Source organism: Pinus tabuliformis, chromosome 1_2, assembly GCF_031772625.1.
Source record: "Pinus tabuliformis cultivar Carrire ecotype Pingquan chromosome 1_2, CPIR1, whole genome shotgun sequence".
Taxonomy (NCBI): domain Eukaryota; kingdom Viridiplantae; phylum Streptophyta; class Pinopsida; order Pinales; family Pinaceae; genus Pinus; species Pinus tabuliformis.
Genome location: NC_142298.1, coordinates 439,624,965 through 439,769,143, shown reverse-complemented (window position 1 = coordinate 439,769,143; position 144,179 = coordinate 439,624,965). Strand labels below are relative to the sequence as shown.

General features: G+C 39.2%; 1 protein-coding gene across 2 annotated transcripts; it reads right to left on the bottom strand.

Moving 5' to 3' along the window:
* Positions 1-29,646: 29,646 nt before the first annotated feature.
* On the bottom strand, positions 29,647-108,012 carry LOC149206240 (protein decapping 5-like). Of its 2 annotated transcripts, XM_089395360.1 has the most exons (8): positions 107,628-108,009; positions 83,998-84,098; positions 79,285-79,362; positions 78,229-79,140; positions 50,286-50,351; positions 30,669-30,863; positions 30,433-30,537; positions 29,647-30,268 (listed from the first exon to the last, which is right to left on the bottom strand). In XM_089395360.1, the coding sequence occupies exons 1-8, from the start codon at positions 107,803-107,805 to the stop codon at positions 30,125-30,127; spliced, it is 1,779 nt and encodes a 592-aa protein (XP_089251486.1). In that variant the 5' UTR covers positions 107,806-108,009; the 3' UTR covers positions 29,647-30,124. The 2 variants fall into 2 exon arrangements, with proteins under 2 accessions (XP_089251486.1, XP_089251487.1); XM_089395361.1 differs by lacking the exon at positions 50,286-50,351 and having other exon boundaries at positions 107,628-108,012.
* Positions 108,013-144,179: the final 36,167 nt, after the last annotated feature.

Sequence of the window (144,179 nt, the reverse complement as noted above, 5' to 3'; positions counted from 1 at the left end):
GCTCTTTGAAGCTAGGTAGACGAGGAAGCAAGTGGCGAAGACCTATCAAAAAGGAGAGGAATCGAGCAAGGAACCAAGCACGAGACAGAGGTTGGTCTCTTTATTCCCCTCTTATCTATTTCTCATAAAGGAAAACGAAAGTAGTTTTTAGTTTGTTTGTTTCTAAGGTAGCTACCAGCCTTAGTGGGACTAGCAGCTCTGCATAGACACTAGTTTTCCCGATAACACATCCCATATCTCTATTCATGCAAAATCCTGAAGTGATAACCATAAATTATGTTGAACCTCCCTTCACAGGTGATATATTTCATTATCTAGTAGCTGACTTCACTCCATGGAGGAGGTAAGCTTGTCCTTTTGACCCCATTTTTATCCTCTACAGGATGCTCCTCAAGCTGAAAAAATGTCTTCTTAGCAACCTATCCCAATGTTTTTTCCTCCTTGCTCCAAGGGAGCCCAAGTGGAAGACTTGTGATTCTACTGATAAAATCAGGTGTAAGCTCTAGGGTCAGACCCCTAAAACTGACTGTAGCATGTGTTTTCGAATGGGGTCTTAAGGACATAAAAAATTCTTCAGTCACCTCCTCATCATGTCCATGAATTCTCTCAAAGAAGGGCATCCATTTTTCCCTGGTGAAGAGGGCCACCACCTCGGGGTGCTCATGCAATTTGTTGGAGTTCAAAGGTTCTTTTCTCATGAAACCTCCTGGCATGGTGTTTAGTGACCTCTGAAAATGCTCAGGTGAGAAAGAAGGCAAAACCGAGAACAGAGGGATAGTTGAATTTTTTCTTTTTCTAAAACCAGAGAGGGAATTTTCCCGTGTGTTTTCTCCTTACAACATCAAATGGCAATATTTCCCTTGTTTCAAACTAATTTTAGCCTGAATTTGATTCTCGACTTTTGGAAAAAAAAAAAAAATACAGGACAGGGAATAGATAACACAGGGTTTTTCAGAGAGTACACAAACTTGCAAATTCGGTTTTTTTCTTCACAGGCTAGTTTCTACGGTTGCATGTGTTTTCTTTATAGTAGAATGTGAGAAAGAAGAAGACAGACTTTGAATGCAGAGAAGAAAACAGAGAACTGTGTAGAACTCAGAGAAAATATGCAGGCAGACTTTTAAGCTTCACTTTCCTTTCTTTCAACCCAATGTTGTGTTTTTAATCCACCACCTTATACAAATAGGTCATATGCAGAGAGGTTTCCTGAGCCTACCTCGTTTCAAGCTCGAATTTTGACAAAAATCTCGAGTTTTCCTTCTACAGAGCTGCTCTCTGCCCTTCCTATAGAAATCTTCCGGCTCCTATAGAATGCAGCAGTGCTCCTGTAGAGCCCGATAGGTGGAGGGTTTTTTTTTTTAAACTGGCAGAAAACTGGTGAAAAATGACTGGTTCGCTACTCTGAAGGTGGTAGGTGAGTACTGCAGTCGAGAACGTCATGAATGAAGAATGAAACAAAGGGTGGCGAAGGCTTAGACCGCATTGTCCTTTAACTGTTGGTGTAATCCGTGGTGAGGAGGTGAGGTGGCCGGATGGTACGTTATCCCCATCCAGACCGTTGGTCCTATGTCACGGTCATAATGGTTCTGCATGCCGCCTGACCGCCATCACCTCCCTTACTCCCATTACACGCCGCCACCACTACCAGTGCTGAATGTTTTCTCCCCGAGTTGACATGCCACATGTGCTAACTGCATATCTGATCGGCAGTTTAAACTTGACGATGCTCATTTGAATTCCTCGAGGGGGTGTGAACTGAAAGAAGGTGGCCAGTTAGCTGGCCACTGATTCCATTTGATCGTGACCATCCCATAGTTCATGCAGTTTTGAAATAATATTCATGCAATCGAGGAATAGGTTTAGGCACTTACGTGCGTAGTCGTTGTTGTGTTATGCATGCTTCGGACTTTGGCACTTCATTTCCTTGTTGTTGTTGTTGTTGGTGCTCTGCATGCTCAGCCTTTGGCTTATGCTAATGATAGTTCGCTCAGGCTCTACTCCTTGTATGTTGCATGCATCCTCGCTGCTGACCCTGTCTCTGGAGTATGTTTTTCAAAGGGATTAGCTGCTACAGGAATCCTGTAGGATTTCCTGTAGCTGCTTCTCCTTTTGAAATTTAGGCTAATACTTGAGTAGGGCTGAAAAACTGTTGAAGAAGGTCTCAACTGAAAAGAAATAGCAGCTGGAAGGTATCAGGTAGGAATGAGTAAGAACGTTGTTGCTTTTATTTGTCATCATTTTTTGGGTTTACAGAATGAAAGAAACAGAATTTCTGTATGTGGTTGTGCAGGGACAAAAAACAAGTGGAAATGTGGGTGTACAGGGATGGAATGGTGAAATAGGAAGATGGATGGTGGCAGGGAGGTTCACAAGCCTCATAGACAAATTTCCAACCCTTGGGTCCTTCTCTGAGATTGATTTTGGCCTTTCTGTAGTTTCTACAGGATCCTCCTATAGAATACACAGAGTTTCTTGTAGGATGCGAAATTTTCAAAAAAAATGAGACCAAGACTTGGGAAAGGATAACGGTGATGGAGGGATGGACTGTGAAGGGTGCATGCAGCCTGGCCATGTCTTTTTCCTCTTGTGCGACCCTCCTGCAACCTGCAATTTATTCAAAAGAAGTTAGGTTTTTCTTTTTTCTCTCTTTTTTTTTTTTGAGATAGTTGGGGTGCCTCTAGGAGTTTTTCACCCTAACTGCCTACCCTGGGTGCCTCCAAGAGGTTTTCACCCAGAGATCTTTTATTCCATTTTTTGTTTTTCTATTTTTTTTGTTCTTTTCTTCTTCTTTTTTCTTTTCTTTTTTTTTGTTTACTCAACGTGTGGGTGGAGTGGAGACAGGGACCTGCTCCACTACCAACACTGATTTACCCAGATTCTCAATGAACTCCTGCTTGGAAAGGGGCTTCCTGTAGATCTTCAATCTATGCCCATTGACGAGCATGGGGATGGCTTCTTCATCAATGGTCCGGATAAGGACTGAACCATTGTCATTGCATTTTTCTACTGCATATGGTCCCAGCCATCTTGTCCTCAATTTGCCCTTGAAATCTTTGTATCTCGAATCATACAGCAGCGCCCAATCTCCTTGCTGGAATTGTTTTTCTTTGAGGTGTCTGTCATGCCATATTTTTCTTTGAATTTGGACTACCTCTAAGTGGAGAAGGGCCTGCATTCCCTGTTCATCCAATCCATTTAGCTAAAGCAGTCTTTCCTTTTGTGCATGGCTGAGATCTAGGTCTAGATGAGATGCCATCCTTAATGTGTTATATTCAAATTCTATGGATAGCAAAGCCTTCTTCCCATAGACCAGCTCATAGGTGTGAAACTTGTGGTGGTTTTCCAAGTAGTATTATAGGCCCAGATGGCCTCAACCAATTGATCTACCCAATATTTTCTGCTACTGCTCACCACCTTAGTCAAAATCCCTTCCAAAGCTCTGTTAGTGACTTCCACCTGTCCATTTGCTTGTGGATGATAAGGGGTGGAATTTCTGTGCTTAATCTTGTGATGGGTGAGCAGGTCTTCAATCAGATTGGAGGTAAACTAACTTCCTTGATCTGTGACTAATTCTCTTGGATAGACAAACTTGTAGAAGATATTTTCCCTCAAAAACTCAGCTACTTTTTCTTTTGTCGCTGCTTTGATTGCCTTTGTTTCTGCCCACTTTTTCAAGTAATCCATGCACACAATGATGTAAGACCTCTGTTTTGAAGGAGGGTTGATAGGACCCACAAATTCCATGCCCCACTTCTCGAATGGCTCGAAAGTCACTTGAGGCTGCAGGGGCATCTCATCCTTTGGAGTAGGTTTCCCCATCTTTTGACATCAATCACATTGGCTGATGTATCTCCTGACATCTTGATGAAGAGTGGGCCAATAGTAACCTGCCTGAAAATTTTTGAAGCCAGTTCTCTTTGCTGCAAAGTGGCCCCCATAGGGCCCATCATGACAGGTTAGGAGGATGTCAAAAACTTCCTCCTCCCTGACACATCGCCTCAAAATCTGATCTAGGCCAAGTTTAAAAAGATTGCCCCCAATCCAAGTGAATGGGGCACTTTTCCTCACGATCTTGCTTTTTTCTTTTGAGGAAAGGTGTGGCGGAAACTGTGCTGAAACTAAATAATTTGCTATATCAGCAAACCATGGAGAGAGTACTAAAATCGCAAATAGGTGTTCATCTGGAATTTGATCATCCACCATTCCTTCTTCACCTGCAGGCAGATCTAGTCTAGACAGAAAATCAGCAACAACATTTTCCTTACCTGGCTTATCAACAATGGTCAAATCAAATTGCTGCAATAAAAGTAACCATCTAATGATATGAGCATATACATTCAGTTTATTCATCAAATACCAAATTGCAGCATGATCAGTGTGTACGAATGTTTGATAGCCAGTGATGTAGTGTCTGAACTTGTTTAGGGAATGGACTACAACCAGGAGCTCTTTTTCGGTTACAGTGTAGTTTAATTCTGCCTTGGACAGGTTTTTACTGACAAAATATATGGCATACGGTAGCTTCTCTTCAACTTGTCCTAAGGCTGCTCCTATAGCTTTGTTCGAGGCATCTGTGTGAATGTGGAAAGGTAGGGCCCAGTTTGGACCTCTCAAGATTGGGGCAGTTATCAGCTTACCTTTCAAGGCATCCAGAGCCTCTTGACAGTTATTAGTCCATATGAACTCAGCATCTTTTCCCAAAATACCAAACAATGGAGAGGCTAGCTTACTAAAATCCTTAATGAATATTCTATAATACCCTGCTAAGCCTAGAAAACTCTAAACATCTCTTACCTTTTGGGGAGGTGGAACCCTTTGGATGATAGAAATCTTGTTTGGATCCACCTGTAATCCTTGCTGAGAAATTGTATGACCTAGCACGGTCCCTTCAGTCATCATGAATTCACATTTATCAGGACTAAGGGACAGGTTCATTTCAATACACTTAGCTAAAACTTTCCTCATGTTAGTCAAAGCTTCTTGGAAGTTAGAACCATAAGGGATAAAGTCATCCATATAGATTTCCACCGAATCATGAACCAGTTCAGCAAATATGCTCAGTACTACTCTCTGGAAAGTGGCAGGAGCATTGCACAACACAAAGGGAAGGACCTGATAGGCAAAGGTACCCCATGGACAAGTGAAAGTGGTCTTATCTTGGTCTTCCGGGCTTATTTGGATCTGGTTGTACCCGCTAAACCCATCTAGGAAGGAAAAGAACTTCTTCCCTACCAGGCCATCTAACACTTGATCTATGAATGGCAAAGGGAAATGGTCCTTCTTGGTGGCCTTGTTGAGTTCTCGATAATCTATGCAGATTCTCCACTTCCTATTTTTCTTTGGCACGAGCACCAAAGGAGAAACCCATTCGCTATCAGAGATGGGGTAGATGAATCCTGCATCCAGCAACTTTTGCAGTTCTTCTTTGACAATGTCCTTAAGGTCTGGATTCATCCTCCTTTGAGGTTGCCTGACTAGTTTACAATATTCTTTAATGTAAATGTGATGAGTATATACTGAAGGGTGGACTCCCTTTATCTCCTTATATCTCCAAGCAAAAGAATCCAAATGGTTGTTCAATAAGCTACACATTTCTTTCTCCTGAGAGGTGGATAGGGATGAGTTGATCTTCAAGGTTCTTTCTGGGCCAAATTCCACATTCTTAACTCGGAGAGAGGTTGGATCAGCCACACAGAGATCAACTAAAGCATTGGCTTGGGTTTCTTCCACCAACTCTTCTAATGGCAACACACTAGGGGGTGGATTTTGAATCAAATTCTCAATAAGATCATCCTCGGTTTGAGGACCCCCCTTGGTAGCTTCCACTATGCACAATGGTGTGGAGTAGACTTCATCCTCATCTTCCTCCTCCAACCAGAGAGGTAAGTCATGTTCTAGCAGAGGTTTGGCAGGAGGATATAGGACTAGCTGTTTGGACATATGGCCATTCTTGATGGTCATGCTCCCAGCTCGACAACTGATGTAAGCATCTGCAATAGCTAACCAAGGTCTTCCCAGGATGAGAGGATACCCAGTGAGCTTTGCCTTTGGCTGAAGAACCAAGAATTCAACAGGGTACTCCCAGGAATCAATGGAGACCATGACATCTTCCACAATCCCCTCAAGGGTCATGGTGGAGCGGTCTGCCAACTGCAGTATTGTTGTAGTCTTTCTTAGGGAACCCTGAAGATTAAGTTTGAGCATAGTGTCCCTGGTCATTACATTAATGGTAGCCCCAAGATCAATCAAGGTGTGGGGGATTATGGTGCCATTGATGTGGACATCGACTACAAGACTCCTAGGGTCCAAATATTTCGGACAGATTACCTACCCCAACATCAGGTCGGACAGTTGTCCTATGACATTGATAGTTGGGGCATCCCTCTTGCACCTACCTGGGTTCCTGAAGCACTTCTCTTTAATCAACTTTTTGTAGATTAGTACATCTTTTATGGCTTGGAGAAGTGGTATTTTTACACATAACTATTTTAGTTCTCCCAGAAGTTCAATTTCTTCTGGGGTTGGTTGTGTGGTTCCAGTTAGTCTCTTAGGAAAGGGTGGAATGGTTTTTGGTTCACTTTCTTGTTTCTCTTCCTCATCCTCTTTAGCAAGAGGTTGGCTATCTGGGAGCACCTTCCCAGATCGTAGGTTGATCTCCTGAATCTCCACAGCATAGGTAGGACATGTTGTTTCTCCAGTATATACTTGTTGGGCCTGTCTGTTATTAGGGTTCGGGTTCGGTTGAGCAGGTATTTGGGGTTGTCTTGGAGGAGCAGGAGGTAATGGTTGTGGTTGAGCAGGTGGTGGAGGCAAAAGAGTGGGAGGAGAGTTGTATTGGGGCCTCCACCCCTGATGAGGTGCATTCCACTGAGGTTGTGGCTGGGCGTGAGAATGAAACGAATGAGCAACTGGTTGAGTATGGTATTGAGATGGATACGACCAAAGAGGGGGTGTGGACAAGGAAGGATGAGCAGGGGGACCCCAAGAAGGCATGGAAGTGGCTTGATTGGGGTTGTAATAAGTTTGGGATGTCCCTTTCATTCCCTACTGGTAAGGTTTGGGTCCATGTGGCCTCCTTTGGTTCATGAAATAGAGTGGTTCAGTGGCTCCTTCAGCCCCTTGGTACATAGCTTTAAATCTGGGTAAGGAAGGGCACTGATTTGTAGGATGGTCTTCTTCACAGACAAAACACACTTCTACAGAGTGCAATGGACATTCATTCCTAGGATGCTTTCTAGTGCACCTGGGACAAAAGATGGCCAAAGCCCTCTCGGCTTCCTCTTGCTTCTTTTGGATTCACAAGGTATCCATTTGCATGGCAATAGTCTGTCTCATCTCACTTTTGAAATCTTCCATCTGATTTGCAAATTCATTTTTAAGGAATGAACTGGATAAGGGGGTACTAGCTAAAGGTTGACTTCCCCTACCTCTCTTTCTGGCTGCCCTAGAATGGTTTCTAAACACAGTCTTTATGTCATCATAAGGTAGCTGGTAGATGTCTCCCCCAGCCAGCAAATGGAGGGTATCTAGAAGGTCTTCAGAGACTCCTCTGAGCAGAACCAACTTCATAGATTCGGGATCAAGAGTGCACCTGGCCCTTTTATAACTGAGTTGAAACCTCTCTTCATAGTCTTCTAAAGATTCGTCACTTCCCATGGTCATTCGGAAGATTTCTTCCTTGGTGTCCTTTGACCTACAGTAGTCCCGGTACTTGTTGTTAAAGGCTTGTTGCATCTGAGCCCAAGTTGTGATACTATTTCCAAGTAACCCCATGAACCAGCGTAATGCTGCATCCTTGAGGGTAGAGGGAAAGAGTTTCAACTTCTGCTCATCTTCTGCATAGTCATAGGTTCGACAGAGAACAACAAACTCAAACAAGAAGGTATCAGGGTCTTCGGTAGTCAATCCATGGAAGTGAGGTAAGGCTGAGGGACTTATGTTTTTCATCTTTGTGTCTCCATTGGTCTCTCGGATAGGAAAGGCACCTTCTATTCTCTCCCCATTTCCTCTAACGTTTCTGTTTTCAGCCATGGTCTCAGGAGGAATGGTTTCTTGTTCTTCTTCTGTTATAGGGTCTTTGTATATCTCTGGAGGTTCACCTATAGGTTCTTCTGAATCACTACCACCAAAGAAGAGAGAAGGGTGACTTAGTGATGTGGTGGGGGTGTTGGGTAGGAATTTTCCTGAATTGTCTCTGTTCCTACGAGGCATGAAAGGAAATCTCTCTTCTTCTTTTTTTGGGTGATTTTTTTGTTTCTTTTTCTGCTTGTACCTGCAAAAACTGAAATGGATTAAACAGCAAATTGCAACTAACTAAAATAAACCTTGTTGAAATGAAAATTGCAGAATTGAAAGGAATGCATGAAATGACTAATCTATTTTGCTGAAATGAAATTACAGAATTGAAATGAAAGCAAGAAATGACTAAGTTATTTTGTTGAAATGAAATTGCAGAATTGAAATGAAAGAAGGAAATATCTAATTTACGCTTGTTGAAATGAAATTGCAGAATGGAAATGAAAGCAGAAAATATATAATTTACGCTTGTTGAAATGAAGTTGTAGAATTGAAATAAAACAACTACTCTACTCTTGCTGAAATAAACTACTTAGCAGAATGTTGCAGTGGAAAAAATAGAAGAAAAGCAGTAATCACAAAATACTCTGATGCTTCCGTGGCAACGGCACCAAAAAAATGGTGACCTACAGTATTGCAGCAATAATGCTGCAACTCTTGGGGCTCCCTACTTTACTTTCATCAACCCAGTAGTTCGTAACAAACTTGGAAGCGACGGTGCTATATGCACAAGTACTAGCTCTTACTGTAGGCTGTCGCTTGATCAGCTGACACAAGTTCACTAGGAGCTTAAGCCAACTTCTATGAGTTCTCAGAAGAAGCTTTTAACTGTGATAGAAGAAAGCTAACTCAAAAGAGGCTATTCTACTTGCAGAAAGAAGATGAAAACTGAAAGGAAACGCAAACCCTAGTAAACCCTAATTTTACCCACTAACCCTACTTTTGCAAGAAAAGAGATTGAAACTATTGAAATGGATGCCATTGACTACTGAAAAGGTAAAATGCATGTATTCAAGCTACTTTTGAAGGAAAATTTGAAAAAATCATCTTTTTGTACTTTTGAGCATTTTCATGTAGAATTATTATGCTTGTGTTTTAACTAGTTGTGATTGTGTAGAGGTTTGGTGGTGAAGGGAGATGGAGTTGGCTTTTACAGAAGGTGGGGAAGGTGTGGAGAGGTCCTAAGAATTCCCTAGTACCCTTCTGGAGACTTCCATTGCGATCAAACTTCGAAAAATCACTCGCATGAACTTCTACAAGAGGCTGCAGGGGATCTACAGGATGTTCTACAGGAGGATCGACAAGAGGAGGCCGAAAGTGGCTTTGGGAGGTTTGAAGGTGGAAAAACAGTGAGAGAAGGGAAATGAAGGCTGAATGGAGATGTTAACGGGTCTAGGACTTTGTAAATGAAGATCAGGAATGAAGGAGAAGGTTGGATTTGTTCAAAGGTCAAGAAAGCAATTTTGCACAAAAACGCATAAATTAGGGCAGTTTGGGAAAGTATGGTGAATGAGCGGGGGAAAGCTTGAAATATGGACTGGAGCAGGTTTTGTGATGGGAGAATGATAAGCTGGAGTGTTCTACAAGTGATCTACACACTTACTTTTCAAAATTGTCCCAAGCAAGAGCTAAAAAACAGAGTTTTACCTATTTTAACCTAATTCTGACCTAAAAACCAGAAAAGTGCTTAACATAACTTTATGGATGGGAAGTTATGCAAGAAATCCATAGAAATTGAACAAGAAAGGATCTAATCATGTGAGTCCAACTGATATCAACTTCTCCAACTTGAAATCTCACACTAGCAATTGCATTGGAAAGCAAAAACAGTGTTTTTGGTGGCAGCAATAGTGCCTTGATCTCAAATCATGGTCCCAAGGAGGAAGAAAGGAGATCAAGGCCTGCTTGGTAGCCTTTTTGGATATTTTTCTGTTATTGCAGCAAACTATCTAATCAACCTGAAGCAAGAACAATTATTCTAACCATCAAAAGCAACCTAAGTAACAAAGCAATATTTAACCTAAACCACAGAAATTATTTCATGAATGCAAGAAAAATCATATAAATACACAAAGGAGGTGTTGGGCACTTTGGTTGGGCCCAAACCCAAGAGCTACAGCCCCCTAGGAAAGATCAGTGCTGGTTCAAAGCTGGATTCATCTTCATTGATCAAAAAAATAATAGTTACATCACAAAACTGTCTGCATAAAGAGCTCAAAAATGCGTTGAGTACAGGGCTGCACTAAAGTGCGAAAATAGACTATCAAATGGCTAACCTAATGAGGCTTGAAGCCTTCTTATTTATACAAGTGAGGACTCCCAACAGTTCTCCTAAACTTTAGGAACTCAGCTGCCTAAAACTACTAATAACAACAACTTCACTAGACCTGCTCGGCTGCCCCTTGGAATCATCATTTGTGGGCTTTTGTACTACGAGCTATTGATGGAGAACTCGAGGAAGGGGTCATTAATGAAGGAGACACACCTCCTATAAGTCCTCAGCCCTGTTTCCTCGAGTTTGGCTGCCAATCTTCTCATAAATGCCTGGTATTTGTCCAAAAATCTACAATAAACACTCATTAGACTATGTGGCAAAGTGACTATCCCCATTCACTCTATTGACATAAATATATTCAAAAACATGCACAAAACTATGGAGAATGTTGGATTAAATGAAAATAATAGGCAAAATGAGCCCATATAGTTACCCATTTCTGGGGTTCATTAGCATGTGAAGCTTATAAGCTGGTGATGAGTTGTGGGAGTTCCTCATAGTTTTGGATCTGACTCCGGATGTGTGCCTTCAACTCCATTGCCTTTGGCTTCATCATATTTGGAAATTACAATGGGTCTCCCTTGTACCTCATTTTCCATATCTGCATGTGATCAATAGCAGTGTGTATGTCTGACAAGATGTGTGCTCTCCTAGCACAGCACTGCTCCCAACTGTTAAGATGGACAATTGACCTATGCATGGTGACAAACCTGAAGTACATCCTCCACATGATTGTCTCTAGAGACGATACTTCATCAAGTATCGCTTTCTTCAACTTTGCTCTAGCAGATGTTGTAGCTTGCTCTTCTCCCTACTTGGCCACTTATAGCTCCTTAGCCATGCGCTTGTTCTCAACTATCAAGAATATCACACTTGAGCTGGTGGCTTTGACATATGACTTGGTATCATCAGCCAATGCAATTGGATGTCTGTGCACATCAGACATGATCACTCATTCTTCAAAATTCACAGGAGATACATGGACATTCGAAGTGGGCACTCTACATGACTGCATAACTCTATTTCGTGACTTTTCAAAGGATATGTGGTGCACATATACTTCCAGATTGTCCTCAAGGGTTTTCGTGTATCCTTGATCGCTTGGGACTTGCTCTACTTCAAGATCTAGTGAAGCTGGTGGGGTGACCTCTTGTTTCTTATGCATGAGGTCAATGTCCCAATGTAGCTTGGGCTGAACCACGTCTTTGTCCATCTGTTCAATCTCCTGAGAAAATTACTACTCTTGCGACTGCTCACCCTTTTTGTTATCTGCCAGCTGTTCGGATGAATCAGTAACATGTATGGGTGCAGTTTCATCGACATGTGCATTTGTTCATATTCCTATTGGGCTTCCTTCTCTGTTTTGCATAGCTCTTGTTCTTCCCTTAGTTTTTGCTTCAACTCCTGCAACTCTTTTTCTGCTTCTCCCTCTGTCTTTGTGCAATCCTTTTGTCGCCTCTTTGCCTCAATTTCCAAAGTTGCTTTTAACACAAGTGGATCTACTTTGAACTTGCATCTTTGCTCCACCTTTGCACTGTTGGAAACCTTCCTCTTGCCTTTTTCAAGCACAGTTCTGCTTCCCTCTACTGGTGTTGATGTTGTTTCTCTCTAAGATGTCGTTTTCTATTGCGCTGCTAACCACTCTACATCCATTCTAACCGGTTCATTGAGCCTTGAGAAGTTATAGAAATATCTCCATGGGTCTTCCTCAGGCCAATGACACGCCCCATGGATCCAAGGATGATACACTCTCGTATAGTGGTCTTCTACTAAGCGATGCAGGTCATATGGATTGAAACTTCTAGTGTCAAAGGTGAATCTCTTGAATTCCTCCATCTCGGCCTCAGCATGCCTAAGATTCTAGATCTCATACAACATGATCTGTAAAGGAAGAGCGAGCCAAGGTTCCTTCTTCTTCCTGTGCAGTCTTGTTAACAACTATGTCGAGATGTGGTATGCAACCTCTTGCATGACCATCTTGTCCATGGAAAACTTCGGTAAAACATGTGGAGCCTTCTCTGCATTATACATTCAGACGAAGGTGCCAAGGGGTGAGGCATACCAATCTTCTATGTTTACCAATGCCTCCATCACTACCTGTGACATGAACGGAGGATCCTGCTCAAAGATCATCCTGTACACCGGGTGACGAAGTGATCTAATAATTGTATTATAACTCCATGGAAGTTTCATTCGGAGAACAACCTATAATAGGTGTGCATAGAGGTTTCTGAAGGTGTCCATGCCCAACCCAAGCTAGGGAGTTGTTGATAGGCACAGTTTACATCAATTATGTAAGCAGACATGAATAGCTTTTCTTGCTAACCCTTGGGTGGATGTCGAGCATCTGTTACTTGTCCCTTTAGCTAGAGAGCCAACATGTCGGACCAATTGAAATGTATTCCTTTGTTCACCAGCTGATCCAACACAATCACCCAACTCTACGGGAAGGTCTTTATGCTCTCTTGGACATATTAGTGAAATGTGAAGATGACCAAGAGTTGATAAGCCTTCCGCGGTATCCTTGTCTTGTAAACTTGGTTGGGTGTTTTCCTGAACTTAGATGGCTCTTTCACCTAGCTCTTCAAGATGTCTCTTGAGTTTACACTGTTGTTGGGCCTGGTGAAGGGTGCATCCATTGTGATCACCAGCTACGGCAAGTGATACATCGCCTGAAAGTCCTTTTCCCTGAAGGTAGAAAGTTTTGTTCCACTGACACTGCTCAACACCATTGTCTCTGGATCAGTATGCGAGACAATCTAGTGGATCATGTCCATGCATGGAAATGCGAGATACTTGCATGCAATCCAGTATAAGCGAGACTTTTGTATGTTAACATAGACTCTGCGGTCCTCCAGATTCTCCTCAAATGTGCCTAAAAAGATTTCATTGATGCCCTACCATTTTATCATGATATCTTTGTCTATGAATAGCTTAGTGTCTTCATAGATGGGCAAGCTCATAGACATTTGCTCGACCACATCTCCAGTTGCACTCTCAATGGTGTCCTTTGACCCTGCTCTCTTGGAAGCCATTGTACCTGTATTGTTGAGAGACTATTGAACACCTATGATACCTGGAGACAGAGAAACACTCATGGCAAGAACACTGTTAGTTGAAAACCAAAATAAACTTGAGGACTGACATGCAACACACCTGGGTGACTAACTGGAAGATTTGCGCAATTTTCACTGGGAGGCTGGGAGACTGACTGTCAAAACTATGCAGAACATGGTTCAGACTATCAGTGAGTTGACTAACTACTGAAATTGTGCAGGACACAGTCCATCTTGACTTTCTGAGGACTGACACTACGCAATGCAACCCGGGAAAACTACATTGCACAATTCCGAGGCCAACTGAGGCACTGCCTCTCAAAATTGCACAGAGCATACTTTGGGAGGCCAGTGTGAGGCAAGCTCTATGAAATTTATGGTAGCAAGGCAAGGCCTTCCATCCCAAAAATGCGTAGTGCAAGATGGGCAAGACAAGGTTCGGGCCAAGGTAGCTCAGACCCGTCGACAGGTGACTGAAAATAGTAAAGACTGAATGCATGTGTGAAATTGGGTGCAGACATTAGTGAATGAAAATGCATGCAATCAGTGAGTGCAAGATTCAATAAAACAGGAAAAACAACTAAATGTGTGAAGTGAGTCACCGCAACGGTGACCATCAGTGCATAAACAGTGTCACGCATGCGACAGCAAGGAGACGCAGTGGAAAACTTGAAACAGTGCTTCTACAATCTAACATGCATTAAAACGAAAGCAAACATTCAATGAAACCAAGAGAACAACACTCACACAAGCTGAAATACAAAAAAGCAATAGAAAAGCAGCAAAAGACATGAAAAGTGGACTTACCCGGAAAAAAACTTAGATGAGTGTGTTGAAGGTTCCAAGATGTGATGGGGAATGCCAGATCTCAAATATCAAAGTGAAGAATGAGCTCTGAAGCGTCGAATAAATATTTTTGACAAGATCGAGACTTATGACCCACATGCCACAATTCTAGGAAAAAGTGACATTTAGCGGGAGGTTTCTAAAAAGGCTTTTGCATGTAACTCCCAGCTGCTAAAATAGATCCCTAAAATCTAGGTATGCTTTTTTTCTTTTTGATTTTTTCTTTTTTGGGAAAAAAATTGCCCATGCATGTAAGAAAAGATTGCTTAGTCCTGGAGGGAACCAGCCAACTTGGGAGCACATGCAACAGACATCGAGCCTCTAGATGACTTTTGCGTAGTTTCTAGGTTGAATGGCTTTGGCTGTCGCTCAAGCTCTGCGCAATTTTTGGACTGAAGCCAAGGCTACCAGCCACAACTGTGTAAATTCTAAGAGCAAGCCCAGTGATGGGCTACTCTGCGCAATTTTCAAGGTGAAGGCAATCTGCTTGCTCTGCGCATTTCTAGAGAGCAACGGGTTGCCTTGATGCTCTGTGAAATTCTGGAGAGTAAGTTTGGTTTCCCTCCAGTTCTTTGCAATTCCCCAAGTAAGCACAAGAGTCAGTTGAAGACCAAGTCGCAGGATGTTAGCTTGCGGGTGAAAGGAAAACAAGTTAGCAAACACAAGTTTATAATCCAAGAACTCAACTGAAAGCATATGTGCTTGGGCAGTGCAAGGCATGCTGCTAAGGATGGTTGGTAGGGAGGCTCCAAAACGAAGCTAAGGCAAAATTTTGGAGGATTGTTGTAGCCGCTACAACATTGGTGATACACTGGTAGAACTCCATCTCTCTAAATGGACCTTATTTCGTGAAAATAAATTCTAACTCCTCCGAAAGTATTGTTCGATTCTGTGATCATCATGGTTTCCACACTAGCTTGAGTGAAAGATGTAGCACCTGCCCTGCTCTTGATCGGTCAACACACATTCCAAGCCAAGTCAACTTAGTTTTTTCAATTGGGGCTGAGGGGTATATTGGTGCACAAGTAATATGACTTTCAGAGTTTAAGTTTCATCTCTGGTGTTGCTTTGTTGCCAGCAGGCCTAGACAATACCTCGGTAGAGTCACGCAAGAACACAAGCATCGCTCTACTGCCAGCGAGCTTGATCAGTACCCCGACAGATTTACTTTCATCACCTCTTTGCGTAGGAAGCCTTTCTCTTCTTTCGCCTTATTCATTTTTTCAAAAAATTTCATTTTGTCAAAAAATTTCATTTTGTCAAAAAATTTCATTTTTTCATGTTTTCAAAGAACTGTGCATAGGCACTTATTTATTTCAGAGACGAAAGAGGGATCCCGAATTATTGAGAGCAGAAGAGGTTGCTCCTTCAGATAAGTATGTTATATATACCTCTAGCATACTTGTTAAGGTTTTCCCCCTTACCTTACTCTACTTGACTGACCTGACAAGGATTAACCCAAAATGACTAACTAGAGTAGGTGGTACTAGTTAGAGCGCAAGTGTTGTGTTTTCGCCAACATTCACTTCGAACCGAACATATTTTCCATTGGTGTATCATTGACTGAAGACAACAAGTTATGCATAAAGAGAGAGGACAACAGATAACCAAGTGTTGATATTTGTACAATTCCTCTTGTACTTACCCTGCTTGTCTTTAATAGTCGCACACGGTTTCATGCGAAACTAACCCATGGACATAAATAAGCAAACAAAACAATAAAGCAAAGGGCATAAGTAAATGCGAAAGAAAAACAAGTAAGAAAAGCAGGCAAGCAAACAAACAAACAAACAAAGCAAGAAATCGAACATGCATGCAAGCAAACAATACATAAAGCAAACACTACTCCTACTCCTAAGTTAACAATGCATGGGTTTTCTCACGTGAAGTGATATTTTCAATGCAGCCATCGGCGCATTAGTTGATCCATGTTGGTGAAGGCATGGTTCACGAAAAGCACAGTCAAGCGAACCAGCAAACATGAAAGATATAATGATGAAGACCAACACACTCTGAGTTTAAACGCATCCACATAAAAGAAAAGAGTGAAAGCACAAGACAAGCATTTTATGGACTTGACATGGTGTTATGACACACTGCGTGCAGATGATAAGCATATGCACTCGCTTGACTGTGACGGAAAAGAAAACATGTCTTGCAAGTGTGCTTGTTGTGTATGATTCCTCCAATGCATGAGCGATGGGATCATGTGATTCAGGTGGAGGAAGCGAAATTTGTGTGTTGGATTGATCTTCAATGTATACAGATGAGTGATGAGGAGCCTTGGGTAGTTCAACAATTTCCTGATCAAAAATGAAACTAACCTCAGGACAGCGAGGGCCTGACATAACCATCAACTCAGGCTAAATTGCATTGACAGCCTGTGGGGTTTCAACTTCATCGACATATATATCATCATAAACAAGTGGCTTTCAAAGATCAACAACAATAGAATCAACATGATGATCGACTATAGGAGTAAAGATATCACGACAGCTACGATCAGAAAAGTCAATGAGTTCATCGGCATCCTCATGGTCTGATGAATCATACAGAGGGGTAGATGAGAAGCAAGAATGTTCACCCTCTGCGTTTCCAGAAAAATTAGATGAAAAATCTAGTGGATTTTCAATGAAAGATTTTTCCTCTTCATTGTCGAATGATGGACTAACATCGAGTGTGTTCTGTGAATGATCAAAATTAGATGCATCCGTGGATGGATTTACACAGGGAAAATTAGAGATAGAAGAATCACCAAAGATGTCAAGAAAAAGCGGAGGAGGCGCGAACAGAAGGAGGTCATCCTTCACCGCGAATTCATTCGCGGATTCCTAGTCATACTCATCGTAAATGACAGTGCAGGTTGTTTTTCCAACATCAAATCCGTCGATGGCTTGATCCTCGTTCAAAACAAGTGTAGAGTCAGGAACTAAAGAACACAAGAGAGTACAATCTAGAGGATCAGCAGAACGCGAGGACGGAGGTTGAGGTAAAAAGTGCATATGACAACCAACGGGCATCCCAACCAAATCTGCACAAAAATTAAGAGTAGTGGGGGTGGGAGAATGTACCAGTTGAATAGTCTTGTGTGCACGCTCTCCCACATCACCTTGTGAGGGTAGAGTTGTTTGATGAGGGGAAGGCGAACAGTGACTTGTGACAGCAATTGTGTCCGCTTATGATATCACAACTCCATCACCGAAGTATGTTGAGTGGGGTTTGATATTTTTCTTCACTTTGGGACAGAGTGATTTGTGACAGACATATTCATATATGTCCATAAGATATTGGAATTTCATCTGACTTTTCGGAGCTTCAAGAAAGAGTAGACGGAAGTACTTCCAAAAATCCATAAGTGATTCATGCGGGGCCTTCCGTTGTTTTAACATTTTTTAATCAAGTGCTTCAAGATCAAATGATGAAAAACGGATTCTATTAGATCACGGAACTGCTTGAATGAGTGCACGCAAATGAGAGGCAGTTCGCGGCACCATAGTGATGGGAATTCACGAAGTGTGTGTGCAAGCAACATACTGACCTCTACTTCATCAAAACCTTCCACATTCTCCATGAATGCAAGGAATTCATGCAAGTGCTTAGTCCATGCCACTTTGCCTTCACCATCATACGTGAGTTCAAAAAGTGATCGAAGAAATCCCTCATGACTTCAAAGGGATGTCTGTTGGAAAAACATTGCAAAGGATTAACTATAACAATATCCATGATAGGTGTGTGAATATTCAAAACAGGATGTGAGGACTCAGCTTGTCATCTGGCCTTCCTTATAGCGCCAGAAATGTTGACAGTGATGGACCCGCAAACATGTCATGGGATCTCCCCAGTAGGAAGTCCCAACTAGACCTCACACCGTTTGGAGTAAGAGTCCTAACAGTGGGTAGTATGGTATCACCTTGACTACGGTTGCGTGCAGAGGTAAGTAAGATGTCCTTGTTGGAATCAAGGGTGTGACCTTGCAGCAATTCAAGGAAGGTGCATGAAAGGATCTAACACACGGAAGGGGAGAGAAGTGCGCCCCTTAGAAGCCTATGATAGGATGCATCTTGAAAGGGAACACACGAGCTGAAAGACATTACAAGATGGAAAGCAGGATAGCTGACGATCTGAGGTGATTAGTTATACCAACAACATGCTTCAATAAGATTCATACAAACACATGCGGAATAGTCCATACATGCATGCGTAAATTACAGCTACATACATCATTAGAGTAACTAGGCTAGTCGAACTACAATAACAATATATGCATGAAACATGTTGGATATGTTATATTAAAAGAGTGAAAGATCCATTCATACATACAACCATGACAACCACTATCCTCGACAACAGAATATTACAATCATTGTCGCCTGCTCCTCCAAAGAGATGTACTAGCTCTGCACTATGGGGAAGCCAAGGCTTGTTACAATACACTCCAAGCTTTCTCTAAGTTATACCTATCGGAATCTTGGCTCCCAAAATCCTATATAATGAGTTATGAGGTTCTATATATAGCAAAGGATGGGGTGGCCCTTGACATTCCCCTTTGTGACTCTTCAACTACCCTCATGACTCTTGAATTTACACATGACTGTTCACATTCTACTATTGACACTTGTTCTTTCACTTTACAATATGTTTACATACAATCTACACATATGCCCATGTGAGACAAAAATGGGCTTGAGTAAGCCATACAAGACATCACTAGGACTTGGACAACTATGGGAAGACTAACTCGTCGACATCCTCTTGGTGATCGATGCTAGTGAACTGATGCCAAGCTTGGTAGTTTGTTATGGTGTCCGTGTACTACATAGTGACATCCTTCTGAAAGCAAACTCTTGCCTCTGTTGCATCCGGGTACACTGATTTGGCACCTCTCTCCAACTCGTCAAATAGCATGTGCATCATGGTCTTGAGTACAACCAGACCAGCGACATACTAGTGCATATTGTCTGTGTTCATCTATAAGTTTATGTTGGTGGCTACGTGCATCAACTGCTTGAAGTACATGTCCAGCTCCAGTCTAACTTGGTTCTTTTCTTTTTCCTCGATGAGTGTGCCAATGGATGGGATCGCATGCACGCGCACAATGACATCCATGCTCCTTAACACTCGTGCATGTGAAGCATGTAAGATGGAGATGAGTTGTGGGAGTTCCCCATAGTTCCAGATCTGACTCCAGATGCATGCCTTCAACTCCACTACCTTTGGCTTCATCTTCTTTGGCAAGTACAATGGGGATCCCTTGTACCTCATTGTCCATATCTCAATGTGATCGAAAGCATTGTGTATGTCTGACAAGATGTGTGCTCTCCTAGCATAGCGTTGCTGCCAACCATTAAGATGGACAACTGACTTGGCAGGAGATTTCTAAAAAGGAATTTTACATGTAACCCCCAGCTGCTAAAAATAAATCCCTAAAATCTAAGGATGCTTTTTTCTTTTTGCTTTTTGGGGAAAAATTTCCCATGCATGCAACATAAGATTGCTCAGTCCTGGAGGGAACCAGTCAACTTGGGAGCACATGTAACAGATAGCAAGCTCTGGATGACTTCTGCGCAGTTTCTGGGCTAAGTGGCTCTGGCTGCCCCTCAAGCTCTACGCAATTTCTAGACTAAAGCCAAGGCTGCCAGCCAGAACTGCGCAAATTCTTAGAGCAAGCCTAGTGATGGGTTGCTCTGTGCAATTTTCAAGCGAAAGGCAGTCTCCTTGCTCTGCACATTTCTGGAGAGCAGAAGGCTACCTTGATGCTATGCACAATTCTGGAGATAAAATTTGGTTTCCCTCCAGTTCTGCGCAATTCCTCAAGTGAGCACAAGAGCCAATTGAAGACCAAGTCGCAGGATGTCAACTTGCGGGTGAAAGGCAAACAAGTTAGCAAACACAAGTTGATAAGACAAGAACTCAACTAAAAGCATATGTGCCTGGGCAGTGCAAGACATGCTACTAAGGATGGTTGTAGGGAGGCTCCAAAATGAAGCTAAGAAAAAAATTTGGAGGATTTTTGTAGCCGCTACAACACAAAGTCATAACCCAACATCCTTGTGACCCATTATTTTTTCTCTTCTGAAGATAGTATTTACTCCAAGAAGTACTTCAGACTATCATGATATGTTTTGAATTTGAAGGGTCTTCCTAGGGCATGGACGCAATTTGTTAACTATTTGTAGTATGGCCAACATTTATTTTTCATAGATGGGTCTGAGTAATTTTTTTCCTTTAAGTTTGCTACTTTCAAAAGCAATTTCCCTTCCTTCTTACATCAAAACTACACCAATGACCATGGCTTGAGGCATCACACTCCATAATGAATATTTTTGTGAAGTGAGGTGTCACCAATATGGGAGTTATACACATAGCCTCTTCAAGTTTTTCAAATGCTTTGGTTTCTTCTTTAGACCAAAAAAATGCTTCCTTGTTCAATAATTGTGTTAGAGGTATTTTAATTTGACCATAATTCTTGAAAAAAAATTGTAATATCCTGGCAATATTAAGAATCATATGAGTTTCTTTAAGCTATTTGGGATTTTATATTCCCTCGTAGCTTTGATTTTGTTAGGATCCACCTCGACACCATCAAGTGATACAATATGACTCAAATATTCCACTTAAACTCCAAAGGCACACTTGGAAGGCTTTGCATACAATTGTTTCTCTTCCAATAATGTCAAGACCCTGTCAACATGTTGTACATGCTTTTCCCAAGATTTATTGTAAATTAGTATGTCATCAAAAAATACTAGCACAAATTTTCTAAGGAAGGGTTTAAAAATAGAATTCATCAATATTTGAAATGTTGAAGGTGCATTTGTGACTCGAAATGGAATAACCAAACACTCATATTGACCTCCATGTATTCTAAAGGTTTTTTGGGAATGTCACGTTTCCTCATTTTGATTTGATGGTATCCAGAACAAAGATCCAACTTATTAAAGAAAATTGCTCTATGCAATTCAACTAACAATTCATCAATCACAGAAATTTGAAACTTATATTTGATTTTCATCTTGTTGAGTTGTCTATAGTCTGGACACATACACCACAAACCATCCTTTTTTACAACCATCACCATTGGTGAAGAGAAACCACTATGGCTAGGTTGAATGATATATGCCTCTAACATGTATTGAACCATACAGTCAATCTCACTCCTTTGTGCATGTGGATATATGTAAGGCCTAATGTTAGGTGGTACACTTCCAGGTTGCAAATGAATAGCATGGTCATGATCTTGGATAAGTGGAAGACCCTTAGGCATTTCTCGAAATGCGTTAGTATGATTGTTGATAACTTTTTGAAGATCCACTAGAACAGAGGATATAGATTTTTGAACATCTAATGAACACAATTCTCCAACTACACCTTGTTCCTTTTTTAGCAATTGTCATGTTATTAGAGCTTATCACTTTACAGGTTTTCCCTTGGTATAAGCTCAATTTCTTTTACTTTTGAAAAAATCCTTATGAAAATATCTTGGAAATTAAGGGCCATTATTCTAAATGATTGTAACTATTGGACCCATAATACAACATCAACACCACCCATTTAGATTGAAATCATGGGATTAACCATTAAATACTCCCCCATATTTAGTTTAATATTATTTCACTTCCCTGAACAATTTATGGGACCTCCATCTGCAATAATCACTTGAAATTTTGGTGTTGGATATACAAAGAAATTAAGAAGTTTTGCCAATTTGTAATTGATGAAGTTATGGGTACTACCTGAATCAATCATTACTGATACCCTTTGACTTTTGATATATCCTTATATCTTAAGGGTTTTTGGAGTACCGCTGTTAGCCAATGCATGACAAAAGATTGTTGGAATAGTCTCTTATGTCTCTAGATATTGTGAGATTTCCACTTCTTCATCTTATTCATCTTCACAGACTATGTACAATAATTTCTTATCAATACATTGATGCCCTTTACTATACTTGTTGTCATAGTTGAAACATATTCCCTTTTCTCTTGTTTCATCCATTTGTTGAGGAGTCAGCCTTAACAATTTACAAAATGGAGCATCATTTTCTATATAGTTATTGGTGACAAATTTTATGGTGGCCATATTTTTGCTTTCAAATTTCCTTTCCAGACTGAAAACATGCTCTAGATATCTGGGTTCAAAGGGACACACCTCATGTCTAACAAGGTCTAACAAGTTATCCTCTGTAATATTCTTTACTCTAAGACTCAACGTTTGGAATTGTTGAATGTGCTTTGTAATTGGACTTTTTTGCCGAAGATTTACCAATTGACTAAAGAATATGTTGCTCTTAATATCCCCATAATGTGCTATCAATTCCTTTGTAAAAGTAGACTGAGATATAACAAAATCCTTTTTTAACTCACAAATTCATTAATACAATACATGTTGGTCTTGTTCTAAAAACATGGATGAAATATTTACCTTTTGTAACGATGCCACTTGGTGTACATCAAAGTATATCTTCATCTAAAATATCCATGTTACAAGATCATTAGCATCAAATTTATCCATATCAATCTTCAGAATCTAGTAGTTCCTTGGTGTTGACTTGAAGCCTTAATGATGTGGATCTTGGATTGAAAATTCATGATTATGGTTCTGCAATTGAAAATTTGTGCTCTCCAACAATTTCTCAACAACATGCTTCTCCTTATGTTCACAGTTTCCTTAAATCTCCACATTCCTTTTAGGAAGCCTCTCCAAGAGAAGATTTTCCATGACAATCATGGATTTTTGTATTTCTTCCTTATTTTCATTCATCTTCATTTCTATTCCTTCCTTATTTTCATTCATCTTATTTTCCATTTCTCTTTTAATTTTTTCTTGAGAACCTAAGAAATCCACCTTTTTCAACATACTACCATCCATTTCATTAACTTTCTTCTCTAATTGAGATAACCTAAATTCTAAGTCTTCACTTTCTTCATGAGTCTAGGATGGGTCTTCAGTAGATTTACTTGGTATAGTACCTTACTTTGTAGGCATGTTGGAAAATTATAATAGCCCACATCTTTATTACAACCAAAAAAGGGGATCTTCTAATGAATAGTTAGGTCACTAGTAAGTTATGTACCTTAATTTGGAGAATATCATAATGGTTGAAGCTTTATTGATATATCTATGATATTTGAGGCCTTTTGCATCTAAAAAATTGTTATGCAATACTTTGAATGTAATTTTTGAATTCCACACGTGTGAACTGAATCTAATATGGAAACTAAAAGTTATATTAACATTCCCAAAACTTATTTATTTTTTTCTTCTTCCCACGAGCAAAAGTGTATAGCATGCCATGTTTCCAATTCTGGAAATATAATTCTAGAAATTGTATCTGAGGTACTTTTGTATGTCTCCTAAAATGCCTATTTGACACTGGTTTATGGAGCGTAAATAAACCCTAACTTCCTTGGAGCATATCTCCAAACATATAGTGAACCAATATTTGTAACTTGGACCATATGTTCAACACAATTTAGCCTCAGCGTGGTCCAATTTTCATGATCTGGAGCCTTACAAAAAAAAATTATAGTGAGAATGTTGAACTAACCTAAATTGCTTAATAAATAAGCAATATTTGAGTCTCATAAAGTAACATAAATTGATTTCAAATATGGAGTTCTCAAATTCAGCAACAATTTTATCAAGAAAGGATATATTTGAGTATGTTTTATGCATGTAGGTGCTTAATATATTCACAGTTAAAATGGATATGTCCTTATTAAATATGAAGGCATGAGGGATCCAATGTCAATGAAGCCCAAGTCAAAAGAAATTTATGGATCCATGCTTTTAGCCACTAGATAATAAAAATATAACACATTCATTGTGAGTGGCTTGTTTTTCATGTATTTCGTGTAGCAAAATATTAACTAAAATTATAGTGTTTGTTGACCCATTAAGTTCATTTTATAGCATTAGGCTTTTTATGCATTAGCATAGAATTTGGCATGTATATGGATTTACAATATTTGTATAATCACTTATTAACACAACGTTAATTTATATTACCCTTCTCATCTTCCTAAATATGCCATTGAATTCATATTATTTACTATACAAATCTAATGACAATGTTCGTAAATCATAATGTATGCTTTAAACTCTTTATACATGAGAGAAAAGAAAAAACTCACAAGAATGTATAAACTCACGATCGTAATTTGCCATAGCAATGTCATGATCCACCTGAAATATGGGATGTATGTACTCTATCAACCAAATGAAAATCGATAGGTTCTTGCTACAAACTTAAGTAGACCCGAGGTTTCACTCAATCTGCACCAAAATACTTGAAATGAACTAAATTGTTCTCCTCCATCCCTAGTTACCTTTACATGTCCTATGAACAGTGGTTGTTGAATGCCCCTTCTGTGCATATACTTACAAGAGCTATTAGGGGGTATTTGACATTTTTAGGGTTTAAGATCATAATGTGATCATTGATTAGCAATGGCAACTTGGGGCAAGTGAGTCAAGAAGCACAAAGGCATTATATGTCAATAATGGGGTATCACAATGATCGTGAAAAGGTGATGATGCCATGGAATATGGGAGGATGAATGTGATAGAATGTGGCATACAAGAGTGAGGATAAATGGCATGGCATACTGTAGATGAGTCCTTGTCCAAGAACAAAGAGTGTTTTTTTAAGACACTGCAGTTTGGTTCATATTGATCATTATCAACATAATCAACCTAAGTGTATCTTTTTCATTGTAAAGAGAAAGGAAAACACTGAAAATAGGATAAGAAACATAGGAAATCACATAATTGGAATAAAAGTAATTTGATTCTACAGAAAAATTGAACATTTTAAAAAAATTTCATGAAGAAACCCTCAAAATCCAGAGTATAATGGTTAAAAAAAATAAGTCTCAAAACCCTTACTTTATTCGAGAGGGAAAAAAGCACGAGATGATAAAAAGGACTTCTTATTTGTGGTCGCACAAACAAGCAATTATCACATCAATGATAATTGGTAATTAGATTTGGGAGCAACCATACATACCATTGGGTGTAGAAAATTGTTACACTTAGAGCAAGGACCCTAACACCTATACATTAACAAACTCGTCTTAAATGTGAGTTGTCAAGTACGATCCCTCATGTACAGAGTTTCGCCAAAGGTACGTCAAGGTTTCATATCCAATGCTCGTTCTGATGGAACCTTGGCGTACCTTTGGCAGACCCATAAACAATGGAACCGCACACTAACAACTCGCATTTAAGGTGAGTCTGTATAATGGATAGGTGTTTCCTTATGTCAATTGTTAATGAAGCGAAGAAAAAATAAAGGGAAAAGAGAATCAATTTGAAAATGTCAAATGGCCAAATCAAAAATATAAAAGATGTTATTGTGAATGTGGCATTAAAAAAATGATATTTGTACATGATATTACCAAACAAACTTTCCTAGTAATCTTTGATGATAAGAAAGATAAAAAATATGAACCAAACCTAAAATGATGTTGTGGGAAAAGGAGTAGAAGAATATATTTTGTATAGATTGGATGCAATCCCATTCATTGGAGAGATTTTAGTGGAAATTGAGAAACAAACAAACATCAAATACATAATAGCATGAAAGTTATGAGCACTGCATATCTTCAATGGTTGCATAAGATGCAAATCTTTAAGGGCTATCATGGATTAAGCTAAACAATGCAGTCTATGAAGGATGATGTCTTGCATCAAAACAATGCAAAGACCATTGCACAAGACAAGCATGGGGAGAAACAAGGTTGTTGGGCCTTATCCTTGATGACTTTTGGGCGTCAATGCCAATATAAGTAATTAGTGTCCACAAATTTTATTACAATCATTGATGCTTTTTCTAGAGCAACTCAATTTACTTCTCAAAGAATAAATCAAAAGCATTTTCATGTTTCAAGGAGATAAACAATGAAGTCAATTAGGGAAAAAAGTGTCATAAGAATCAACAGAATTGGTAAACCTGGTCTTAGTTTTTCCACATTTTGTGAAGAACATGGCAGAAAATACAGTGAATCTCACAACAAAATGAAGTGGTTGAGCAGGAAATCACATTGTAGTTAAACCAGTAAGTGTATGCCTTGAGGCACAAGAACTGTAATAATGTTTGGGTTGAAATTGTCAATGCAATTGTCTATGTATTAAAGAAATCCCGTAAAAGCCCTTGAGGAGATGTGGTTAGGTGAAAATATGATCTCCAATGCTTGAGTGTTTGGGTTAATGTATTTATTTACATTACAGAGAAAAGAAAAAAGGGAACAAGTTAAATATCTACAATTAATCATGTATATTTATCGATGGTTGCAAGAAGAAAAAGAATAAAGTAACATTTAATGCCAAGATCACCCAAAGTTAAAAGATCCAAAGCAAGGTTGAATCTACTTTTGACAACTTTATTTCAAATATGGAAGTTGAGAGCAAGACTCCAAATTTGTATTGTTATGTCATGTTTTTGTCTAGTAATTTTTTCAAATTGTAGTCTACAACAAATCTCCAACACTAGATTCCAATATCAAGTAAAGGTTATATAGATAATTTGTTACATTACAATGTCTAACCATTTTCAGATTTAATAATAGGATTGGAAGTAACTATGTATTGTCTAGAGTGATAGCAATGTGGTGGATTTCATAATGCAGTGGAAGCTCCCTTTTAGAGAGCAATATTACATATAAAATTATTTTCTTACAAAAAGCAATGCCCACCTTACCCATTTAACTTATTGACCAATGTGCATCCTACTAATTTTATCTCAGATAAATCTTACTTATGATCTAATACACACATTTGAAGGAATTAAAAACGTGCATCCTAATACTACCATGGTCATAAGGGTACACGCTAACAACCACAACTCCAACACAAAACCCTTCTCAAAATCACACTCAAATAAGAAATGGAGACAAATTGTTGATGCATACCACTCCACAATCAAAATGAATAATAATAATAATAATAGATATGTATTGATCCATGTAAATCTATTAGGCGAGAAGTGATCATTTATGAATGCAACAGCATAAGCATAAAAGTGGTTTTCTCTAAATTTAGATAAAATAGTGAAACCATAGGATAGCTTATTATATTCACCTCCAAAGCAATGACAGGAATGAGTATGACATGGAGTATAATATGATAAAGGAGCCTTTGTATTTTGGAAATTACAAGATAGCCTTACCTCATTTTCTATGAGCACATTTTTCCTCTATAATTTTTTAACTCTACATCATTTGTATCATTTATTAACACTAACATTAATTCTAACCACATCTATTAAGCGTCAAAATGAATGAAATGCCTTCAGATGCAAACATTTTTAACAATGTAAAAGGGGTAGTAAGATTTTCAACAAAATTTCTTTCTCAAGTGTTTGTTAAACCAAAATTTAATGTTTGCCCTCTATAATTTTTGAACTCTACATCATTTGTATCATTTATTAACACTAACATTAATTCTAACCACATCTAAACATTAATTCTAACCACATCAAACATTTTTAACAATGTATAAAGGGTAGTAAGATTTTCAACAAAATTTCTTTCTCAAGGATTTGTTAAACCAAAATTTAATATGAATATAAGTCAGTCCAATAACATTAAAACATTAAATTTTTATATAACTACTTTCCTCAATATTGCATGCATTTGTGTATATGATTATTTTAAAATATAAAAGTGATTGTAATGTCTATTTATGATGATAAACCAATTTTCTATATATATATATAATCACATTTTAATGGTGATATGAATTTTATTCTTATTTTATATATATTATTACATTTTATTGCTCATATGAATTTTTTATTTTTATTCTTATTTTTATCGCATCATAAAAAGATAAATGAACCTAAATTACAATCATCACTAATAAACCTTAAAATACTTCTCAAATACAAAATAAATAAAATAAAAATATCATATAATTTTCTTTACATGAAAAAAAATATCTACATATATAAATCATATAGAGAAATTTAGATACATATATCAAATATAGTTATTTGTACCTAAATAAATTTAGATACATATAGAGAAATTTAGATACATATATCAAATATAGTTATTTGTACCTAAATAAATTTAGATACATATAGCAATTGCAGTTATTTGTACCTAAATAAATTTAGATACATATAGCAATTGCAGTTATTTGTATGTATTCAATGTCCTACTTATTTACACATGTTAGCTCTTTTGCAAAACTAGGATCCCTCTAAACTCACTGTGTCGATACTGTAGCTAAAAACTAGCCCTGAACAACAATATGAAACATACTCAAGTTCGGCAATCTTAGATTAGTCCACAAGTGTTTTGGTTTTCACTAAACTATTAAACAATTTTTCTTTTAAGTCTCACTGATCACCTAGCATCAGAGTCGCAATATATATACATATAAAATTATTTTCTGAGAAAAAAATGTGTCCGCAAGTATATTGATTTGATTTATCGTCCAGGTTATCAAATGCAAATCAATTATGGGATTTGGCAGAGACAGCAGTTTTAACTCTTTTTATATGCTAATCTATACTTCAGGACACCCGAATGTCAAGTCAGCCTTACGAAACACAACCCGCTTAATAAGCCCACAAAAATTCATAAATGCCGTCAAATAACTCAAATCACAAAACTATTGTGAAGATTCACAAGACAAAATCAAAACAAATGCTCAATATCAAAAATCAAAATGACCTAGATGGTTCGAGACGAGCAATAACCCATCAAGTCAAGTCCCATATAATAGGTAGATCTTTGTACAAACAGACAAAACCATAATAGCAACAATAACTGCCCAAATTAAGCTCTCTCACAAAAATTCATGGCAAATCAGAGAACACATCAAAAATAAGAGCTTCGTAATGGACACATCGCAGTATATTACCTACTAACTGTTACTATTTCTAAAAGCTCGCTGATAGCAATTCTTCAATTTACAAGAGAATTTGCAAAAGCTTAGTAAGAATATCAATTACACATCTTGAATCATATCACATTCTTTTTATGTGTAGACAGGCGATGCGTCATCCTCAAAGAAAGCATCAACAAAACATTCAATTATTTTTTAAGTTCGTCCCAGACTAAAATGTCTGATCCACTATTCAGAGTTTATTTTTTAAGTTCATCCCAGACTAAAATGTCTGATCCACTATTCAGAGGCCCAAACTATCTAACAGGGATAGAGGCCCAAACTATCTGAGATGTATAGCCAAAATCAAAAGCCTCAGATACGGGAAAGTACAGAGATTATTGATGCACGGAATAGGGATTAATCCATTTTGCCAAGACTTACTTTTTACAGCTACAAAGCTGACACAAATCAAGCTTGAAATCCATGTGGGTCAGCACCACTTCATAGTTTTGTCAAGGAAACCAATCGTATGAAGTTGCCCTTTTTAATTCAGACTCTATTGCATTGAGCATTCACCAGGAGGGGCCAACGGATCTCATTGTGAGCTAATTAAAACGTAGCAGATGGATAGGAGAATCCCTCCATTACGTGGCCATAATAGACTTCAAGTGCCAATCTATTCCCATTATCTACATATATATGGCAAGAAAGACTCAATAAAAAAACAGAGCCTCTGCCATCAACAATAGCACTGAAATACGCTTTGCAACAAAGCTGCCAGAAAGTGTTACCAGATATTGATCAGGATTCTGTGATTAGAAAAATGGAAAGCTTTCTGGCCATGCTCAGTCTGCTACTGAAGTTAATTGGATAATAAAGGTTGCCAATATATTCACGGGAAATTCATCTTTTCTTCAACGAAATCAAAAGTCCAAAATACTCCAAGAAAATTTAATAACACGTTTAATGCACCCACTTATCAGCACAAAACAACTAATATGTAAACTATCAAGCTTCCAGAATGTGCACTGATCTACAAGAACGTCCGTCCTCCCCCACGGCCTCTACCAATGTAGCCATTTCCTCTTCCACCATAATATGATCCTCTGAAATTTCCCCTATAACCACTGCCTCGACCACCTCGTCCTGATCGAGACCTCGGCAAACTGCCAAATGTCTACACAACCAAAAAATTACATTAGAACGTTCATACTACACATTCACATCTAGTAGCAATAATAAAACAGTGGAGCTTTTTCCTGAAATTGAAGCGCTAGATATTTCAAATTCGCCAACTGTGGTTTTCAAAAAATTCAAATTAATGGGAGAAAACTGATGGACCTCTGTGTCAATTTTACGTTGCTCTGAAAACCTCCTATCATTTCGAGATCGATCCAGAGCATCACAAGAAAGGGAATCAAAAAAGTCATCTTTCACATAGACAGGCTGCAGAAAGAACAACGGACAGCCATTTCAGTACAATTGAGATTTTAATAAGGAGAAAAAAATCTGAACCATCAAACTTCAGAAGCAAATTATTTGAAAATTGTGGATTGAGGATCACTGCTGTTCCTTACCTTAGCGTTAGAAGACTGTCTCGAGTTCTCTTCATCGTCACTATTTCTCTCTGTTTTCTCATCCTCCTCTCCCTCCTCAACCTTATCCTTTAATTCACTTTTTCCAAGATGGCCCCATACTTCATCCTTTTTAAACTTCTCATTCATGGCTGTAAAATCAAAATCTTCTGTAAATTTTGTTGATGCATGCGGAGCCTGCACAAATAAATAAAACTAGTGTATAACAAAACAGCAATCAAGAGTCCGAGAATAAGTTCATTAGAATTAAAATGTGTAACAATACTACTGAAATAATTTCAAATAATAACAAATGTCATCTAATAAGTTTCAACCCAAAAGCTTTTTCATTTTGGATTACCAAAACAAAATTCATATACAAAAGATAGCACAGTTCAAATTACTAAAACATGAAAAATTAAAAATAACACATTATAAATCCACCTATAGGGACTGAACATTAAAAATCGTTTTTGGAGCTCCCCTATTTGCAAGAATAGACACAATTTAGATTTTTTTTCATCTTAAGCCTATTCCAGGTAAAGTATACAAAATGGCTACAGTAATATTTGGTAGTATATATGATGATGATGACGACGACGACAATGACAAAAGCGTTACCATCCATTGCAACCAACATTAATCTATCAGACCTTAACAAAGAAAAGTTTATTATTTTGACTTATTATGTTGCTTCTATGATCAAAAAGCTTGGAAAAAAAATTACAAAGTTCACTTTGGTTTTCATGGGTTAACACATTACAAATATCAATGGTTTTATAGATGTGTTGAAAATGAGATCTAACATTCATGTAGGATGTACATTCTAAGAGAATTATTTTCATCTTCTACTTCGTTAGAATTGGAAACTCTACAAATTCTTTCTTCCCAGGTTATTTTATGTTTTGTCCATTTCCCAGTTTCACTATGAAATTCATTGGAGTTTGCTCTTATTTTTGCAATATTTATTTTATTCTTGACATGGCCAACAGTAAAGACATAATTTTAATCTTCTAATTTGGGATTAATTAGCCTCTTTGTTATAAACCAACTATTTCTTATTATCAATCTCCTTGTAACACCACAGTTTTTCTTTAAAGTTAGTGACAATCATAGTTTTAAAAACTGGACAGTATGAACTGTAACTGGTCAAACTGGTTAGTTTGGTACCTAACCGATACAAACCAGCACGAACCAGCTAGTCACATTTCACATGTGTAAGGGGTTGTCCAAGACCCACAGCAGTGGTTTTGGAGAAAATCAGGGGCTGTTTCCCTCCCAAAACAGCCCCCTCGGCTATAAAACCAACCCCCCCTCCTAAACCTAAACAAAAAAAACCTAACTCAACCCTAGCAATGCTGGCAATCAATGGTAATATTAAGTTCTTAATAAAAAAGATGACATTCCTCATCTTTTTTTTATCCTTTCACTTTTAAGTAAAAGTTGATGTTTCCTATCAACCTTTTCATAGGAAACGTCAACTTTTACTTAAAAGTTAAAAGTATAAAAAGGAAAGACGACAAATGTCAACTTTTTTACTTAAATTTTTTACATTGCTAATAATTGTTTCAGGATGTTTGAGAGTGGTTCCAACCTTATTGGACATCGTATAGAGAAACTAGAATTTCATATCCCACTCAAAAATTAGTAGACTTAACAGCTTTCAAGATTTTAGGTTTTGGTAGGATTGCAACATTTTCATTGAATTCTATCATGTATGAGAGTATGGGATTGGCTTTTAATCAAGATTGAGCCTCGTTGATTATGTATTTTGTTGGTGATATGTATTGCACTCAATGCCATTTTGATATATTCACCCTTACATGGTATATGGTTTGGCAGTATATATGATGATGACGACGATAATGACAATGGCATTACCATCCATTGCAACCAACATTGATCTATCAGACATTAATAAAGAAAAGTTTATTATTTTGATTTATTATGTTGCTTCTAAGATCAAATAGCTTGGAAATAAGATTGCCAAGTTCACTTTGGTTTTCATGGGTTAACACATTACAAATTGAAATATCAATGGTTTTACAAATGTGAAGAAAATGAGATATAATCTTCATGTAGTCTGTACATTCTAAGAGAATTATTTTCATCTTCTACTTTGTCAGAATTGCAAACTCTACAAATTCCTGCTTCCCAGGTTATTTTATGTTTTGTCCATTTCCCAGTTTCACAATGAAATTCATGGGAGTTTGCTATTATTTTTGCAATATTAATTATATTCTTGACATGGTCAACAGTAAAGATGTAATTTTGATCTTCCAAATTTGGATTAAATGGCCTCTTTGTCGTAAACCAACTTTTTCTTATTCTCAATCTCCTGTAGCACTGTAGTTTTTCTTTACAGTTAGTGGCAATCATAGTTTTGAAAACCGGCTAGTCTGAACCATAACTGGTCAAACTGGCCCATTGGTACGTAACCAATACAAACCAGCCCGAATGGCCAGTCAGATCTCACATGTGAAGGGGGAGCCCAAGACCTACAACAGCAGTTTTTCAGGTGGTTTTCGAGAAAACCAGGGCCTGTTTCCCTCCCAAAACAGCCCCTTGGCTATAAAATCAACCCTCTGCTCCTAAACCTAACTCAACCCTAGCAATGTTGGCAATCAACGGTAATGTTAAATTATTTAAAGTTCACATTTCCTATATTTCCTTTTTATTCTTTTACTTTAACCGAAAAGATAAAAAGTAAAGATAGGATATGTCAACATTTTTACTTAAATTTTTAGCATTACCATTAATTGTTTCAGGATGTTTGATAGTGGTTCCAACCTTATTGGACTTCGCATGGAGAAAGTAGAATTTCATATCCCACTCAAAAATCAGTAGACTTTACAGCTTTCAGGATATTAGGATTTGGTAGGATTGTGTAATATACCCCTTAAGAAAATTAACCTTAGGGTATAATTCTAATCTAGGGTTTTCAATGAATTGTGTTTTGTAACAGCATTACAACACAGCGGTGCTCAAAATTGGATACACGGTAATATAATGAAGAATTCAGGCAATCAACTGATTCCACAAACTAGGGCTGATTCAATACAATTACAGGCTTACAAGTTCCATAGATTACAGGATATTAGGATTTGGTAGGATTGTGTAATATACCCCTTAAGAAAATTAACCTTAGGGCACAATTCTAATCTAGGGTTTTCAATGAATTGTGTTTCGTAACAGCATTACAACACTCATTAAGCTATGAAACAGCAGTGCTCAAAATTGGATACACGGTAATATAATGAAGAATTCAGGCAATCAACTGATTCCACAAACTAGGGCTGATTCAATACAATTACAGGCTTACAAGTTCCATAGATAACATTATAAGCTTAGCTAACTAAACTGTAACTAACCCTCACAGATTTAGAGTCCAACTCAACTATGCTGTCACAAATCACATTAACAGCCCTCACTGGTTTATCCGCACTATTTATTTCCCTGGCTGCCTCAGACACCAATCAGCCAGCACCCCCTTAAACTCTTGCAACCCCCTGTTTGTGCTTTTAACTACAATCCGCAGCCTCAGAAATAACCCTTTCATCTTCCGCAGGTACAGGGAATTGGTTCCCAGCTGTCTTCTACCCCAGAGTGGTCTGTATGGGCCTCCTGCTGCCATAGATATAACCTCCACAGTAGTCTCCAACCTCGATGCCACAGAAGATGGGGTTTCACCCTTCTTGCTGCCTAAAAACAAAATCTGCTGACTCTCAAGGTTGGTTCCAACCTCGCTGCCTCTGGAAATAACCTTCATGTGCCTCAGAATTAACTCGCTGCCACAGATGATGCCTCAGAGATGGTCCGCTGCCACAGATAATGCCTTGGAGACAATTCGCTGCCACAGATAACACCTCCGTGATAGCTCACTGCCACAGAACGCTGCTCAGAAGCCCTCGCTGCCACAAAATATGCTGCCTCAGAAAACCTCACTGCCACAGAATGGACAATTGCTGCCTCAGAAATTTATGCTAAGCAGAGTTCATACCTGTAGTAAGAGGGAAAAGAGAATTGGATAGGGTGGAATATTTTACCACCGAAACCAATCAAAGAAAAAGGGGTCTTAAAACCCTCCAAGAGCCTCAGCCCAAAATCAAGAAGATCAACAATCCATGATGCTCACAATGAATCTCCTCTCTCCATTTTATAGATTCCCTTTGGGGTTTCCTTCCTAATTTTAATTTTGAGTGGCTAGCAAGTTTCCTGCCCTTTGACCCAAATTTGACTTCTATTGCAAGTTTCCTTCCATTTGCCCCAAATTATCTAATGTTACCTAAGTAACATCAAATAATGCCCTCCTCCTCCTCCCCCCCTACAAATGACTATAGCCTATGGGGTTAAATAGGCTACTACATCCTCCCTTGGGTGATTTAATAAGAAAAGGACATTACATATTGCAACATTTTCATTGGATTCTATCATGTATAAGGGTATGCGACTGCCTTTCAATCAAGATTGAGCCTCATTGATTATGTATTTTGTTACTGATATGTATTGCACTCAGTGCCATTTTGATATATTCACCCTTACATGGCATATATATGAGCAAACTTTGCATATTTAGAATCATAAAAGAATTATTTTCTTCAAAAATTGATTGTTTTATGTACTTTTCAAAAACTAGTTCAATGAATCCAGTTCGATCTGGTTCCAGTTCAAAACCTTGTTAGATCGGTGGTTGGTTCAATGACCAGTTAAATTTTGAAGTTAAGATAGGAAGCCTCTTTTTCTTCATGTTAGCCAACTTGTACTTGTACAAAAATTTCCTTAGTATAGCCTTATTCTTCAGAGTTCGCAGGTGGGGCACCAGCTTCTAAAATAGCGATAGATAGATAGGGTGGGGTGTATTGCCTTTAATTCTGACAATGTTTATTATAAAAAGCTTCTAGATTTGTTCAATTTTCCTCCAAGTTTCCCCAGAAATATTCCAACCCCAGACTTCACAACATTACGGAATCACTGGGATAACCAGCATGTCAAAGAGGAAAAAAATGAGACAATTTCCTGGGTTACCAGATCTGTCAGGCCTAGGGGCTGGATATCCGGATGGAATATGGCAATGTTGCGAACATCGGCATCGGAATAAAACTGGCGAGGGTCCAGAAAACAAAAAAAAATCGTAAAAATTGGGAAAATATCGGTAAAAATCAGCAAACATCGACAAAATTAAGATACCATAAAAATATCTTTAAAAATCGGCAAACATTGGCTAGGCCAAAAAATCGTGATTTCGAGATAAAATCAGGATGTTATCGAGACGTTTGCAACACTGGAATATGGATCTGGATCCAGCAGGATCTGCCCAGGATTCATCCATGACAATGTCAAAACATTAATGTCAGCACCTTATGATCCAAAATGTCAAGAACAGGAAAATTGATCAAAAGTGATAATGGATTTTCTCAGGTTACTGATAATAAATGGATTGCTCAGCCAGCAAGTATTAATGGTTAACATCAACTTTAATGCATATGCTCTGAAATATATTGAAGGTAAAGTTTATGAACAAGGACCATTTACATATTCTAATTAAAAGTAATGTTTATAAGCATTTTATAAATACTTATAAATAATACATTGTGTGCGTGTACTCCCCGGTAAAAAAAAATACATTGTGTGTGAATTTTATTTTTAAAAATTATAAATATTAATTTATATTGTTCTTTGTCCTTTCCTTGCTGCATATCGATCCTGGCATTCCATATCCGGATACTAATCATGAAAGCCTCTTAAAAAAAGGCAATGGAAGATAAATATGGTTAAATAGTAAATAGGAAATTGTAAACCTAGCTAAACAGTGAATATTATTAATTAGTTAAAGTTTACGTAATATTTCATCGAATTAAATAAATTGTTTTTCCAAAGTAATATAGAAATTTTCTTAGTATTTTTCTTTCTCCACATTTTAAGGATGTTACTTATGGTCATAGTATTCAAAACCAGAACCAGTGACTAAACCAGTCCACCTATCAAACCGGAACCGGTCAAACCGTGACTGGTCAGACCTCAATGAACTAGTCTTCAAAAAGATACATGAAATAATTAATTTTTAATGAAAAAAATATGTTTTTAAGATTTCAAACCATGGTTCCAAACCAATAGAAACAAAATATGCAAAGTGTGTTCATCTATATACCATGTAAAGGTGAATATATCAAAATGGCACCGAGTGCAATACATATCAACAACAAACTACATAATCAATGAGGCTCTAGATGGCTTCTAGAGTCCAAAAACAGTGCTACAAGCTATGGGGCCACTGACCTACTACAAATCTACATATCAGTAATCAACATGATCACTCCTCATCATGTTCAAACTCATCACCACTAGTGGACATGGGATCATCAACATGAGCTGCATAAATAATCTGGCTTAGAGTTTGAGGACTCCTAAACTCCTCTGCAACCTCAGTAGTAGTAGTATTAGTAGCAGCAGCAAAACTAGACATCAAAACTACAAATCACTGATTAAAGATCACTCATGAAAGTCATCATTGATTCAACGCTACTAGAAATGGTATCATCATCAACAAGAGATACATAAACATCATCTAGCTCAAAGTCTTCAAACTTGGATTGCTCAACCATATAATATGATCGAAATTGAAAAAGTTTAACATGCCTAACCAGTGATTTTGGTTTGAGTGAAGGGTTCATCTCCTCAAAGGCTCAACCTTATAATGTGGTAGAAAAAGCTTCGCATGCCTAATCAGTTATTTTCCTTTGAGTGAAAGGTACATTTTTGTTAAGGCCATGGTAGATGAGTTCAACAATCAACACCACCAACATCAACAAAGTATCAACAATCAATGCCACCAACATCAAGGTTCTTAAAGGGCTTCATGCTCTTGATCAATTGTCAATTTAATACCCCCACGCATGATAGAATCAAATGGAAACATTGCAGGACTCCAAACCATGAACTCCTGAAAACCATTAACTCTGCTGAATTTTGAGTGAAATCTAAAATTCTAGTTTTTCTATATGACATACAATGAGGTTGAAACCACTCTCAAACATCCCGAGTCATTTCATGGTAATGTTAAAAATTTTGGTAAAAGGATGAAAATGAAAAATAAAGGAAATGTCACTTTTACTTTAAACATTACCATTGATTACCAACGTTGCTAGGGTTGAGAAACGAGATGTGTGAGGAAAATGAAAGGGGAGACATGCTTTTCTTGGAGGGGCTGTTTTTGGGGGAAACAGGCCCAAGTTTCCCTCAAAACCACTTTCTGTCAGGTCCGTGGCTGGCCTGGTAGTGAACCGGCCAGTTTATGCCCGGTTTGACCAAAAAACAGGTGAGGAGGGCAGTCTAACAGGGTTTTTCTACCGGTCCAGTGGAGTTTGCTAATGAACCGGCTAGTTTGACCAGTTTCCGGTTAAAACTTGCCAGTTTTGAATATTGTGCTTATGGTAAACTAGATTCTTCAAAACAAAAAGCCAGGTCACAGATGCTCAAAATATTTTCCAATTAGTTCAAGGAAAATCAGATTTATTTTATAGAAGCTAGGATTTATTTTATAAAAGTTAGAACTAAGCATTAAAATTAATATTCAAGATGACATGGAATGTAATTAAAGAAAATGAACCCTCAAATAAAATTTAATTCATCAATCAACCAAACATAAAAGTTAACAGGAAATAAATCAATTGTGAAAAGGTAGGATCATGAATAAAATAATGGTATGATCTCTATGCCGCTCAAAGTTAAATGATTTGGCAACAATACAGCTAGCTAAAATGTGAGTCAGCTCAATACTCAACAATACTTGACATACCAAACGTATATGTGCTCATATGTAATGATCCCAATAAATGTGATGATGCATCTCAATCATAGTCGAAAAACTCAGCTTGGTGAACAACTAGATTATGCTAAAGTGTAAGAGCTCGACTTGGCTAGACAAAACATAGGTAAAACTTCGTATAGACTCGGAGAAAAAATTGTTCAATATGAGGGGTTTTATTTTAATACATCAAATTTATAAATGGTTGCTGCAGGTCTGGCAGTGTGAGTACTGGTGCAGAGCAAAGGCAGCGCTTCAACTAAACGAACGCCTTCTATTGGGACTCAGACCAAGAAAAAATTTCTTTCGCCCCACCCTTAGTAATCTTACTCAAAGGCCAAATAATATGGTTGAATCCCAACACGAACCTTCGATAAAAATTTGCAAGGCCCAAAAAGTTGCGAAGCTACGTTAGAGTGGTCGGGGCTGGGAAATCCCGAATGACTTGGATCTTGGTCGGGTCCACAGCACGCCACACTCATCTATGATCCCAAGTATTGGACCTAGCTCATGCAAAAGGTGCATTTCTCCAAGTTGGCACACAGTTTGTGTTGCCAAAGGGTTTGAAAGACTTGCTGAATGTGTTGCAAGTGTTCTTCCCAACTCTTGCTTAAGATGAGGATGTCGTCCAAATAAACCACCACAAACGAGTTGGTGAAGGGATGCAAGATGTCATCCATTAGACTCATAAAAGTAGTAGGGGCATTTGTCAACCCGAAGGGCATAACCAACCATTCAAAAAGGCCTTCCTTGGATTTAAAGGCAGACTTCCATACATCTATGGGCTCTATTGGAACCTGGTGATAACCAGACTTCAGATCGATCTTGTTGAAATACTTGGCCCCCTTGAGTTGATCCAGGAGGTCATCAATCCGTGGGATTGGATACCTGTTCTTGACAGTGATTTTGTTTAATCCCCAATAATTAATGCAGAGCCTCTAGGTTTCGTCCTTCTTCTGTACCAATACAATTGGGCTCCCACAAGGCAAGGAACTTAGTCGGATGTGCCCTTTTTGCATCAACTCCAGTATTTGCTGCTTGATCTCTTCATTTTCCAAAATGGAGCGGTAATATAACGGCTTGTTGGGCAGAGGTGCTCCGGGAGTCAAAACGATTGAATGCTTGACCTAACAATGCAAGGGTACCCATGTGGGTGAGGAGAAGGTGTCTTTGTATTCTTCCACTGCCGCATCCACCTGCTTCTACTGCTTGCAGGAACCCTTCCCGACGGCCATGGACGTGGCTACGACCTTCCCCTTACTTTGAGAGCGAATCAGAAAGAAAACAAATTTCCCAGTCTGGGAGATGACCTTACTACATTGCTTAGCAAATATCAAAGATATGGCGATAGGTGGGGCTACCTCTGGTATCCTGTATAACATGGTACCCAAAGAAATAATAACAAAGCGAGGGCTAAACTCATATACAGCATGTTGCTTCCATAAGTATGGTTGTCCTAATAATACATCACAAACTTCAAGAGGAGCAACATCACACAATACCTCATCCGTGAAGGGCTTGATGTTGTAGGGAAGGTGGCATTGCTGGCTGACACAGAGATCTCATCCTTGGTGAAGCCACCCGATGGTGTACGGTTGCGGATGTGTTGTAGTCGGTAGGCCCAACCGCTTCACGACCTCTGTTGAAATGAGGTTCTTTTGGCTCCCGTTGTCGACAATGAACTGCAGCGGAGAACCCTTCACCCACATCTGTGAGTGGAATAGGCACTCCCCCTCTTCTGGATCTTCAGGCTCAATCTTCTGGATCTTGGTGGTGGCCACAGTGGCACTGGGCTCCGTGTCAATGATCTGCTTCCCTTTGTCATTCCCCTTGTCGGGTTCTGACTCAAAGTCGGAACATGCGTCGGACTCAGAAGCCTTCAACTCGGCCACCAATGACTGCTTGGCCCGACACTCACTTGTGTTGTGAGTGGAGCTCTTATGGAACTCACACCACTTTCCCGTGTCCTTCTTTGTCTTCGTGGTGTTTTTTTGCTTGCAGCTTCGGCGGGTTGTCCTAGGTCACCTGCCTTGGCTTTGCCCCTTGCTCTGCGGTTTGGGGGCGCCTTTCCCTTGCTTCGGATTCACAGATCCAAAGTCCCGGCTTTTCTGTTTAAGCTTCTGCTCAATCCTGACAGCATATCGGTAGGTCGTGCCAAGCGAGGAGATGTCTAGGAACTCCATCTCATCCTGGATGTCCCAATGTGGGCATTCACGGTACTTAAGTACTAAATGTTTCTCAGAATCCTTGATACCCAACTTCGTACGAAGGGTATGAAAAACATTGGTAAACTCCGGCACGTCTTGGTCCCTTCCCTATCGTAGTGTGGTCCACTTTATGTATTTATCCTCATAGCTTCCGACAGGGTAGTATTACTCCTTGATGGCATGCCGAAACAAATCCCAAGTGGGTACAGCTGAAAATAGTGAGGGCGTACTTTCATCATTATGCTCGCAGTAGGTTTCACACCAATCCTTGACGTAGGGGGTGGCTTTGAGAAGAGCAAAAGTAATCTTTTCCCGCCTTGAAAAATCATTAACAGCAAAATATCTTTCTAACAAATTTAACCATTTATCTACGGCGTCCGCATCTATCTAACCCTCAAATATGGGAATGCCAAAGTTAACTTGCACCTTAAAGGGTGTGGCACTTCCAGAGTAGGTGTTGGAAGTAGATGCGTCGCCCCTGGGTAGCCGCTGAAGGATCTAGGCAAAGTTGTCCATCATCGCATTCCTTTGTCACTCAAGGGCTTCTTCGGGCAAGATTTTGATAGGATCTCCTGCCCCCTCGTCTTTCTTTTCTTTCGCCATGGGAGGCCATCATGATTTGCAAGGTTTGTCTTGCAAAGGTTTGACCAGTTCAAGCCCTAACTCCTTATATCCCAACCTCGTTGGGGACATGCAAAGAAAAACAGAGAAAGAGCAAATCGCTCCGATACCACTGATCCGAATTTAAGCAGGGACGCAACAAATTACAGATATAACCATAACCACAAAGATGCAGCAGAAATAACACTTCGTTTCATTAATATCAAATACTGAAATATGCTTACAAGCAGAATGGAAATAAAACTAGCTCAAGTGATTGTAGCATATCTCTGAGGAGAAAGGTGGAGGCTACATACCTCTGAACTGTGTTACAATGAGGCTCAAGGGCCTATTTATTACTGAAAAACATGAGAAAACACTAAACAACCAAAACCCTAACCCCAGGAAATGAAATGCCAAGAGTTTATGGGCCCCGTTGGGGTTAGTTGGGCAACCAACTTCCCGTGGTCGTAACTTGGTCATATTATCTCTGTTTGGCGCGCACGATATCTTATTGGAAAGGTCTCTCCGAGTACTACAGGTTTTGCCGCAGGCCTGCCTACAGCTATGAACCTATAGCAAACCTCAAAAAAATGTCGTTTAGGGGTCAAACCTACTCCGAAAGTTCAGGACCCGAAAAACTGCTAGAAATAGTAAACGCAGAAATAAACAAGGAAAGAATTGAAACCAACTAGAGGTCTAGGTGGAATAGGTGGGTGGCCACCAATATCCACCTGGATCAGAACCTTTCAAATATATATTTATAGACATGAAGATCGTATACTAACTACTATTTTTTTCTATTTATTGGCTTAAGTAAAAATAATTCCAAGTTATTGTAGCATAATAAAAGTAGCACTGGATCAATATTGAAATTTATTAAAAATGGCAAACAATTTCAACTAACAATAAAACAATCTTACAACAGAGTACACTTGACAATGAAGGGCAATGATGAGCAAGAAGATATGAAAAGACAGAGTAGTGTCAGCATCTAGCATCCCAACGTTTATGCAAGTTCATGTTCAGAGTAATGGGAAAGGACTGAGGCTTCAGAAGACATCAATGTTTGGAATGGAGGATTACAGGACACTTCAATGAAAATAGGGAGCTTATGACTATTACCTGTTCCTGAGGCACAAGCTAAGGATGAAAATCCTGATGAGGATTACGCAAATTTGGAAAGGCAGAAGTATTTTGTGAAGCCATGACCAGCTCCAAGGAAGCTTTGTTGGGACAGATTCTTCTTTGTTGTCAAGAGGATATGCTCACTTTCCTTGCAGAAGAGGCCAAGAGAATCCCTAGCCAAGCTGCCCCACAGAGCTGCCTGGAAAAACGTCTTCAAACTGAAAAATCCAAGCAGATATGTTGCAGAATGCAACATTCCTGGTTACATTGCATTTGAGGAGTTTCATCTGCAAGTTTAAAATTATTTAAGCCTACGAACACACCTAAACAGTTGGATTCAGGCAAACTGGCAACCCCAGGGAGGTTTCTCAGCGTCACTATTAGTGCAAGGGTATTTTCTGGTCAGTTTGGAGTCAGAAAGAAAGCATGAGCATTTTTGTTTATCTGGGGCCTGGGCCCTTGGTTACTGAACTGGGCTGCTTTGTTCATGAGGGTTTTGGTCAAGCAGATTTGAACTGCCTCTGGAGACTCACATTGTTACCCAGCTGTGGGTAAGACTAACTTTCTTGCTTCTGGTATACTGAAACAAATTCAGATTCAAGCTAATCAGAGATGAATTGGGCTCCTACATCAAATCATCAAAGATGACTCAAGAGGGAAAGATGGCTACATATGCCCAAATTTGTGTTAGCTTGGATCTCAGTAAACCCATTCACATGCAGGTAACAATTAAGCTTGGAGAGAGTTCTCACTGCCAATCCCTGGATTACAAGGTGATCCTGTTTAAGTGTCAGACCTGTTATGAGTATGATCACCAGGAAAGCAATTGCCCATCGAGACCTCTGAAGAAGGTTGCACACTTAGATGGTTTCTGAACTCAGAAAGGTCTGAAGCATCACATTGATGACCAGCAAGTGGGAGCTCCAAACAGGCAAAAGAAAGCCTCCCAGTCTTGTACATTCCAGTCATTTGGTTGCCCTTGATCAAGATCCTGTAATGAATCTTGGGAGGATAATATGGGGTAATTAGGGAGGTATCCAAGAGGAATAATGAATATAATGTGGTAGTAATCGTGGAATAATCCACTTAGAATTCGATGAGTAATATATAGGAAATGAATATAATAATAAAGAGTAGTTGCCATAGACCCTGAGGTATACTCATGAGAAGGTATATATACAGAAGTATCATTGTATTGGATATGTGAAGTATTGTATTGTAGCCAGAATGGCTTGTGGAGTGAATCTTCCATGAGGAGTATTTGATAGTTTTACCATACCTTAAGGGTTCTCTCTGTATTATTGTGTTCTCCAATGCATGGATGTACTTTATCATTTCTGAAAGGGTTATGATGTTATCTTTTATCTATTAAGGTTCAACACAGATCCTTTGGATTGGCAAGGGGCGTTCACAAGGAAGCTATGCTACCAAAGGCTCCTCCCCAAGGACCAAAGTATCTACAAAAGAATCGAGCCCTGAAGATCCTCAGAGAGCTTGAAGCCATTGAATTTGGTTATGAAACATTAAATGGTAAAAACAATCTCAAATACTACTGGATCCAATATTGCTAGGCGTAGATCTGAAGGACCAGTGTATGCTCCTCAATCTGAAGGCTCAGAGATGAATCCAAGAGGACTCTCCACACTGTTGTCAAACAAGTCCTGCCCAGATCTAGAAGCACCAGACCTACAGCAAAGTTGGATTTTGGTCAAGGAATGCTTTGGGTGTAAGAGTCACAAAAAGAAAAGAGATGACAGCACTGATTAATATAGCGAATGAAACCCAAAAAATGATCAAGGATTTTGTGATCAAGCCAAAATCCTAATTTGACTTGGGATCCCACCAAAAGAGATGACAAAGCACACAGATTAATTTAGCAAATGAGACCCACAAGATGGTCAAGAATTTTGTGATCAAGACAAAATCCTAATTTAAATAGGGATCCAATCTGGATCCATAATCTGTGTATAATCTCATTTAAGGGGAACTCCTTTTTCTTGGTTTTGATATGAAATTCCTCTATTGGAGTATAAGGGGTATGGGACCAGATGCCAAGCAAAGGACCTTCAGGCAGATGATTTCTCTTTAGCAACCCGATCTAGTTTTTGTTCAAGAAACAAAATCAACCCGAACTGATATGGAAGACCTTAGAAAGGTGATCTGGCCTCAGGCACCTGGATTTTCCACCACTCCAGTTAGCAACAGTGAGGGGATTACAGACTGGTACAATTCTGATGTGCTTTAAGAATAAGAGGTGGTCCCTAACATATTCTGGACAACACTGAAGGTGAAAGAACAACTTTGGGATCTCTCCTTCTCAGGAATGTTAATGGCCCTCTCTTAGCCTTTCTGAAGCCGTCTTGTTGGAACCAACTTTTTCGAGAAAGAGAACTCCTCTGATATTTCAATAATTATTGGGGGGTATCAACCTTATTAGAAATTCCCATGAAAAAAAGGAGGTTTTTAGGGTCATTGGAGCTCCATCCTCTCAGACTTTATTCAGGAATACAAGCTAATTGACATGGAGCAAGGGAAATGGAGCTTCACTTGGTATAATAAGATAAAAGATAATTTTATTAACGTCCAACAAATGATTATAAAATTCAATGGGACTGAAGAGTATTGCCAGCATGCACATAATGTGGGGGTGCTAACGCAACTCCTAGAAAATGCCAAAATATAAAGAGAGAAGCCTACATAAGTATAACATCAGAATTGCTTGTAGTTTTGTAATGGAATGTTGGGACAGATTTTTGGTTAGTATGGGTAGGAGGGACCTTGGTTTCCTTTCAGAATCCTTCAGCCTTAAGGGTGCCTCCTCTGATCATTGGCTGATTACCCTGAAGGTTACAAGAGAAGGAAAGCACCAAACCATTCCCCTTAGACTTGAAATGATGTGGATTCACATCCAGATTTCCTGGCTCACATCAATGAATGGTGGAGAGAGTACAGGGTGGCTGGTTCCAAATTATTTATCTTTCCCAAAAAATTGCAATATCTAAAAGCAAAGCTGAGGGAGTGGAATAAAGAATTGTTTGGTAACATTTTTCAAGGAGAAAGAGGATCTGGAACAGTAGATGGAAGCCATTCAATCAGCTAATGAGGTTGAAAGCCTTACTGAAGAATTGTTGAGTGAAGAATCTAACCCCATAGAGAGGGAAGACGCTGATTAGAAAAGGAAGACATTTTGGTATCACGAATCAAGGATACAATGGCTCAAAGATGGTGATAAAAATACGAAATTTTTTCACAAGGTGTGCTCAAGTATGAGATCCACAATTCATATCACAAAAATCATAGATTACATTTTGGCATCAGAAATCAAGGAAACAATGGCCCAAATATGTTAATATAACTACAAAAACAATTCACAAGGTGTGCTTACGTATGAGATCCACAAATCACATCACAAAAATCATAGATTAGTCAGGGATTTTATTAGAAGGGCACAAAAATTTGTGTTGAAGCTGTAAATTATTTTGGCAAGCTTCTCTCTGATCCAGAGGGCCACTCCTTGTCTTCAGATGGTAATGAAGGACTGATAGCTCCATAAGAATTGTATCTCTGAAGAAAGAGACAGCACCTGAACCTGGTGGCTTCCCTCTTGATTTCTTTCAAGTGGCTTAGGAGGTCATTAAATGTAACGAATAAAATATATAAATAATATAAATATAATGTAAATGATAATAATCATAAATAATAATTAGTTAAGTGGTAATTAGGTTGAAGAGGCATGTCTAAATGAGACATGACTCTTCATGAAGAGATGCTTGATATATAAGCAAGCCTCTCATTCTCATTTATAAATCATTCATTCTTATTCAGACATAATAATATATAATATTTGTATCCTTATGGATATCTTGAAATTCCAAGTCTTTTGAGTAATTAATTTATAGAAGGAACTTTATTTGCTTCAATGAGACATGACTCTTCATGAAGAGATGCTTGATATATAAGCAAGCCTCTCATTCTCATTTATAAATCATTCATTCTTATTCAGACATAATAATATATAATATTTGTATCCTTATGGATATCTTGAAATTCCAAGTCTTTTGAGTAATTAATTTATAGAAGGAACTTTATTTGCTTCATTTGGTATCAGAGCCAGGTTTGGCTGATCACCAGGCCTTTGGCTACCTATCATCAACCTTGTTGCTTTCATAATTGAAGCGTTTTGCCACACATTGCAGAATCTCCATTTTTTAGGTCTTTGGCCATTTGCTACTATTGAAAAAAATAATAATAATAAAGAATAAAGAAGGATATATAAAAAAAATAGAGGAAAGGAAATAATATATTCGGAACAAACAAAAAAAAGTAAAATATATATATATATAAAAAGGTTTTACATTATTGATAAAAAGTGCATAATAAAGTATATTTAAAAAATTTTACGTGGAGAAGCCCATGATTTTAGAAACCAATGGTAATTGCCCGTGGTTTTAGAAACCAGTGGTAAGTTTTACATCTTACATAGAGAACATTAACCGAGGTTTTAGAAACAACCCATGGTAATTGTCCATGGTATTTTAAAAAGTTAAAGGAAAAAAAGAACAAAAACAAAAAACAAAAGGAATACGTTTTACTTTTTACGTGGAGAACATTTTAACGGAGGTTTTAAAAACAACCCATGGTAATAGCCCATGGTATTTTAAAAGTTAAAGAAAAAACAAGGATACAAAAGCTCTTACGTGAAAGGTAAATATTACTTTTTACAAGAGGTTTTAAAAACAACCCATGGTAATAGCCCATGGTATTTTAAAAGTAAAAGATATTTTGATAACATTGGAGAAAAAGGGTATGATCTAGATAATTTTAATCATTCAAATCTAAAGATTGTGACCGTACCAAGAGTCATGTCTCATTCTCATCCAAATTAATTTTTTGAGAAAAAGAAATATTATTATAATTATATTATAATTATAAAAAGGGATACTATATAAGCCTTATATAGTTACATATAAAAGGAAAAGTGGGTCTCAAAAAAATTATATATAAATTTTGTATAATTATAATTTTATAATATATATAAATTAAAATTATATAATATATATAATTTATAATTATATATATTAAAAAAATTTATTATTATATAAAAAATTTATAAAAAGAGATTAAAAAAGAAGAGAGAAATTATATAATAAAAAATAAATAAATAAAGAGGAGAGAAATTATATAAAAAGAGAGTTAAAAAAAAAAAACAGAATTAGCAAAAGATATAAGTAAGGGATAAAGGAATATAAAGTTTAGGGTTCAATTTTATTTAACAAAAAGTGAGAGAGATTATTTAAAAAAAAAAAGGCGCATAAACGATAAGTTTTGAAGGAGTAACAAAGCTTTAAAGGTATTTAAACAAAAAAAAAGAGAGAGAAGTAAATTTAAAAAAAAAAAAAATATGGAATCCCTAGTTGGGAACAAAAACAATCAATCGTAAGAGATATAGAACAATTAATTACAAGAATGGAGCGACACACTGAGGAGAGAAAGAGAATGAATTCCTTCTTCGATTCTCTATAGGAGAGAGAGAATGAATTCCTTCTTCGATTCTCTATATCCATCATCATTTCCACAGAATGATGTTATCCAGTGTACTAATTACAAGAATGGAGCGACACGCTGAGGAGAGAAAGAGAATGAATTCCTTCTTCGATTCTCTATAGGAGAGAGAGAATGAATTCCTTCTTCAATTCTCTATATCCATCATCATTTCCACAGAATGATGTTATCCAGTGTACCGAGAAAATCATTTCCACAGAATGATGTTATCCAGTGTACCGAGAAAGTGCAGCTAAAAGATCAAGAGAATGACAAAATAGCCAAGATTCAACAAAGCAAAGAAGTGTTAAAATGCGAACATAAAAATCTTATGGATATACATTACAAAGAAATAATGGAAAAGGACGAAGAAATTTCTCATCTCAAGGACCACGTCGAAAAATTACTGGCACAAGTAAAGAAGACTAATGTCTCAAAGAAAGAACTCAAGCAGCATTTATGAGGAAAATTTGCGTTAAAAGAACCTTAATAAAAATTTATTAGAACAAATCAGAGATCTAAAAGATGAAAAACTTAAAATTCAAAACACTGAAAATAAGGTTGATGAATCAAAAACCAAAGAAATTTTACATCTGAGAAACCATAATCAAAGTCTATTCAATCAAACTAAGAAACTTAAGGAGGATATGAAAGCATTAAAAGATAAGTTGGAACAAGTCACTCAAGTAGAAGTATCAGAATCTCCAGTCGCAACCGTTCAAGTTGAAAATAAGGGAACGAATACCGATCTCGTGAATATGACAACTCAAGAAGACAAGTCAGTTGAAGAAACGAAACGCTTAGATGTTGCAGTTCAGACAATGGACATCCCAAGTGAATGTTCCATAACCAATTCAACAACATCTTCACCAAAAGAAAATCTAAAAACTTTATATCGGCATCCGAATCATGAGAGTAGACAAATCAACCAAGATACGTATCAGGACCATTCAAACCAAAGACAACAAATTAATGTTTCAGAGAATAATGACGTAACATCCATCCAGTCTTACGCTAACAAGTCGTTACAAAATTCCAGTGATCAGAATACTATACAGAAAATTAATCTGGGATGGTCTGATCCCTTCTCAGTGCGACAATTTTGTTTGTCACTAAGAAGATCATATCAGCTTGTATCGACAAAGATGACTGTTCCAAGAAGAGAAAGACTTTCAAAACCGAAAAAGAGATCAAGCCTTTTCATCAACAAGCTTTGAGGACAAAGCTTTATGAGGAAGAAGGCAATGTAACGAATAAAATATATAAATAATATAAATATAATGTAAATGATAATAATCATAAATAATAATTAGTTAAGTAGTAATTAGGTTGAAGAGGCATGTCTAAATGAGACATGACTCTTCATGAAGAGACACTTGCTTGATATATAAGCAAGCCTCTCGTTCTCATTTGTAAATCATTCATTCTTATTCAAACATAATAATATATAATATTTGAATTTTGTATCCTTATGGATATCTTGAAATTCCAAGTCTTTTGGAGTAATTAATTTATAGAAGGAACTTTGTTCGCTTCATCAAATCAGATTTACACAAAGCAGTGGAAAAAATCTCAAGTATTGAGTTAAAAGCTCTAAAATTCTACATTTCTTACCCTCATTCAAAAGAAAGGAAATGCAATTTCATTCATAGTTTCGCCCTATCTGTCTTTTTAATACTGTATAAAATTATAACTAAAATCATGTGTTCCAGGCTGAAACAATTAATACAGGAGCTCATCTCTGAATAACAAGGCAGTTTTGTGGTTGGTTGTCAGATTTTGGATTGTTTGGTAACTGTTAAGGAGGTAACTCATTCTCTAAAATCTCAAAAGCACTGCATGTTACAGAAACTGGACTTGGGCAAAGAATATGACTGTTCTGGGACTTTCTTCGAGAGTGCTATTCAAATTTTTCATGTTTCAAAATCATATGATTGCATTATCCAAGGAAATGTTATTACACTATAGTGTCAGTCATCTTAGATTGCTCTTGGGCCATGGCTCAGTTCTTGAGAGAGATGCTTTCTAACAAAGAGAAAATGTGTGCACATATATACTTCAGATGTTTGCCTCTTGCATATGAAAAACAATGTGCGCTAACCCCTATCATGGTTCTTAGGATGCATGGATATTTTTACAGCTATTTTTCAATAATTTTTAGAATTTGCAGTATATGTATTATGAATTTTGCATACCATTGTGAAAAATTAAAAACCCTATAGTTCCATAATTATAATAAAAAAGAAGAATAAAAACCATAAGTAAAATGTTAGCAAGGTATATAAAGGATAGATGTCCTGTCAATCTTCCTCATAATGAATCAAGAACCTAGGTCATTACCATGCGCCCCCTGCCTCTTCCACGGCCCCTGTGATTGTTACCAGAATGCCCAAAGGCGACATTAACCTGAACACATGATAAATGCCACATTTAGGAAATTGGTACGGAACCCACAGATCATATGAGTGAATATTAGAAGCCTAACGCTTGGCACAATTGGATGGATGAACCTTGAGAATCATCGAAACACATCTAGACATATCGTCATCCTGATCAAGTTCTTTCATTTTAATCAAATATTTTGACTGAATGCTTTACATTTTTAAGCCATTAAAACCATAAAGGAAACATTAATTTGAACAAGATGGTTTGCAAATATACAGATATTACAAGTAAAAAATATAATAAATATGTAGGTCACAACAAAAATAATTATTGACTACATTCCATTCTTCTTAGAAATATAATGAATGTGTGAATAGAGAAGCTACATCTACAAAATTTATGCCGAGATTTCTGTTCCATAACAGCTGAAATGTATTATTTGATTATATTTACTACTAACTTTTATAGACGACAAATCAGAAAGCAGTCTCTTTGCAAGACTAATCAACAACCTACAACCTAGTTGCAAGTCCTATGACTTCTTGGTAAGTTGCACCTAATTTGATGCGTACCTGGTCAACCTACTCAGCTCAAAGAGCATTCCTTAAAAGCATCCACCCACAAAGGAAAGAATTAAGCAAAGTATTAAGAACTGATACATAATATTCAACAAGCACAGTCCCAATTTTGGCTTGCCTTCGATTAAATCCACAATAAGTTCTTCTATGATAAAACCGATGTTATTGGTTTATCTCATGGTTCGCACACCCCAGATCGAAAAATTCCAACCATGTCTCTACTGTTCTCGGAAATTGCCGACTTCAGACAAACCTACTCATAAAAAAATTTGTCGGTAATCTTAGGCTTCCACGTTCATCCCAACCAGCAATGTATTTATTGATATTTTGTACAGACTTTCCTTATTAAGCCGTAAACTGGGTTGATTAAGGAGATTGATAATGTTATTCAAGATGTTATAGATTATGTATATTTAATGATAACAAGGCTTATGCACGCCATAATGTTTCCATCCTAGTTAGTTAACTTTTGTATATTCCACCCTAAATCAGTAGTTTTATCATGCAATTTATTAACTGTCATACAAGCACTCCCTTTTATAAGTTAGGAGCACCTATGGTCCCTACAGAACCTTCAATATAATAATTACAACAATACAAACTTTGATCGAGATCTATAAACTGCCATGGATAAAATAAACTGAAATCTATTCAGTGCGGGTTAAATTCCTTTAGATTCCAGATTTGTTAAGTATTTTCTGCTTATGCATGAAATAAATAAAATGTGGAAAATAGGGAACAAATACAATCATGAACCATCTACAGTTAACACAAGGAATTGCTCGGAAAAACCCTTATAGGAGAGAACCTAGCAGGAAGGTAATGCTTCTGTGCTGTACAAAGAAGAAGGCACTCACTATGGAGTTACCTGAGACTTGTGGCCTGTTAGGCTACAATAGAACACTAACCCCTTCTGTTATGCTCTCTAACTCCTTCAACTCCCAAATAGAGTTATACATTGACCATTCTAGAATCTTCTTCAGAGTCCACACATGGCTAGCCCCTTTTCCATGAGTAACGGTGGCTGACATGGCATCCTCTCAAACCATAGTGATCAATCACAATAGGTCAACTTGCGAGAGGCATATTTTTGGAAAGGTCTCTAAGCGTAGAATAGTGTGCCGAAATCCAACGCTTAAGCAATAGAGTTTTTATCTCAAAACAAAACGTCATTCAATGCCTCAAAATGGCCCCAGAAGGTTTCGAACCCCAATTCTCTAAATTGGGACCTGTCGATAAAAATGATGCCACAAGCTAATTCCTCCTATTATTTTTACTTTGAAAGAATCGATATGGATGAAAAATAATGTAATGATCCAATCCGAATCAGATCACACAAATTTTCATGCACATATTCTCAAAACCAACGCTAATGCAAGCTATGTTCTATGAAGGCAGATATATAGGAGCTTTCAACATTTTAGTGCCAATTCTATTATATGTTCAAAGCCAAATACTCGCAATTTCTTATGGAAAGGACAATGCCACCCTCAAAATGTAAGAGCAAGTCTTACAAAGGTGTTCTAGTGGCTGCAACACCCTCCAAAATTTTGGCCTACACCCAATTTCAGAGCCTTCCTTGTTTTTTCTTTGATGTTTGCAAACACTCGGACTCATCCCATGAGCTCATGTCGAGTCTTTGCACCCTCCTCGCTGGACCGTTCCCCGGACATCTTTTAGCATGTTGGTCGCAATGTCATGCATTCGGTCATGTTCTGGCTATGTTGAAGGTCTATCTTCGTGTGTACAAGTTGTGTTCGCTATGTAAGAATCTGTCGCACTCACACACGAAGTTGTATACAATGTCGCGCAAGTGTCGTCGCGGTCGTTCAACCATCTATCTCAGTGTTGCACTTGTCGCTCACACCCGTTGGTCAGTGACACTGAACATGGTGTCTTGTTGGTTCGAGGTGTCTTATCGTCGAGTCGTGTTGAGTGTGTATTCGCAAGGTCATTAATGCACAAGTTCACTCGCTCACACAATTAGCCATTTTGTTGAAACTCTATTGATCGGGCCACCCTCCCACAGTCGGACCTCCGCCAAGATGCATTGTGCAGTCTCAGCCCTCAGTGATCATGTACTGCTACCCAGAATTGCGCAGAGCTTGAGGTTGCCTCCCAAGCAATCTGCATTGCGCAATCATGGAATCAACTCGACTTACTGTCACCCAAAACAGTGCAAAAGTTGCTTAGCAAGCCATCTCAATCTGTGTTGCCCACATGCAAATCTATCAAGCTTCTCGTTGGTCAACCAGAGAGTTTTACTGTGCAGTGACCCCGGGCTTCACTCCTCCAACAAACTGCACAGAAGCTGCCAGCATGCTCGCCTCCGCTGACTGAAGAAATTGCGCAAACATGAAGGACATGCACCCACTGCCTATCACTGCAATGTCCCCGAAATTTGCGCAATTCTGTCAGCCGACCTGCTGCTCCTCCTGAAAACTGCGCAGTTTTCTTGGGTTGTCCTCCAGCTGCCTGAAACCCTACTCAACTCAAAAACTACATAGAAATGTCCTGCAGGCCAACCTCCCAATTCTGCGCAGTTTTGGCAACCAAGCTCCCGCTGCCAACCTCCCCAGAGAATCTGCACACTTTTCACTACCAGTGTCCTACCTGTTGCTTGCACTGCCTCCCTAGAAAATTTGTGCAATTCTTCCCTCCAGCCAAGCCAGATCCGGCAGATGGTCATTGATGTTCCAGACTTCTCATCTCAACCTCCCAGTGACCTCTGCGCAATTTTCCTTGACAGCGCCCCGAAGCCTGCATCACGACCTGAAATGTGCTCTATGCAGTTTCAGAGCCTTGTCCTCTCTCCCGGTCACCTACACCTGAAAATGAAAGATGATGCACCATGGTGGACTAGGAGATTTTTAGATTTGATGTCGTCTTGTCATGAGTGATTGCAAACATAGGTACATGGATGAGACATGGCGGGACAATGAACGGGATGAACAAGAAGCACATGCTAAGAGACTTGTTCACAAACAGATGAACACATGAAGCATGCCAAGTGCCAGCGAAGGGGATACATGCACGTGCAACATCAAGCAAACACCAATACCATCGAAGACTCCGCACACCTTGCCATGCGGAGGTGAAGCTGTGATACACCAAGAGCACACTCATCACTCAACAACACTGCAACTCGACATGGACACCACCATCAGCATGAACATACCAACATTGTCGTGTCGAGTCATGTCATGAGTCATCTTGGCCACATCACTACTATGGACCATATTGTTGTAATCAATGTAATGTATCGTGGAAATTCAAGGTACCCACATGTAAAGTTGAAGAGTCATGTAAGTCAAACAGTGATGAGGGAAGTCAAGCAGTCACAAGGGTCAGTTTCACCCTTGCTTATATATACCCCTCATTTGTACATGCATAGGACTTTTCACCTTGGCTCCTCCGACATAGCGTTTAGAGTTTGTAGTATTTTCTTTGAGGAGCGAGCAGCGGCTCCAACACCCCGCTATCGGGGTTAGTGATGTATGGTGTACCAATGTGTCTTGGAACTTTCACTTAATCCAGAAGCCTGTTAACAGGGCAGCACGTTTTCACACATATATTGTATTCGTTTGTAAGACTATTCTTTGGATGCTTGTAATGCATGTTGCTTTAACCTGTATTAAGACAGTTGAACTATTTCGGTTGTTTTAGTACATATGTTATTGGAAATGTGTTGTATCAGTTGTTAACATTGTCTCGCCCGTGTGGACTATTCCACCAGACACTCAACAGACTCATTTTCGTAAACTTGTTATAACGACCGTCACACTCGTGTGGACTATTTCGTTGGGTGTTGTACGTGATATTTGCTCACCTTGTGTTTGTGATTGTTGCATCCATGTGGACTACTCTGCCGGAAGCTGCACATGTCTTGTTGTGTTGTGTGTCTCTAATAGGGTTGGGACTATTCCCTTTCGACTTGAGACTCACTCTCACCCTCTCCCTCTGCAGTGAAAGAACCTTGACACAAGTGACACTAAACACTCAACAGGCACGCGAACCTCGTTGTTCAAAGACAAAGCAAACCACTCTCATGTGCTGACAAGCAAGAGCTAAGGAAAATCTTTAAGATAATAGAAACTGGGCCATCATATTGGATGGGACTCCTACACCAAACGATGTGAGATCTAGTTGTGACTTTATATCGAGGAGATCCCCTGAATGTTGGCGGATCCAACACCGTCAACAAAAGGGTACACCTGTTGAGAAACAAGCACATTATAGTTAAATTTCAGTGATTACATTCAGCCTTCCACCCAAGGTTCTGCCAGATTTTGTGGACATAGGGATGTAGAGGCATGGACTCTAAGTGAAACTACTCTGCCCAAGTCAAATTATTTTGGGTTAAACTACTATGTAGTGCCAAGGCCTTATAGCCAAAAACTTGTAGAAACCATATTTAGTGATCGAATAGGTCTCCATCCTATGTTGAGATCAAGATCTCTTCCATAGGAATAAATTTGATAAGACCTTGTTGAATGTTGATTTCCAAACCTTGCTTCTCACTAGTCATATTGTGAAATTGCAAGCGATTGAGCCAGACATAATACCATGTTAATTTGTGAAAATAATAGAAGAACCCATCCAATCTACGGTCCTCACCATCAAAATCAGCCATCACTCAAAGCACTGCTATCAACTTTTCCAAAGAAAAGACCTAGTTGCAAGTCCTACAATTTTCCTCCAACAACCAAGTCAACAGTACATCCAAACCTCTTTGAATGGTCACATCACATTCCTTAGTTTACTCATGAGATTGAAAAAAAGTATGTAGCGATAATAATCCACTTTCAATCTCTTCTTGGATAGCCACTCAACTTGTAGTTGTTTTGAGAGTAGCAACTCTTTCACCAACCTCCTTAATGACCAATACCTTGAAGAATGCTTCAGTTGGTTCATCTTTTGCCCTCAAAGAGTGCAAGCACACTTAGATCCAAGACCCTTTGGCATGATGAGCTTCATCAGATCCAAAACTTTGGCATGATGAGCTTCATCAACTACGAGGAAATGGCAAGTTTGGCTAACACAAACATGCTTTTTGATGTTATGAGGATAACTTTGGCAAAGTTGAGAACCATATCCAAGCTCTTCCTCAATAATTTTTTTCATTTTCAATGGACCTCTACAATTTAATTCTATGTATTTACTAAAATTCATTAAGGTCACGAAGCCCTATTCTAGCTTTGAGAGAAAACCACGTTTCCTCATCTTTGGGCAGAGCTTGCACTAATAATATGCCTTCAATACCTTTGTAATTCACAACCATATTAAAGTAACCACAAATAATGTAGGCCTTCCTGTAATTCATCAACAATGCATATCCAAAAGGATTCTCTTTCCTCTAAACCATTGGAAGCATAAATGTTGGCCAAACCAAATAGCCAACCATCTAAATTAAGGAAATGTACAAACAAGCCTCTAACTAAGATTTGTCCCCCACACCACAACTATAAAGCTAATTAAGGAGAGATGAAAGTAGCCATCTAAATTAAGCAAAAGTCCAAACCAACCTCTGAGTTTTTTGCCCCCACCCAACAACTACAAAAGCTAACTACTGAGAGATCAAAGTAGCAATACTTCCTCTACCTTCACTATGACTACAATGATCACAAACATTGTCACTCATAAAAAAACACGCAATTTTTAAATTCTTAAAACCACATAATATCAAGTTCACAATCAATGTTCAAATTTGTCGATCTCAATGCCTTTTGCCAAAGTTAATCAAACCTGAAATATTCCACAAGCAACTTTCATTTAGAAATGACAAAATGCCTTCTATTTCCTCCTCATAGGCATCAAGCTCATCTCGCACTTCGTAAGAGTTTAAAGTTTTTAGAATATCATAGAATAAAAATCACTAGTCTAAAGTCGTGGCTCTCGACCACTTAGAAAGAACATCAATCATATCATCCATTAAGGTATTGGGTGGCCCAAAATGGATCATTATATTGTTTGTCATGTAAGTCACCTGACACGAGGACATGGGACACGAAGGACACAGGGATTTGAGTGTCGGACACAGACACGTTGACCCCCCAGAACAGGACACATTAGGACACGTTATATATTATTTTATTAAAATATATATATATATATATATAGAGAGAGAGAGAGAGATAGAGAGAGAGAGAGAGATTAAAAATTAGATATTTCTTACACAAATTCTCATTCATGATACAAATTCATTGATTCAAACATAGATCTTCATCTAGATGTAAGTTTTACAAAGTAACATTATGCATACAAATACAATTGTGACATAAATGATAAATCATAATACATATTCATCAATGATCCAATAGGAGAAAGACAAGATACTGTAGTTTTCTCATTAAGTCATCAAAATCAAAATGTGTACAGTGTTACATAGGTAGTAGCAATGCCAATGGCAAATAGAAATAGCAAATACAAAACAACTACAAGCCTGAAGGCAATAGGTAGCTCATGAGTCATCAATCCTCATAATCAAAATCAGCATCATTGTACTCATCATCATGGTCACCATTGCTCTCCTCTGCTGCATCCTCCTCCTCTATATCCAATGTCATCTCTGCATATGTTGGTGTGGAGGATGACCCCTCTACAATATCACCATCATCAAAAGTGACAGGCTCTAACACTGGCTCATTAAGATCCATGTTGGCCAATGCCAACTCAACACTGTTGTCCAAACCCATATCATCAGAAAAGACATCCCACATCTTTGTCTTTCCCTTCAACCACTCATCCCTTTGCCCGTAAATAAGGCGAAGGTTGATGTGCACATAAACCATTGTCTCTGCCCTGGACTGCTCAAGTCTGCTCTTTTTGACACTACAAATTCCCATATGTGCTCCAATTCCTCTCGCAACAAGAGGATGAAGTCACCTAAGAAAGGAGCCTCATGGCTAACTATTGTAGAGGAGGGCTTGTTGCCCCATGAGTTGCCCCCCAAGAATAGAGCTTCTTAGCCCCCCTGTCTATAATCACATCATATCCTACAAATCGACCAATGTCAGTGGAAAACTTTACAAAGGCATCCTCCACCTCATCAAGGGATGCTCTATCCTGAAAAATCCGCCTCGATGCAACTTTCCTACCCTGTGAAATTTCCCCATCCACGTGAGGAGGGAATCTGCGGGAAGGTCCACCATTCAGCCACGCATGGCTGTAGTATTTTGGGTTCAATGAGTGAGCCAAACAATGTAAAGGTGTGCAATTCTTATCTCATCTGCTGACAAGAATATCATGTATGACGGTGAAGAAGGCCTCTAATGATGCCTCAGACTCAGGGCACTCACTCTGTAAAATAATGTTTTTCACAGGCTCAATCATGGAATCCCATCCCTCATAAACCTCTCTTAGGATGGGTTGGTCTGTATCTACAAATCGAAGCAAAGAAATGATAGGGTCCATGATCTGAATAAGTAGATCTATTCTCTCCCACCAAGCATCATCTAACTTTGTATCTTTCACTCTTTTTAAGGCTACTTGATCAGTGTTTCTCCAAAAAGACCAAAACTTTAAAATAACCATGGCCCCTAGAGCGGTCGTGACCTCCCTCAACCTCTTCAACATGATGAATGAAGCGGCAAACCGTGTATCCGTAATCTTCAACAATAATAGATTGGTGTACTCCTTGTAGATAGTGAGGGCATTTGTATGATTTTGTACAAAATTGCGGATATGTCATGCATCCTCAATAATGCTTCCAATCCAAAGCACATCAAAAGCAATAGATTTAAGTACTAAATTCAAAGAATGGACAATGCAAGGTGTCCAAAATACTTGTGGATATTTAGCTTCCACAATCATGCCAGCAGCCTTGCAAACAGGTGCATTATTTGTAATGATTTGCACACAAGAATCAACACCTACATCTTCAATAACTTTAATAAACAACTCACCAATATATTGTGCATCCTTGTATTGTCCAAGTGCATCCACTAATTTCAAGAAAACTGGACCATTCAAGGAAGACACCATGAAGTTGATGAGTGGGTGTCGTGTTGGATATGTCCATCCATCCGAAACAATGCTAACCCCAAATGTTGGCCATGCTTATTTAATAGGCTCAAACATTTTGTCCACCTATTTCTTTGCTTTCATCAACAATGTAATTCTAACTTCTCTGACCCAAGAAGCATATACCCTGATGGAGCCCCTTGAGTTAGAGCTCGACACATCTCAATAAATAAAGGTGAGCATGCAACATTAAAGGATATGAAGTTCTGATATAGATAAAAATAAAATAAAATTAAAACAAACAAACAAAAGGCAATGGTCTATTTCTGACCAAGGTCCATTGGACCAAGCACCATTACCTTTCTTTTTGCTACTTGTCCCCCACCAGAACTCTCAAATGGAAATTTGTTGTTGCTTTTCCTCAAGAATGGAAGGGGGTCTTCCTTCTTGTTTTTTTTAGATGTTGCAGCCACCTTTGCCATACCAACGTTGGCCTCTTTTTCCATTTCCTTCCTCTTAGCTAAAGACACCTATGTACATGTTGCAATTCCACAACTTAGTAAAGCCAACATATGAGCTTTCACACGGAAATATGTGCTTATGAAATGAGTTTTGTAATAGTTGCATTTCCAAGCAACATTCCCTCCTACCTTCATCTTGTTGCCTGGCCCTTACTCTCTTGTGGCATATTTCCACAAGGGATATTTGTTATCTTGAGGCTATTGTCTTCACTCAACATTTGAAGTTGTTGTTGCAGCCCCACTTGTAGACCCTGATGAAATTGGAAGAGGAGGGACATTTCCAATGGGGACATTCTTCCCCTTCCTTTGCCCCTTCCCATCTGCCCTTGATTGAGCCATGAGTGTTGTAAAAAAATAAAGAAAAAATGCACAAATTTGTAAAACAAATGCACATGCAAACTGTCGTGATAAAAATGCAAAAAAATAGAAAGCAAATGCACTTACCTATTGCTTGAATCGCCTCCAAAATGCTCCCGCACCCTTTGCTCTTAGCTCTCACACCCACAACAAAAGAGAATGACTTTGGTGAAGTTAGAATGGGCCAAATCACACTTTTATAGCTACGCAGAGGGCAAAAGATTTGTGACATGTATCATGGAATCAGGACAACATTATGTCCCATCGAGACACGATCCAGAGGACACGTGTCCCACCGAATCGTGTCTAATTCGGCCGATTCAGGACACGTGGGGCCAAGGGAATGAATCCGGTTTCTTAGTTTGTCATCCATCTCAATGCTTTCAAAGTGGAAAAAGTGGAGGAATCAGCGCACAAGACCATTTTTATCGACGTGGCCCAGTTTGGAAAATTTGCGTATGAAAACTTTCAAGAGCATTTTGAGGCATCAAACAATGTTTTTGGGGGTAAAACTTTGCCTCTTTAGTGTTACACCTTTTTTCCCTATTCTACACACAAATACATTTCCAACGACATAAGAATCGTCTCAATCAAAGTTTGTATGCAAAAGTTATGCCACTCAAAAGTTGTATTCCTATTTTCACCACTATAATTCAAGATGATGTCACACCAACCCCCAAACTCATGGAAAAGGGGCTAGCCACGTGATTATGATGAAGTGGACTCTAGAAGAGTCCATCTTGTAATTCTTGTTAGGAATTGATGGAATCAAACCTAACCACCAGTAGACTATCGAGTTGTTTATAACCGGGCCACCAGGAGGAAACAGGGTTCCATTCTTTTCAAGTGCATTTGTCCCATAGCGAGCACAGTAGCCGAGAGGGATAGGGAGAGAGTACACAGAGAGGATTTGTGCATTGCAGTAGCTAGCAGGCCATGGGCCTTACTTCTTTGTACTCGTAGCCATTTTCTATTCAGAGAAAGAAAGCAAAGCAATCTCACCTTCTAGCTGGATTTTCTCTCGAAAGGTTTTCTCAGGTTTATGAATTTTTATTTTTTTGTTCACTATTTTTTGCATAATTATAATTTGCATGCATACACAAAACAAAAATTTACAGCTCCAAAATCTAAAGAAAAATAAACCCTCATAGCGTAGATTTCAAATATTTAAGCATAATTTATCAAATATGTTGTGACAAACTATTCAGTCGAATATCCAAGGTCATTTATGGATCATATTGGTGTCAAAGTAGGTTTCTTTGGGTATGCTGTGGAGATTTGCAGGAAATCTAGATCCGCGAAGCCAAAAATCAAAAAACCCTAGTCATGGCCAACAAATCTGTGAATATGTAATATCTCGAAAAATACTTTCACTAAAACTTCAAGAACTTTACTTCAAAAAAATACACCATAAATTTATTTTCCCAAAACCTAATCAAATTGCACAATTTGCACCATTAAAATATCGATACAACAAATAAATTTTGCAATTTAAAAGCCCAATACTGCAACTTGACTTACAGGAGAAAAAGTAGCAAAAAATCAGCATTATTTGTATTAATATGAAACATAAAATTACATGCCAATACTTCAACGTCAGAACCTGGAACAAATCTGTAAATGTCCCCTGCTACATGGCATGCTTGGCCGGATAATAAGTTGATGCTATGGCCTCCAAAGCTGAATGCAACAACACAATACTTAGCCTCCTAAATTCTGCTTCTCTAGACGTTATGCACCTCTGAGAGATCCGACTAATCTTCTCTTGTGATCTCCACGTTAAACCCCAATGAGTGGATCTAATTTGATCCCTCTTCTTTGAGTGGCTAAGGTATATGATCTCAATACCTAAACCCCCTTGATTGGATCAACTAGGGTGGATTACTTACCACCGAAACTAATCCTTTACATAATGTGGGCTCTCACGCAAAGAATCTCCAAGAGCTTAACTCAACAACAAAAAATCAATAATCCAAATGCATGCCTAAGGAGCAAGCTCTCATTCCCTTTAATAGTCATGGACTATTGGAATAGCACATGTATATGCCATGGGTCTTTTTCTTCTTTTATTAAAGTGACTTATAATATTATTTTTCCTTAGTCGCTTTTTAATTAATTAATTCCTAGATATTACATCATTACTTTTTAATATATAGCCTATGGGAATGGCTAGGCAACTGAGTTAGTCTCTATTCCCAATGCTCAGAAAAAAGAGACATTATAATCCTCCCTTCCCGAAATTGATTGACCCCAAGCAATTCTAACCTCAATACCAAGATCCCAAATGAATCTGAAGAATTCATATTGCATTAGTGAAATGGAATCCAAATTTTGTATGCCAGGACCAATTCACAAATCCCAAGTGAATCTACGGAAGACTCTGCTAAACCCCCATTGCAACAATAGGATACTATCAATTCTTGTGCCTCTTTCCTTCTAGTTATGTTGCCCTACTTGGTCAAGCCTTTCCATATGAGAGGATAATCCACCTGGATCCCACTGTGAAATAGGGAATATGTCATCATCCCCAATGCATGAACACTCCCACTGCGATGTACCCCTAGCTAGAAAGTATTCTCCCATAGACTTTCCATTTGATAGGGAACCAAATCATAATCTCCCTCCAATCTAACTACTAGGGACCTCTATCATAGTAGATGTCAACTACCACCATAACACATCTAGAGTCCATGACATCCCAGAGAGTGTCTCTCCCACCAATCATTAGCATTCCTTGAAACAAACCACCATATAGACTTTGTGCTACTTTGATCATATATGAGATGCCATTATGTTGTAGTTTTGAGCATGGGCATATCATCTACCATTAAGGTAGTCACCTATCAACAAGCTCCCATCATCTACCCACCTTTATGGGCCTAGGAAACCCCCATCTAGGGAAGTCTACCTGACCAAGGCTTTCGTACATGGAGTAATCCTTACAGTCTTATGGCCAAGTACCAGTCTGGTGTGATCCACTGCCCTACTCATGGAGTCTTATTGTCAAGGTATTTGTTATGACTTGCTCCAATGAGATAAACAAAGTGCCACAAGGCCGTAATGCCATCGAGGCAGTCTTCTTTCCAGAGCTCCATGCTCCATCATTTAACTTGTGTCACAACATTTATTTTCCATGAGAAGTACTCAAAAATTTCAGCCCAAAAAATTTAATTGCCCAACTTTGCTTCATTTAGAAGTTAGATCTCATAAGCATAAAAAATTTAGTCATGTTGTTGGGCTCCTTTGCAGGTGTTGTTAATTTGTCATGGTGGATTTGATCTCACACCCTATTCCAACACTTTACCTGCAATTTGATCTTTCAATCAACCAACACTTGTCGGTGCTTATATCAATGCAATCTCCTTATTGCAAAAATTCACAACAACCTAAAGTGACCTCAGAAATATTATACTCATAATAATAATAATAATCCAATTTTAAAGTCACGGCCAAGCCAAACACCAAAAAGGTGTATGAGACCCCCTTGTCATTAGACAAGTGACCCACCTCCACACAGTGAATTGATTGTTAAAATCTACAGAGGCATACATACTCTACCCCCCTCTAGCTTTGAACCTGTGACCACTTAGGAGGAAACCAGTGTTCCAAGGGGACTCCCCCCCCCCAAGGGGTCGAGTTTCCTAGCTCCCCCACGCTCTAGGGACTTCGGGACGAGAGGAGGTCATTTCCCCACGCTCCCAAAAAACAGGGTACAGGGGGACGTGCCAAGGGGTCGTTTCCAAAAAAGGGGTCGTTGGGGGTCGTTTCCCTTTGACCAAGTCTGATTTTTGTAAATGAAATTTTTTTATCATAAATTTAATTTTTGTTTATCGAGCAAGGATTTCGTTTAACTTTTAAGTGTGTTTGGCATTTGCTGCCCTCCCTCCCTCACTTCATTCGCAACACTCGGACGCCATCATGCTGTCGAGCCCGATACCATTGTTGCAGCACTCCTCTGACACCATCACTCGCCCGTCGTCATCCCATCGCCATCATTGCTAGAAGGCTGAAGCCAGGCTGCACCTGAAGGCTAAAACTTCAAACACCGTGGACATCGTCCCCTGAACGTTGAAGCATCGTGGAGTCTGGACATCGTCACCCAAAGCTTCAAGCATCGTGCTGACTGCTGCCCAACCACCGCACCATGTTCACTACTACTGCTACCTGACCAGTGACCACCGCACTGTGCTACTGTTGCCTCTCCATCCCCCATCGACAATCCTGAGTCAAGTTGTAACAGCAAGTACCCACAGTCCACTGTTGTTTTTAAAATTTTCCCATTTTTTTGTAATTCTCAGTCATGTAGGCTGCTTTTTTTTTTCATTTTCTTTTAAACTTGACTGTGTTTTAAAAAAAAAAATGAAACTTGACTGTTTTTTTCATTTTTTTTGTAAATTTTAATTTTTTTTAATTTTTTAGAAATTAGTTTTGACTGTGTATTAATTTTAGGCTGCATTTTTTTTTCATTTTTTTCCAAACTTTACTATGTTAAAACAAAGAAAAAAATTGAAATTTTAACTGTTTTTTTCATTTTTTTTTTGTAAATTTTAACTTTTTTTTTAATTTTTTAGTTTTGACTGTGTATTAATTTTTATTTTTTTCTTGTAAATTTAAGAAACAACCAACACAAAAAAAAAAACGGTGTTCAATGTGTGTGTTGTACCCTGTTAGTATTAGTCAGCCTGTGTAATGTTTTTAAATTTTTTTATTTTCATTACAGGCTGCAACCTACATTTTGATTTGTCATTCAACTTACAAAGTTACAACTATGAGTCAGAGTCAGACTTCTTCTGGGAACAGTGAGAACAGTGACAACAGCTACAGTGGTAGTGAGCCACAAGATGCACAAGAAGAAGTTGAAAGCAGTCACAAGGGGGCAAGAAACCAGAATAGGCATGGTGTAGATTCTGGAGGCCCACCAAGAGAGCTGGAAAAATTTGCAAAGGGGACATTTAATCCTCTAAAACCACTTCTAATTTATGCAACCAGACTACTGAAAAAAAAATCCAAGAGTTGGTGGTGACTCACGTGATTGGGTCTGCAATATTTGTGGGCATCACTTTGTTGGCAGCGATACCAGGGTGAAGCAACACATTTTGGCTATTACAAGTAAAGGAGTCAATATGTGTCCCTCAAAGAACCTAAATTCAGCTCAAAGAGAGCAACTTTAGAGGCTAGAAAGGGCAGCCACTACCAAAGTATTGTTTTCTAGCAGACATGTTGATCCATCCACAGATATTCCTCCATCCAATGTTTCATCAAAAAAGACAAAGGTTTCTATTGGTGCATCTCGTTTTTGTGCAATGGGTGGTACAATGTCTGGGATGTACAACATTCTAGATCAAGATGACACAGATGATGCAATTGGCAAATTTCTTTTTGCCAATGGAATTCCCTTCCGTGTTGTTCATTCTCCTTATTACAAGGAAATGGTCCAAGCAATTGCAAGAATAGGGCCTTCATATGTACCACCCGGAGAACATAAACTACGAACAACAATTTTAGATAGACAAGTGTCCAAAATTAATGTGCAAAAAGAGAGAATGAGACAAACATGGTTGAGGTTTGGTTGCTCTATTGTTATGTATGGACGGACTGACATCCGAAAACGCCCACTAATCAACATCATAGTGACGTCTTCAGAAGGTCCATTCTTTCTTAATGTTGTTAACTGTTCTGGAAAGCGCAAGGATGCATCTTTCCAATTTGAGCTTCTTCGAGAAGCTATAGAGGATGTTGGGTCTGATAATGTGGTGCAAGTTGTGACAGATGCAGCAGCGGTTTGTAGATCAACTGGGTTATTTATTCAAAACAGGTATCAACATATTTTTTGGACTCCTTGTGTGCATGCACTCAATAATGCACTAAAGGACATTGGCAAGATTCAGTGGATATCAGAATTGGTGACAGCGGCAAGAGATGTGCAGATGTTTATCTGCAACCACCACACCTCCTTGGCTATGTACAGAGCTCACATGGGGAAAGAATAACTCAAGCCCACTGATACTAGATATACCAGCTATTTTCTCTTATTGGAGAGGATGCTAGAGGTACAAGCACCTCTACAATCCTTGGTTGTGAGTTTAGAGTGGGGAAGGTGGTCAGAATCAAAGACAAACACGGGAAGAAGGTCCGGCTTCAGGTGTTGGACAATGATTGGTGGGCAATTGTTCTTATTTGGTGTCATTCTTGGGGACTATTGTGGAGGTCATTCGTTACACTGATTCAGATGCTCCTAGTCTTAAAGAAATCTATGAGACCTTTGATAGCATGTTAGGACGTGGGAAGGTAGCCATTTAGCAGAGGAAGCCCTCATTAGAGTTCTATACATCCCAAATTCGACCCATCATTCAGCGTAGGTGGGATCGCATGAACACACCTTTGCACATGGCATCATATGCACTAAACCCAAAATGGTATGTTGAGTGACCAGGTGGTCAGAATCAAAGACAGACACGAGGAAGAAAGTCAGACTTCAGGGGTTGGACAATGATTGGTGGGCAGATTGTTCTTTATTTGGTGTCATTCTTGAGGCCTATTGTGGAGGTCATTTGTTACACTGATTCAGATGCTCCTAGTCTTGGAGAAATCTATGAGACCTTTGATAGCATGTTGGGTCGTGTGAAGGTAGCCATTCAGCAGAGGGAGCCCTCATTAGAGTTATATACATTCCAGATTCGACCCATCATTCAACGTAGGTGGGATCACATTAACACACCTTTGCACATGGCAGCATATGCATTAAACCCAAAATGGTATGTTGAGAGACCTGGGAGGGTGCCTCCTATTGATGATCCTAAGGTAAAGAATGGCTTCCTAGATGCAATTGCAAAGATGTACAATGACAAGGAGAGGGCAAGATTTCGAAGACAGTTTGTTTAGTTTGCATCTCTCAGTGGCCCCTTCAACACACGTGGTGCTCAAGCAGATTGCATAGATCAAACCCAAGATGACCTGATTGGTTGGTGGAGAATGCATGGAGATGGTGCTCCAGAGCTCAAAGATCTAGCTACGTGTTTGTTGTCTCAGATTGCTAGTTCCTCTGCAGCAAAGAGGAATTGGTCCACATATAGCTTCATCCACTCTATCAAGAGGAACAAGCTTACCTCTAAAAGAACGGAGAAGTTAGTTGTTGTGTACATTGCCCTACGTCTTGAGCATAGGAAGACACCTGAGTATTTGAAGGGACTAGCAACACGATGGGATGTTGATCCAGAGGATGATGCACAGGTAGATATGGAGGAGTGACTTGATGAGAGACAGATGGGGTTGGTTGGTGTGCCACTTAGCATGTTTGAGAATGCTAGTGATTCAGATTCAGATTCAGATGGTGATATGGTGGATCCTGATTTATTCATGCAGCAGCTGGATGCAGAGACTAACGGGGCATTACCTTGAGGCTTGAGCAAAATTATGCTCGTTTATCTTTTGATATGTTGATGTTCTTATGTTATTCTGACTCTCTAAAATTTTAACTCTTGATGTACCAAAATTGACTTTTATAATTCTATAAAACTTTGACTCTTGATGTATCAGACTTGACTTTTATAATTTTATGTCAATATTCACTGTTCAGTATTCAATGTTCATAGTAGGAAGTGGAACATCAATATGGTTTAATCATAATGTATGATGTATGATTATAAATTAGAATTTTAAATTTATATGATAATGATATTCATATCAATGATCATGCTTTGCAGCTTTTCAAACCCAATTGTCATAGTGGACTCAATTTATAAATTATATTTTATATTTATAAGTTTTTAAGACCCTAGCGTCCCCCCACGTTTCCTAAAAATTGGTGGGGAGCTTTTGCATAGGCCGCTCCCACGTATCCTCGCTCCCTCGCCCGGAACCTTGGTGGAACATTGGAGGAAACACATGCTCTTAACTATTAGGCCCACTCATGATTTTATCACTCCAAAATTAAATTGAAATGACAATGCCATTGCACTGTACATGTGCATCACATTTATTCAAAGCATTTCTTGATGCAATTAAACATTTATTCCAACAAACCAATCAGTCAAAAATGAGAAATACATATCTTTAAATTCATTAACATTTTAGTTATTCATTTCATTCAGCTTGCTTTAAAAAAGTCGTTGCAATTTTTTCAGGTTGAAAGCTTCTTGCCTTAACCATACCATTTCTTGGTATCTGTGCAAAACATACCTTAATTTGAAACAATAGTTTTCAAACTCAACTGAAGGAATTATTACCCAATACCTTTCCTTTACCCTTTTTACCTTGGCTTATTGTTTGCCTTATTTACTTGGTTATTACCGCTAGCACTTTCAGCTGAAGCATTTTTAAGGGGTTCAGTTGCTTGATAGAATACCTGCTATTGCATATTCAACAGTTCCCGAAATGGTCTCAGCCTCACACGTTAGTCATAATTTATCAATTTGGCTATTTATAGATTTCAAAGAAAACTTCATAAAGGCATTTTCATTTGTATCCAATAGAAGCATGTGTTCATCCATGCTCTCAAGCATGTGCACATTCATTTGAGAAGCATGTCACACATACAGACATTCCATGTTATGCATACAATGTCAATTTCCAGTGTTTATTGTTTTCATTCATGCACATAACAAAGGTCAAAAGCATAAGCACATTAATAATGGTATTATACAACAATAGGTCATGCTTGCACACTTGCCCAATGGTTCCTCCACTTGACATGGAATCCATTAAATAACCTCATTATGTTACTCAAGACATGGCAAGTACAAATTTTATTTACATATCACTTGCACAGTCATAATATTTTTAAACATTAATCATTTATCTTACTACTATGATGGTTCTCAACAAATGACCTTTCAAACTAAATAACGTCATTATACCTTTATTTCATTTTCTCATCCTTCTCATATTCATAAAATATAGAACATATATCAACCATGAACAGTTTTTGGTTAAGGAAACTTCCTTCTTGTGCTATTTTCATAGTTATCACATCTTTGTTCATTTGTTTAAGTGGACCCAGCCAAGTCCTCTTAGCTGATATATTATATCCTTCTGCCTTCTACTGCCATTTATGTTATACACATGGTTTAGCTAGGGTCTTGCACTTTTGGTTGGATTTTATTTAGCTCTTCTAGCTCCTTTCCTTTCATTTCCCACACCCAATAAACTATTTAAGACCAGACCACAAAAAGCAAGAAGAAAGAATGAAAAACAGAGAAAGACCACAATAGAAACACACAACAAAATATAAAGCAGCATGACCATGTTCAAAGTCAACAAACAAAAGCAACAACATTCCCTCTACACATCATTCATTAGTCCACAAAAAACTCAATCCCTTGAGTTTTGGTGTTCAGTGTGTCCATCACCAACATATGCACAAAATTTTAGTCAGAGTCCTTCCCAAGGTTTATAGCAACCTCAAAATTCCAATATCCCTCTAAATAATTCAAGAAGGAACTTTTCAGTATTTCAGAGAGCTTGAGGGGATGCTCCCTCATCTCTCTTCCTACATGAGTCACTTCCTTCAGTGTTGTCGGTTGTTGTTTCATCTGCCTGGAGTTCACATGAATTATTCTTCTTTTCACTGTTTGTTAAGGAAATCTCCCTTTAGATGTTCCTCTCCACAGCTCCAACATGTCAATGATTTTATTTTCTCTCCAACCTCATGAGGTTTCTTTCTAGTCTTGTCAGTATGGCACTCTTCTATATCTCCCGAGGTTGATGCATGTTGTAGCAACCCTTGCATGTATTGCAGGCTCTGTAGCAGCATTGTGTTCAATTATTTTTGTTCTTCTTATCTTCTAATGAGCCTTTTAGTCTTTGCTTTGCAACTCTTCAACTCAACTTTCAAGCTCCTGAAGGTTTTTGTTCTATTAAGGAAATTTCTCACTTCTTGCTCGTGGTGGACTTGGTCCATGTTGTGTTGTACCATACTGCTTCGCATCCCTTTACTGCTCGTTGTAATTATGTCTTCTTATGTATTGTCACACACACATAGTTGTTAGTTATATCAAGCATAAATAGATTGACTTATTACCTTGTTATGGCCATACTATACATGCTGGTCTGAAACATGTTGCCTATTGTTGTTCACATATCTAAAACCCATGTCAGTGACATATATAAAAAAAGGACACATCAGCATGTTTATAACTAAGTTGCAGGAAATGTTGGAGAAGGGTCCGTTTCCAACCGGAAACGAAATGGAAACGAGGAAACTCGTACCGTACGGCCTGGAAACTTGTTTCCGGCCATACTGGCCCATTTCTCGAGGAGGAAACGTGGCCAGTACGGCCGGAAACGCGTTTCCAGGCCATACAGTGGAGTTTCCTCTTCTAACTTGACTTTTTCTTGTATTTTTTTTTAATTTTGCTTCTAATTTTTTATTGGGCGACTAAGATATCTTCTAGATGCTTGTAGATGCCTCTCAAGTTATAAAAAAGAGGATTTTTTGGGTGGGGCAGAATAATGTTCAAGCCTATGGCCCTAGTGTTGATATGTAGTTCATGGTAATGTTGACATTCTCCTTTATTTTTCACTTTCATCCTTTTACTTAAATTTTTAACATTACCATGAAATGACTCAGGATGTTTGAGAGTAGTTTCGCCCTCATTGGATTTCATATGGAGAAAGTAGAATTTTAAATCTCACTCAAAATCCAGCAAACTTATCTGTTTTTCAGGATTTCAGGATTGCAATGTTTCCATTGGATTTTGTCATGTACTAGGGTATGGAACTTGTTTTTAATCAAGAGAACCAAGCCCTCTATGCAGGGGAGACTCCCAATAATCAAGAGCACTAAGGTCGTTCGACTATGTAGGAGGAGACTCTGAATCAAGCACGAGACAAGAAATTAGAAATTTCAAGTGGCTGATTTTGGATATTGCTATTTTCATTATGTGATCATTCATGAGTAAATGTGATGTAAATTTAAAAATTTATAGTTTATGCATTGACAATTGACAATTTAATCATAATGTAATAACTAATAAATTAGAATGTATCATATATGCTTTATGAATGCACATATTTCTTAAATGTCCTAATATATATATATATATTGTGTTTCCCCGTTTCCAAAATTTGGGGGGGTCACGTTTCATACCCGTGCCCGTTTCGGAAACTCTTACCCATTTCTCCGTTTCATGCAACTTAGGTTTATAACCATATCATCACTAGTTTTAAAATCAACATTTTACCAAGTTTAGCAGCCATGACATATGCAAGTTTAAAGGTGAGCATATACATATATATAGCAAACAACTTATCAAACTAAATTTTAATCATCTATGTGCAAGCCTCTTCAAGTCTAGTGTTGAAACTTAACTTTTCATTTCATCTATTCTTGAGCTCATACAATCCAAGTGTTGAACCACGCTTTGATTTTAACTCTCTCTTTCATGGCCCATTCAGTTTGAGTGTCAAACCTAGGTGCTCTAATACCACTATGTAATGCTCACCTCTGCCCCCGTGTACTATCTCGAGTTGTGGAAGGTGTTACATAGAACTTAACCCAACCTCCATGGTCTCAATATGAAGATGGGGTTACAAAAATTCTTCTTTTCTAAAGCTTGCAAAATTAATTTTGGACAACTTCATCGCACTTAACTTGTCAAGAGCTTTCCAACGATATAAACTTTACCTCAATCTGACCCCTGAATTGAAAGACAAGCTCGTTCAATGTTCAACCAATCACATGGTGCCACATTAGCATCGCACCACCACGTGGCATCCACGCGGACTCAAAGCCATAGGTCCCATCAAACCCAACCCCACAGTGCTTTGCACAACTATACGTTATATCCGTCCTCAAAGGTAAATATGGTGTGCATAATATGTCCCACAATGTATTATTTCTTTACCCCCAGATCGCTTGGACACCAAATCTCCACCTTCGTGAAACCCACTGTGGAGCCCACAATACTTGCAAATAGTCACCACAACTAGCATGGTATCCTCCACCTCATCTCTCCTTGTAGGTCCCATAACCCCCACGACCTATATGTTTTACATTGTTTCCACACTATATCCGATTGTGGGGAAATCTGAGTGCACCAAAATTTGCACTATGGCATACCCCCTAGACTCCAATATCACTTGTATGCTCCAACGATCATTCGGCTTCGCCCTTGAGCGGCCTCACACTGTATATGCCACACCTCGCTATAGTATTCGGCTCCGTGGAATTATTCCACCACGACAAACCCAACCTAGACACTATACAAAATTTGGCACCATCGAGCTCTGCACAATTATTCCACCTTGTGCAAACCCCTGAATACATCTGCCAAGCTCAAAGTGCATCCGGCCCAGATACATGGCCCTGCCAAAAATACGTCTAGACTCGGATACAAATCTGATGTCCTCAACACTTAGAGATTCTAAGGACTTCAAGGGACTTTACCCATTTTACAAAGATAAAACCCTTATTCTGATGATGGATCCACTTATGGACCCAAAACATAGACATTCCTACAAAATTACTATGGTTAATCCGAACTTCAAAACTACGAATTCTGCTCATTATATTCAGCCACCATACAATCCATGGATCTATCAACATGCCTACTACCAGGCATCAAAACAAGCTAAGCCATAGCTAATACTACTTGATAAACTCAAACACAATAGCATCATGTTAAACCATAGGAATGGATCCCAAACAACACTATCAAATCCATTGATATATCATATGTTGCATCATTCTCAGTGCTTTACTAGGAAGGACAATCAACAGCCTTCAGAAGTCAAAGATCCATGATATTCACAACACATCAGAGAATGGAATTTCAGACACTGCAATAGTCTAGCTAAGCAAATTAAACAGTGATACATGAATATGGATATAGTTTTGCATTTGATGATCATATTAGCAAACACAGAGGCCTCCAAGCCCCTATCAACAACCACAGGTCCTTCAAGCCCCTCGTAACCATGAAGACAGTCCCACACAACATTTCACTATAGACAAACAAAAATACCACATTCCTGCATTAGCAATGCATATCAGGTAAGTTGAAGCATATCAAGCACCCATGCATATTCATGTAAATAGCTCTATAAATCATGGGGATATCAACAAACACATAGATCCATATAAGTTAAATCACGACTACGAAGGTATCTAAAGCAAAGCATTCGCCATGATCATATAGAGACCTTAACAACGTTCCTAAGGTAGAGTTATTCCATATACATAGCACATAAATTGAACTCCGAATAAGATAAGCCACCATCATGGATATGGTAGTGAGTTGCCCGAACTTATGAATATATAAAGGCATTGAAACTTATGCAATCTCAGATTAGTCCCTAGTGATTTTAGATCACCAGTCATGGACATACCAAACAACCTGCAAATGACTAAGAAGGTCGCAACCAAAAAACTCAAACAACTCATAATCACCATAGATATATAAGTTAAATGGTCAACCATGATTAGATAGTGAACCAGGCATTCCTACATAAATGACACACGATTAATCATTAGTCATAAGCACAATAAGGCATACAATAACTTGTAGTCTAACATGCATAACCAAGAAAATTTATCTGTGTATATGGATTTAATTGGCAACTGAAAGAGGGACTTCCACTCTCCACCCAACCATAGGCCAACCACACTGCAACCTTTCTTGCAGTTAACCATCCCCGAGTCGAATCCAAGGTCTGGGGAAATGCTTGCACAGGGAAAGGGTTCACACCATTGGTTTGAACACAATTTCAAGAGATGGAATACATAGTTCCAATGCTTCAGCAAATCAACAGCAAGCACATAGTGGTCCATTCACTCACTGAAATTCACATTGGCCACCCCAGCTTAGAAAAGTACTCAATGGTTATAAAACATAGCCATACAGATGATCACCCAAGTCACAGAGTGTAGGCGATCAATCAATGGCAAAAACATCAGAAAATTGGGGAATACAAACCATCTAAGGCTGACCACCTCTAATTGCCTCGCATCCAATGCACCTTCTTCTCTTTTTCCTATGGCTACTAGAGCTCGACTTGACTCTTCAGTTCATCCTCTCCTCCATCTACAAGAGAGAACCCCCTGAATGGGCACCACCTGCCCCTTTGTACCACTCAATCCAATTGCATCCCCTCATTTGTCAAGAGGTAGTTCGATCTGTTGCGCCACCTCCTCACTCTTCAAGCGAGGGTGTAGTTTCCACTTCTTCACTTTATAATGCTCGCCAATGAGCTCTACCAACTTCAGAGCAGACTCCATCACATCGCATAACACCTATCACACAACTGACTCATCGAGTATACAAAGCAACTTCGACATTTATTCAACTAGTGTGGATCGTGGTTTTTCCAGCGAGATAAGTGGGCAAGCAAGCTTTAGGCATTAAAGCGACTTCACGTAAAATAGATGAGCAAGCAAGTTTCCCTCAAGCCAAGGATCTGTAAGGTAGTCAACCTTCAATTGTGTTAATTAATTAACTAGTTTTTGAATGACAATTAGCATATGTTTAATTAGAGGTCCAGCCAATCATGGTCCTTCCACATTGGTGATTCAATCACAATCATCATTACAATAAGCAGGGGTAGAACTGGGGGTCGTTACACATTCTTTTCGAGTGCATTTATTCCATAGTCAAGCAAAGTAGCCAAGAGGGATAGGGAGAGCACAAAGAGAGGATTTGTGCACTATAGTAGCCGACATGCCACAGGCCTTACTTCTTTGTACTCGCAACCATTTTCTATTCAGAGAAAGAGAGCAAAGCGATCTCACCTTCCAGCCAAGTTTTCTCCTGAAAGGGTTTCCCAAGTTATATGTTATGTCAAATCATGGTTTGTTAGTTTTTATTTTGTTGTTCTCTATTTTCTGCATATTTATAATTTGCATGCATATGCAGTAAACAATAATTTGCAGATCCGTGAATCTAGAGAGAAATAAACCTTCATAGCCTAGATTTCGAATTTTTAAGTATGATTTATTGGATCTGTTGTGACGAACTCTCCAGTGGAATATCCACGGTCATTTAGGGACCGTTAGGCAACGGAGTGGAGAGCAAAGATTATAGCTACCACCTTGCAATAAAGGTGTTGGGGTAGGGTTGACCACAACTCTTTCAATAAGGAGTTTAAAGTTTGCTAGAATCAACTACCATAGTGTCCATTTTGACAAGAGCTTTTGAACCTCCACTTGACTTGTTATTCTAAATATTACTACAAACCTCTTTGGTCCACCCACCATCATTGTCAACATTGGCATATGAACCATTTTGTACTTGACCAGCCTCAATAGTCAAGGCTACTTAGGGTTCAAATTGGGCAATCAACAAACATTCATATATTTTATGATTCAAGCCTTGGAAACAAAAGCAATTGTTTTGTAACTCTTTAGCCAAGATGACTATGAGACCACCTCCTAGAATGTAGCAAGGGGTCATGGCAAATAAATCCACTCCTAAGTACAAAAATGTGCTCAAGGAAAGGGCAAGGAACTCTAACCATAACAAACAAGATAATAGGGTTGTCTAGTCTATCGAGTAATAATACTATTGATTTTGTTGAACCTATGTTAATAATTGACTTGAAACATCTACATGATGCATCCATAGGGGGGACGGGATATTTTCTTCCTTCATTGCAATTATGTGCATAATCAATGACAACTTAAACATTTTCTACATGTCTTTAATTACTTCCAAGTTGTTGCAATGGTAGTAGAGGAGGGGAAATGCAACATTCTTCCACTTTTGACTTGGTCAAATGAACATGTAAACGATGGACCACATTCAATCCTTAAACCAACATTCCTACACTTCCATAAATTCTTAGATGGATATGATTGTGCTTGTGTTTAAAACTTAACCAAAACTTTTTGAACACTCAAATTATCATTGCATCTTCAAAGGGGGGGAGATCCAGATCGCCAACTTGTATAGATATTTGAGGGTTCAATGCTCAAGGTCTCATTTCAATTAAGTCATACCCTTCAACCCTATGTCAACAAGGGCTACAAACCCTTAGTCCTACACAAGATATAGTGCTTCCAACATCATTTCCAAGACATCTCGCCCAAGATGCCTATCATGGATTCCATTAACTAGCCCATAAATTATTATAATTCATATGTTTAGGCATCTCATTTGTAAGAATCTTACTAATAATAATAATAATATCTATTTTTAAGGTCGCAGCCAAGCCAGACACCAAATTGGTGTATGAGACCCCCTTGTTTGTGGGACAAGGGACCCACCTCCGCGCAGCGATTTGACTGCTAAGTCTACGAAGACATACATACTCTACCCCCCTCTGGTTTTGAACCTGTGACCTCTTAGGAGGAAACACATGCTCTTAACCACTAGGCCGCGACTGAGAGGGTGTAAACCCTTCTCCTTTGATACTTAATCAAATGCGTGCAAACAATCTCCGCGACCATCTCACCCAAGGTGTCTATCATGGATTCCATTATCTAGCCCATAAATTATTATAATTCAGAGGTTTAGGCATCTCATTTGTAAGAATCTTACTAGGCCATGACCGAGAGGGTGTAAACCCTTCTCCTTTGATACTTAATCAAATGCATGCAAACAATTTCCACGACCCTCATCCTTTCTGACTTTAGTGCAAAGAAATTTTCAGTGGGATAAAAGAATGCTTGATTAAGATGAGCCTCTTAGGTAAGTGGCTTCTTCCAAGGTATCACCGACGTTGGCAACAAATGTTATGTATACAATACTAGTTCTTCACCCAAACTTTAAACATCACAAAGTTTGATGGACCAATCTTAGGCCCTTCCAATCAAGACTAACAATAGAGTTAGCGTAGTTTAATAATCATATCATTATGGTTATTGGTTGATTAGATAACAAAGGAACCCTAGGCATAATCTAATTAAAACATGTCATAAACAAGATTGAGACCTGTAGACATTATTTAGCTTTTAACTTACATCCTAACATGATGATGTTTGTCCAAGTGGTTGCGTCTCTCATGAGACATCATTGTTTACGTATCACATTGACTAAATCTCAAGAGAGAGAGAGAGAGAAAGAGGGGGTGAGAGAAAGACATGAAGATGATACAACTTAGATACAAACAACTAAGAACCAATTCTATAGGCTCCAACAATAGTTTGGATGTTAGAGGTCACACATAGTTTGGTTGTATACCACTATTGATGCTTTGGTCTTCAACTTAATTTGATTAAATATATTATTGTTATCACTTTCTTTTGTTGCACACATTGATCTAGATTTCAAAATAGTTCATTCTCTTAAAAACCTTGTCTCATAAATTTATTGGTCCCATTGAAACCGAATAAAAATTAACTCTCTCTCCCCCTCTGCAATTTTTTTTATTTTTTGTAACTAGGCTGAGCCTAGATCAGGGCCAGCCCATCTAATGGACGAAAGAAAGATATACCCACAGTGGGATGCTATCACCAGGATAGTGTGAAGCTCGGTCAAATCTTGGACGCCCCTTGGGATAGTTTAATTCCCCCACAGTAGCTTCCATCCTCAAACCCTCACAGTGGGATACTATCACTAGAATTGTGTGAAGCTCGGTCAAGCTTGTACGCCCCTTGAGATAGTTTAATTCCCCCAAAGTGGCTTCCAACCTCAACCCCTCCCATGCCATTTAACCCTGAGACCTGGAGGGGACTAAACCCCACTCAAACCAACTCCACAATTGTGTGAAGCTCGGTCAATCTTGGACACCCCATGGGATAGTTTAATTCCCCCAACATGGCTTCCATCCTCAACCCCTCACAGTTGGATGCTATCAGTAGGATTGTGCGAAGCTCGGTCAAGCTTGGACAGCCCCTGGGATAGTTTAATTCTCCCAAAGTGGCTTCCATCCTCAACCCCCGCCCATGAGGTTTGAACCTGAGACCTGGTGGGAATTAAACCCCACTCAAACCAACTGGTCTACACCTCATGGGTTCTCTCTGCAACTTTATACCTTATATGTGCATAAATTAATAAGTAAGGCATGTCACTTTTAAGTGCTGAAGGAAAACCCATGAAAACAAGGATGTCTTTTAAAGAGTGACTGTCAGCTATTTGAACCCTCTCCCTTCTATTTTTCCATGTTTTTGCTGCCATTTTTACTTTTTGATCACCAACATTACTTATTTCTAGAGATGTTGTATATTTTTTATCCCGTAAAATTTTGGGGTGCCTCTCCAGTCATCCCCGAAATTCATCCCATCGCCCAATCCTATAAACCATGTGAAATATAGGTTTTCATGTACACCTTCAAGCTTGTCAAAAAGACATCTCAAATTTTCAGTTGAAATTTTACTCAACACAATAATAATTTTCAAAGCCAAAAATAGAACTTTTTGTTGCTTAGGAATGAGAAGAACAGAGTGAAATGACCATCAATGCACTAGTATTTGGCATTTGCCTTTGAATTAACACGGTATGAGATCATACGAACAGAAGGATAAAGTATGTGGTACTGAGAATTAAGTGATGCAAGTGCTACAAATTGTAACTGTCATACAAAACTACAAACTATAAAACTTCAAACCTGTTGAGATGTTCTTAGTTGACTCGACGTTGTTGGAAGTGGCAACAATGGCTGAGTTGACACTCTCTGAGGCTGTGAATCGGGTGCTGCTGGAATCACAGGTTGAGATAGCAAATTTGAATTTTCTGTGACTTTAGGTTCCTGCGTTGACGATTGGCTTTTCAATGAAGACACAGACCCTCCAGGTTGCAGTAGTTGTCCTGGAGTCACTAGAGTAGGTGGTGCTGAAGTTGACAGACTTAATGGAGTAGACACTGAAACAGTTTGAGATATAGACTGGAGGGAAGAAGTTGATCCTGTCACAGATCGAGGTTTACTGGTTGCTGCTGTTACAATAGCACTAACATCATGATCTGAGGAAACAATTGGTGCCAACGTTTCGCTAAGTGGTAAAGACATAGGCATAGCATTGGACAGAGTTCCAGCTGCAATTGTTGATGAAATTGAAACCACGGGAATTGGAGCTGCCGCAGTAGACAATTCACTAAAATGCAGTGCCGAAGCAGGCGTCTGTTGCAAAGAATTGATGAACTCTGAAGTAGTTGACAGCCCTGTAGGCAATGATGAAAGAACTGCGGATTGCTGCAAATGTTGCTGTACAGTAGGTGGAATTGGCATTCCAGGGGGTGGCTGAAAATGCAAAGGTTGCTGCTGCACATGAGGAAGCCCAGTTGCAGGCCCATAATATCCCTGCCAGTACATTGGCATTGCAAGACCTGTTCCATTTGCACCTGGGGGAACAGGTGAGGAACCCCATGATCCTAAGTTCCTTGTAGCTTGGAACAATGGAGCGCCACCTCGAAATGGTGATGAGGGTACACCAGAATGTGCACCATGAGAACCAAGATCTGGTAAGGACCCACTTGCAGCACCAAATGCATTAGATGCTTGAGATGGCTGGGAGTACTGTGACTGTTCAGAAAAAAAAAAATCCAAAAACCAACTTAAATTTATAATCAATTTAAAACCCAGCAGAAGTTAAACAAAGCATCAATCACTTCTTTACTATAAAGCCAGAAACAGCATCCTCCTATCCAAAGGATATAAAAAGCATACCTGAAGGGAGATTATTGCTGGGTCACTGTGTATCTGAGAAGTTGTTTGAGCTGGTGGAGAGGATTTCACTTGCAAGTCCTAAAAGCAAAAAAGACAGTCATGTCAATTTGTGCTCTCTCTCTCTCTCTCTCTCACACACACACAGATGCAAGACACGCACATTAACACATCTAGTACATCACAAAAAAAGATTTGCAACAACAAAACCATATAGATCTGTTTTTTTTCTGCTGTTGAAATGATGGTGCATAAGTTAAGATACATTGGAGGCATATCAAACAGCTAAACAAACAGCAGTAAACAAATAAAAGTTACAGATATTTATTCACCTCACAAATTATTAGTTGTGAGATCCTACCCAACCAATCTTTTCATTGCAGGCACATCCACCTATTTAAATTAACAGCAGTAAACATATAAAATTTACATAAATTTATCCAGCTCAGAAATTTCATTTCTTACAGCCTACTCAACTAGCCTTTTCATTGATAATGTAGTCTCATATCACTAACAGAGCAAACAATATAATATTTTATCATAATTCATGACATTTATATTTGGAAATGCAACTTTTAGACTGCTTTGCAAACATGCTATCACTCAATTTTACGACACCTAATCCTTTTAAAATTGTCTGGTACTATTTTCATTTAAGCAAAGGAAGCTATTGATTGGATCCACATCATGCTCTACTCAATTTCCTTCACAGCTTTCCAAGCCTCTGTGATTCCATGATACTTTCACAATAAACCATGGTCCAGAATCAGCCTCAACCCTTCAGTTCTTTCCAAGCCTCAAATAACTTGATACCATCTCCCCTGATAATGTCTCATATCAACCCATAATATGAAGCTTAATTTGCATACCCACGTGTTGTTGAATTCCACTGTTGACTAAAAACTTCTTGCCATTATTTTACAAGTGAAGCCTTCAAAAAGGAATACTTCAATATTTTCTTTCCATAATAAATTTCTCGTTTTCATTTCACTCCAGATACTAACTGACCTGTCTCTGATTGTTGAAAAGCATCGAAAGCCAGGTTCTTCTAAATATTTGCTTGGCATTTGAAATTATACTCATTTTTTACAGTGCACATTTTTTCCCTTCTGCATTCTTCTCTACAATCATGGGTTCAGGGAAAAATTTTCAATATGGCCGTAGACATTCAAACTTCCAAATCTTAAATGAACCCCAAGCTGGAAGTTTCACTTTTTAAAAACCGTTATTATATTTTGTAATGAAAATCACATAAGAAGAAAAATAATTCCGGTCCTCAGGAAAGAACACAATATTTGTAGTCATCCTTTAATGTTTAGCTACACCAAAGTATGGCATCATCCTTTTAGCATACTTGGCGAAGGAGATGAGATAAGATAATTTCATTAACATCCAATAAGTGGCCATAAACAAAGAAACTGCTACATACATTGGTAAGGGAGTGCAAATGCTGCTCCTACAAAAGCACATATATCCCCTAAGGTCAAAGACCTAGAGTTTAAAAGTTATTGTCAAAGAAACAAAATGATACAAAGCTGGGGATCCCAGAGAAGAGAAGATCGCTCTCAAGAAGCAGAGAAAAATGTATTGACTGGGGGCACTTGGAGAATGTGCTAAAGCCCTAGAGAAGCCATCATCTGATAATGAGGAGGGGGAAAAGCTGCTAACCTCCGAACCTATATTAATTAGGTAGATCTCTCCTACCATTCAAGGCCAAAGTAAAGAAACACTTAAAGGAGGACTAACCTAATGAACTGGAGAGCTAGAAGTGCTAGAAGATCTGGATACAACATGCTGCCTGGAAGAGGCTACTCTCTGCTGAGATCTAGATGAGTGGGAAGAAGGTTGTCTGCTGTGAATGGAAGAACTATCTCAAACTCAGACTGACTGTCACAAAAGTCTCATGGGTGGACTCTGGAAGTCGAGAGTATCCCCAAGGTCTCATGGATCTAGAAACTAAGGTGGTGGAAATTCTGTTTGTTGCCTCTTGATGCCTCTATTTGTGAGCATCGGTAAGAAGAAGATGATAACCCAAAAGCCACCCTTGTGCATAAATTTACACAGCTGGTCTAGATATCAGAAGAAGATGAAGAGAGAGTTATGGAACTCCATGAAAAGGCAATGCCATCTACATTGGATCTCGTAATAGTTGAGGCGTCAGAAAATGAAATGCTCCTCTATATCAATCTCTTGTAGATGGCAGAGTCAACAAGCCCTACCTACTCATGAAATTTGGTGATAAGCTTCCACCCAAAGCTGAAGAGAACACCTTGGAATTGGCTGAAAAAAAGGCATGCACATGTACACCAAAGCAAATGAAATTTATATTAATGTCCACAAAAAACCAAATAGGTCAACAGGACTAGGAAAACAGGTTTTGGTACAAATAAGAACAAACTCACAAAGATTAAGGTATCAAACACATAAATCAGTCCATGAATTTGCACCAAAAACAGTGTTGTTGAGCCATTTTATTATAAAATTAAGAGAGTACAATATGGTGCTGGAATAAGCCCAAGTGAATAATAAGAAGTCCCTCTCACATCTGCTGCTGCTCTCTCCTGGCTCTGCGATGAACTACCCAGAAAATACGCTGTTCGCTGTGAGGAACTGCTGCTAAGGCCTCCTCCAGTAGTCAGAAAATTCAAAGAAATTAACCCCAAGCTCTCCACCAAATACCCATAATAACCCACGAAAGATTTGGCCTATGGTAGACCTTGGAATTTCAACCCTCTTTTCCCTCTAGGGCTCTGCTGCTGGGTAATTCGACCCACCTGTCAATTCTGCTGCAAAAAGTCCTCCAAATAGCTGCAATCTCCAAGCAAACACTCTCTCGGGCTCCTCCTCGAACCTCAAGCCCAAATTCCCTTCACTCCTCAACCCCGAAGTGCGCCTCCTCCAAGCACTGCACAGTCCCTACGCTGCTGCTAGTGAATCCTCCCCACAAACTCGCACTCCCACTGCTGGAACAAACTGAAATGGATGGAACTCCCTCCTTGGGCTGGCACTCGAAGTCCACCGAAGCAAGGGTTGAGATTTCCACTCGGAAACACTCGTGTGCTAAACAGCGCTTGCAGACTTGGCTTCAGCGCAAGCGTGCTATGTCAAAGATGAATGAATGACAAAATGAGTGTCATTCCTTCCTTTTGTCAAAATGCCTCCAACATGCTCATGTGGGCCCAGCTCGATTTCCTCCCACCGAATTTCCTCCAATGCATGCATACTTCCCATGTGGGCTGCAATTCTCCATGGGTGACCCCCACGCTCCACTAGAGGCTCGATATTTCCCTTCCATCTCTAATGTCTGGGGACTTGCTTTAATCAAAAATCAATGTGGGGCCTCTAAACCCACATTTCCTAAGTGCAAACATGAATTAAGACAAAATTGGCCAAAATTGATATTTCACTTAGCAATAATGCTAAGTGGGAATATCACAAGAGGTGGACAGCAATTGGGAGACGGCACTACAAGAGGGCCATGCATAACTTAGAAGACACGGCCAAGAGAACCTCAAGGACGAGTAGTCCCGACTCCAAACCTTCTTAGTATAGTCCCTCCCGTCCACAATGGCATTTCTGAAATAGTTACACATTTCTCATTTTAGTTAACATCGCCATTAGGTGCTTTATTGTCAAAAGCCAAAGTGACCCTAAGTGACTTTGATGGATAAATTATTAAATATTCCTCGCTTGTAGATTCTTAAGCCAAATGACCAGATTCTAACGCATAATGTGCAACAAAGTTCTAAAGTCCATATTGAGGTCTGGTCATTTCCAGTTTTAAAACTCAAAATGAACAAAAGCAGCACAAATTATAAAACATCCATGTTGTACAACTTGCAAATTGCACTCTTACATAACAAAAGAATGCTTCAATCAGACAAAACACATAACTATGAATAAGGGTAGACAGGTATTCCTTTGCAGAATTTACACAAAATCCAAAAGAAGGCACTGCCAGTTTTAAAAGAGTCTTGCCCTCTTTAACTATTACAAAAACACAAAATTGAGTCTTTGCGGTACACAATGACAGATATCCTGCTTCACATGAAAAGGATAGATGCACGAGAACCTCCAACCCTGCTGCACGGATACAATTTTACAAAGAAATTTTGTGATAAACAGGTGCAACAATAGAGACTCCTCATCACAAATCCTCTGAAAAACAGTAAAATGTAGCTGTGCAAATTTTGGGCAAAAGCCACAGAGCAGTTGAAAAGATGTTGGGAAAGAACTGGAGCTGGACATAGTTTATTGAATAGCATACCCAAATTAAACATCATGCAAATGAAAACACATACAATGTCTTTATGAGAAACAATTTTATTAACAAAAGAACCTTACATGAATATACTCAAATGTTACAAAGAGGTAAACTTTACAAAGATATATTACCTCCTTGTATGTAACATGCATAAAAGAAGGAAAATGAAGGGAGGATGATTGAAGTTTGGACAGATTGCCACATAGATTAAAACCCATCAAGCTAGAACACTGGCCAAAGCTGACCATCAGATATATTTCATTATAATTCAAGATTTTATTTGCATTTCAACTTTTACCCATAATATTGGAATTAATTTCACTGGCATTTATTGAATTAGAAAAAAGCAACAACAAAAATGATAACACTGCTTGGGCTGTCTCTAATATCTATATGCTTTCTATGTGAGAACAAAAGAAAGAATGAACGATGATGAGATGCATTCTGGTTACCTTTATATCACTTCCACGAAAAATGATATAATCATAAACTTTGTCACTAGGAGGAATTTGTGGACCATCTTTCTTTCGTCCTTCTGTCCCAAAGGATCGCACTGTAACAAGTATAAACAGACCAATAAGAACAGGTAAGTACTATAAAGTATTACTGAAGATGCTTTTCTAAAAAAACTTCTTTGCATTAGAAATAACTGCCTACAGTGTCCAAAATTCACAAGATGATAATCACAAACTCTCAGAAATTGAAAATAGGAAGATAGTGCTTAAGCTTGTAAAATGTCATATAAATTGTTTATTATAGAAAAATTGTCCGTTGTGTCAAAGTGTTGAAGAATGACAACTATTCAATTGAGTTTTAAATAGCAATTTTATTTTCACACACATCCCAACCAAAATACATATCCAACGGATATCCAATGTGTATAAATAAACTGTCAAATTGGTCAATGGTATTGTGGTTCAGTGGTGAAGATAGTCAAGATGGCAGCAGCATGTCAAGCCATCCAACAAGGTCCAATTCCTGCATATGAATAAGCAATTGGGCCAGGTGCACCGTCCAAGTACTGGATGAGTTTGACAGCTAGTACACCCATGCAATGACAGCTTAACCAAACAAACATGCTTGTGATCTATGGTTCACCCCACGAGGGTGGTTTCACCTGCACAAGAAGGCCTTCCTTTGCTGCCTGACTTCTTTGGGCCAGTTGTAGTGCTACTGTTGAGTTTAATTTAAACTAAGCACTCTCAAACAAAACTGCCAAATTGCATACTCACTCTAACAGGATCACCAAATCATAGAAAACAGAGTTCTTGCATTCTCGCAATTGATTATAAATGAATAGTTGTACAAACTACAGCCTCCCTAAGCAGCATTGACAGATAAAGTTGAAATCAAGCTCATGTTGACGTTTTGTAGCATCGGAAGGTATTCTTGCACATGCCATTGGTGTCGGGCATGTGAGAATAAACTTGAGACACTCACATTGTGACTTTGCCTTGCAAATCCAATGTGGATGATGTGTGGGGAAAGTGGGCTGAGTGATGGGGCTTTGCACCCACAAAGTATTCTAATTTAATGCTGAGATTGCTTAGGGGCTTCCTATGAGAAGTTAGGGGGCTTCTAAGGCACCCTTTGAAGTTGTATAAGTACATGAGCAATGTGAGAGGTTTAAAAAAAAAATTTGAGAGTTTCATTATTGTTTTGGTGGCAAGAGAACGTCATGTGGAGCTAGGCCGAGTAGGGCTGTTAAAATTGGAAACTAGGGCCAAATTCCACCTTGGGACAGCTCATTTGATGGAAATGATGATTGCATTGGATTCATCTTTTCGAGAGGTCCAAGATTGATATAAAGATCATCTCATTCGGAAAAGCAGAAGTGTGATTTTGAATTTATGACCACACATGCAAATTGTTCAGGTCAGCCTCAGCTAAATGTAGGCTCAAGAAACCCAATGGATGTGTCTCTTCACCCACAACAGTGTATAAGTAGAAGAGACCTCTCACCTCGTTTGGACATCCATCACTCACACATTTTCCCCTCTCTTCATCAGATTGGTTCATACAGCTCTTCGGAAGCCTCTTTCTCCCACACATGTGGCTAGGAGGACAGATTTTCTGGGGGAATTACAGGTTGAATTTCAAACTTCAGGAACAAGTTTGACCAGCGTTGACCACGGTGCATTTTCACTGAGTTTGACTTTGGTTTTTGGGTCAAAGATTCGATTTTCTCAGGCCGCATTGCTAGGCACAAAAATCAACGAATTCTGGGCTGGTTGGCCTGCATTGACTTCAGGTTTGACTGCTGTTTGACCGCAGAAAATTACAGCAGTCTTCTCTCTCCTGACCAAGGAAGACCAGGCTGCTTCAAGGAAGAATTGCTGCTGTTTTGACCAGCGTTGACTTTCTGGTTAGGCCTGAAGTTTGACTGCAGAATTTGACAAGGTTGATTTGACTTTGGATTGGGCTAAACAATTTGACTTTTGTACTCTCTCTCTCTCTCTCTGCTGAACTATTGAATAGTAATAAGAAAATTTGATCAAAGGGTTTTCCCCACATTGGGGTTTTTCCCTGGCATCCGCCAAATCCGGTGCTCTCGTCTTGGCTTGCCCTCTGCAAATTTTTATGTTCTATCTGCATTTACTATCAATGCGATTAATGGTTAATGTGATTGCTACTGAAAATAATTGGAAATTGTTATTGGGCTGCTAAAGGAACATTGAAGTAAATTGTGCTAAGCATAGAACATACCATTGTTATCTAAAATTAACATGGTATCGGAGCCCAGGTGAAGACAAAGCCCAAGCAAGAGTGAGAAAAGCAATCACTAAAAAAAGTTGTTAGACAAGAATTTTGAACTAGCTTCAATGACGACTACATCATACTTCAAATCCGAGGACAAGCTCAAGGACAAATCTGACTATCATGCATGGAAGATGTCTTTGGATTTGACTTTGGAAGATAATGATGCTATGGACTATGTCAAAAGAAAAGTGGTGGAGCCTCCTTCAAATGCACCCGCTGCTGCAAAAACAAAGTACAAAAAAGGTGAGGTCAAAGCGAAGAAAATTATTGTAGATTCCATTCACAAGCCTTTGGTTGCCTATAATTTTGATTTGGAAACATCTAAGAAGATGTATGACAAGCTGGTTGGGATGTTCAAAGTAAACAATGCAAATCAAGTCCTCTTTCTCAAGAGCAAGTTGAAAGACATCAAGATGGATAGAGGAAAGTCCATTCAATCCTACTTCATGAGGAATACCGAAACCAAGAATGATTTCCTATCTATTGGAGAAGTTGTTGGTGACAGGGAGCTCACTCTTTTTGCACTTGGAGATCTTACAAGAGAATGGGATGTGTTTAACACCACCATCCTCGACAATGACAAGATTCCGGGTTTTGATGAATTATTGGCTAGATGCACTCAAGAAGAAATAAGGATGATGGAAAGAGATAAGCCCTCAAATGGAAATAATCCTACCGCTTTCTCTGCTCATGCTAAAAGGAAGAACAATGTTGGTCCAAGAAGACAAGGTCAAGGATTTAAGTCGGGATTCAAAGAAGGAAGAAAAGGAAGATGTTACAATTGCAACAGGTTTGGCCACTACACTAGAGAGTGTCCTCACAAAAAGGATACTCCAAGGGATGATGACAACAACAACCACAACAACTACAAAGGCAATGGCAATCAAAGGAACAACAAGTTCAACAACAAAGGAAAGAGGAATGCTCTCGTTGCTCGATATGGAAATGGTCGTCCTCCCAAAAGGTCGAGAAACTCCAAGTATGAGGAAACTAATGTTGTAGATAAGCAAAAAGAATTTTATCTTATTTCTGCCCTCACCACTGCCTCTCCTCCGAACACATTGGATCATTGGTTGATTGATAGTGGTGCCTCAAGTCACTTCACTAGGTACAAGGAGACCCTATCAAATTTGGAGATCATACTTGGGGGCAATGCCACCTACCCCGTGAAAGGGATTGAGACTGTTACTCTTCACATGAATCAAGGTCAAATCCTTCATCTACAAGAAGTATTGTATGTTCCTTATTTGAAAAAGAACGTGGTATATATTTTTGCGATGGAAGATAAAGGCCTCAAGGTAACATTCGTTGATGGAAAGGTACATGTTTGTTAAAGGAACCCGAAAGATGCATTTACACTTGGATTTAGGGTTGAAGGTCCCTATCAGGGTGGAGGAAGTCCTTTGGGAGCTACGACTTGCGATACTTCTCTTCAATCCGAATTATGGCACCAAAGATTTGCTCACCTTCATTACAAAACCTTACCTGAATAAGGAAGATGGTCACAAGTATGCCTGAATTCAACGTAGATCATAAGGGGTTTTTCAGGGTTGTGCAACTGGAAAACATATAAGGGTAACATTCCCTTCAAGCGAAAGTCAAACTACCGACATTCTTCAATTGGTTCATTATGATCTATCAAGTATGTTTGCCCGTAACATCTTTGGGAGGATACTTGTACTATGCAATTTTTATGGATGACTTCTTTCGCAAAACATGGATCTATTTCTTGAACTAAAAGGACGAAGTGTTCAAATGGTTCCGCTCTTTCAAAGCCTTGGTTGAAAATCAAACAAGGAAGAAGATCAAAATATTGACGACCAATAATGGAACTGAATATGAGTCATGACTATTGTAGAGAAGCTGACATTAAGAGAGAGACCACTACTGCATATACTCCTGAGCAACATGAAGTTGTCAAGAGGAAGAATCGAACAAACATAGAAGCTACCTGTTGACCACTGGAGTGGCACCTGATGATTATATGAAGACTCCATGCCCAAGGATGATCCAAAGGAGACTTGTACCATCAGATATCACACCTACTTCTATCTTTTATCTTCTCATCATCTTTCTTGTACCCAGATTCCACACCTTGCGGGGAATTGTAATAAGTGATACTAGTAATGATGAGTTTTTGAGTTTGTAAGAGACCTAGAATGTTGGGACTCGATCAGCAAACGAGTACACCTTGGAGTGTTTTTTTATCCAGTTAATTATCCCTTCTCTTTCAGAGGCGGATAATTTTCCTGGTTTGTTCACTCAATTTTTACCCCAAAGTCGGGGTGACGGTTTAAAGGTTGAGCCCCTAATACATCTTAATGTCTAGAGTCGGTGTATATTACTATACTAGATCACACAAAAAAATTCGTGGAATTTGGCTAGGTCTAAGTAGGATTTTTTAATAATTAAAAATTTCCCGCAAAACGGGATTTTATAATTATTTTCCTTGTAATGGTGTAAATAAGTGGCCTTAGGAAATGTCTGGGGCATGTGACTACTCGAAATTCATCCTCAGAGACCCAACATTATCCTAGGACCCACTTTGACTATCGAAAAATGACTTATTGTCCCTCAAAAGCCGATTTTTCAAATGACAATAGCAAAAATGAGGAAAAAAATCGAAAAAATGAATAACTAGAAATATTTATAAATTTTTCCAAAGTCAAAATAAGTAAATTTTGACATGGGAATTATGTGGAGAGTCAAGGATAATGTGGCAAGCATGTGGGGCCCACCACATAAGGTACAAGTCAAAGTCAATATGCCAAGTCAAAAGCAAATCGAAAATATCACGTTGGTTGCATGAAATGCTAAGTATGGCTACAAATTTACTTTGGATTTAATTTAAACATGGTGGAATTAAAGTGCAAGGCATATTATAAAGTTGAAACTTTAACAAAGTTAGTGGGGGACAAAAGGTGTGACATGGCAGCCACATTGGAGCTCAAGTCAACAAATCAGTCAAGGAGGCCCACAAATCATCAAAAAATGCACTTAGAATCAGTTAATGGATTTGTAAAAGAAAAGTGGGGACAAGACTGCCACATGGGACAGACCTTGTCTCCCACTTGTTCCCCACTAAACTCCACTCAATTGGTAGTCCATTGAAAAGGTAGGCAGATCATTTTGATATCAAATTTAGTTGGGACAGCTCTGACACATGGGACAGAAGCTTGTCCCCTATTCATTGGAAAAACTTGCAGTTAACTCCACTAAGAAGATATACATAGCATGTCTGGCAGCCCATACACACAGTTCACAACAGTTACACATCAGTCCTCAAGCATCAACGCTGGCAGATTTTTCAGTGTATACGCAGGCCTGATTTGGAGGATACACAGAGGATAGTTCGCTGGCAGTTTGACAGGGAATGTACAGGAGTTATAAAGGAGACTTGTCCCCCTTATCTTCACACATGTCACACTCAACAAAAACAAGATTTGTACGTTGCTCCTCTCACTCAATTATACGCAGGCCTGATTTCTGAGTTCAACGCAAGTAATGAAGAGACAGTGTTTTGGGACTATGACATGGTAATTTGGGGCTGCACATTTCATGGGATATTGCTCCCACTTACTTCCACTCTTCTCACACATGTTTCTCAAGAGCATACGTACAAGAGATTTGAGGATATATGAGGAACAATCAAGGTGTAACTCAGTCCCACCTTCAGCACTTGACATCAGTTTTCATCAAGTAATTCAGCCACTTCGAATTTGACTTGCTAGCATTGGGATCTTCACCCTTCCACTTGTCACTTGCACTCACATTGGGATTGACTCCCATTTGCCTATTTAAATGAGCTTTGGCTCTCATCTTGGTATCTTTAGAACAAGTTGTTGGGCTTGCAGTGACTCTGCTGGATTTTGTATTCATCTTTCATATAATAAAAGAGACTTTGGGGTACTATTGTGTTGGTGTTCTCCTTCCAGTTCTTGAGGTGATGTTATTTCAATTTTTGTGCTTTACATTCTACATATAATTTGGATTATGCTATTTATCATTCTGCCACTTGTTTGGATTAACCTTTGCAAGCTATCTTGTATGATTTTTGGGTTAGAGAAATACTCTAGGAAGAGGAGCACTAGAATATTTTTGGTGAAATCTCTAGCCTTCCCCTCCATTGTATAATCTAATCTAATCCCTTATGATCGCTGACATCTTTTTCCAAGTGTGTAGAGATCTTTAGATTTGGTTGAAGGATTTACTTGGGCGTGGGGTAGCTCTCCAATAGACGAACTAACTCCCAAGATCAAGAATAGAAGGACCCAATCGGTTTGCCTCAAGGATCTCATCAAACGATTTTGAAAGAGGGAGTTTCCTTTCCTCTAGCTTATTAAAATCACATAAATTTAAATTAAATATTTTTCTTGATCAATATCTTGTGTTTTCAAAGGTTTTATTTGCTACCTAGAGCATTGTTTTAACTAGACAAGTATGGAGTTCTACTTGCATGTCTTGATCTAGTTCTTGTACACTAATTGTAGATTATCATTTTGACTATTTCATGTCATCTTTGTCTCCATTTCAGGATTGCTCTGCTTTCAATTTTTTAACCATTCTACTTTTGTTTTAAGCAAAATACAATTTCATTTTTTAAAGAGCAAATACTTGGAAGGCACTGGTTGTTTATATATTTCACGCTTATCTTATGATGGTTATTGCTCTTATCTTATGATGGTTTTTTACTTATAAATCTTAAAGAAATAATCTATTTAACTCTAACAATTCTCCTAGAAACTCACATCTCTTTTTTAACTTAACTTTTCATTAGGGACCACCCCCCTTAGCTAACCTAGGAGATAGCTTAAACGGATAGAGAAGGGATTTACTGTGACAGCCCCTTCTTTGATTTCCCTACCACCAACCACACCTTGTGGGGTTGAAGGCTTTTCTCATTGACTTGTAGGTAGGTGTAGGTGGCAGGGTCAACACTACCCATGCTATGCTTCATGACCAAGTCCTATCGATGTTCTTATGGGGAGAAACTGCCAACACTATTGTATATGTGTTCAAAATAGGTGCCCGCGTCAAGCATTGGAGTTAAAGACACCCAAAGAAGTTTTCACTGGTAAGAAACCTGATGTTTCTCATTTTAAAATTTTTGGTTGTCCCATTATTTTCATGTGCCAAAAGAAAAAAGAAACAAGTTAAATGCATCTGAGAAGAAAGGAACTTTTGTGGGCTACAATGAAACTTCGAAGGCATATAGAATCTATGTGTCGGGTCAAAGAGAAGTGGAAATAAGTCATGATGTCACCTTTGATGAAGATTCTGCACTTGGGAAAGTCAAAGATCTTCCTATCCCTAGGAAGGACAATGATGATGATGCAGGAAAGAAGGATGAATCTCCGACAGATGATCTGATGCCCAATGTTGAAGGCCCAATGGATCACATTGATCCACCTCCTGGTGAGCCCTCTACTTCAAGGAAAAGACCTTTGTGGCCCAAAGATACTCTCGAATATGGTGAAAAACATATTGCACCAAGGGGGACATTTCGTGAAAGCAAGAAGTCGAACAAGTACCAAGGGTAATTAGTTGCTATGAGTACTGTTGTTCAATCTGAGCCATGTACATTTGAAGAAGTCGTGAAGCACCAAGTACAAAAGAATGCAATGAATGAGGAATATGAATCAATCATGAATAATGATGTCTAGGATGTGGTTCCTAGACCTAAGGACATGTCGGTGTTCACTTCAAACTGGCTTTACAAAATCAAACATGGAGCTGATGAGAGTGTTGAAAAGTTCAAGGCCAGATTTGTTGCTCGAGGCTTCTCTCAAAAGGAAGGAGTGGACTATACTTGCACCGGTTGCCTGATACACCACTATCTGATCCATCATTGCTCTTGCTACCTCTCAAAGATGGAGCCTATACCAAATGGATGTCAAAACTTCTTTCTTGAATGGCTCGCTTAAGGAAAAAGTCTATGTGGAGCAACCTGAGGGGTTTGAAGTCCAAGATGGTAAGACACATGTATGCAGGTTGAAGAAATCCTTATATGGGTTGAAGCAAGCCCCTAGGGCTTGGTATGAGAGGCTTGATAATTATCTTATGAAGTTGGGTTTTACAAGGAGTGATGATGACCCGAACCTATCCTTCAAGGTTGAAAAGGACAGGCCTCTCATTCTGGTCCTTTATGTGGATGATCTTTTTCTAACAGGTGCAGACCCTCTCATTTATCAATGCAAGAGGGAGTTGGCTTCCGAATTCAAGATGAAGGACCTAGGTTTGATGCACTACTTCCTAGGCTTAGAGGTCTGGCAAAGCCAAGTGAGATTTTCCTTTTTCAAGGAAAATACATTGTGAAGCTACACGAGAGATGTGGAATGGTGGAATGCAAGTTTGTATCTACTCCGATGGAACTGAACTTCAAGAAGCTATGTGGAAGTGTTGTTGGACCCAAATTGGAAAATCCTTTTGAGTATCGACAACTTGTGGGGGCCCTGATGTTCTTGGTAAACTCTCGTCCTAACATATGCTTCGTTGTGAATACGTTGAGTCAATTTATGGTCGAGCCTCATCACATACATTAGATTGTTGCCAAGAATCTTTTGAAATATATTCGTGGAACAATCAATTATGGTTTGAGATACACTGCCAGGAATTTGAGGTTACATGGATAGACTGATGCTGATTTGGTTGGCAGTGTGGTGGATCGTAAGAGCACTTATGGGTGTTGCTTCTCTTTGGGGTCTGCTTCAATATCTTGGATGAGAAGGAAGCAGAAATCGATTGCTTTAAGCACTGTCAAGGCCAAATACATTACTGCTAGGATGGCCTGTTGTGAAGTTGTTTGGTTGAGGAAGCTCTTTGATGATCTATTTGAGCACTTGTTGGATACCACCATGATCTTTTGCGACAACCAAAGTGGGATTCGCCTTTCAGAGAATCACGTGTTCCACAACCGCTCCAAACACATTGATATCAAGTACCACGTTATCCGGTATATGGTACAACGAGGAAAAAAAATAAGGCTCCAACACATCAAGATAGATGAGCAGGTCACACGCATTCTCACGAAGCCCTGAGGGAAGGTCAAATTCTTAGCCTTTTGTGAGAGGCTTGGAGTCGTGAAAAGACCCTCCTATGAGGGTCCCGCATGAGTTGGACATTGAGCTTTGGGAGCTCCTGAGGGCTTAGGGTTTACTGGTTTACCTTTCCTTGTGATACCCCATGATGGTTGCCATGAGTGTAGGGTGAGTGGTTCACCTTCCCCTGCAATTGACATATGCATAAGATGAGTGGTTCACTTTCTCCTACGGCATATGAGCAGGATGAGTGGTTCACCTTCTCCTGTTGATGCCCCAGCATACATCCTACCCATGTAGTCCGAGACTCACAAGAAGTACCTCTCATCTGGCCAATGAGTTGGGAAACGTGGATAGGGACGATAGCACTATCGATGGACGCATCGTGTACTGCCATACTCCCTATGTCTAGAATGCATGGTGTTCAACAACTTGATATGGGATCCACTCGATCAATTTTTCTTCATTATTACTTCATGGTTCAGCAGAGCATAGATGATAAAGATGGTACATGACGACAGGGTGGCATGATGACAACAGATGGATTGACATGTGGAATTCTCCCTCGTTGAGAGGGAGTGTTAAAATTGGCAACCAGGGCCAAATTCCACCTTGGGACAGCTCATTTGATGGAAATGATGATTGCATTGGATTCTTCTTTTCGAGAGGTCCAAGATTGATATAAAGATCATCTCATTCGGACAAGCATAAGTGTGATTTTGAATTTATTACCACACATGTGCAGATTGTTCAGATCGGCCTCAGTTAAATGTAGGCTCAAGAAGCCCAATGGATGTGTCCCTTCACCCACAACAAAGTGTATAAATAAAAGAGACCTCTCACCTCATTTGGACATCCATCACTCACACATTCTTCTCTCTCTCTTCATCAAATTGGTTCATATATCTCTTGGGAAGCCTCTTTCTCTCTCACACGTGTGGCTAGAAGGACAGATTTTCTGGGGAGAATTACAAGCCGAATTTCAGACTTCAAGTTTTACTGTTGTTTGACAGCAAAAAATTGCAGCAGTCTCCTCTCTCCTTTGATCGAGCTGTTTTGGGCTGAATTTATCCTCCTAATCAGGCCAAGTTTGACCAAGGAAGACCGAGCTGCTTCAAGGAAGAATTGCTGTTGTTTTGACCAGCATTGACTTTCTGGTTACAACTGAAGTTTGACTACAGTTGACTGCAGAATTTGACAGGGCTGATTTGACTTCATATTGGGCTAATCAATTTGACTTTTCTACTCTCTCTCTGCCGAACTATTGAATAATAATAAAAAGATTTGATCAAAAGGTTTTCCCCACATTGAAGTTTTTCCCTGGCATCCGCCAAATCCGGTGTTTTCTCGTCTTGGCTTGTCTTCTGCATTTTTTGTTTTATGTTCTATCTGCATTTACTGTCAATGTGATTACTACTGGAAATAATTGGAAATTGTTATTGGGCTGCTAAAGGAACATTGAAGTAAATTGTGCTAAGCATAGAACATACCATTGTTATCTAAAATTAACTAGGCCTCAGTCCTAGAGCAGAAAAGGGAGTTGTTTTGAGGAGGCCAAGTAAACCTTAGGCAAGGTAAGTTGGGCAGGAGGGAGGTCAAGTAGGCCTCAGATCTGGAGCAGGCCAAGAGAGCATTCAAAGAGTGAGCAGGAGGGCAGAGTAGGCCGCATTACCTTAAAGGGAAGGCCGAGCCCTGTGGAAGGGCTGGCACACTAAAGGAAAGGGCCACGGCCCACAGCCCTGTAGACAGACTGAGAGTCTGTAGTGCCTGGCTATAGCCCTAAGGAGTAGGCTGCAGCCTTTGAGAGGAAGAACAGCAGCCCGAATTGTTGTCACAGCAAAAGAAAAGGGGGGCCGAGTAAGGGGCCAGACCCCAGTTTCTGAAAGGAGGACAGGCCGAGGCCTGTAGGGAGCTAGCAGCACCTAGTTCAAGGTTTAATAGGGCTGAGGATAGCCCAGAAGGAGGCCGCAGAAAGAAAAGAGGAAGCCGAGACCCTTAGAAGAGGCTGTGAGGTGTTCTGCAGCAGAGTTTTTCAGACAATTTGAAGGGCTGAGTTTACCCTTGAACTCCAGTGATTGGACAGCTACCGGAGCAGCCAACAGTGAACAGACTGTGGCAGGTACAGTCAGCAGACTGGCAAGGAGACCGAGGAGGATTTCAACAATAAGGGCAAGGGTTTTTCTGTGTAAATTTTCCCTTGTATTTGGCATTTTACTGAGCATTGTCAAAGGGCCATTTTCCCTGGTATGGGAGCCCTGGATTCTTGCTGAAGGGCTAGTGAGAATAGTGTTTTGGGCTGAAATTTTGCATTTACTATGCTTGATCTAATTGCTGGTTTTATAAGTTCCACTGTGCAAAATTTGTTTCTGGTTAAACACATCAGTGTGTTTCAGTTAATTAGCTGGGTTAAAGTTAAATTGAGACTGTTACCAGAAATGGTGTGTATGTGTGCACTGAGCCTAATGCCCAAGAGCTTAAAATCTAACATGGTATCAGAGCTTGGTATCTGAAGAGCAATTGGATCAAAGATTACACAGGTGACAGCTCTGAGAAGGAGCTGAAGTGACTGTTTGCTGGTGGCAGCAGTATTGAGGAACTGTAGCAGATTTGACAGCTAAGGACTTCTGAGTAAGGGTCTAGCAGAGACAGAGAAGATGGTCTCTGGTTTGAGGATTGAGGACAGGTTGGATGGGATATCCAACTACAGAACATGCAAGGAGAGAATCAAGTTGATTCTGATGGAGAATGATCTATGGGAGTTTGCTGATACCAAGATCAATCCACCCACAAAGGCTGCAGAGCTGGTTCAGCACAACAAGCAGGATGTGAAAACCGGGATTATTATTTTAAATGCAGTGAAGGACCATTTGATGCTGCATCTATCAGGAAAGGACAAAGCATGGGGCATGTGGGAAGCTCTGAAAGCATTATTTCAGAACAAGAATGAACACCGTAAGATGTTGCTAAGAGAGAAACTCATGGAAACCAAGATGACCGGTGCAGACAATGTGGCATCCTATCTAACTGGGATTCAGCAAGTTCGTGATGAGCATGCAGCTATAGGGGAGACTGGCAGATCCAGAGTTTGTGAGAACAGCACTAAACAGCTCCTCAGAGGAATGGAAGCCATTCATCAAAGGAGTGGTGTCACAAGAACATCTCCCAGATTGGAACAGGTTGTGGGATGACTTTATCCAGAAAGAACTTCAGGACGAGGATCTTCAGCAAAGGAACAGTGATAAGATGGCCTTTGCCGATACGGTGAAAAAGGGCAAAGGGAAATCCAGTGATGGTAGCCAGAAGGATATGGGCAAAGTGAAATGCTCTGCTTGCAAACAGTTTGGTCATTATGCCAGCCAATGTCCGAATAAGAAGGGTGGGAAAGGAGCTCAACCTAAGATAGCTGCAATGGCCAAATCCCAGGATGAGTTGGCAAAGATGTTCAAAGAAATATTTCTTCTCTTCTCCCACCTTTCAGAGAGCACTACTTCAAATGGTGCATAGTTCTTAAAAAGTGGGGCATCCAGGCATATGACAGGGACACAAGAAGTGTTTGAAACCATGACTAGATGGGACTCAGATCTGCATGTAGAATTTGGTGTGGGATTTAAACATGTTGTGAGAGGAGTTGGGACAGTACCATTCAGGATGGAATCAGGTGATATGATGTGAGTAAAGGATGTGCTATAGCCTATGGGTACCAGTGCTCATATGCAGTATGCTCTCAGTCTCAGCAATTGAGTAGAAGGGGTACGAAGTAGCATTCCGAGAGGGAAAGGCACTTATCAGACCCAGAGGACCTAGCTCAGACCAAGGGGCAGTTCTAGGAGTTAGGGAGAGCAGTCTATATAGATTAGTGGGCAAGCCTATACTGGAGAACACTGAGAAGAAGGTTGAGTCAGGCTTCAGAGGGAGTCAGGATTCAAAAGGAGTCGCAGACTCAGAGGGAGCCATGGAGCCAAAAGATTCAAAGGGGGAGTCAGCAGCCCCGGGAAAGTCAGCCTTCAAGCTCAAGAGGAAGAGAGGAGTCTTCCAAAGCCGTCAAGAAGATGTCATGGTACGAGATGGCCATGCAAGATGCTCAAGCGCAAGAAGCTTCGAGTAGCAAGGTGTCTTCGAAGAAGAGTCCAAGTCTTACAACAAGATATGCTTCAGTAGCCAATGATGAGGAGTGGAGTGTAGCTGTGGTAGAGGATCAAGTGTGGGAAGAGCCACTTCCAAGTGGAAGTGTGAGAAGTACCTCCCTCTCTAAAAGGGAGTGTTGATGTTTTGTAGCATCAAGAGGTATTCTCACACATGCCATTGGTGTTGGGCATGTGAGAATAAATTAGAAAGACTCACATTGTGAATTTGCCTGGGAAATCCAATGTGGACGATGTGTGGGGCAATTGGGCTGAGTGATGAGGCTTTGCACCCACAAAACATTCTAATTTAATGTTGAAATTGCTTAGGGGCTTCCTATGAGAAGTTAGGGGCTTCTAAGGAACCCTTTGAAGTTGTATAAGTACAAGAGCAATGAGAAATGTCAAAAAAATAAGTTTGAGAGATTCATTCTTGTGTTGGTGGCAAGAGAACGTCTTATAGAGCCAGGCCGAGTAGGCCTCAGTCCTGGAGCAGCAAAGGCAGCTGATTTGAAGAGGCTAAGTAAGCCTTAGGCAAGCCAAGTTAGGCCAGAGGTAGCTGAGTAGGCCTCAGACGTGGAGCAGGCCAAGGGGGCATTCAAAGAGTGAGAGCAGGAGTGCAGAGTAGCCCACAGTACCTTAAAGGGAAGGCCAAGCCCTGTGGAAGGGCTGGCAGACTAAAGGAAAGGGCCACAGCCCCGTAGACAGACCGAGGGTCTGTACTGGCTGGCCGCAGCCCGAATCGCTGTCACAGAAAAATAAAAGGGGGGCCGAGTAAGGAGCCAGGCCCCAGTTTCTGAGAGGAGGACAGGCTGAGACCTGTAGGGTGATAGCAGCACCCAGTTCAAGGGTGAATAGTGCTGACTCCTGAGTATAGCCCAGAATGAGGCCCCAGCAAGAGAACAGGAAGCTGAGGCCTGTAGAAGAAGCTGTGAGGTGTTTTGCAGCAGAGCGATTGGGACAATTTGAAGGGCTGAGTTTGCCCTTGATTTCCAGTGATTGAACAGCTACAGGAGCAGCCAACAGTGAGCAGACTTTGACAAGGAGTCTGAGGCGGATTTCAACAGTAAGGACAAGGGTTTTTCTGTAAGTTTTCCCTTTTATTTGGAATTTTACTGAGCATTGTAAAAGGGTCATTTTTCCTGGCATGGGAGCCCTAGATTCTTGTTGAAGGACCAATGAGAATTTTGTTTTGGTGCTGAAATTTTGTGTTTACTGTGCATGATCTAATTGCTGGTTTTATAATTTCTGCCGTGCAAAAATTGTTTCTGGTTAGGCACACCAGTGTGTTTCAGTTAGTTAGATGGGTTAAAGTTAATTTGAGACTGTCACCTAGTGCCAACGTTCCTAAAATCTAACAGCTCAGTCATGTGCAAGCAAATCCAAAATGCTAGTGGTGTTTACTGAAAACCAGAGTTGCAATGACAGACCAATGTCATAAATGTAACTATACAGTCCACACCAAAAAGAAGCTAACAACCTAAATAAAATAAAACCCACGGGTATGTAAAGAATAAAATTATATTCCATAACTCTCTACTCATGCTCATTGGTGGTATTTGTTTCCCCAATGCATGTTAAGTGCAACATTATTAGACACCTTATTAACGGTTCAAGGAGGATGTGCATTAAGATAATTTGGGAAATGTGTAAAGCGACGGGCTCAAAAATGACTGACTGTTGCCCTATTGCCCAGATACCAAAAACTCAAGAGAGTAAAACCGTGTCCACATCTTTTGCCTGACTTACAGCCAAAAAAGAAAGTACATAGAGATATCAGAAAGCTAAAAGGAAAGATTTGTCGCCATCAACTCAATCTCCAAACCATCTGCAAATTCATGCAGTCCTACCGAGCCTACTGGAAGTTGGAGAGCTTCCTTCAATGGACCATCCACTTCTATGTTGAGCTCACGTAAAATATGACAGAAACGGATTTGCTGAGACGAATTCTGAACAGCCCTGATGTCTGATAATAAAGTGTCCAGGCCAATTATGTTCACTTGTCGTAGCCCTAGCGACGCTTGAAAAAAACTGATGGGACCCATTTATCAGGACTGCAAAGGAGGATGATTGAACACAACCCATAATCCAATTGATCATATGCAAATCAAACCCCAACTAGATAAAAAAATGATGCAAGAACGTCCAATTCACTCTGTCATTTGCCTTTGAGAGAGATCCAACTCTGTGGATGGCAAAGTGTTTCATTTATTGTACCTTAGCACTAAGTTGATGTAGTTGCCTAGCCACCAGTAATATTTTTGGCCTACATGTCATTAATGATTGACTTTTGACTTATTGATGTATTTGTGGTCTATCATAATTAATAAGCCTTCAAGCCACCCAAAGATGCTCCTTTCAAAGGGGATTTCTTTTTTTAGAAAAGGACAACACACACACACACATTTGTATATATCATCCATTCAAACTCCCCTGAACAGATGAGAGGAAAGTTATCCTTTCTACCCAATTTCAATTCTGTTGTAGCGGCTACAACCACCCTTCAAAATTTTGCCTATGCTTTGATTTTAGAGCCTTCCTTCTTATACACGAGAGCTCATCTTGCACTGATCCAAGTATTCATGCTTCGACTGAGACTTATCCTTTTCATTTGTGCTTGTGCTTGCTTGTTTTCACACAACTTATATTTCTAAGTCACAAGTTGATCTCCCAACTTGGTCTCACAGAAATTCTGGGCTTGCCTCTAATTATTGCGCAATCCTTGAGGGCAAGCAGCCTTGATGATAGGAATTGCACAATCCTGACTGACAATCAGCCTTGAGCTCAAAAACTGTGCAGTCATGGAAGGTAGCCCAGCACTGAGTCCAGAAATTACGCAAACTCTCACTAAGCTTAGAAACTACGCAGTGCACTAAGCCAGAAAGTTGCCCAGTTCCCCAGAACTGCACAATCTTTCCCGGCAGTGTGCATGGCAAGTTTCCCCAAAAAAGGCAAAAAAGCAAAAAAGCAAAAACATCCCTAAAAATAGGGATCTATTTTTAGTGTCCCAAAGGAGGCACTTGCGCTATTTTTAGAAACTTCAGTCAAGTGTCATTTTTTCCTTGATTTTAGGCATGCACGTCATAAACCCTAATTCGCCCAAATCTATTTAATCGACACTTCTAGAGCTCATTTGCACATTCGATCTTGGAGCTCTAGCATTCCCGAGGAGATCAAGGAACCTTCAGTGCGATCGTCGTCGCTTTTCTCAATGAGTTTTGTTTTTGTCGTCTTTTGCCGCATTCTCTATCGTTTTTTGTCGTTTTGCTTGTGTGAGTGTTGTTTCACTTATTTCTCTTCATGATTGCTAGTGTTTTAACTTGTAGAAGTGTTGTTTTAAGTTTTAGATTATCTTTCGCAAGTGTCGCATTAGTTTTTCCTGTTTTTGCACCTATGGTCGTCGTTGCGGCAACTCCCCTCACATACTTGATTTTCCTTCCATTAGATTAATTGTTACACTTGATTCACATGGATTTATTCATACTTACTCAAATTTGCACTCAAGCTCACACTATCTCTTAGATCTACTCGTTTTCCACGCATCCCTTGGGCAGATCTACACTTCCCTTGGCTAGTTTTCCCTTTGCCTAGCTGGGCACTACGCAATCCTAAGGCTCAAGCAACAAGCTTGGCCTCTAGAAAAGCGCAGTGCACAGTCCAAGTTGGCTCCAACTACACATTGTGCACTTCCAAGAGCCACCTGTCATCCTGGCCACTGAGACTGCGCAAAGCGCAACCTCTCACAAACCTCTACCCAGGCTAAACTACGCATTGCGCAGTTTCAAGCCACAAGCTTCGACCTTGGCTGTTGGGATTGTGTAATGCGCAGCTCCCACAAGCAGCCAATCCCTCTTATTGATGAGAATTGCACAATCGTCCCCATCAGATGCCCGATTTGCTGCTTGAACTTGCCTTGAAAGTAGATTTGCTTAAGACTGATATTTGCTTGCCATGAAAGTCTTTTTTGTCCCACAGATACAACAGTTGTTGAGCACCTCTCAGCAATCACTGTTACCATGGCACTTAAGAGAGTTGTTTTAAAAAAACCACTGAAAGCAGTTGAGCAAGCGTCGGTAGATTTGCTGGTGTATGCAGATACTTAGTTGTTTATAGAAAATGGATCATCACTAACATGGCAGCAAGTTAAAGATGCTTTTTCAAAGGACTTTGAGGCAGACTTAAAGGATCAGCGGGTGTATCTCAACATCCGGCAATCAAGATTATACAAGGTTGCATGCAGGTATCCAGCCTTCCCGTGTGCAGATGTCATCAGCTGGATTGTCTCACAGATTGATAAGAAGACCATGACATTGAACAATGTCAGCAGACAGAAGCTTGCCACCTTCCGAGAAGAAGACTATCAACGCATGTATCACTTGCCCGAGCCAATAGAGCACATGGACTCACTTTTCTATGACACTCATAGCTATGTGAACACAAGAGACATTAACAAAAGTTGGACGAAGGAGCCATCGAAGTTTCTACAGACACCCACCCATGTCTACAAGAAAAAGTCTTTCAGGAAGGCCTACCAGCTCTTGGTTATCTTCGCTTACAGGATCCATGGTCAGCAGAGCACGGAAACCTTTCCTGAAGGGTGGCAGTCTTATTGGACCAAGTGGTGAACGAAGGGAAGTCATTCAACTGGTCAAATTTGTTGGCTCGACAGCTGAAAGCCCATGTAGCACAGGCTCGGAATCCTCCTAAGAGTGAGCAAGCAAAGTTCTATATGTTTGCATACTTACTGGATGCAATATGTGCACAACAGCAGTTCCCTAGCATGAACTGGACATGGACACCATGAGACCTTGTCGTGCACATCTATTGAAAGTTGCTTTCGGATTGCAGTTATCAAGGAGTAATGGCACAGCTAACTAACCACTTCATCATCCCATAGTAAAAACTCATCTTTGAAGAAGATCCACCTTGCATGTCATGAGAAGCAATGGAGGCGATAGTAGACATCGCAGATTGGTATGTCTCACCAAGTGGCACCTTCATTAGAGTGTTTGGCGGAGAGAAGCCTCTGCATGTTTTACCAAGGTATGGCACCGACAAACTTATCATGCAATAAGTGTTGTATCATCTCGACACAAGGTTGTCAACAACTCTGCACAGGAAGAAGAAAACACCATGGCCCACTCTTGCTTTGCAGACTAGATTATACGAGATAAAGAACTTGAAATTCGCAGGTGCCAAGGGCAAGGAGATAGTGAGGTTTGAATTAAGTACTCAGGACTTTAATTCGTATGATCCCGTTGGTATTTGTAAAGACCACTGTGCGAGAGTTTACTTTCTGTGGATCGGTGGGGCATTCCGTTGGCCAGAGGATGATCCATAAAGGTATTGCTACAATGCCTCCAGATTCCATAAGCTAGTCAGTCTAGCAGGGACTTCATAGGCTGCTCCACAGACGGCAGCAACTCCAGAAGAAAAAGCAGCAAAAGGTAGCAATCCCGTGCAGGACAAGGGAAAGAGGAAGATTGTTGACAATCCAGAGGGAGAACAAAGCTACAAGATGAAAGCATATCCTATTATCATGAAAGCAACTTTGGCAACAGAAGCAAAGAAAAAGCAGAAGATAAAGAGAGCAGAGCAGAGGAAGAGAGAAAAGCAGAGGTGGAAGCAGAACTAAAGATGTAGGAGACAGACCAGAAGTTGAAGGAAGAACAAGAGTTGAGGAAGAGAGACCAAGAAGAGAAGTGGAAGCAAGAGGAAGAACAAAGGCAAGGCACAATGACAGAGGAAACAGTGTCGATACAAATTGAAGAGCAGGAATAGGACCAGTCGACCACTAAGGAGGAAGGTGAACAAATGCAAGACCAGGGGCTTGCTCAGCAAATTGAGCAATTGATTGAAGTGACAGACATCGAAATGGAACAGGAGCCGCAGAATGAAGATATTGATCTAATGTTGAGCGCACCACAGGTCATCCTTCAATCTCCACCACCTCCAACAGCAGAGCCAGCCCTGAGCAAGGAAGGGGGTGTTGTTTCCCTTGATGATGATCCGATAATGGATGTGTACAATCTATCATTCGATGAGTTCCAAAGGAGGATTGTAAAAGCACGGAGAAAGCATTTTCGGATGATCACGCATCACCTCATTCGTTAGAAAAAGGGTGATAGCGTCGGACACCAAGAAGCATCCAAATTCCATTGTCAAAGCCAACTTGGCATATGCAGGAGCAACAAGATCAAATGTTCAGTATTTGACGATTAAGAATGAGCAATTGGCACAGAACTTGGAGCCTATCAAGCAAGAGGCAAAACAACTCCGCGCAGCAGCGATAATTGTTGAAGTATCAACACTTGGAGAAACCGTGTGGAAGCTCTACGAGGGGTTTGTCACTATACATAAAGTAGTTGTCTATTTGCATGGCTTATAGCAGCAGAGCAAAGAGTTTGTTAAAACTCTCAAGAACATACAAGCTGCCATTGCCTATGTGCAAAAGTGGACAATGCGATACAAAGGGGCACCGCTTGACTTAGTAAAGAAAATGAAGCTACGGGCAGAGCTGGAGAAAGCAAAAGTTCGAATGTTTATTCAAAACAACAAGCAACTCGCCTCATTCATTGGTAGCATCCAAGCCTCATATGTACGTTTGTTCAATAGTTTGGATATCTTGGTGAGAACACACCAAATCCCATTAGTTGGTTCACTCACCAAAGCCAAAGCCAAACCCAAGAACCAAATCCGACAAGAGATCAAAGAGTACTTGGAGCAGCTGAGATACAGTGCCACCGGGGAAGACTTGGAGTTGAACAGACAGAACATGCAGAATTACATCAGTGGTCATGTCCAAGTCAAAACAATGTTGCTCATGCTTCAAAACGAACTTGAAATGGGTTCCAAGACATTGTACCCGGATGCCATGGAGGCCAGAGTCCGCTTCCAGCCAGACACCATCACGCAGTTTGGGGACATCATCACACAGTATCAAGCTTGACACCAATATGTGACCGAGAAGCAGCAAGTGGAGGTTGTTGAGCTAGACTTCTCCCAAGCTCGAGCATCATAGTGTTGTCTTGTTATGCTATCAAGTTGTCTCTACCCTATTTTGTCTCATATGGTTACACGTGTAAAATGTAATATTATTTGTAATTATGTTGTAAGTGAAATTCCAAGTGTCAATATTGGAATATGAAGAGTCATCATGTAATGTAATGAGTCGTTTTTGTAAAGAAGTTGAAGAGTCATGAGGGTAGTACAAAGGTCACAAAGGGGAGTTGAAGAGTCACCCCCTCTCTTGTTATAAATAGAACCTCATAACTCATGTAAAGGGATTTTGGGAGCCAAGATTTTGGCTAGGCTTATGCTTAGAAGGAGCTTGGGAGTATTGTGAAGAGCTTTGGCTTCTTCGTAGCATAAAGCGAGTATACTTCTTTGGAGGAGCAGGTGTTCTTGACTTTAATGTTCCACTATTGGGGCTAGTGGTCATCAATGGTGTATGTATGAATGGAACTTTCACTTATAATAATAAAATCAAAGCCAACACGCTTTCATGCATATGTTGTGAATATAGTAGGACTATTCTTATTGTATTTGCAATGTATGTTATTTAACTTACGCTTATGCTTATGAACTATTTCGTTTGCATTTGTATGAATCTTGTTGAATGCATGTTGTTGTATTAACTCATCACTTTAACTTGTGGACTATTCTACATCTTAGCTTGTGATGTCATTACGCTTGTGTGTTCCTTTCAAGCTACATACTATTACAGGCTTCCAAGGGGCGCACTTCATTTTCCCTTCGTGTGTTGGAACCTTCATGCATCACACTTGACTCTCCGCAGGGTCACACACTTGCTCTCACCCAAAGTTATCATACTTCACTCTACGCGTTTTCGCAGTCAAGGCATAACATTACCACCCACTACTGGGACTCCTACTCCAAACGGTGTGAGGTCTAGTTGGGACTTCATATCGGGGAGATCCCCTAAATGTTGGTGGGTCCAGCACATCAACAAATTCCTACAAGTGACATGTTGAACTCTTAATAAGTATTCTTTTGTAATAGGCTCGAGCCATGTGTTGACAAAGCTTAGACCTTCTAAAATATCCGATTTATCCTTACCCTATGTGCCATCCTCAAAATGAGGGAGGTGCCTAGAGGGATTCCTCATGATGTGTATTTCATTATTCAATAAATAAATGTGTGCATGTATATATGTATTTGTATGTATGTGTGTGTGTATAGAGAGAGAGATGTGTGTGTATATATATATGCACACACACACACACAGATAGAGAGAGATGTGTATGTGTTTGTGTGTGTATATATGAATATGTGTGTGTATTGTCAATTGGCTTTCTCTTAGGTGGTTGGGACTTGGGAGGAATGATTGGTATCCTTTCCACCCAAGTTCAATTCTCACAAGTGATATGATGAGTTTTGTTGTAATGACATGTATATTCCTCATATGGAATATAAAGATATTTTTCATGTGTGTGTGTGCATACAATCCAAACTCATCCACTACAAAATTCAATAATACATAGATATAAGATCCTGCCCTCCCAAGATGTTGAAAAACCACTCATTTATTAAACTATCTAGTTATTTCCTACAACGTAGCTTTTATATAATACATGTACTAATAGGGCCAAACCTTTATTTAAAACAAAGAGGTGAACTAATGGATTTTACTGTTAAGTCTTCTAAAGTGAAAAATTTAAAGCAGTACTCCATCAAGGTTGAAATTTGAGTAGTAACAATACCCATCACAGCAAACTTTATTTTAACTTGCACTTTGCTATTTCTCTTAAACAAACAAATTTTATAGATATCATTAAAAACCATATGTATATATGTGATAATTATACTATATTTCGTGAATCATTCAATATATGAATGTACTTTTCTAAGCCATGCAGTCATTATAACGTACACAAATGTAAACAACATTACACCTCCATAGATTTATTTATATTCTAACAACTTTCTGAAGAATACATATTTCAACATTTTCAATCTCTAGTTTTAAGGCATATATAGTTGAAAAGTACATATTTCAACATGGTGAAGTTGGCAGGTAGCAGTTGCCTTCTGCATCAAGGTCAACAACACACTGCCTCTCTGGGCAAAACATAACACAAAATTTAAAATTTCTTTCAAGATGAACACATGATTGCCTGCAGAAAATATAGAGGGCAAAGGATTATTTTCATATCCCCATACCCTGGAATAAGCAATTAGTGGCACTGCGCACAAAGTATTAAATGTACACCATTCTGTACATAAATCTATCCCTACACCTCAATACTGCTAATGCAAAGGACTTGAATTCTTGCTGCCAATTGATTTGAATATATTCTGAAATATACATTATCTACATGCACTCTTGAGTATGTCACAAGAGCCGCCAAAATTAGTCTCGCTTGCCTCTGTCGTTACAAGCATAGACCAGTCAGATTCCTTTAACTGTTTGCATTGTATTAAAATCTAGCAATAGTCCATGAATGACTCTTTCATAGATGTACAATAAAAATAAATATTTAACCAAAAAACGGAGGATGATGATGAGATTATTTTTCTTTTGACAAGATGTTCCTACTATTATTATCCTGTGGCAAGCATAGCAAGTTTATAAGACTGTAGAAAAATCCCTTCTGTTGAAAGGCGGTAAAAGGGATATCTAGTCCACCAAATTCACCTGAGACTTGCAACCGACAAAACTGCAAGAAATGGCCCACTTGCCCGGGTGAGATAACCCACAACGGACAAAACGTGTCCCTGGGAAATTTCAAATGGGAATTGACTCTAAAAATAGCCAAAAGATCACCAGCAGAATACTAAAAAGTACTGTACCAGAGATCCAATTGAACATAATCATCAGTATGTATCAGCAATAATAATATGCATAAATCATCAGCCCTAACGGCCACCCGAAAAATCGTCCACACATATCGATGAAGCTTAACAAAAAAAAACACGAGGATGTGAATCCAACCCAAGCGTGACAAAAAAAGCCCGAAACACGAAGTGAATAAACCTAAAAACCCTCGAAAAAAGAAAAAAACCTGATCGCATCCATAACTTTGAACAAACCCCAATCCCAAGCCAATAGTAGGTACTATTGTCGTTTCAAAGGGTTTTTAGGTTCTGATATTATTTGAAAGATTTAAACTCTCGTACAGAAAAGATATAGGCAAAACTTACCGTCTTGCAGAGCAATGTTGGAGTTTTGGGTGTCGATGGTGTAAAGAATGCCCTCATAACGTATTTCGCTCTTTGATGTCAAGCTGATGAGACTGCCAATGTATGAATCTGCTGTCGTGCCGGTGGCAGAACCACCATTACCACTCCCACTACCGCTACTGCTGCTCGGCTCCCCCATTTCTTCTGCGTCGTTGTCTGCAGTGATGATATTATCGTTTGCTCTACTTTGCTTTCAGATCTAACTTGGGCCTTATGCTTATATATCTTCCACACAAATTTGAAGTTTGCTCTAAATTCCTATTCAGTTGACCCTTGAGATAACATTTGTGACAAGGCGCTCACTCTGTTTTTTGTTCGTTCACATTCCCCTTAAATACATCAAGGGTATCGAGTTCTGTCCCTTTATAAGATGCTACAAAGCTTTATTTCAATGGGTCGGTTATTTCAAAGCTTTATATTGGTTTTGCGTTTTTTCTTTATGGATTGTTTTATGGAATTTTTTAAAGTTATTTTATTCTTTCTTTTTCCTTTTTCTGATTTGTTATGAAAAAAAATAATTAAGTACCATTTGCCTTAGAAGTGTCAATTCTTATTTTGAAAAGTTAATTAGGTAAGATCAAATAAGAGTATATTTAATGTGAAGCAGTTGTTTGAAAATGTTAATTGGTTTTTTTTAATAATTAGAGTATATTTAATTATGTGAAGCTTCTCAATTGTTTGGGAGAGTAGTAAGCATGTGATAATGCTTTTTTATATATATATAAATAAAGATATAGAGAATTCATTAAATGGATCATTTGAATGAGAGAGATTTTTAGTTTCACTTGATTTGTGGGTAAGAAAATGTTATTGTAGGTGTATTTTAGCTTTATAAATGGGGAATTGATTATGGATTAAATGATTTGAAATCTTTAATCTTGATAATTGATTTATTTATGAGCTTTGATTTCATCAATACATTGTTAAATTTCTTTTTTTTTAATTTGTATACGTGAAAGCTAAATTACAAGTTCAATCATATTGATCTAGTGTCTTGGTTGGTTCTCCTTTTAGTTGAAGTCTTGATTTTTACTAACAATGGATCTAAAATTTAACCTTTTCTACATGCATCTAGAGAAAGCCTAACAACAAATTAACCTAGAATTTACTAGTGGGCAATTAAAGTGATTCACTAATTATTCTTTAAATGATAGGTAAGTTACACAAAAAATGATATATGAGTTAAATATGGGTAGTAGCTCTACAATGGCTTTAAGGGTTTGAGTTGGTTGCATGCACACCTTCCTTGTCCATATCACATTTAACATCTCATATTTATTCATTAAATTTCACCCTAGTTAACCGTTTATAGTCATCAATGTTGAATGTGAGGTTAGAAGGAGATTTAAATGGGTTTCATCTGCTTAATAATGGGTTTATCCATCTAATTATTGGAGGTGTTGGTGGTAGGAACCCTAGTGTAAGCAATAGCGATAGCACCCACAAAGGCATTGAAGATGCTTGCTCGAAAATTCTATCACATGGTAACTCTAACTATATTGAAACTTTGTCCACTTGGGATAGCTCAATTGGAAGTGGCAATGGAAATGAAGTCTCACCAAACCAGAAATCTTGTGTTATCCCTCTCAATTGGGGTGAGAAGTTGGACATGATGAAGATGTAGTCATACCAAGCTTACAAAAAAAAACTATATTGAAACTCTAATTGATATCTCAATCTCTAAAAATGATGAAACCAAACCCTGATTAATATTTCAATCTCTAAATACGATCAATTTTTTTTTATGTTTTTGTATAATAAACTTTAATGAGATAGTTTGTGGGTTGGGTCCTGCATGAGTCAATGAGTGGGACCTAGGTGAAGAAGTTTTAAGAACCACATGGGTGGTATTGTATCCACGCATAATGCCTAAACAAGAAGCTCCTTTTTATTTCAATTTATTAATATAGCCCATGTACTTTAAGTTTTATGGCACATCCTACATGACTTCTCTCGACCACTTGTCCCTGCTTTAGCTTTGACTCATTGTTCAAACCCACAAGAACCGCTACCTAAAACATATGGATGATGTGTTATAGTGCTCAAGGTCAGTTGAACTATGTATAGTGCTTGCATCCACACTCTCGACCCAATCCTCACCCAACGGCTTAACCTGACCTCCTATGATCCACAGTCACGTGACTCCTTGGTGTCCAAGCACTTTCATCACACAGGATTGGAAATCAACAATTGCAATCAAATAGGAGAATCAGTAACTCACAAAAATTGCAGGGGGGTTACTCCCTTATGTTAGCAAGGAGGCGGAGGGCAATTCTGCACTAGCAATTCCTAGTGGAGGTTCAGTGTAACAGCCCTGGTTAAAAATTCATGTAGAAATATATAAGACCACGGTCATGTGACATGTATTCCAAGCTGAATGGTAGGGAAAACGTCCTAGTGGGTGTTCATTCAGTTTATTATGGCTAAGGAAATTGGCAAAGGCGATGGAAAAGGCTTTGGAAAGGCAAGAGGCATTAATTGGCATATTATTTATGAAAATAAAGGAAATTAGGAGAAAATGAAGGTGAAAGGTCACAAGTTGCATGTGAGGAGGAAAATGAAGAAAATAGAGGCCTCATTGATAAAAAGGCTTCTGAGGATCAATGGGTAGGCTCGATCAATTTAGTTTTGGCGGAGCTCTCTTCTATTCTCTCTCTCTCTCTCATTCTTGGACACTTATAATTTTCTTGGAGCACTCTTGGAGGGTGTGGCATACTTGGAGTTTTGGAGCAAGAAGGCAGAGGAAGAGTAGAAAGGCACAATAAGGCATTAGGATCAACAGCTACAGCAGGTTTAACTTGTAGGTATCGAGTTGCATGTATGTTTTCCTCACTAGTTTTCGCATGCATGGCATATACATGTGGTTTATTAGTCATGATTTGTCACTGGCATGGAGGATTGTCTGGATTGACAATGGTTTTTCCTAACCTTGCCATTTCCTGGATAGCCATGGTGATTGCGGATTTATTTCCTTGTTTTGTTTTGGTTGGTTCTCATGTTTCCTTTAGCTTGGATTGAGTTATTAGTTCCTAGAGCCTTGGTTGGACAAACGCTCTGGAAGCCCTGTAACGACTTGGTTTGAGTTATTAGTCCTGGAGCCTTGGTTGGACAAACGCTATAGAGCCCTGTAATAGCTTGGGTTGAGTTACTAGTCTTGGAGACTTGGTTCGACAAACACGTTGGAACCCTTGGTGGGTTGAGTTACTAGTCCTGGAGCCTTGGTTGGACAAACATTCTAGAGCCTTGTATAAGTTGTGGGTTGAGTTACTAGTCCAAGAGCCTTGGTTGTACAAACACTCTAGAGCCCGGTATAAGTTGTGGGTTGAGTTACTAGTCCTAGAAGCCGAAATGGAACAAACCCTCTGGAGCCCTAGAAGGCTTGGGTAGAGACCAATTTGATGATGGTGTAGTGATGTCCGACCGTGAGGTGGAATCACTATTTCATGGGTTGAGGTGGTTGGCCTCTGGAAGCCCTGGATAGTTTTAGATTGATGTGTTTTATGAGATCCCACATCCATGTTTGGAATATGGGATGGGGATGAATGGCTAAAGAGAGATTTGGCTCGGCCATTCTAAGGTCAGGTGGAATGTGGTAGTCCCATACCGGGTTAGATTTTGCATCAATAATATGATGTTATTTCTCCTTTTTTTCTCATTATTATTATATTGGTTTATATGTGGATTATATGGTTGTTGTTTCCTTGGTATTTTTGTTGTTATTATGTTGATTATGAATATGTATTATGATAGTGGCTATGTATGGCTCTCATCATGTATTCACTTGTAACTGAATGAACATTGTATCTATGACCTAATGGATGAAGCTGCAGCTAATAAGGAAACAATGCTTCATAGTGAATCTCAAATAAGTATGAGACCCCTGTGCTTAGATTTGTTGTTTACCCCTATAGATTGCATTGATGCCAAGTGCCTGACAAAATGTCAATCTGGTTGGGGTTGGTCAGGCCTAGTCCTAGAGTTAGATTTTGGTTTATTAGTCTTGTCATCATGTGTTTAATGGATTATGGAAGTTACAGCAAGTTCTAGGAAGTGGCCGAAATTCTAGGCTTGAAAAGTGCCTTAAATTCCCCAGACTCTGGCACAAATTTGTTGGAAATAGTCCTTGGATGCAGGCATGCCCGTAGCATGGGAGCATCCAAAGGTATAATAGCTTAAAGACTCAATGGGACCCAAGGGCTGGTTAGCAGAAGGTTGGGATGGTTCCTAGGGGTCTTATTGTTGATATTGAAGGTCTATATGGTGTGTTTCCATCGGTTCCACTTCCTTGACATGAATTAGGAGGTCGAATCATATCATAGTAACTTCTCATCACATGTTTACCCCAGTTGGTTGATTGCTTAGGTAGATGTGGTAGGAGGGTGTTATAGAGTGGTATCAGAGCAAGTTGTGCTCTCTTTAGGTCATATTTGATACCAGAAAGTGGTATCAAAGCATTGTTCACCCCTCAGACTGGATGGGCGATGTGTTGGTCATGCATTCATGTCAGTTGCATATGTGTTGCTTATGCTTGTAGTCCATGTGCTTGTTGCATTTGCATGGTGTTGATCATGGTTGTAGTGAGGTCGCCATGTAGAAGTTGATGATGTTATTGTTGGGTTGTGTTAGTAATTAATGCATGTCAGTTGTATATTCATTTGTTATGCATGCAATGTCATGGTTATGGTCACATATGTATGGTAGGTCAGACATGCATTGTGAGGTCATTGCATGTAATTAGGTCATCAAGATGATATTGGTGTGTTATGATGCTAATGTGTTGAATGAGGTAAAACAGGAGATGCAGGTCATCAAAGTGAAGTTACAACATTGGACCTCGAGGGAAGAGCATGTCATCATACAAGTTTGTATGTTGGGCATGCAGATATGTAGGTTAAGAATTGTTATGTGCATTATGGTTACGTGTATGCCTTAATTCTATTGATGTTATGGTTACATACATGATAGATGCTAGTTGATTTGTGTAGTTATATGCACATGTGTCGGATAGTCATGAATGATAGTAACCTATGGTTGTATGCATTGTTGTTGATTGTTTTATGTTAGTTGACTTGGTGGTTATGCTATATGTGGTTGATGAATATGTTATATGTTAACTTTTAGTTAGATGAATGATTATGTTATATCTTGTTGATGAGTATGTTATAGGTTAACTTGTTGTTGTTATATGCTAGTAACTTGATGATTAGGGTCATTACATTAAAAGATGTTGATGTTATATGTATCATGCTAAATTAGATTAGCCTATGCAGATGGTTAGGGTTATGACATTCAAGTATGAGTCAACTTATTTGTCACATTGTGTTGTACTAATCTAGATTGACTGTGCAGATTTGATTATCATGTATGAATGATAATTGTTTATGAGTTCTTGATGTGAACATGTTAGTTAGTGACTATTATGTATATCATGACCTTAATTGTGGTTGAGTTGATATGTTGTGAAGTTATATCGTGCTAATCTGGATTGGTTGTGCAGACAAGATCGCCTCCCCTGAGATACATTAAGGTATGAACTTGCTTATGTCGTCTACTTTGTGCTTGACTGTTTGATTATGACGTCTATTTGGTGTTTGAGTGTTTGGTGTCTATTATGTCGTTTAGTCGATTTATTTAACATGGTATATTTGCAAGTTGGTTAAGTGTTTGATGAATTACATAATATGAATATGTGTTCCAATGATCTTGTTTTAAGACAATTGTACTAATACATATGTGTTGAGATAGTTGATATGTACTTGAGTGTAAGTAGGTGATAGTTGTAGCATTATGTCTAATGACTATGAGTTGACTATGGATTATGACATGATTGTTAGTCTTGGTAAAGGTTGATTTCAAATTAATAGATGTGATTGTCTTGGTATTTGGAACGTGTGGTTGACATGTGTAAACAGTTGGAGGAAACATGTTTGGTATTAGTGTGACAAGGTAACAATTGATGTGTTTATATAACTAACAGTTGGGTGATGTGACAATACATAGTAAGCCTTGATTGCAACAAGGTAAAAAGGTAAAAGAAAGGAATTGGACAAGAATTCCTTTGGCTATGTTTGGAAACCCTAATTCCAAACGAATGAGTGCTTTGCATACAGGAAGTCTTCTTAACCTTAATCTTGTCTGACATTATGTGGATATGTGTTAGATTCATGAACATGTACTTGACAAGTATATTAGCTAGTCTCTAGTTGTAGGTGGATCTGTCAAGGGAATTGGAGTCCCTTGAGAGATGGCGTGGATGTGTTCAATTGCAAGCAATGTGCTTGGCACAACAAGGTAAGGTAACTAGTATGTTGTTATGTTTATTTATGCACTGACAATTATGTGTTCATGGTAATATGATGCAGGGGATTACATGGCTAAGAGACTGCCATGAAATCTTAAAGAAGGCTCACGTAAAGATTTCACTTGGAGGCACTGGGAACCATGGGATTGATTTATGGTGCTTGTTGCTAGTCTTGTGCTTTTGGTCTTTTGTGATTTGTTACGCTTGATTTGCAGTTTTGTTATGTCTAGTGCATGATCATGCCACTTTGTTTGTGGTGTCGTATTGTTATTGGTTTTCATGTTTTTCTTTTTGTTTTTTTCTTGTGCTTACCTTTTAAGTTTTGAGTCTTCGGAATTGGTTGGTAAAGAGGAAAGTTAGTGGAGCTCGGAGAGAGTTGAATGAAATCTAGTATGCAATGTAAGACTCGGATGAAGTTGGTGCATGTATAAAGGAAGTTGCAGGCAAGAGTATGACATCCAGTTGGACTAGTTGGGTCCATTGGTGTAAATAGATGATGACGGTACAGTCATGGGAAAGGTAATCAAGAAAATGTAAGGTGAGTGGATTTGAGGCGTCATATACCTTGGCTATTTTGGGAACTGTTGTTCTCGATGTTACACATGTGTTGCATGCATAAAGGGAGTTGTCTTAATGATCTGAATGGGAAAATTAGTTTTATTGTGCTAAATTCCTCTTCGGAATATGTAAAAGTGCTTAAGGATTCATGAGGTTAATTGCAAGTTTTATCACGAGTTTTTGAGTGTTTTTATGTAAATTTCATGTACAAATTAACATAAAAAAATGACTGAACAATAACATACAACAAACAAGAACATCACCAAAATAGTATCACAACAACACATGATGAAGGAGTTCACCCCGCCTGGGCTACATCTCCTTGGTCCAGCTTCCAATGGCTTGGCCCTCTCTATTATGCTCAAAAGTGTGAATATATCAGTTTACAATGCTCAAACAGCTTGAAACCTACTCCAATGGCTCTAGAATGCCCAAAAATGCCTGTCTAGCCTCTTCCTGCTCCCAAATTGGTCAAAAACTGAAGAAGTTATGGCTTCCCCTAGCTCTTGCACTATTCACTCTACAATTTCCCCAAAATCTGGCACCATCCTACAAATTTGCCCCAATTTCCGCTAATTGGGTGTTGATTCCACCAAATTCCGGGCGAATTTGTTGGAGCAATTAAATGCCCAATGCGGCCTTATTTCCGAAAATTTAGGCCACATGGGGGGCCACGCGCCCGGGGCTAAGTCCAATAGCCCACCCCTGCCGGCTGGGCCCCTACTCCGCTCCGTCCACAGTATTATTGGGTTGCACGCGCCCAGGGCTGGCCCCTTTCCCGAATGGCACAAAACCTTAAGTTTAAATATGTTTGGCATGACATAACATAATAAGAACCATATTGGCACATTGGTAGTTGAATATTTTTATTAGAGGGAGGCCCGGTGTTCAACCCCTACTCGGTCCATTTGGCCCTTAACAAGTTTTTGGTGGCCCCCATGCTTCCACATGGTGGCCTTTGGTTCGGCCACGTGGCAACCTATGGTTGGCCACCAACCCACCAATGAAAACCAAATCAACACCAATGAAATCGTGCCACTTGGCACAATCTAATTCGCCGGAGGAAAAGAGTTAGTACATAGTCACCCTGCCACGTAGGCATTCCTAGTTAGCGCCATGTCGGTAGTATGGACTGTTGATTGGACTGTCATAATTTTTTTTTGTTGCAAAAAATCGCCTGTTTAGGAAAACGAACAGAACATGTTTCTGGGAGCATACGGAGTTCGTTTCGTGCGAAACAAGTTGCGTCAGATTCAGGATGATGAGCACTACCCGGTTGTTCAGGTTCCACACTGATCTGACAACTTTGAATTTTGAGCACCTAATCGACCTTATGTTATCTGGTAATTATGTTATGATCATGATTATGTTGATTTCTATATGTGTATATGTGTATGTATGTATGTATGTCATGTCTGATAGGGTCATCATGGATCACGATTATTTTATGCTAATGTTTGTATTTACATATGTATGTATGTATGTGTTACAGATCCATTTGGGCACATCAACCCCGACTTACCGATCAGTGTTATTAGGGCCCATCAAACCCTACTTCAGTTGTTACATGCCCTAAAGAAGTCAACCATAAGAATGTCTAGCTTCCCAAGAAGTGCTATGACTAAAATCATCCAAAAATTGTCTCTAAGAGGATCAATGCAGGTAGATACACTACTAGGGTGCGCTACAGTGCAACCCAGTGCACTACCAGGGTGCACCGCAATGCAGCCCAGTACACTACCAGGGTGCACTGGGCGAATTTTAGCGAAATTTCATTGGGGTTTCGGAATATTCTTATCCATTGGATGCATCTAGAAGCTTCCCAAGTTTATCTACTCCTTTGGGCTCGAAATTGGATGAGGGATGAGTTAAGGAACATCAATCCCTTTATCCCTTCCTCCATGGAACTAAATCCTAAGTTTGGGAGGGCATTCATTATGACCATTTATGGCATAACTTCCTTCATTCACCTATCAAAAGACCACTCATCTAAGTGATAAGGGGTTGGAAATCATTGAATTATAGGGAGATGTTGTTAGTATGAGACTTGAGTTGATTTCAAGTATTGTAATAATGTCAAAATGTCTTGCTTGTTATGAGGAGAGGATGGGATTGAACTGGAGTGACACTGAATCAAGCAAATTGGGTTGTAACTCTTCCTTTTGATGCTTTCATATGTGTATTATGAACTTGATTCCATTCTATGTTTAATCAATAGATCATTATCATATGCTTTGATCGATTTTTGTCTTTTGTCTGTGTGTAGGTACTTTTCAAGCGAATTAAGTATGGAAAGGAGCGACAGAATTGGTCAAGGGAGATAACGAGTAAGTGAAAGCTACAAGTAGGCTTCTTTACTATCTTATTTAATCTATTGGTTATAGAAAAGGTAGAGAATGCTTTGCATTGTTGTTCTAGACTTAGCTACTAGTCTAGGGGTTTAAGCGTTTATCCGTAGACACTAAAACTTCCCAAAACAGTATGTCGTTGACTAACTAGATCATTATTATTTTATGTTGATGTTTATATGTATGTGTATGTATGTATATATGTTGATGTCTGACAAGATCATGATTGCTTTATGCTAATGTCTATATGCATATATGTATGTATGCCGTTGTCTGACAGGATCATGAATGTTTAATGTTGATATTTATATGTATGTATGTATGTCACTATCTGATAGGGTCATCAGGAATCGTTCTTGTGGAGGAATGATTGCTTATGCAGGTGAATGGCATGAAGAGATTCCTAGTTCATGAGGAATCAAGTGGGAAGAGTAGCCTGACATATCTCTGAGGTCAGTATCACGAAGATATGAATTGATATTATGTGATTCTAGTATGTCTATGTTTATGTTATGGACGAGCTAATGCTGAGAGATACATCAACAAAATGAAAACAATGTGATTTGTAGCATGCTAGGATAAGCATGGATGGCAGAGAGACACTGAAAGTAAGATTGCTTGGTAAAGACAATGTGGTTTTGTATGTGTGGTACTATTGTTGTGCATATGTTGTATATGTTGTACATGTTGCATATGTGATGTTGTGCACATGCGATGTTGTGTATATATAGTGTATGTACATGTTGTTTATGCAATGTTATGTACAAGGTGGTACAGATAGTGTTGTGCAAATATTGGATATGCAGTGTTGTGTACAGATGATGTTATGTACATGTTGGATATGTAGTGTTTTGTACATGTGGTGTTGCATGTGTGTTATACATGTGGTGCTATGTACATATGGTGTTGTGTGCATGGTTGTACAAGTGGTACTGTGCGCATGTGGTGTTGTGTACATGTTGTACAAGTGGCGTTGTGTGCAGGTGGTGCTGTGTACATGTTGTGCATGTGGTGTTGTGTACATGTGGTGTTGTGTACATGTCATGCATGTGGTACTGTGTACATGTGGTTTTGTGTACACGTTGTGCAAGTGGTGCTTTGTATAGGTGGTACTTGTTGAAAAATGTGCAATAAGAAATGCTAAATTTAGAAAGTGCTAGAAATAACATGTCTAAAAATAGTAGTTTGGCCAATGAGCATTTTGGCCACCTTGGATGAGAAGTGAAACTGCTAAAAATAGAATCTTCTAAAAATAGCATTTCTGGGTCCCTTCATATTTTTAGCAGTCCCTGGTCTAACTATAGGAAGTAAAAACAAATTTGGTCTTAACAACAGTTTAAAATATTAATTAATTAATCTCCATGAGTTAATTAGTTATGGAAAATCAAACTTGAAGTCTTTGTGAGAACATGCAATTATTTCTCCACTAATTGGGGAATGTGTCCTTGATTTTCTCCATTGATTGAGGAATTAAGGATGAGTTCTATATTGAGAGGATCAATTGAGTTAGTTTAAATTAGTGAAGTTCAGTTAGATTAATTTAACAAGTTGTTAAATTAATGAGATACAGTTTGTTGATGCTTGCATGCATGTGACAACTGTTATTTTCAGATAACTGTGTATTCACTCATGGATAACTGATGCATGTCAGTTCTATCAGAGACCTAGTTGAAATCAGAGAAGGGACAATGTACTATCAGTTGGATGAATATTTTTCCTATAAAGGAAGCTCATCCATGATGAGGATTGATCTCCTTCAGGTTTGTGCAGTTATTTCAAAGGTCAGTGTTGTGTGTGAGGTGAGAATCACACAGGTTGCAGCTGGAGGACCCAGGAAAAATTGTGCATAGAAATAGGAGGCTTAGAGGGCAGAGGAGAAGGTTTGTGAGAAGCCTTGACTGTCTATGAGCAGCAGAGGGATTGTACTAAGAGCTGGATGGCTTCCGAGCTAAGGCTTTGTGTAATCTGGACTATATTTCCACTTGTATGATAATACAAAGATGGGGTTTTAGGTAGCTGCTTTCCCCGGGTAAATTCTTTTGTGTTATGTGTGATTGATTCCTTCTTATCAGTTATATGTGTCCTTATTGATGTTGCTCATGGTTGATTAAGCTTCCGCTAAATTGTTTATAGAAGTAGATCAAGTGTTTTGCTTTAGTACATTGCATTACCAGGTTGATCTATAGGTGGGAAATTTCTACATGGTATCGGAGCTAGCTGATTTGTAGAAAAAGTTCTACATGGTATCGGAGCACAGGTGATCAAGGAGAGAACAATATACTGAGAGGAGATTTCAAAGTTTTGAGTTTTGGGCCGAGAGTTTGTAGAGTAGATCTGAAATTTTTTGTACAAAATTTTCATAAATAGCAGATTTGGATTCCTTGAGGAAAAATATAAAAAATAAAAATAAAAATAAAAAATCGGTTAAATCGGAGTTCGGATGAGGGAGATATTGCTGATTTAAAATCAGCTCTTTTTCTAGAAAATTTCGTGACGGTGGGAAAGTGGAAATAGATTGGTGTGCTAGCCAAGAACCTATATGCGCTTGAGGTACAAGATGCATACAAAGCCTTGAGGAGCAAGGCAAAGGTTAAAGACTTGGTGGTTGAGAGGGAGAGTATATTACCTCTCACCATGCAGCGCCAGAAGAAGTCTCAGACAATTGTGGAGGAGCCACGATTGGTGCAGCAGCTTTAGGAGGTTGTGGAGCAGCCACAACAGGGGAAGCTGAGAGGAGATCAAGTAGAGACATCTACTCATGTAGAGACCTCCAGTAGGGGGAAACTTCGAGCCAGGTGGGCAAAGGGATCACATGCAGCCATACCTCCAGGTAGGAGGTGGGGCAATGTAGAGTGATTGTCCCAAGGAGGAGGGGTAGGATCCTTGAGGTACCCAACCTCTTGGATGAGACCTTGCTACAGGAGCCCCGATGTGGAGTAGCAGGAACTGACTGATTGGGTAGATACAGATGTGGATGGAGCGGCAGAGAGAGCTACAATGTAGGGAATCCCAGGACAACGCATAGCATGCAGGCTGCAACAATGCGAGAGGCACAAGTGTGTTGCACAGTGCTAGGTGGCACAAAGAGGTGTGCAATGGTGCGAGATGCACGGAGATGTTGCAGTAGCGCAAATGTCAGAGAGGGAGCACTTGTCAGCGGCAGGTAGAGCTTCAGCATAAGAGTATGTTTCTAGCCCAACAAAATGGTCAGTTGGGAGTGTTTTTGTTCCAAGAGTTGTTGGAGCAAGCGGACCGAGTAGATGTGTTGCATGCAGAACATTCCAAAGTTACAGGATCGGGTTCGAGAGGAAACCTTTCTTGTTGAGAGGGAGTGTTGAAAAATGTGCAACAAGAAATGCTAAATTTAGAAAGTGTTAAAAATAACATGTCTAAAAATAGCAGTTTGGCCAATGAGCATTTTGGCCACCTTGGGTGAGAGGTGAAAATGCTAAAAATAGAATCTTATAAAAATAGCATTTCTGGGTCCCTTCCTATTTTTAGCAGTCCCTGGTCTAACTATAGGAAGTAAAAATGAATTTGGTCTTAATAGCAGTTTAAAATATTAATTAATTAATCTCCATGAGTTAATTAGTTATGGAAAATCAAACTTGGAGTCTTTGTGAGAACATGCAATTATTTCTCCACTAATTGGGGAATGTGTCCTTGATTTTTTCCACTGATTGAGGAATTAAGGATGAGTTTTATATTGAGAGGCTCAGTTGACTTAGTTTAACTTAGTCAAGTTTAGTTAGATTAATTTAACAAGTTGGTAAATTAATGAGATACAGTTTGTTGATGCTTGCATGCATGTGACAATTGTTATTTTTAGATAACTATGTATTCACTCATGGATAACTGATGCATGTCAGTTCTGTCAGAGACCTAGTTGAGATTAGAGAAGGGACAATGTACTATCAGTTGGATGAATATTTTTCCTATAAAGGAAGCTCATCCATGATGAGGATTGATCTCCTTTAGGTTTGTGCAGTTATTTCAGAGGTCAGTGTTGTGTGTGAGGTGAGAATCACACAGGTTGCAGCTGGAGGACCCAGGAAAAACTGTGCATAGAAATAGGAGGCTTGGAGGGCAGAGGAGAAGGTTTGTGAGAAGCCTTTGACTGTCTATGAGTAGCAGAGGGATTATATTGAGAGCTGGATAGCTTCCGAGCTAAGACTTTGTGTAATTTGTACTATATTTCCACTTGTATGATAATATAGAGATGGGGTTTTAGGCAGGTGCTTTCCCCGGGTAAATTCTTCTGTGTTATGTGTGATTGATTCCTTCTTATCAATTATATGTGTTCTTATTGATGTTGCTCATGGTTGATTAAGCTTCCGCTAAATTGTTTGTAGAAGTAGATCAAGTTTTTTGCTTTAGTACATTGCATTACCAGGTTGATCTACAGGTGGGAAACTTCTACATGGTATCGGAGCTAGCTGATTTGTAGAAAAAGTTCTACATGCTATCAAAGCTAGCTGATTTGTAGAAAAATTCTATAAAATTCTACAGTATTGTGTACATGTTGTACATATGGTACTAGTGTACATGTGCTATTGTGTGCATGTCATACGTGTTGTGTTGCAAGCATGTAGTATTATGTATGTGCATTGTGTAGTCATGGTATCGTGACATGTGTACTTGGTGTGTTGTACTCTATGTAGTACATGTATTGTGTTGTGTTGTACACCATGTGTAGGTACATGTATTGTGTGGTGTTGTACATCGGGTATAGATGTATTCATTATGTTGTATGGTATGTACATATATGTATTGTGTTGTACATTGGGTGTAAGTGAATGTATTATGTGGTGGTGTACACCGGATGTAGGCGTATGTATTGTGTTGTGTTGTACACTGGGTGTAGGTGTATGTGTTATATGTCAGGTGTAGGTGCATGTATTACATGATGTTGTATGTTGAGTGTGGTTGTATGTGTGTGATGCACACTATGTGTATGTGGACATGGTTGAGGAGAAGGCACTGGGTGTTTGTCGGGTGTGGCAACCGATCCAGAGTGCATACAGAATAAAGACAAAGGTAGAAGCTAATGATTGATTAAAGGATAAGTATCAATATTCTATTTCAGTTTTATTATGCATGAGATTTATGATTTTGGTCTATGATGATTACATGTGATCTATGATTCTAGTTTATGATGGTTACATGTAATTTATGATTTTGATTTATGACGGTTGTGTTTTGAGCTAACCTGATGTGATATGTTTATACATGATGATTTGACAAAGATGCTAGTTTGACTTGTTGTGACAGGAAACGAATAGAATTGCAATTATACCTTATTAATGGGCCACTAATGAGGTATGAGGTGAATTTATTTTGAATCTAATGGAAATTACATTCTTGGTACAGAAAAGCTTGAAATGCCTGGGTGGGTGATTGAAACTGACTACAAGAATTAGGAGCAATAGTGAAAGGAATTGGAACATGCAACAGTATGTAGGTAAATCACTTTAGGAGCAGTGCCATTGTGGGACACTAGTACCCAATAACGTCCATTGATTTCCATGAGCATGCTATGACCAATATGATGGTTTGAGGCAGGGATATGCCTTGGTTCTTGTATCTTCCGTTGTGAGGAAGCCTTGCCAAGGGATGGACTGCTCGGGATGGGGGTGCCAGCGGAACTTGGAAGGTGAGTGACTACACGGAAGGGGGTGACCAGATTGCTCAAGGGACTGTGTAGCAGAGAATGGAAGGCCGAGGATTATTTCATTTGGTCATTAACATTGCCAGATGGAATCAAATGCACATTGGGAGTGTGCCCTGGAACAATGAGTCAGAAATTGTTCACTGAGAGGACAAGTGGCATTGGATTGTAGCACTAGACATTGGATGCAACTTTGACTTTAGCAATGGATTCAGGACTTCTTGGGAAGGAGGTGAATCCTAGTATTACTTTGAGGGTGGAGGTGTGAACCTCTAGATTCCCTTGCTGCAAATGTAGGCATCATATCCTTCTATTTGTTGGTCGAGCAAATGTATATATGTGTATATTATTGTAAATATCGTAATGAGCTATGCTCTAAAGCCCATGTAAACGATATGTTTGTCATGTTTTAACAGATGGTCATTATAAATACTGCAACGAGATATGTTATAAAGCTCCATGGGCAGTATGTTTTGTTTTCGGTGGTCTTGCTGCTTATAGGTATCATTGAACACCGAGAACGGTGTTCCCCCAAGGGGAAGGGTTCTGTAACAACCCTGGCTAAAAATTCATGTAGAAATATATAAGACCACGGTCATGGGACACTTATTCCAAGTTGAATAGTGGAGAAAACGTCCTAGTGGGTGTTCATTTGGTTTATTATGGCTAAGGCAATAGACAAAGGCGATGGAAAAGGCTTTGGAAAGGCAAGAGGCATTAATTGGCATATTATTTATGAAAATAGAGGAAATTAGGAGAAAAGGAAGTTGAAAGGTCACAAGTTGCATGTGAGGAGGAAAATGAAGAAAATAGAGGTCTCATTGATAAAAAAAGGCTTTTGAGGATCAATGGGTAGGCCTGGTCAGTTCAGTTTTGGTGGAACTCTCTTCTATTCTCTTTCTCTCTCATTCTTGGACACTTATAATTTTCTTGGAGCACACTTGGAGCACTCTTGGAGGGTGTGGCACACTTGGAGTTTTGGAGCAAGAAGGCAAAGGAAGAGCAAGAGGACATCGGGATCAGCAACTACAACGGGTTTGGCTTACAGGTACCAAGTTGCATGTATGTTTTCCTCACTAGTTTTGGCATGTATGACATATGCATGTGGTTTATTGGTCATGATCTGCCATTGGCATGGAGGATTGCCTGGATTGCCAGTGGTTTTGCATAGCCTTGCCATTTCCTGGACAACCATGGTGATTGTGGATTTATTTCCTTATTTTGTTTTGGTTGGTTCTCATGTTTCCTTTAGCTTGGGTTGAGTTATTAGTTCGTGGAGCCTTGGTTGGAAAAATGCTCTGGAATCCCTGTAACAGCTTAGGTTGAGTTATTAGTCCTGGAGCATTGGTTGGACAAATGCTTTGGAGCCCTGTAACAACTTGGGTTGAGTTACTAGTCCTGGAACCTTGGTTGGACAAATGCTCTAGAGCCCTTGGTGGGTTAAGTTACTAGTCCTGGAGCCTTGGTTGCAAAAATGCCCCGGAGCCCTGTATAAGTTGAGGGTTGAGTTACTAGTCCTAGAGCCTTGGTTGGACAAACATTCTGGAGCCCAGTATAAGTTGTGAGTTGAGTTACAAACGCTTTGGAGCCTTGGAAGGCTTGGGTAGAGACCAATCTGATGATGGTGTTGTTATGTCTGAGTGTGAGGTGGAATCATTGTTTGATGGGTTGAGGTGGTTTGCCTATGGAAGCCCTGGATGGTTTTGGATTGATGTGTTTTATGAGATCTCACATTCATGCTTGGAATATGGCACGGGGGTGAATGGCTGTAGAGAGATTTGGCTCAACCATTCTAAGGTAGGGTGGAACGTGGTAGTCCCATACCGGGTTGGCTTTTGCATCATTAATATGAGGTTATTTCTCCTTTTTACCTCATGAGTATTATATTGATTTATATGTGGATTATATGGTTGTTGTTTCCTTGGTATTTTGTTGTTATTATGCTAGTTATGAATATGTATTATGGTAGTGGCTATGTATGGCTCTCATCATGTTTTCACTTGTAATTGAATCAACATTGTACCTATGACCTAATGGATGAAGCTGCAACTAATAATGAAACAATGCTTCATAGCGAATCTCAGATAAGTATGAGACATTGATGCCAAGTGTTTGACAGAATGTCAGTCCCGGTTGGTGATGGTCAGGCACAGTCCTGGAGTTAGATTTTCGTTTATTAGTCTTGTCATCACATGTTTAATGGATTTCGGAAGTTACAACAAATTCTGGGTAGTGGCCGAAATTCTTGGCTTGAAAAGTGCCTTAAATTCACTGGACTCTAGCACAGGTTTGCTGGAAATAGTCCCTGGACATAGGTATGCAGGTTTGTGGGAGTGTCTAGAGCTCTCTCGATGCTAGCATGTCCATAGCATGGGAGCATCTAGAGGTTTAATAGCTTAAAAACCTAGTGGGACCCCAGGGCTGGTTAGCAGCAAGGTTGGGATGGTTCCTAGGGGTCCTATTGCTGATGTTGAAGGTATGTATAATGTGTTGTCATCGGTTCCACTTCCTTGACGCGACTTAGGACGTCAAATCATATCATAGTAACTTATCATCACATGTTTACCTCGGTTGGCCAGTTGCTTGGGTAGATGTGGGAGGAGGGTGTTACATTCTTCTCACTTAATCGAATGGCAAAGAATTCCCAATGGAATCCAACAAATCTTGTGAATTATGGGGGGACTCCCCCTGTGACATAAGAAAAAGGAGGGGCAGGGAGCAGGGGCGGGGGTATTGGGGTCCACAACCTATCTCCATTGTCGATTGAATCTATGCCTTATATTAATTATTGTGCGGTGAAATTGTAAATTCCTCCATTATCAAATTGCTACAAAACCTCTCTTTCTCGTTATGGTACCTCCTCAAGTGGCTTGTTTAGTAATGACCCAACTACGCACCTTTGCCATTATAAAATCTCTCATACTAGCAATGTCAGCAATTTATTAATAGATCCTCTCAGTGTTTGGATTGACACATTGGTTGAACACATAGGTTTCAACCACTAGGAGGCTTCCTCTCTCTCTCTCTCTCTTGTAGTATCAGTTGTCACTCAGCCTCGTTGCAATTTGGTTCCACACTGCAAATTCCAAGTGAAAAGACAAAGATTCCCTTGTCTCTACTTACTATAGGATGTTACATTGAATACAGAGATCAGAGGAAACCAGTATACACAAGACATAACACAAATACATAGAGTATGTAGGGATCAAAATACATAATGCATGTACGACATATCGTAATCATTTAATTGTTCAAAACAATATATTTACAAATATTTCTCTATATAAGCCTTTAGATCTCATACTCCCATTCAAGCTCTCTTTTCCTAGACTATTCGAGCTTTGCTTGTTATGAAACCAACTCACAAAAAGATAGAAAAGAAAGATCAACGCCTTAGAGTTCAACCTCGTCTAGGGGGCAACCTCCTTTACATTACTCAAATGAACAATTCTTGGACGATACAAATGACAAGACCTCCTTTCTATATATAGGAGTCTAAGGGCTCATAATATAATCAGAGCCGACATAACAATAATAATGTAAGGGCGCAATAATAACAATAGTGGGCATCTATGGGGCACAATAATAACAATATGGGGACTACATGGGCACAACAATATAATAAGGGGGTTGTACTAATAACAATAACGGGTTACATTAGTAGTATAGGGACCTAACATGCCCCTCTCCTTCAAAAAGTGTTGTCCTCAATGCTTGAGTAGTTCTTGATGCTTCTGTATAAATTCTTGTCCTCCCATGTGGAATCTTCAACGAGTAAGTTCTTCCACTTGATGGGATACTCTGAAATTGATCTATTTCGTAGCTGTCGATTTCTCAGTTCTGTGACTGCTTCAGGTTCCAATATGATTTTTCCTTCCTTGTCAGGTTCTCACAATATTGTTTGAACTGGGATCTTCTGCAACTTTTGAATGAATTCCCACTCCTTTGGGCATATGGATATATGTAAGGCCTGATGTTTGGAGGAACACTTAATGAAATCAAATTAATAGCATGATAACGATCATGAATAGGTGGGAGGCCTTTGGGAGTCTCAAATACCTTGGAATGCTTGTCCAAAACGTTTTGGAGATCTGGAGAAATACATGATTTCGATGTGGGATCCTCTAGTGAACATAATTGTGCAATTACGCCCCGTTGTTATTTATTTAGAAGCTTTGTCATGATGTTAGAGTTTATTATCTTTCCTGGTTTCCCTTCGATACCCCTCAATTTAACTTCCTTTCCTTCCAATTTTTTTTTCAAGAAAAGTTCTTGAAAATTAAAAGCTATAGTACCCAAAGATTGTAGCCATTGGACTCCTAATAAAACATCAACACCAACCATTGGAATGGAAAGCATTGGGCTATTCAATACATATTCTCCCATGGATAACTTGATATTATGGCACTTTCTAGAGCAATTTATGGTTCCTCCACTTGCAACCATCACTTGACACTCTAGTCCTGGATATAGGAAGCAATTCAATTCCTTGGCTATCTTACAATGAATAAAATTATGGGTACTACTCGAATCAATCAACACTATTAACTTTTTCTTCTTGATATGTCCTTCTATCTTGATAGTTTGAGGAGTGGTAATTTCTTCCAATGCATTACAAGATATGGTCGGATTCATTTCTTGATGCTCGATGTGATCTTTCACTTCTTGAGCATTTTTATTCTTGATATGTCCTTCTATATTGATAGTTTGAGGAGTGGTAATTCCGACCAATGTATTACAAGATATGGTCGAATTCATTTCTTCTTTCTCGATGTGATCTTTCACTTATTGAACCTTTTTCTTCTTGATATGTCCTTCTATCTTGAGAGTTTGAGGAGTGGTAATTCTTTCCAATGCTTTACAAGATATGGTCGGATTCATTTCTTCTTTCTCTGGGGTGGGTTCCTGGCGTATATCCTCTTCTTTTGATGTTCCTTGATCCTTTTCTTCCTCCTCTTCATAATCTATGTAAAATAATTTCTTCTCAACAAACTTATGACCTTTAGTGTATTTGCTATCACAATTGTAACAAAGCCCTTTTTCTCTTTTTTCTTTGAATTGTTGTGGTGTAAACCTTGTAGGTTGTGGAAGGCTAGGAGAAAAAACACTTCCATGATTATAGTCGTGAGTGTTGGGATTCCTTGTTTCCATAATTTCACTTTCTTTTTTTCTTTTCAACCCGAATGCCTTCTCCAATGAATCAGGTTCCCAAAGACGAACCTCGTGTTGAATGTTATCCTTTAAAGTCCATATGAAGACCTCAACCATTTTCTTCTTTGGAATATCATTTACCCTTATATTCAATTTTTTGAAGTCCTCAATGTGCTCTGCCATTGAACCCTTTTGTTTGAGATTTATCAATTAGCTAAAGAAGGTGTTTCTCTTTGTATCCTCATAATGTGTTATCATTTCCTCCGTGAAAATTCACCACGTGAGAAGTGGTTTACAAGAACAAAGCCCTTTATATCATAAAAATTGGTTTGGTTCTAAATAATTAGATGCAATATGTACCTTTTATAACAATAGTAAACCATGTAGATAAAAATATTTCTCCATCTGTAGTATCCAATTTACCGGATCCTTGCCATCAAACCTCCTCATCTCGCTTTTTCTTGATTTTAGGAGATCGATCTTGAAACGATTGTAACTCTGTACTTTCAAATCTTTAAGTTCTGAAATTTCTGTCTGTAATAGCCCTCTGAGTCCTCTTTCTAACTCCACAAGTGATCACAACTGGATTCCTGAAGAAAGATTTATTTCCAATCTCCCGCGATGACCTAATTATAGACTAGTTCAGTAGAGTGAACTTGTACGACGTGCCACATGTCATTGCTTCAACCTTAGGTTTTGAAACTATTACCCAAACAAAATACAGTTCGTCCTCTTTCTGTAAATTCTTACGAAATTTCAATCTGATGCTCAGAGAGAAAGTTATGACAATTTTCCCAAGGTCACCTATTTAGGATGTAATTTGGGAGTCTGCAAAAACCCTAAATTCCTCATATCATATATCTGAAAATATAGCAAGACAAGATCTGAAATTCGGACCCAAGGTTCAGACCAATTTTTTCTCAAATGGGGTTTTTGGTTCAAGTTCTGAAACTTCATAGCGAAAAAGTAATAGTGCATATTCCACAATGACCTATTTTAGATGAAATTCTAGAGCTTGCAAAAACCCTAACTTCCTCAGATCATATATCCTAAAATATAGCGAGACAAGATCTGAAATTCAGACCTGAGGTTCAGCGAGATTTCGTCTCAAATGGGTTTTTTTTAGCTTCTGAAACGCCATAGAAAAAAATGTTATAGCGAAAATGCCACGATGACCTGTTTGGAGCAGCGAAACCCTAAAATCCAAAGCTCTGATACCAAATGTTATGAAACCAACTCACAAAAAGATAGAAAAGAAAGATCAACGCCTTAGAATTCAGCCTCTTCGAGGGGGCAATCTCCTTTACATTACACAAATGAACAATTCTTGGATGATACAAATGACAAGACCTCCTTTCTATATATAGGAGTCTAAGGGGTCATAATATAATCAGAGCCGACATAACAATAATAATGTAAGGGCACAATAATAACAATAGTGGGCTTCTATGGGGCACAATAATAACAATATGGGGACTACATGGGCACAACAATATAATAAGGGGGTTGCACTAATAATAATAAAGGGTTACACTAGTAGTATAGGGACCTAACACTGCTCTTGAGTTGTAAGCTCTAATCCCCCTTCACCTAGCTTGAGTCCTAACTGTACACATGTATATATATCTTGCTACAAGCATAATATCTTCTAACAAGACGAAGATGCTTCGGACACTTGTCCCAAGTTCTAAAACTATCTAACAACTCAGTTTGACACTTGTTATTGTTACAAAGGCCCACTTGGGCAACATCCATTCTCTTTAGGAAATTTTCATAACCCTCTTGGGTTTAAACTAAATTGATTGACTTGGGGGTTTATGCTCATGCATCAGACTCCCCAAGTAGAAAGATTTCATGATCATTACCACTCCCATTAGCAATATTACCAATATTGTTGCTTGACTCCCCCATTTCTTCAGCGTCATCATCTGCACTGATGATATGATCGTTTGCTCTACTTTTGTTGTCATATCCAAATTGGGTTTGATATTTGTATATCTTCCACACAAATTTAAAGTTTGCTCCAAATTCCTATTTGGTTAACCCTTGAGATAACACTTTGTTACAAGGTACTTGCTATTTATTTTGTTCATTCACATTCTCCTTAAATACACCAACGAATCGAGTTTTGTCTCTTTCTAAGATGCTACAAAGCTTTATTTCAATGGGGTAGTTTATTGTGGTTGTGGCATCTCCTATTAACGTATTGTTATATTGGTTTTGGGTTTTATCTTTATGGATTAATTTTATGGACTTTTTTGAAAAGTTTTGTATTTTTTTTTCTTTGCCTTTTTTTATGTGTTATGAAAAAAGATTAAGAATAAATTTGTGTTGGAAGTGTTAATTGATTTGTCTTTATGATTTTAAAGATAATTAGGTAAAATCAAATAAGAGTATATTTAAATAAGAAGATTCATTATGTGGAAAATTTGAATGTAAGAGATTTTGTGTTCCACCTGATTTGTGGGTAAGAAAATGTTACTGTATGTATATTTTAGCTTTATGAACAGGGACTTGATTATGGAGTACATGACTTGAAATCTTAATTCTTGATAAATGTTTTATTTATGAGCTTTGATTCAATCAACACATTACTAAAAACAACATTGGTCAAGTGTGTTGGTCGGTTCTTCTCTGAGTTGAAGCCTTGTTTTTTACCAACAATGGATCTAAAATTTGACCATTTTTACATGCATCTAGAGAAAGTTTAATAACAAATTAAGCTGAAATTTATAACACGTGGGCAATTAAGGTGATTCAATAATTATTCTCCAAATGATAGGTAAGTTACAAAAAATATGGGTAGTAACTCTAAAATGGTTTTAAGGGTTTGAGTTGGTTGCATGCACACCTTCCTTGTCCAAGTCACATTTAACTTCTCAAATTTATTCATTAAATTTCACCATATTTGACCCTCTCTAGTCATCAATGTTGCACACATGGTTGGCAAGAAGACTTAAATGGGTCCCCCGTGCTTGATAATGGGTTTGTTCATTTAGTTATTGCAGGTGTTGGTGGCAGGAAGCCTAGTATAAGCAACAATGATGACACCCACAAAGACATTGAAGACGCTTGCTTGAAAAATCTATCACATGATAACTCTAACTATATGGAAATTTTAATTCATATCTAAATCTCTGAAAATGATAAAATGCAAACCATGGTTAATATTTCAATCTCTAAATACAATCAATTTTTTCTATGTTTCCTAGAATAAACTTCAATGAGATGGTTTATGGGTTGGATCCTACATGAGTCAATGAGTGGGACTTAGGTGAAGGAGTTTTAAGAACCACACAGGTGGTATTATATCTGTGGCTAATGCTTAAACAAAAGCTCTTTTCTATTTCAATTTTTTTTTTCTCGGTAAATACTATTTCTATTAAGAGAACATATAGTACAGTAAGAAGTTACAGCCAAGAGAAGCAAGAACACAGGCAGCCGGAAAGGATAGGCTATCCACCTCGGCTCCTAGAAGAGAAGAGAAGAGAGTAGAGCTGAGCAGGAAGTAACTAGAAGAACCAGGGAGCAAAAACAGAGCATAGGATTCTACCCAACATGGGAAGAATCAACTATTCGACATTTTTTCCCTTTCTTTTTACCAACTTTGACCCATTCAGGAGGGCACTGCTGAGCTGGCATGATTTGCAAACTGAGCTGGGCTGACTGAGAGGTTTCCTTATCTGAATCCGAGGAAGAGGATTCATGATTCCTTTTCTGAGAGATTGGTTGGACAGACAAATCCTCAGGGTCGGCTGAGGGTGGATCCTGTGCCATCTTTGTTTCCACTCCTTCCTCACTCTCCTCCTCTTCATCCGAGCTGAAATCAAAATCGTCCATGGGGGGAGGGTCATGAGGCTTCCAGCTTTTGGATTTCTGCTTAGGATTGGCTTTCTTCTTTTGGGCAGGCATCGAGGGACAAGAGCTCTGAAGGTGCCCTGTGTGATGGCAGTTGCGGCAGCGGAAGGCTGTGTTCTCGTAATCCAAGTTCTGAGTCCAATGGAAGTCTCCAATTTTGAGATTGATCTTGTCAGGGAGACCTTTGCTCATGTCTATTTCTGCACAGATTCTGGCAAAGGTGTATAGGCCCTTTTCCCCTCTAGAAATGTCAGTGTCTAGAAAGCGGCCTAGAGAATTGCCAATCCCTTGGAATACAGCAAAATGCCATAGATGCGCCGGGAGATTAGGAAGTCTGACCCAGATTGGGAGCTTGGTGATGATTGTTGTAGATGGATCGAAGTTTGGGAACCAGGGGGTGAGGAATAAACCTGCTGAGCCCCAAAACCATGGCCCTGCTTTTAAAGCTTTTTGGTAGTCCTCATCAAAAGCAAACACTGTAATGAAAAAGCCCTTTGAGCATAACAGAACCTGACAATTGTTGGTCCAGTTAGAGTGAATCCATTGGTAGAGGTCTGTTGTGCGTGGCCATAGCCCATTGAACCTGCAAATAATGCCATGCTCTGCATACTTTTGGGTTTGCTCATCCAACGTTGGATGCATTATTTCAATGGAGGGGGTTTCCTCTAGTTTGTCCACCAGAAAAGGTTTGGGAGCCTGAACTGGTGGAACTGTCTTCTCTTGCTTCTGTGCATGGACAACATCTTTGTATGAAAATGCCTTGGCTGAGGATGATTGTCCTACAGCTCCCCCTCTCAAACGAAGGGCAAAAATAATGGAGGCATTTCTCTTAATGCTGTAAAAAGAAAGGGGGTAGAGATCCTCAAGTTGTTTACCTTCATGGAGAAGTCGTTGAGCTGCAGAGGGTATCCCTAGTTTGAGTTCCAAAGCATGCTTGAGGTCCTGCACTAGATCCGATGAGCTCACCCATTGTAGCAAAGTTTTTCTAGAGATGAGTTTGATTTGGATCTGAAACAAGGCAGAAAGATCAGAGTTCCTCTTTCCACTGCAGATCTGAGACGAGAGGAGGCAGGAGCTTTGCAGGGCTTTCTTATTCTGAACTTGCCGCAGGGGCATGTGAGGAGATGATGGGAGTATCCCATCGTCATTGAGTCTGTCGTTGCTGTTCGCCCCATAAAGCATCCAGATGGACCATCCAGGTAGATCCAGGGATCTGAGGGAATTCTGAAGATTAAAAACAGAGTATTGGCTATTCTTGGGGGACAGAGGAGGTAGTAATAAGGTTGAGCAACCTTCCAGGTCATAGAATGTCTTCCCAGTAGCCGCCACCTGAGGAGAAGCGTGAGTATAATCTGCCTGTTCGTCCTTAACTATTGCGTTTGCAATCTGAAGGGGGCGACGGGTGCGAGACGCAGCAACAGAGGGCCGCAAACTGGCTACCCCAGAGACCCGAACAGAACATAAAGGAGAGAGGGGGGCGCTCAGAAGAAATTGGAAGACCTGCAGATCACCGTTGAAGGGGGAAGCCAGCGCTCCAAGACTGAATCGCGCGTCTCCATCAACAGCCGGGCCGAGCAGAGGCCAGACGGCGGCCGAAGGAAGGGAGGCGGCGTCAAGGTTGTTAGGGTTCATCGTTCAGCCTCAGAAATCTTCTATTTCAATTTATTAATATACCCCATGTACTTCAATTTTTCACTCATGGTGCTTGTGTAAACGCATCAGTTGTGTTTTCCTCAGGAGATGAGGTGTTCTCCAAATGACCTAGTTATTTTATCTAGTTCGGTAAAATTCCCTAGCCATTGTATGTAGCTTCGACCTTTCCTCATCTGCATATGTCTGCATGTCAATGGGACATGATTGACTCGAGTATAAAACACACAGTATGACATATTCAAACATCAATTAATAAGCTTCTATTATGTTTTTGCAAGAAATTAAATTATGGGTTTTTTTAAGGGCAATTGTTCTTTTGAGTTATCTTAATGTCATTTGTTATTATTATAGTCACGATGAATGGGGGGGATATGTCGCTACTTTTATCCATTCACAAAATGCTTATATATTCATTAGGTGAGGGATAAACCCCATTTGGAGGCTTATATGGACTTTTGTTAATTTAAGTGGTCAAGTCTTGGGACTCACCAACATTGATTCCTCCATTGATTCAAAGGGACAATAATAGGCTCAATGTGGATGGTTGATGATTAGTACGAAATATAATCACCTACTTGATGAGAAACTTGGAGAGTTCCCATTTTTTTAAGGTCATATTATATGGTTGTGTTTACCCATGTTTCAAAAAGAGGTGATACTAGTGTCACCCTTTTTATTCTAACCTTAAAATAAACCTTTTGCATTAATACTCTTAATCCCCATAATGTTGCCTTAAAATCACCCCTTGAATAAAAAAGTGGGGCTACTAGTAACACATTTTTTCATGGTAAAAAATACAACTTGTTTGAAACCATGGCCTTGATAATTGATATTGTCGTAACCAAAATCTCAAAATCTACCCTCAATTTGAAAAGTGGTGCTACAAGATGCATCCTTTTGTTTCAAGTTTTAAATTACAAGATGTTTGAAATGATGGCATTAACAATTAGCATTTTCAACCGAAATCTTTAAATCAACCATTGAATTAAAAAGTTATGTTACCAATAACACACTTTTTTGTGGGGGGGAGGAGGGTTAAAATCACAATTCATTTGAAAACGATGGCTTCAATCACTGACATCATTACAACCAAACTCTTATAGTCAACCCTTGATTTGAAAAAAAGAGCTACCAAGAAAACCCATTTTGGGGGTTTCAAGTTGCGTCATTTTTTAAACCATGGCCTAAAAACCAATATTGTTAAAAATAAAACAATTAAAAGAAAAAAATAAATAAATAAAAAAGAGAGGTAGAGAGAGATAAAAGTTGTAGGTCTAAGTAAACAAGGGTAGAACCATACAACTAGATAAGGGTAGATTCTCTGGCAGAGAAGTAAGATATGCCCAATGAAATTATCATGGGGGAGGTATGCCCACACTCAAATGGAAAGATACAAAAACCAACACAAACACTAAGGCTTATAGGAACTCTCCAACATATAGTATTGCAATAGATACATACATTTTTTCCCTTCGAAAAAAATCACTATAATCTAAAATATGATTTTACATAGTATTGTTGCCCAAAAATGAGACATCCCTATGAGAGTAGATAGATCAAAGAATTCTAAATCAAACTCATAAAAATCCCACCCCCCCGCCATTATCCTTATCAGAGCTTCATAAGTGTTAACCATTCAATTATATAGAAAATGTTGTTATTAGTATAAAAAAATGGTGGACAAACCATCTCTAAAAACTGCAAGTACTTCCAATACTACATATTGCAGTTCCTTCTATCCAAAACAAAATTTAAAAAGAAAAAAGAAAGACATAGATAGAAATCATTAAAAAGATACACTACTTAACCAACATAAATCCATCTTAACCTCGAATCTGCGAAGCACTGGGAGGGATCAAATCACTTGAGGTGTAAACCTCTTTTTGAGTGAAAAAGTTCAAGAAAGGTTTGCACCTCAAGATATTTGATCCCTTTCAATGCTTGATAGATTTGGGGTTAAGGTGGAATCTATGCTAGTACCAAGTTTTGTGAGAGATCAAATCTCTTGAGGTGCAAACTTCTTTTAGAGTGAAAAACTTCAAGAAAGGTTTGCACGTTGAGATATTTGTTCCCTTTCAATGCTTGATAAATCTGGGGTTAAGGTGGATTTATGCTCTCTCTCTCTCTCTCTCTCTCTATATATATATATATATATAGCTCAAGTGGTTTGGAGCCAGACGTGAAGTTTTTTGATACACACACACATACACACCATGTGTCAACTCCATGTTTTTTTTTTTGAAATGAGTAGTATTAAGTAAAATATGTGTCTGGTCATAGCAAAAGAACTTGGGGGTTACATCTTCTGAATTCAAATCTGACTAAGAGCCATGAGCATCACTAACCATCTACTCATAAGGGAAAACTAACCCATTAAGACAGTCTGAGAACAGACTTTGTACATATCTACATGTTTACATGTAGAAATCCAAACAACAACATAAGACTATCTGCAATCTCATGAGCACAATCACAATATACCTATGACTACTACATTCTACAGATCATAGTGATTCAGTTCTTCACTTCACAAAACAAAAAACAAAAAACTTCCCAATAGAGCATGAAGGAGTAGTTAGTCGATGGTTGAAGGTGGCTTATTCAAATCAATTTTGCGACCTCCCATGTTATCCTCGTGCTTGACTTGTTCTTATGGTGTATCTTTGCTCCATTTGAGTTCCATCACAATGCCCCTAAGGGCATCTACTTCATCCAACAAACGAGAGAAATGGAATTGGAGAGGCAAGAGCTTCTAAGAGAGCTCGATTTGAGAATGAGACATCTGGCAAAATTTAACCTGCAGGTCATAATCGACTTTGTATAGAGCATCATAAGTGGATAAAAAATGGGAATAGGAGTTGTCAATTGTCGAAGACATTGAATCCAAACTAGAGTTCATTTTGATGATCTTAACAATATCTAGGCGTGGACAAAGGATAAAGGAAAACGATCTTGGACAACTATTTGTGTTATCCCAAGAGATGACATTGGGTTGCAAGGAATTAATTTTTCAAAGCAGACTAACATGCATCCTCAAATTGAACTGGTTTCTAAATAGATTTCCATAAGATACCCATCTCCTAGAGCACCACTTAATTACCTTTCCATTCTTTGTTCTGCAACTCAGGAGAGGTCTCGTCTTTAAGGAATTTCCAATCGAACACAAATTAACAAAGCAATATAATTGGGAATTAATAGTACCTCCCGAATATGATGATTTGATGAGCTCAGAGCGAGATCACCCCAAAATTCTTGTATTTTCCTTTGAGCCAACAAGCCCTAGGTAATGCACGAATAAGGATGTTTAAGTCACCTTGTCACCAAGCTAGAGAGTTGAAGAAGTCTAGATTGGAGCTCTTTGTAGAGATGCCAGGGAAAGATCTGATTTAATGCCAAAACTGAGACAGAGAGCCAAACCAAAGTCAAAATCGAAGCCAATTGAGAAGATAACTATTTTAACGAAAGGGAAAAAGAGTGGAATGGGTCTGAAAGGATGCATCTCATCAATTTAATTCTCCAATTCCTATCAATCAACATGAGTTCTACCTCCCAAACATTAAATTTATCCTTGTTTTGTGTGAAGCGTAATTTCAATGCTCGGGCGGATCAACTTTGATAGTTTGAGCATGTGAGATCAGGCATAATGACCTTTGTAACAACCCCTTGTTGATTTCCTACGTAAATAAAAATAAGACCAAGGTCATGGGACACGTATTCCAAGATGAATGTTCGACAAAACATAGTGATGGGTATCACTTGTGATTAATTAATGGTTATGGAAATTGGCAAAGGCAAAGAGGCAATAATTGACATATATTTATGAAATTAAAGGAAAGTAGGATAAAAGGAAGGCAAAGAGACACAAATTTGCATGAGAGGAAAATTGAAGGAAAAATGAAGGAAAATGAAGAAAAAAAAAGACCTCAATGATAAAAAGGCTTCTGAGGATCAATTCACAACTTTTGTTAGTTGAGCTTTTAATTCACTTTAGTCTCTGGCTCTCTCATTCATTCTCTCATTCTCTCATACTCTTGCACACTTAAAGTATTCTTGGAGCATTTTTGGAGCACTTTGGCATACATTGGATTTGGGGAAAGAAGGAAAGGGAAAGCAGGAAAGCGCAGGGGAATAGTTGGATCAACAACTACAACTAGATTTCTTTGCAAGTAACAGGTTGCATGTGTGATTTCCTTGTTGATTTTTAGATGCATGTGATTTTTTGGTTGCATGTTGTCATTGGCATGGGGATTTGCCTGGATTGACAATGGTTTAGCCTTGCCTTGCCATTTCCTGGATAGCCATGGTGTTGTGGGTTTTTCCACTTGATTGTTTTTTGATTGGTGCTCATAATTCCTTATGGTTGTGGGTTGGAACAAATGCTCTGGAAGCCCTGGAATAACTTGGGTTGAGTTACTAGTCTTGGAGCCTAGGTTGGGACAAACTCTCTGGAGCCCTTGGTGGGTTGAGTTACTAGTTTCTAGAGCTCTAGACAACTTGGGTATAGATCAATCTAGTTGGTGATTAGTGATGTTTGACGTGGAGGTGGAATCATTGTGGTTGAGAGTTGAGGTGGTTTGTCCTCTGGAAGCCTTGGCTTGGTTTTGTTTGGTTTACTCCATGAGATCCCACATTCATGCTTGGAATATGGAGTGGGGGTGATTGGTTCAAAGAGATATTTGTTTCAGCCCAATCTATGGTTGGGTGGTACGTGGAAGTATCTAACTTGGTTAGTATTTTCATATGTTAACATGAGACATTTCCTTACTGTGATCTATGAGCATTTGTAGTGCTTATGTTGGCAATATTATGGCCGAGTTTCCACGGTTTTATGTTAGTTATTTGTTGGTTATGTGATGTATATTACTTATGGCTCTTGATATGTTTGATGAATATATGAATGGTTGATGAATGCATGGACTAACTAGTGTTGTTGCAGCTATGTGGAGAGGGAATAAAGCCTTCTTGGTGATTCTCAGATGAATCTTAGACTCTTATGATCAGATATGCATTCATGATATGTAGCTTACATGTTTACCATGTATTTGATGAGATGCCTAGCTTGTTCTGGTTAGTCTAGGTCAAGTTTCTGACTTGAGTTTGAATGTTTAGACTTATTTTCATGCCATGTGTCATTCTGGAAAGTCGTAGGCAGTTTTGGGTAATGGTCTGGAGGCTGACTTGGAATTGTGGCTCAGATCTTAGGACCGAACCCTCTGAATTGGGCAAGTTGGGCCACAACCACACTCAGACAATGTTGTGCATGTGGTTAGAGGCCTTCAACTGCACCCATGCCTTGTCATGCACACAGTTGGGGGTCTAGGTTAGTGAAAAAGAGCCCCAACTCAGGGTTTGGTCACCTAGGGCGGTTCTTTGGCCCGTGAGTGTCCTGTAGCCACGAGGGATGTTGTAAGTTGTCATCTTGTAGACCCCACTTCCTTAACTGGGGCTTCGAGGACAGGTCATGTCATAGTAAATCTTCATCTCATGTTTACCCTTGCATGATTGTGAAATTGGGTAAGTGTGGGAGGCGTGGTATTAGAGCTCCCAGGTTCAAACACTTGGACTCGATGGTGAAATTTGTTTGTCGTGCATGCATGTTAGTTGTGTATGTGTTGATATGCATGCATTGCGGTAGTCATTTTCGTGGTCTTGTGTCGTCATGATGTTGATGTCGAAATGATTGATATGCTGATTTTATTATATATACATATGTTAGCATAATCTGGATTGATTGTACAGACGAGATAATCTCCTCTAAACTTCACTGAGGTATGTTTGATCATGTTTATATTTGGTTTATTTGACATGGTAAGTTTGCAAGAAGAATAAGATCAAGATGACTAGCAAAATAGTGAACTATAGTTCTCATGATTCTCCCTACAGATTAGATGAACAACATGGCGATGAGTACTCCCCTAACATAGTAGATACATTGAGAAGTTTGAAAGTAGAGATCAGAAGTTGTAAGGTGAATAATGACAAGATCATCTAGTCACAAGAAAGACTTGCCAGGGCATAGGAGAAGCAAGCAGAAGTCAATGAAGTCATCCTTCAAATTCTATTAGATTTGCAGAGACATGGACTGCTTAGGATCAACGATGGATAGGAGGAAAGGACCAATGGCGCATATGGAAGTAGTCTCAATGAGGATATAGGTTTGACAGGGATGACATAGTCGGAGATGGTAGGTTCTTGGATACACCTGACAAGAGGGGTAATGACCATGGTTTCTATTCTAGTATGGTTTAGAGAGACATCATCGTCATCACCGCCACCATATGTATAAAAGGAGTGAGAAGCAATACTTGCCAAAGGAGCTCAAGAAAGCAAAGTCTCCTACATTTAATGGTGAAATGAAGAAGTCACAAGATGCAAAAGCTTGGTTGCTTGGGATGAATAATTTTTTCAGATTACATGATTATTTAGAAAATATGAAAGCCGAGATAGCTACTTTTAGTCTTAAAGGAAAAGTAGACATTTGGTGGGAAGATGTGAAGAATTTCAGAGGCATTCGAGAAGAGGAGCTGACTTGGAGTGAGTTTGAGAGACTTTTTAGGAAGAAATATCTATCTGAAAGATACTATGATGACAAGGCAAAGAAGTTATATGAGTTGAAGATGGGATCTATGACCGATGAGGAGTATACTAGCAGATTGCCAGAGTTGTTGAGATATGTGTCTTGTCTTAAGGAGGAGAAAGCAAAGATTCAGAGATTCATCAGTGGGTTGTCAATATCATTCAAAGATAAGATTGAGTTTGATGAGCCTAGATCGTTGGAGGAAGCCATCAGAAAGTTGTAGCATTGTTATGAGCAATTGAAGCGTAAGACTGGGTCTAATCTAGATTGGAAAGGTAATGAGAAGAATAAAGGAAAGTGGGCTAAGTAGAGAGGAAAACCTCAGGATACAAATAGCAAGGAGAATGTAATGCCGCATAATAAGTTCAATGCAGTTGACAGAGGATATGGATTTCAGTTTGAGGAGTAGAATAAGGGTGATGGCAAGAAGCCTTTGTAGTGTTGGACTTGTGGTAAGTATCGTTGTAGGAGACATTATCCACAACATCATGTTGGAAAATTGGAAATTTACAATGTTTAGGAGGCATAAACAGTTAGGGATGTTGGATAGAGTATTCCTCTGATTTGTGAAGCATTGGATAATAGGCATGTTGATAATTAGGTATCTATTATAGAGATGGAAGGTAAGATTTATGATCAAGTTGTTTCTATTTTTATTGACCATGGATATAACTATAGTTATATCAATCCTGGCCTGGTGGATAAGTGCTGCTTGAATAAATAAGTGCATGAACGGGAAGAAGATCAGGGCCTTGAGAAGCGACAATGGTGGAGAGTATGTCTCTCAAGATTTTAAGGACTTCTATGTAGCGGAAGGAATTAAACGGGAGTTGACAGCACCTCATAACCCACAACAAAATGGGGTGGCCGAGAGGAAGAACAGAACGATTGTGGGGGCAGCTCGGGTGATGCTGCATGACCAAGGCCTACCACTTCATTTGTGGGCTGAGGCATGTAACATAACAGTTTATTTGCAGAATAGAAGCCCGCATCGCATACTTGGGATGAAGACACCATAAGAAGATTTTTCCAGGAAGAGACTAGATGTGAGTCACTTCAGGATATTTGGCTCATCGGTATTTTTCCATGTGACCAAAGATGTCGGGAAGAAACTTGATCCGATAGCTGAGTTGGGGATACTTGTGGGGTACACTGATACACCTCACAACTATCGGGTGTACTTTCCTACCAGTCAGAGGACAATGGTACACAGAGATCTAAAGTTTGATGAGCAGAAGGCCATGCGAGTTTCCCTTGAGAGGGAGCTCCAACTACAGGCTGTGGAGGAAATTTTGGTTCCTAAGGAGGAGGAGCTTCAGACTGATGTGGAGCAACCGCATGCAGAGGTTCTGGAGTGGAGACATCCACTCAAGCAGAGTCTTCCAGAGATGGGTGGAAGCGTACGAGAGAAGTTGATAGATTATTGTTGGATGCGAGAGAGAATGTGGGAGAACCATCTTCTCAGCACAGACAGAGGAGGTCACCTGATAGGTACACTGGATACATGACCCTTGTTGGGGAATGTGTTGAGACCGAGCCATCTTCCTTTGAGGAAGCAGTGCAACAGCCGATTTGGGTTGATGCTATGGTGGAGGAGTATGACTCCATAGTTCGGAACAATGTTTGGGATGTGGTTCCAAGACCGGAGAACAAGTTAGTTGTGAGTTCTTGTTGGCTTTACAAGGTAAAGCAAGCTGTTGATGGTAGTGTGGAGAAACATAAGGCAAGGTTTGTTGCCCGTGGTTTCTCACAGGTTGAGGGGATCGACTATGATGATACTTTTGCTCCTATAGCAAGGTACTCATCTATCAGATCGATGTTGGCACTATCAGCACAGATGGGTTGGAAGATCCATCAGATGGATGTGAAGACTGCATTCCTCAATGGAAAGATTGAGGAGGAGGTGTACATAGAGCAACCGAAAGGTTTTGAGACCTTCGATCGTGAGTTGCATGTATGCCGACTCAAGAGAGCCTTGTACGAGCCGAAGCAAGCATCTAGTGCTTGGTACACTAGGATCGTCAACTACTTCACCGGGTTGGGCTTCACAAAGAGTGAAGCGGATGCAAACTTGTACCACATCATGGTGGAAGGTAAGTAGTTGATCATTTTTTTTTATGTTGATGATCTGATATTGACAGGTGATGATCAATTGATCATGTCTTGCAAGGAGGACCTTGCAAGAGAGTTCGAGATCAAAGACATGGGTCTCATGCACTACTTTCTAGGCATGGAAGTGTGGTAGAAGGATGGGGAAGTGTTTGTGTCTCAAGGCAAGTATGCCAATGAGATACTCAAGAGATTCCACATGGAGAAGTGCAAGCCCATGCAGACTCCTCTAGCAGGTAACTGGAGGAAGGAGGATGCTACTTCAGGAGAAGTAGTAGAAGCTACTATGTATCGGCAGCTTGTGGGTTCACTGATGTACTTAGTGAACACACGACCAAATTTGTGCTATGCGGTGAACCAGTTGAGTCAAGCTATGGTTCAGCCTACCAAGCTGTTTTGGAAGGCAGTGAAGCATGTTTTGAGATACCTCAGAGGAACATCTCAATATGGATTATGGTACAGACGGTCAGAGGGAGTGAAGCTATAGGGCTTCACAGATGCAGATTGGGCAGGGAGTCCATCAGATCGGAAGAGCACATCAGGAGGAATTTTCAACCTTGGTTCAGTTGCAGTTTCTTGGTACAACAGGAAACAAAGGTCAGTTGCACTCAGCTCAGCAGAGGCTGAATACATGGCTGCAAGTCAGGCAGCATGTGAGGCCATTTGGATGCAGAAAATTCTAGTTGGTTTGTTTGATCAGAGGATGGATCCAACTGTGATATATTGTGATAATCATAGTTGTATCAAACTCTCTGAGAATCTAGTATTTCATGACAGGTCCAAGCATATCGACATTCAATATCATCATCTCAGAGACTATGTGGCGAGGAGGATCATGTTGTTGCAATATATTTTGACCGAGGAGCAAGATGCTGACATTTTGACTAAGGCATTGTCAAAGTGTAAATTCGAGTTCCATAGAGACAGGATCGGGGTGGCAGATAATCCCTTTCTTGTTGAGAGGGAGTGTTGAAAATAGCAACAAGAAATGCTAAAAATAACATTGCTATAGATAGCATTTCAGGATATATTCCAATTTTAATTTGTCCTTGAACTAAAATTGAGAATTAAAATTCGAATTTAGTCTCACTGGCTATTTGAAAAATAATTAATTAATTAATTCATCTTGAGTTAATTAGTTGAAGAAATTCAAACATGAAGTATTTGTGAATACATGCAACAGTTATCCCTTTGATTGATGAAGTTATCCCTTAATGAAGGAGAGAAGGATGAGTTGTATTTGAGTTGTAATTAGTTAGCTCATTTAACTGAGTTAAGTCCAGTTAAATTAGTTCCAAACATTTTGTGGAACTAATTGTGAGTTCAGTCAGTTAATGCATGCATGCATGCAACTAGTGTTCTCCAGATAACTGAATATTCTCTCATAAATAACTCATGCATGTCAGTTTAGACAAAGACCCAGTTGAGATTAAAGGCAAGGACATTGTACTATCAGTTGCAAGAATATTCCCATGAGGAAATCTCTTGCATGCAGAAGGAATTCATTCCTTGAGGATTGCGCAGTTACTACAGAGGTTAGAGCAGTGTGTGAGGTGAGAATCACACAGGCTACAGCTGGAGGACCTAGGGAAAACTACACAAGGAAATAGGAGGCTTGGAGGACAGAGGAGAATGCATACGTGTTTTCTATTCTGTTTATGAGCAGTAGTGAGGGATTGTACTCAGAGATGGATAGCTTGAGAGCTAAAGCTTTGTGTAATCCTGTGATATTTCCACTTGTATGATAATACAGATAGCGGTGTGTTTCACTGAGGTTTTCCCTAGAGTATTCTTCTGTGTTTCATGTGTGATTGTTTCTTCTTCTATGTTATATGTGTTTTGTTTGATCTTGCTCAAAATTGATTAAGCTTCCTCAAGTTTGATTGTAGAAGTAGATTAAGTATTTTGCTCTAGTACATTGCATAATCAGTTTAATATACAGCGAGAATTTCTACACATTGTGAAATAAACTAGGCACTAACTTAAATTTCACTTTAACATATCACTCACAGGAAGATGGGTTGACAAAGGTGGTAAATAAAAGCTTAGGAAATATCTTGAGAAGTTTGGTAAGTAAGCATCACAAACAGTGGGATGAAGTACTTGTTCAGGATGAGTTTGCATATAATGATTCACACAATAGAAGCACCGGGATGAGTCCATTTAAGGTTTTGTATGGAATGGATCCAAGAGTAATTTATGAATTGATAAATTTGGGAAATCAAGAATTAAGGAGTGTTAAAGGTGATCATGATACAACAATGCAATAATTATATGAAAGAGTTAAGCA

What these genes read in the sequence shown, in the direction of transcription:
- LOC149206240 (XM_089395360.1), bottom strand. Translation starts at nt 107,805, where the DNA reads ATGGGGGAGCCGAGCAGCAGTAGCGGTAGTGGGAGTGGTAATGGTGGT. An exon ending in GAAGAGGCAGGGGGCGCATG is followed by an intron (nt 30,864 to 50,285) that starts GTAATGACCTAG and finishes TTATTTGTGCAG; the next exon opens with GCTCCGCATGCATCAACAAA. An exon ending in GACAGTCTTCTAACGCTAAG is followed by an intron (nt 30,538 to 30,668) that starts GTAAGGAACAGC and finishes TTCTTTCTGCAG; the next exon opens with CCTGTCTATGTGAAAGATGA.